This window comes from Peromyscus californicus, unplaced genomic scaffold (genome assembly GCF_007827085.1).
Source record: "Peromyscus californicus insignis strain IS unplaced genomic scaffold, ASM782708v3 Scaffold_3__1_contigs__length_106647218, whole genome shotgun sequence".
NCBI lineage: Eukaryota > Metazoa > Chordata > Mammalia > Rodentia > Cricetidae > Peromyscus > Peromyscus californicus.
This window is the reverse complement of record NW_026294551.1, coordinates 24,541,461-24,663,356: the sequence shown is the minus strand read 5'-3', so window position 1 is coordinate 24,663,356 and position 121,896 is coordinate 24,541,461. Positions and strand designations below refer to the sequence as shown.

At 42.5% G+C, this 121,896-nt stretch overlaps 2 protein-coding genes across 5 annotated transcripts; both read right to left on the bottom strand.

Annotated features, from left to right (window-relative positions):
* Positions 1-271: 271 nt before the first annotated feature.
* Positions 272-76,762, bottom strand: Fbxl20 (F-box and leucine rich repeat protein 20). 4 transcript variants are annotated; one of them, XM_052758982.1, is made up of 15 exons: positions 76,470-76,762; positions 50,416-50,477; positions 37,444-37,498; positions 34,707-34,781; positions 32,349-32,443; positions 31,062-31,130; positions 21,871-21,966; positions 18,422-18,548; positions 16,888-16,962; positions 15,592-15,722; positions 13,505-13,565; positions 12,166-12,210; positions 10,557-10,613; positions 9,129-9,341; positions 272-7,930 (listed from the first exon to the last, which is right to left on the bottom strand). In XM_052758982.1, exons 1-15 carry the CDS (start codon positions 76,536-76,538, stop codon positions 7,823-7,825), a joined length of 1,338 nt encoding a protein of 445 aa, XP_052614942.1. In that variant the 5' UTR covers positions 76,539-76,762; the 3' UTR covers positions 272-7,822. The 4 variants fall into 4 exon arrangements, with proteins under 4 accessions (XP_052614942.1, XP_052614943.1, XP_052614946.1 ...); XM_052758983.1 differs by having other exon boundaries at positions 76,491-76,762; XM_052758986.1 differs by lacking the exon at positions 76,470-76,762 and adding an exon at positions 75,988-76,207.
* Positions 76,763-81,121: 4,359 nt separating this feature from the next.
* On the bottom strand, positions 81,122-115,506 carry Med1 (mediator complex subunit 1). Its single transcript, XM_052758981.1, is given in 18 exon segments — positions 81,122-82,934; positions 82,936-84,607; positions 86,498-86,603; positions 86,814-86,909; positions 89,410-89,611; positions 91,427-91,545; positions 91,844-91,968; positions 92,639-92,750; positions 94,464-94,553; positions 96,513-96,586; positions 97,386-97,460; positions 98,589-98,660; positions 103,649-103,677; positions 104,676-104,808; positions 104,913-104,967; positions 108,168-108,246; positions 111,169-111,275; positions 115,272-115,506. Coding segments are annotated over 18 exon segments (4,749 nt in total). The 5' UTR covers positions 115,297-115,506; the 3' UTR covers positions 81,122-81,356.
* Between the last annotated feature and the right edge of the window lie 6,390 nt (positions 115,507-121,896).

Genomic DNA, 121,896 nt, shown 5'->3' with positions numbered 1-121,896 from the left:
GCTGAGCCCTTGGGTGAACCTAGTTAAGGCAGCTCTTATGTTTCTTAAAGTTTCATGGAGTTGGGGTATTAAGCAATAGTTATTAGGAAAGTACTGACTAAGGCTATGAAGTGAATGAGGAGATTTAAATAAAGATGGTAAGGAGTATTTAAAAAGCAATGACGCCGTCCCAAAAGTTTCTTCATTCAGCCCCAAGAGCCTTTGCGGTTCTAGGGCCACATTAGGAATCACAGCTCAGAGTCAGACTGTTCCCACAGGAAAATGAAAAGTCTTCACAGCTTATTTCCTTTAATTACATCATAAAACAAAATTAGGACATACAGGAAACAATAATAGTTACATAACAATTTACTTTATATATTTATATATATATATAAAAACATTTCTTTAGTCCAAAGATTTTAAAGCAAAAAGAATTGTCTACTGCCTCCTTGGATTTTATTTATTTCAAACAATCCTCCTCACCCCCACATCCTTGGGTGTTGGAAGTATTGTACATACAGTCACTTAGCTAATGGAACCTGTAAGTCCCCACTGGGGGCTGTGCGGGGCCTGGGGAGTGGCTGAGTGTTGGCGCAGGCCTGGTGAGAAACGAGCAAGCAGCAGCTCCCATACAGCAAAGTCCAGGTCAGGCTCAGCAGCTGGGGCATGGGGTTCACAACCATGCGACTGTCCGGCTACCCCTCAGGGAGTCGGCGGGAGCGAAGAGGACAGATCTCCTCAGACAGCACCAGGTACCCATCTATGTCCTTGAGCAGTCTGACAGGAAGCTCTGAGCTCTGCACAGGCCACTGACCACTCAGGTCTGTGCTCTCAGGGGCACTGGAAGGTGGGCAAGGTGAGCAGAACCACCAGGAAATACTAACTGGAACTAATGCCTGGGAGGAAAAAGGAGGCGGCCAGAGTGGGTCAAATAGGAATGGGGGAGAAAGGCAGGTTGAAGCCTTTTCCAGACACCCTCTGATGTAGTGATCACTGATCCTAGGGGTCAGTTCTGCGGTCACATCATGGGGAGGAAGAGTTGATAAAGCTTCTGGGACATGTGTCAACAGGATCTACAAGGTAGTGCATTATGTCTGGGTGTGGAAAGGATGAGCGTCAAAGGTATCAGGCTCCCCTTTCCTGTATGCGATAGAAAGTAACAGTCATCCGAAATGGAGAAATGATCCTTTGTGTACAAGGGGACAGACCTTCTATGTAAACCCGGAGAGCACGGCACAGGGCCACTTATTCAAGTCCTGTTGCAGTACTGGGGGAGTCACGTGTCTCTCAGGAGAGCAATAAACCAACGGGTGAGACCACTCAGTCAATTTCAAGTAGATTTTCTAAGACTTTAGAAGTCCTCATTCTTTAGTGACACTAAAAATGAGTGGATGAATGTTTTCAGGGGCTGAGAAATGTTAGGGTGAGGGGAGAAACATACACAAGCAGCAACTCAGAGCGGATCTGAGTTAACACAGGTAGTTAGTGGAGCAGAGAGACAATACTTCAAAGATCTTAGCTCTCCCAGTTCTGGGGGTTTGGTAGGAGACACCCCTTTCCCACTACCTCCTCCTAGGGTGAAGACTGTTATTCACTGTCCCACACTCCTGTCCTGGCACCAAAGCCACACCCAGAAGCAGCAGGAAAGCCCTTCTTGCCACCAAAGGGGCATGGAGTTGATGAGATGAAGACACACAGTGACTCATGGGAAGCAGCAGTCCTGAGCTCAGGACAGATGCTCTTCCTGAGGCAAAGCATCCCAGTTCTAGAATGATCCTCTCCCCCGAGCCCTGCTATCATTTCTGACTGCCAACTCAGGAGAAGATGCTGGAAAGCACACAGCAGAAAGGGGTCACCAGCTTTCTGCTTGCTCCTGGCTCTAGGCACCACTCTGGCTGAGATGCACCCACACTCATGTGCAAATTCAACTCCACAAAGTCTTAAGACCAAACCCTCACAGGGCAGAGATCGAGGATTTGCAGATGAATGTAGTCTCCAACATCCCCCCATGTGATCTATAGAACAAAAGCCTTTCCTCCTGAATATTACATGTAACTTTCTTCAACTCCCAAGATTCACTCAGACTAAAGTGAGAGGCTAATGAACTGGCTTTCCTAAGAGCCTACGGGATCAAAGCCTCCAGAGATGTAGGACTCAAAATGGACAACACAGGCAGACTTGGCTTGAACAGGAAGCTGCAGAAGCCCTTCATATAAAAACTCACCGGCCTCCTGGGGTAGTTTCCGGCAGGTTAAAAGAAAAAAAGGTAGGGAGGGTTACAGCAGCCAGTGCTTAAACAGTGTATATTCTCCGCTGGAGAATGAAGATGTGAAGTCGGGACATTTGGATATAGCATTTACAGCCAAATTTTATTCTCAAACCAGCAGGGCTAATCACACCCTATTGATACATGGCTTTCTGCATCTTCCAATGCAAATCTAAGATAAAAATAAAGGTGACAAAGTGAGATTCTTACTCCCCCTCATCCTTCTGATTTAGAATTTTTTGTCCTCAGGTCATTTAAGGGTTTCTGCTTCAAGACCTCCAACCAAACATTCTCTAGCTCTTCTTAGACAAGGCTGGGTTAATCCCTGGCCTCTCAGCAGGACCCGTAGGACAGAAACCCATCTGTACAACGCAGCAAAGGTCCAACAGGGAGGGCTCTTTCCTTGTCCACCTTCTCACTGACAACAACTGGATGAGCTGCCCGACTTTAAGAGAAATAAGTCTTGCATTTTATTTATTGCCAGGTGGTGGTGGTGGCGACAGCGGCCCACACATTTAATCTCAGCACCCGGGAGGCAGAGGCAGGCAGATAACTCTCTGAGTTCGAGGCCAGCCTGGTCTACAGAATGAGTTTCAGTACAGTCAGGGCTACACAGAGAAGCCCTGTCTCAAAAAGCAAACAAACAAAAAAGCATTTGATTTATTATTACAGCATGTGTGCATGTGTGTGTGCATTCCATGGTGTCCATCCCGAAGTCAGAGGACAACCTTCAGCAGCCAGTTCTGTCTTTTCACTGTCAGAACTCAGGTGCCAGGCATGTCCAGGACATACACTGACCTGCTGAACCATCTCAACGAAGATCAATCATAAAGTCTCAACACTGTCACCTAAGGGGCTGGCCACACAGACAGACAGGAAGTCACTCTCCTCTTTCCAGGGACAACTCTCACACTTCCTAACCATATCAGGTCAAGGCATGCTCCAAACACAGTTTACAAGATAACTAAAAAAAAAAAAAAAAAAAAAAAAAAAAAAACCAAATGGAATTCAGTGCCTCACAGCTACAAACAGTCCAGCCTGGACTTCAGTGGCCCACAGCATTCATTCATAATGAATGAATTATAACAACGAACATTCTAAACAGTATAGAACGCCCCAAACAGAACATGGGAAGTTATTCACCAAGTTTCCCTTGAAAATGATTAAAATACCGTTTTTTGACTTACATCTGCTAAATTAGACATAGAAATCTGACCAGAAACTACAAAAACTATCTGAGGGATCCTTTTACATCCAGAAGAGGTGTAAAGGTCAGAGTAGGGAAAATAAAATGCATTTTTAAAACATTAAGCACACTGCGCTTTCATATGCCAAATACTAACGGAAGTTAGGTCCCTTTACTCTTTCAAAGCCATCAGTTTGACCTCAAATTTAACTCAAAGCCAAACACCAAACATTAAGGACCATCAAGTAAGAAATGACCTGAGCCACTTCCGCTCGACAGGTCCTAGGTTCAATGCTGCCCCTGACAGCCTGCAGGAAAGGGATCCCAAGACGCTGGACTGGACACATCCCACGATAGAAAGAGGTTCAAACAGAGGCCAGAGGCAGGTGGTGGAAGAACTGGTAAGACAGTGACCACCTTAGTGGTCTTAGTAGGGCTGATAGAGATGTAGCAGTGATTGGTGGCAGAACACGACAGATGACATGGGGACCCTGCTCACAAATAAAGATTATCTGTGTAGTCAAGAACTTCCTCCAGACAATTCCTCCTGGCCACTCTGAGGCTTTGGGCAACCTCTTTGAGGGTTATTATTCAACATCTTATTCTTTTTACTTGGCATGTTGAAAAAGAATGTCACTATGCAGCTGAGGCTGACCTCAAACTCTGAGATCATGGGTGCCATCTTAATTATGCCCATTTAATTCTAGATCTTCCTGCCGTTCACATTTTTTTTCATCATAAAAGGCATATTCTGGAGTGGGTGTAGTGTAGCTAGAGTTTTCCTGCCTGACCCACAGTCAGGACAAATCTCTCTCACCTGCCAGTCCCACAGCCGCTCAGACCCGACCAAGTAAACTCTTAGCTCTGACCTCTTGGCTTTCTTCTCTGAATTGGCTCTGTGTTTCTTATTTTATAAGACCGTTGGTTACATCTACAGTGTAGAATTAGACAAATGGACCCACAGGCTTCTTCCTCCTTTCAGAGGTAGTCTCGCGCTATCTATCCCAACCTGGCCTGGCTCTTGCAGGAATCCTGCTTCTGCTTCTTTCGTGCTGGGATTACAGACACACGCCACCACACCTGGCTCCCAGAGCTTTTATTTTCTTCCTAATTATGTTTTTATTGTGCGAGCGCAGGCACATGCATGCCAGCTTGTGTGGAGGTCAAAGGACAACTTTCTGGAGTCAATCTCTCCTTCCACATCCTCTAAAGACAAGGTGTCTCTCGTTTCTGCCCATGCTATGTGCTCCAGGACGGCTGGCCCTCAAGTCTCTGTTACGGGAGTGCTGGAATCATGGGTGCACATTACATCCAGCTCTTTTATGTGGGTTCCGAGGCCAAACTCCATTATCAGGATTGCATGGCAAGCGCTTTGCCCTTCCCAGTCGTCTTGGCAACCCCCAATAGGCTTTTCCAAAGGGGAATTTCTCATGTTAAGTTTTACTAGGGGCTGGAACTATAGCTCAGTGGTAGAGAACATGTGTGCAAGGGCCCCGGGTTCCATCCATGGCCCCGAAAACAACCCCAAACCCAAGCAACCACACCAAAACCCTACTGAATTCTTAGAGGTATTCTGCACATGTAGACAGGAAGCATTTATATTCAGATGTCAGGGCTCTTTCCACCTGATTGAAACTTACCACAGAGTCTTGGTGTAATAAGCTGGTGTAGGATTCAAATCAACATTTAAAAAACATTTCTTTTCCTCCAAGCATGATGGGCCTGATGTTACTTGAGAAAGGAACATGTCCCTGCCTGACCATACGCACAGGGCCGCACAGCCACAGGTCTTCTCCTTTTGTTTAACAGCAAAGGCCACCAAGACCAATCCGATGAGCCTGCATGTGGCAACAGACTCTGAGAAGAAAAACAGCATTTTCAAGACCTCTGACATACTGGTGAGTAGCAGACTCCTTCAACCTTGAATGGAAAGAAGACGTGATTGAATGGCTTCCACTCGGGCAGTTCAAATGTACGTCTTCTAACCGTTAGTGCTCAGGCTTTACTGCCAACTCTTTAGGCACTTCGGGGACAAAATCAAACAACACAGTTTAGAGCTGATAGCTTTGTTTGAGAGACTTAGGGGTCTAAATCTAAACACACTTGGAAGTGGGTATACATCTGTGTGCACTGAGTCAAACTTTAAAAGTATGATGAGTTCGATATGGAGGCTTGCACCTATAATCCTAGCATTTGGGAGGCTGAGGCAGGAAGATAACCACAAATTCCAGGCCAGCCAGGGTTACAGAGTAAGACTTTGTCTCTGGTGGTGGAGGTGTGCAAAATATTCCTGCCAGGTAAAGCAGTGTGAGCCACTGCAGTCCCATTCACTCAGGATGCTGGCTGAGGGGGAGGGGAATTGGAGCCCAGGTGCCAAGGCTTGGCAACACAACCAATGGTCTCAGAGGAAAAAAGAAATTTCTTGCAAGGTAATTTGAACGTAAGGGGGAGAAGGAATAAAAAAGCACAAGTAATTTAGCTTTCAAAAGAGCATAATAAAATAAGATTTTCAATACATTTAATATGATAAATAAATCTGGTAGTATAGAATTCTAGGACCTTTCCATCTGATTGTTTTCTACATTAATGGAGAAATAGATCAGACTTTATTCTTATATATTCTGGTAGAACCAGTACCTATAGCATTAAAACAACCCTTTTAACATCTTGGGATCATATTGGCTTGCACATCCACATCCTAAAAAGCCTTTCCCCCAACACCCTATTAGACATCACACAAGGCCTCTTACATTGGAGTTTAGAAATATGCTTTAGAAACCCATTTAACTTCTCTCATTTTCTGTGAGTCTTTTTTTTTTTTTTTTGAAGAGGCTTCTTCTTGACTCTGAGCCATAGGTACTAGGTACTAAACCCCTTTTCTCAGCTGGGGGGGCCAGGTCCCAGGCTTGGTATAGACACTGAGCCCCTTACTCCCTCTCAAGGTTCTCTGGCTAACCCAATGCCCCTGCCTGGCTGCCTTCATATCCCACTCAGAGGAAGTCTGCAGTGAGCAAGAGAGAGCGGGCTGCTACGCTTGGGTCTTCTGAGGTGTCACCGTTCGACACAACCCTGCTAACCTGACCTAGGCAGCTGGTGTTACAGAGCTCTTCTAGTATCCCTGGTGGGATTAAACAGGGGAGGGGCTCCAGAAACTAACTGTAACCACCCCAATCCCCGCAAGTAACTCAAGTAACTCTGCAGACAGGCAGAGATCTCACCATGTTCCTGTCAACACAGGACAACATGGGCCATTTGTGCTTGAGCTTGGGTAGTGGGGACATCCGGGCTTTGTTTGGGGATTTGCCATCCACTTCATACTAATGATGCACTTCTCCTTTCTTAATACGCTCACAAGGTTTGGAAGAGGGAAATGTGTAGGGGACATTGAGAACAGAAGATACAACAGAAACCAAAAGGCAAAGTTTCCTTTCATCCAAACAGTTCGACTCTTTCTTATCCTAACTTTCCCGCTCCCATTAAGTTTTCCTTACAGACTGGCAAAGATTCAGGCAGGGTCCCCTAATGGTAAAATTTAGATTAAAAAAATATTTATTGTTGTTTCTTTTAAAAATGTTTGGTAACCCCAACTAATCATCCCAAATGCAAACTGTAAACACAACAGCAAGGGAGTAACAATTGAGTGTGAGCAGCAGACCGTGACTGGAGCAGACTGAGCCCGAGTGCAGCGGTGAGCAAAGGAGATAGACGGGTGCACAGTGACAGGGACAGACTGAGCAGCTAAGGAAAAGGACTCATATCTGGACCCCAGCAATTTCAATACAGCTGCTAAGGAAACTTCTGGGCCAAATACTAAAACACCAGATGAGTGGGCGAGCCTTCTTTGTGAGCATGCTCAGCATGTTGGCATGGAAACAAGGAAGCGCAGAAGTTTCGTAAGCATCTCCCAATGGATGGCTACCATTTCTAGGATGCAAAGAAATTTTCTTTCTGGTCCCTGGATTCATCATATATTGTTTTCCATGCTACAAACTTTCACCCTGGAAGATTGCAGTTACTGTTTCAAAATCCCCACAGAAACCCTTTAATAAAATAAAGAAACCACAGTAGCAGTAACTGGGTTTTGCTGGAATGTCCCCTCCCTCTACCACGGCCTAAGATTTCTTCTGGGCACGTCCAATAGGAATGGTTAAGTTTTACCACTCCACTTGGTACAGCCAGTACGAACTTCAGTGCCATGATCACGGACTGCAGCGGATGGGGTGAGGGCATGTGCCTGTGGACGTGTGGCTCTGGGGATCTGGACGCTGCCCTCGCTTTTGGAACCCTTGCCCAGAATCCTGGGTTCGCTTCCACTGGAGAGACTCCACGGTAAGTCTCGAAGTGTCATTAAGTACTCAGTTCACACACCGAGCTGACCACCTCCACCGTCATAGGATGATGCAGCACCTGCAGAAGCGCTGTCTGCTGCCTCCTACTGATGGGGGCGGAGTGACAGGGGCGAAGTAGGCGTGGACTTTAATGTTGGGTAAATGGGTCTGAAACAAGACAGAAACACTACTAAGAGAGCGCTTAGACAGGAGCAATGTTGTTTCTCAGAGAAGCCAAGGGGCTGAAGGACGGGAGTGTAGGACTGGCTAAGCACTACTTAGGATGTGAGGAGGCCTAGGTTCTACTCTGTTCTACGTAGGGGATGGGAATGAAAGCAATTCTCATTTTTCATCTTGTCCCAAAGGGATTCACAGTTAGAATCCCATAGCTGGAAGAAGCTAGACAAATTTAAAATGATTACTTTTTGAATTAAAACATATTTCTAGTCTTTACTATGTCTGAATACTTACTAGGTTTAAGGCAGTATGCTCCTTATTGAGAGGAAACAAAAATGGGGAATCACATCTTTCAGGACCTTACCATCTCTAGACACAGCCCTCAGCTCCGCAAACAGGAAAATCGCTACATAACTTGAAGAACAAATCAGTCTCCTGAAGAATCAGAGAGGGCGCGTCTCCTGGTGGTCAGGTCCAGGCACCACATAGTATGCTATCTCAGAGGCTCTAAGCCTCGCTGGGGGTGCATACCTGTAATCTTAGCACTTAGGAGGAGGCAGGAAAATTAAGAGTCCAAGGTCATCTTTTCTACTACACATTGAATTCGCAGCCAGCCTGGGCTCCTTGACACTTGTCTCAAAATACCAGGAAACACTGCTCTAGCTGGTCTGCAACTGTCTGCCTGCGGACGCAAGGTTTCCACTATTCCAGGAGCACTTTTTCTTTGTTGAGAGGAGCTGTGGTCACCACAGTGTTTTTCCTGAGGCAAGTGTGGAGATGTACCATCTCCCATGTCTATCTCTCCCTCTTGCTCCATGCCACCTCTCCCTCTACAGGCTAGGCAAACTCTCTACCCCTAAACTACATTCTCACAGGGTCTCACTAAACAGCCCATGTGGATGCTGAGCTCACTCTACAGCCCAGCACAGTGCTGCACTTAGGATTCTCCTCTCAGCCCTCTGACTATCAGGATGCACACCATGCCCCGCCAGGTACTTTCTTGGCCATTCCTCCCTTTCCTTTAGGACCAAATTCTAGCATGGGGTCTTTTTTGGTTGTTGTTTTTTTCCTCCCTTGCTAAATAGCCAAGGAAATTAAAAGAAAGAAATCATGAGAGTCTAAATCTGAAAAAGAAAAGAACAGAAGAGACAAGAACAGGAGAGATGAGGGGAGGGTGGGGCAGCTTTACCCTGAGTCTCTTGATTCCAGCTCTCGTGATTTGCTGGCAGTCATAGAGTTCTATCCGCTCAAGGCTGTGACAGCTCTTCAAGTGTTCCAGGGACGCGTCGGTGATTAGTGGGCAGTTGTCCAGCTCAATCACCTCCAGCTGGTCATGGGCGCAGGCCCCATTCCCTAGGTGACGAATCCCATCATCTGTGATCAGCTCACAGTGTGAAAGACTCTGCAACCAGAGAGCAAAGATGGACAACAAGTATCTTCTGACGTTCCTCCTGCCATGCATGATGAAATAAGAATGCAGACCAAAGCTGATGGTCTCTGCTTTCAGCACGTATGACTGACTTTTTCCTTTTCCCCTTCGGTATAATTCTAAATTTATTTTGTGAATTCATGGAATGACTGTGAACTACTTCACAAAGTAGGACAGCTTTAAAAATTACCCACCCCTACCAGGTATGGTGGTACACCCCCTTTAATTCCAGCAGAGGCAGGAGGATCTCTGTGAGTTCAAGGCCAGCTTGGTCTACATAGGAAGTTCCAGGACAGCCAGGGCTACATAGTGAGACCACAGTGCCTCAAAGAAAAAAAAAACAGTCCACTCCTCAAATTTACACTTTTCTTATCTGTAGGGTAAGACAGGGCTCAAGCTTTTCATACTCAACATTTTAGGAAATCGGAACTAAATATGGAGTATCTCCTTCAGGGGCACAAATGAACAGCTAGCTGACAATGACTTTTACAGCCATCAGGTGCTAGTATCATACATAATCTGACCAATTTTCCTTAAACTCTAGTTCTGGGAAACTCAGAACACCCAACCCAATTCTGGATAGCACCAAACACACAAAGTGTTCTGTATTCTTTTTTGACCTTGTCCTGGAAAGCATTGGTTGATTTTGGGTTTTTGTTATGCAAATGCACATTACTATATAACCCACGGTGGCCTTAAACTCTAGGTTATCCTCCTACCTCAGCCTCCTAAGTGCTGGGATTATGGGCACACAGCACCACACCTGGTTAGCAATGTAACTGATTAGATATAACACATAAAACACTCTAAGGTGGGATTGTGGAATGGCTCTGTGGGTAGAAGAACTTGCCTCCAAGCCTGGTGACCTGACCTCGCTCCCCAGAAGCCATGCAGAGGTAGCAGGAGGGAATTGACTCCAGAAAGTTTTTCTCTGACCTCCACATGTGCATCATGGCATACGTGCACACACACAGTAAGATATTAAAGAGAGCCTGAGCTCAGTTCCCAGCACCCACATGATGGCTCACAACCACCTGTAACCCCAGTTCCAGGGGATCCAACAGGAACAAAGTAAGTAAGTGGTGTGTTCAGGCAAAACACCCAGACACATAGAGTAAAGTAAATAAATCTAATTTTTTTAAATAAATTAATTAATTAAAAATACAAAACACTGAAAGTCAAACTCACCAATACTTGAAGCCGAGGACAGTGTATAGAAAGCTGGATTAATGTGCTGTCTGTGATCTAAAAAAACAAATAAGTTTGTGGTAGGTAAAATTCTATCTCACACACACACACACACACACACACACACACACACACACACACACACACACCCCCCACCCAAACTCCAAGGGCGTTTGATGCTAGCTAGTATGGGGTTAGTCTCTTTAGGGTCTACCTCAGACATCCCCCCCCCCTTTTTTTGTTTTTTCGAGACAGAGTTCCTCTGTGGAGTGTTGGTGCCTGTCCTGGATCCCGCTCTGTAGACCAGGCTGGCCTCGAACTCACAGAGATCTGCCTGGCTCTGCCTCCCAAGTGCTGTGGGATGTTCTGTATGGCAAATGTGTTGCTCTGATTGGTTGGTAAATAAATCACTGATTGGCCAGTGGCCAGGCAGGAAGTGTAGGCGGGACAAGGAGGAGAATAAAGCTGGGAAGTGGAATGCTGAGTCAGAGACACTGCCAGCCGCCACGATGACAAAAAGCATGTGAAGATGCCGGTAAGCCACGAGCCATGTGGCAAGGTACAGATTTATGGAAATGGATTAATTTAAGCTGTAAGAACAGTTAGCAAGAAGCCTGGTACGGCCATACAGTTTGTAAGCAATATAAGTCTCTGTGTTTATTTGCTTGGGTCTGAGCTGCTGTGGGACTGGCAGGTGAGAGAGATTTGCCCTGACCCTGGGCCAGGCAGGAAAACTCTAGCTACACCCAAGTGCTGGGATTAAAGGTGTGTGCCACCACCTCCCGGCCTCAGACATCTGCTTTTTGCTTTTGAAAAAATGATTTCCCTAAGCTTTGCCCAAACTGCCAGACTTCTAAGAACCTTTTCTGGGTTTTAAGCCTTCACTGTTTAAAACTGTTACTTTTTTTTTTAATTGTGTTACATTTTAATTAAATTAGCCATCTCTCCATTTCCACTAAATATTTTAAACTAAATAAAAACTTTAGAACTTCTGTCCACCAGACCTTAATGCTGTCCTTTCTTTGGACCAGTAGAGGGAAAAACCTCTATATATGATCCATGAAAAATTAATGTCAAAACACCCTTAAAATTTTAGGTATCTGCCCCACCTCCACAAGGCATACCACCACATAGGACAATTGGGGGCACTTTTGGAACCTGGGTGGCATATGAATATTATAGGAGGAAAATGTTGCAGAGTGATCCTAGGACTAGAAGTAAACCGTAAGTTTGCCTCTGTTCCAGCTCCTCTCCAACCCTTATTTCTATTAGACAGAGCTTGCGAGGCTCTGAAAACTGCTGAGTGTAGAGGGCAGGTTCAGAGGGACTGACACTAGAAAAGACACAGAGGGCACTCAGGCATGCACAAGAGTAAGGCGATGGATGGGGAGGTACTCAGTTACTAACAAACAGTAGCTGTCATGCAGTGTCTGCTCAATGATTTTATAGCACAAACACCACTCCCTGTGGGCCTGGAAGATACCCCAGGGAGTGGAGAATCAGGGACATGATCAAGTACTCCAGTGTTCTACATAAGGGAGAGGTTTAGGCATTCTGCAAGACCGTACTGTTTCTATCACGATGCTCGGTCAACAAAGCCCGTGCTTACCTGAACACATTCTTCTAGGTCCATCTTTTCAAGCTCATGGCAGTTCTATGAAGTATAATGCCATAAAATTCAGTACAAACTTTTAAAACATTGGCAAATTATAAAAGCCAAAGAAAACAAGGAGACTATCCTCAAACCCATGATCCCCTGCCTCAGCTTCCCATGGGCTATGACTAATTATAAATGTTTATCATCATCCTGAATAAATCATAAATTTAAGAAGACTTTGACCACAGTAAAATGTCTCAATTATTTCACACTTAAATACTGAACATTTTATAAGTTCAAAGGAATAATTTTACCAAAAATTAATACTAGGCTAACAACGAGATTTATTTTTTTTCAAGGCAAGGTTTCTCTGTGTAACAGCCCCGACTATTCTGAAACTCATTCTGTAGATCAGGCTGGCCTCGAACTCACAGAGATCCACCTATGCCTGCCTCTGCCTCCCGAGTGCTGGGATTAAAGGCATGCACCACCACACCTGGGCAAAGAGATCTTTTTTAAATAAAAAAAAAAAAAAAACTCAGCAAATTACATTCCCCTTATTCTTTAATATTGATCGAAGTCAATACAATTTAAAATGTAGTTATTGAGCCATGCAGATCTGGGTTTAAGGCCAGCCTGATTTGCAGAGCGAGTTCCAGGACGGTCAGGGTGTTACACAGGGAAGCCCTGTCTCAACAAAGAAACAAACTAACACAACAACAAAAAAGGAAATGCTGTTATTCTACAGTGTTTTATATAAACCACTATAAGTATAAAATCTCCTGGAAGTACAGAAAAGTCTCTAGTGACTAGTATGTTATTAACCAGGCTTGTATCTCCTTGAACGCTCTTCTCGCTCAATTACATACCAAGTCAGAGGTTGGTTGGTTTGTTTAGGTTTTTTTGAGACAGGGTTTCTCTGTGTAGTTTTGGTGCTGTCCTGGAACTCTCTCTGTAGACCAGGCTGGCATCAAACTCACAGAGATCCACCTGCCTCTGCCTTCTGTGTGCCACCACTGCCCAACAGCAAATCAGAGTTTTATAAAGTACCAGAAGCCTCTGCTTAGTTTAATTCACCATCTTAATAAAACTGCAGAGAACTCAAAGTCTCCCCAAACAGCGGTCTCCAACGTGTCTGCACTTCCAGAACCGGCTGCCTTTTCTGCGGGCATCAGGTCTACAGCTCTCATAAGAAGGCTCAGACAGCCACAGAAGAGGTCCCCCTGCCTCACACCCACTTCTGCTGCCGCCATGCTAAGTTTCTCTTTTTGCTGCTTCCCTCTGAAATAACACTCTCCCCCACCCCTGAAAACCTATGGAAGCCAACTACAGAACCTGGAGAAACACTTACCCTGGCCAGAGTAGTGAAGCCCACATCTGTTAACTGGGAACATCTGGCCACTTCTAGTATTCTATTAAAAGAACAAAGTGAAAAGAAAGTCAGGTCTTTGTTCATGAAACCTGGTTTTACTAAAACAGCAAGAATTTAAGAAAGCAATCTTTTATTCTCTAACACTTATAATACAGAGTGACTTTAATAACTGAACAAGGTTGTACGCAGATCTTGCTGTTTGTTCTCATATAGTTATCATAAAGAGGTCCTGTCAATACCACATATATCAGGGTGATGTAATCAAATACATAGGAATATAACTGAAGCTTGTAGTTAATGACAAATTGCATTAAAAGCCTTCTTGATGACACATTGCTTACCCAAAGAGGGCAGCCTGCTCCTAGAAAACAAAGGAAATGGAGATAAATACTCTGTTTCAGTTCATCTGTCACTGAAGTAAACTATTTTCTGTCTTTCATGTAGGTCTCTGCAGATTTCAACAGCTTTAAAAACTTGATGAGAGGACAGGTCTAGCCCAGGTATGAAGCCCTAAGCTCGAAGCTACCTGTCTCCTCCCACAGGCCCTGGGGCGTGCAGAAGGAAGCCAGGACGGCGACCACTCTCCTACTCGGCACCTGCTAACCACCGACCTCATACGACCCACAGGGCTGGGAGATCAAACGTTGTCCTTCCTGTGTAAAGACTGGTAACATCTGTGCTATGTGATGGCACCAAAGATCATGTTCCCCTAAACACCCTTACAAAGTCAAAAGGTAAAGTCAAAGCACAATAAATCCTCCTCAGATAAAAAGAAATGGATGCTGTAAGGAGAACACAGTCAGAGCAGAGCCTTGGCCCTCGCACAATGTAACAGACACACAGGAGGGTGGAGCTGAGAGCCCTAGCTCTAAAGCAGAGAAGTCTTAACACCAACTGTCTTCTGGAGGTTTGGTTATTTCTCAGCCTCTGAGAAGAACTCTACTCTAGGCTGAAGGTACTATAAACCAGGAAGAAACCTCGATACTGTCAGCAACTATAGTTAGGCCATCACTAGGCAACCATCAAAAAAGTCTTTAAGATTTGTTGCTTTATAATTGTTACTATATGTATGAAAGTGCCTTCGTGGGCTCTGGTACCAGAGGCCTGTCTCGGAATCCTTGCTCATGCACTTACTGGCTGTGGACTCTCACTGGTCACTTCACCCCTGGACTCTGGCTTTCTCTTCTAGGATATGAAGATAGAAATGGTGCTTATGTTAAAAATCAGTATTTGTAAAGCACCTAAAACAGTACCTAACTATCACTGTAAGTCACTGGGGACATTCACACTCACTACAAAACAGCATTGTGCACGCTCTTCCAGAATACCACTAGGGTTTGATACTATGTGCATCCTAACAGAAAACTCTGGGTAAACACCCAGACACTCCCATATTCAAGCAGAGAAGACCTACAGAGTAACATAGCTATTCTAAAAGATGATAAACATGGTTAGGCATGGTGGTGCACGCCTTTGATTCCAGCACTCAGGAAGCAGAGGCAAGTGGATCTCTGAGTTTAGGGCCAGCTTGCTTTACATAATGAGTCCTAGAATAGCCAGAGCTACAGAATAGAGAGACCCTGCCTCAAAATAAATAAATAAATACATACATACATAAATAAATACATAAATACATAAATAAAAGAGGATAAACACAAAAACTTCTCCTGCAGAACTAAGTTTAAAACATTTTTCTTCCATGGATTACAACAATATAAGTAGCCTCAGGATGGGCTTTTAAAAAGTGGAGAAAGGAATCTCTGTGAGTTCGAGGCCAGCCTGGTCTACAGAGCAAGTTCCAGAACAGCCAGGGCTACACAGAGAAACCTATCTTGAAACACCAAAAAAGTGGAGAAAGGAATTTTAAGAAAGTACTAATTTTTTCTATTATGACCAGTAAGACCGATTCCTTATTCATGACATTAACAAAGCCAGTAGGTAGTCAGCTAGAAGGGTAGTGTCACTGCAGTGCCTTAAAGTTGGAAAATTCCAAGGGAAAAACATAGACAAAGGCAGCTTCTTCATCCCTTGATTTTTTTTTTTTAAGCTAAATAAACCATGTTTACCTAAGCCGAGGGCAGTTCTGACCTAGTGCGTTCAGGATGGCATCTGTGATATTGGAGCACCCAGAAGCACAGAGGGACTGCAGCTTATGACACCCTCTGCATATGGTGATGAGACCTTCATCTGTGATTTGCTAAAACAGACAGAAAAGTGAGAAAAATCAATATACAGTATTTATAAAAAAAAAAAAGAATACTTTTGTGGAAGCAGCAACACTGAGGAGTCCAGGCGGCCTGGACATCTACCAGATACCCCAAACCTAGGGGCAACAGCTCCTCCTAGTTCCTGCCAACTCCGCAGCTGTGTCCACTCTGTCTGAAGACAGGGGTTAGACTCTTTTCAACCTAATGGTACTGGGCATGTCATGGTGAGGGCTTATTTAAAAAGCTATAAAACCTGAGAACAGTTAAAAACATCAGTCTTCTTTTTCTTTTACGAAACAGGATTTCTCTGTGTAGCTCTGGCTGTCCTGGAACTCACTCTGTTGACTATGTTGGCCTTGAACTCACAGAGATCCGCCTGCCTCTGCCTCCCGAGTGCTGGGATTAATGGTGTGTGCCACTATGCCCAGTTAGAATAGCAGTCTTTGAAGAGTATAAACATATTTACAAGCATAGCTGAAAATTATTAATGAAAAAGTAAATTGTAACCTGGGTGGCGCACGCCTTTAATCCCAGCACTCGGGAAGCAGAGGCAGGTGGATCTCTGTGAGTTTGAGGCCAGCCTGGTCTACAGAGAGAGTTCCAGGACAGGCACCAAAACTACACAGAGAAACCCCGTCTCGAAAAACAAACAATTATTAAGTAAAATGTCGGAGTTGCGTGTATGAGCAAACACAGATAACCCTAACACTGGAAGGACCGAGGCAGGAGGATACATTCAAGGCCATTCTGGGCTACATAATCAGACTATGTTCAAAATAAAAAAATACACAAAGGAAAGGGTATATATAAACATTTGTGTGGGTCTCACTATGTAACTCAGCATGCTTTGAGTTCATGGCAATTCTTCTGCTTCAGGCGATCAACTGCTGGGATCACAGGTGAGTCACTAGGCCTGTTCTGTCTTTGAAACAGGGTTTCACTATGCAGCCTAGTCTGGTCTAGAGCTTGCTACATAACGCACGCTGGCCTTCAACTCATGGTTCTCTTGTCCCAATCTGCTCAGTGCTGGGGTTTCAGTCCAGGGATTATAGGTGTGTGTCATTATGCCTGTAAGCTACTGTTTTTGATAAAACTTTTGGAATGTTACTAGGAGGAATTACTAACACAGAAGCATTATGGGAAGGGGATGCTTACTAAGCAAGTCTGCAGGTTCAAAGTCACCAGCTCAGGGCAGTGTGCACCTATGTACTTGAGAGCTTCATCTTCCAGCTGAAAAGATTGAAAACATAAGAGATTACTGACATTGTTTTAAAGGAGAAAGAGACTATACACATTCATCAATACATTCTCAATATAGCTAACCAAGTTGCAAAGGAACAATGAACCACAAAAAAAGGAAAAAAAACCCCAAAAAACAAAAAACATGATCACATCTCATTCCTAGTAGTAATAGTTACCAGGATTTTTTGAAGTCAGTTCTTGTCATACCAAATTCTTATTATTAATATCAAATCCAGAAAAGGTTAAGGTTAGGATTCTCTCTCTCTCTCTCTTTTGTGAAAGGAGGCTTTCTGGACTCCCTATGTGGACCAGGTTGGCCTTGACCTGTAGTCCTGTGTCTGCCTCCAGAGCTGGGACCACAAGCTTGAGTCATCATGTCTGAATATGTATTTTGTTTCTAACAAATTAAATATTCACGGTAGGTTGTAGAAAGATTACAAAGGCAAAATAAGTTTCACACTTCTACAGCCCATAGAGAGTTTTTATTGTCTTTTTAGACAAGCTTTGGGGGAAGGAGCTGAGAACGGAAGCCCAGTGTTTATCTGCTCCTGAGGACTTACAGCACTGGGGACAGATGGGAGGAATTGATCATAGCGATGCATGCCAATCAATATTTTTCAGGATTCCACAAATCACCAGAAGCTCAAGCTGTTGTTTTAAAGCAATCATATATCCAAAGTTCTGCTTCAAACAAAAGAACTCTTTCCATTATGGCAAAACAGTGGGTGAGGGCCCTTGGAATGGAGTCCATGGTACAGCTTTAGCAGTCCCCAGAACAAGCATCAGGCACATGCAATTCCACTACTCTCGGATCAGTTCTTTCTAATGCTACCTCATCAGTTTGTTTTGTTTTACCCAAGAAACTGAGTTTTACTTATTTTTATTATTACTTTTTTGTTTGTTTTGGCTTTTTTTTGAAACAGAGTCTTATGATGTAGCTTAGGCTGGCTTTGAACTCACAAGGATCCTCCTGTCTCAGCTTCCCAAATTCTAGGATTGCAGGGATGTACCTCCATGCCTGGGTTTGAGAACTTTTTAATGAAATGTTATACTTGTGGCATTACAGCAGGAGGTAAAATGAGACCTTTAAAATGCAGTTTCTGCAGACTTGGCACATCCACGAACTGCTGGTTATACGAGTGTAAATTGCCAACATTGCCTTGTTTGCCATTCATCTCAGAGTAATAAGGAATAAAGAAACGTTCTTTCTAGTACAAATGACACTACATGAGTGTCTGTCCACCTTGTCCCTTCTCCCCCATTTACACTTTGGTCAGATATTAATCTTCCCATGCTTCAATTCTGAGAGAAACACTAACTTTTGGTAAGCACGTGTCTTCACAGTCAGCAGCATCTACAAGTGCCACTTTCTTTAGGACAGACATCTCGGGGTACCTCCAAAGCGCTCACAGCCCCTCACTCTCACGAGCACTCCACAGAGCATTACCTGTGTGCAGCCTTTTAAGAACAAGGCCTTGAGACCCCCACAGCCTCTCACTAGTGCTTGAATGCCATCCTTGGTTACTTGGTCACACCAGGAAATGTTCAACTGCTCCAACAGTGGACACCCCTCACTTAGGATAAAACAAAACAAGACAAGCGTGTCACTACCTCCAGTCCCAAAGCCACCGGTCTCATCCTTGCGATGTTCACGGGGTGGGACTGTGTCACTAGGCAGGGAATTGTAAATCCAGTTTACCAACAAGCACAAAGCACATACTGTTTTTCAGATACAGGTCGGAAATGGAAAGTAATGACTAGTATAACTTTACAGAGTAACCAATGACAGTTCAGATTCAACCTCAGATTTTCCACCAAGGAATTTTACTAGTATCAAAGTTCTAGTGAATTTTTATTTAAAAAAAAATTACAAAGGCTCTATGTATTTTCTTATCTGGGACATTTCTAGAGTTCTGTTTCTGTAGGCCAAAGTGAGGCTTTGCTCACCCTTTGTCTACACTAGCTTCTCCTTTGACTCTGCCTGTTCCGGTCAGTGTAGTCCCATGCGGAACCCCGAAAGCTTTAAGCCTTCTGTCACTGCAAACTGCTCAAAGTGGCTCTAAGTGCCCTGCTTATCTACAGGACAGCCCTTAAATAAAGCCAGGAGACCGAGGGTTAAGCTCATCTTCAACATAAACAATCTGACTCCAGGCAAGTCACTTTAAGAAGTTTGTCTGAACCTCTCAGTGCAAGCTTAGCCACATCCGGTCCCAGGTTTGCATGAACTGAGACACCCACACCTATCACCAGCTAGTGTAGCAACACAATATATGCTTATAAGTCTTTTTCATCTCTAGGCTCTGTGGGACTGATGAGCACAACATTTTAGACACATTTCATGGCTGCTTCAGTAGTACCCGGAACCTCACAACCTTTTAGATTTTTTAAAAATCTGTAAATGCTTGTCCTATCTACTTCATAAAATAAATGAGATCATTTGTGTGGAAGTGTCTTATAAATGTTAAGTGTCACCATATTTATGGCCTTACATAGCAAGCAGGTTTAGACACATTGTGTATTCACAAGGGAGTTCCAAAAGGAGCCATGTTTTATCTCATTTACACTGTCTCATTCTTCCTCTCTCTGAGATAGGGTCTTGCTATGTAGCCCAGGCTGGCTTAATACTATGTAGCCCAGGCTGGGCTTGAACATGCAGGAGTTCTCTTGCCTCAGCCTCCTTCACGCTGGGATTATAGGTATGCAGCACCATAATAAACAGAGTTTGGTTAATTTTTTATTTATTTATTTTTGGTTTTTCGAGACAGGGTTTCTCTGTGTAGCTTTGTGCCTTTCTTGGAACTCACTTGGTAGCCCAGGCTGGCCTCGAACTCACAGAGATCCGCCTGGCTCTGCCTCCCGAGTGCTGGGATTAAAGGCGTGCGCCACCACCGCCCGGCAATTTTTTTTTTTTTAAAGATTTATTTATTTATTATGTATACAGTGTTCTGTCTGCATGTATTCCTGCACACCAGAAGAGGGCACCAGATCTCATTATAGATGGTTGTGAGTCACCATGTGGTTGCTGGGAATTGAACTCAGGACCTTTGGAAGAGCAGCAAGTGCTCTTAACCACTGAGCCATCTCTCCAGCCCGAGTTTGGTTAATTTTTTTTTTTTTTTGCTTTTTCTATACAGGGTTTCTCTGTGTAGCCCTGGATGTCCTGGAATTCACTCTGTAGACCAGGCTGGCCTCAAACTCACAGATCTGCCTGCCTTTGCCTCCCAAGTGCTAGGATTAAAGGTACGTACCACCACCACCGCTTGCCCCAGCGTAATTCTTAATGTGTGTAAGCAGAACCAAACCCATAGTATCCTGATTCCTTAGGAAAGGCTAGAGTAGATTCCCAAAGGGAATGAGTATTTCACTCTTCCTCTTCTTCTTCTTTTTTTCAGTTTTTTGAGACACGGTTTCTCTGTGTAGCTTTGGAGCCTTTCCTGGATCTCGCTCTGTAGCCCAGGCTGGCCTCAAACTCCCCAGTACTGGGATTAAAGGCATGCGCCTCCACCACCCAGCCACTCTTCCTTTAAAATACATTTTATTTGGGAACTGAAGGCAGGAGTTTCAGAAGTTCAAGGCTAGCCTGCAATATGTGACATGCTGTCTTAATTTTTTTTTTCTAAGTCAGGTTTGGTAGCACTCTGTAATTCCAGATAGTTCAGAGGCTGAGGCAGAAGGATCATAAATTCAAAGCCTTCCTGAACTATAGAGTGAATTCAAGGTCAGTCTGGTCTACATAGTGAGACACTATCTAAAAATTAAAAGGCAAAATCAAACAAAAAAACCTCAAGAGACCTCTGGAGGCAGAGACAGGTTGATCTCCCAGTTCAAGGCCAGCTTGGTCTACATAATAAGTTAGAGGGATACAAAGTGAGACCCTGTCTTAAACCACAACAAACAAAAATGAAATCGGGAGGGGTAAGGGAGGCTGGGCATTGAGCTCGGGGACAGCACCTGCTTTGTACATGTAAAACCCCAGGTTCAGCTGTAGAGAAAATAAAAACCTTTCACAAACACTCTCTTCTAGAGTCTCTGTCACTCAGCTGGAGAATGTCTCATTGTGAAGTCCAGACTGGCCTTGAACTAATGACCCTCTTGCCCCAGCCTCCCCGGTACTGGGTTCTTGGTGTGAACAACACCCAGCTTTAGTCTACTTAGAAACCATGACAATACTGAAATGATGACCACTGTCACCACGTGCCAGGCAGCTTTCAAAGCCCTTTATACATGTCAGGTTGAAGTACATGAAGGTCTCTTCTACCCCAAACTCTTGAATACAGGCACCATTTCTACAGTGCAGGCTGATAGCATCTCACGGAATTCTAGGAACAATGCTCCAAGATTACAAGGAGAGGCTCACTGAGCCATGTTCAGCCAAAGCTGTCAGAGGACAACCTGGCTCCAGACTCCATTTTAACCACTAAGGTGTAACAACACATGCCATTTTCTCTTCTTTTTATTTTTCATTATTTATTTATTGGTTTTGTCAAGACGGGGTTTCTCTGTCTCCAAAGGTAGCTTTGGAGCCTGTCCTAAAACTCACTCTGTAGACCAGGCTGGCCTCGAACTCACAGAGATCCGCCTGCCTCTGCCTCCCAAGTGTTGGGATTAAAGGTGTGCCACCACCACCGCCTGGCTTTTTTTCTTTTTAAAAAAGCAGTCCTCTATGAACATCTACTCACTAATGGATAACCCACACTGCTCTGTTTCAGAATTCCTCGTTATCTCTGGACACTTCATATTAATGTACCCTGTGATTTGAATGTCAGTAGGAGCAAGAGAAAAGGTCTTCTGGGAACTACAGCACACACCCGTAAAACAATACTGTCAACTCCAACTGTATTATCAGTTATTTTTTCCAAGTATGTATTAATAGGCATACTATTAGAGGAAATTTACCTCAGAGCTTTGAGAGACATGTTTGTTATTGATGTACAGGAAGCCAAGTCGAGGTGCCTGAGTTTGGAGCAGAACTTGCTAAGGCTAGTACAGGTACTGCAAATAGAGAAAAAGAAAATAATGAATATTTAAGGTAAGAACACATACCCACGAAGATGTTTCAGTGGGTAAAAGCGCTTGCCATGCAATCTGAACGAGTCGGGTTCAAGAAGACCCTCCCGAAAGTTGTCCTCTGACCTCACACTCGTGCTGTGACAATTGTGTGGCTGCACTCCCAGTCACATAAAAATAATAAATAAAATTTCCAGAAACATCTGAAAGATAGCACCAAAGCTCTATTTCTGTTTTCACTCAATTTTCTTTTCTTTTTTTTTTTTTTTTTTGGTTTTTCGAGACAGGGTTTCTCTGTGTAGCTTTGCGCCTTTTCCTGGAACTCACTTGGTAGCCCAGGCTGGCCTCGAACTCACAGAGATCTGCCTGGCTCTGCCTCCCGAGTGCTGGGATTAAAGGCGTGCGCCACCACCACCCGGCTTCACTCAATTTTCTATTCAAAAAACTTTCTGCAGCAATGAAAGAACCTGACTTTTTTGGGTTTTTTTGTTTGTTTGTTTTCAAGACAGGGTTTCTCTGTGTAGCTTTTGGAGCCTGTCCTGGAACTCACTCTGTAGACCAGGCTGGCCTTGAACTCACAGAGATCAACCTGCCTCTGCCTCGTGAATGCTGTGACTAAAGGTGTGTGCCACCACTGCCTGGCCTCCGTCCAATGTTTTATGATTTGTGTGTATGTACAGTGCTGGGGGGTCAACCCCTGGATCTTACACATGCTAAACAAGCCCTCCACTACTGGGTCAAACCCAATACCCTATATGAATACATTTAATTTTAAGATTTTTCACATATATATATGATGTATGTATACATGTATCAAAGCATACCTTACAGCCCTTATGGAGAGGTCAGCGGACAACTCTTAGGAGTTGTTTTTCTGCTTCCACCATGGTTTCTGGGGATCAAACTCCAATCATCAGGCTTGTGCAGCCATGATGAGCCCACGAATACTTTAAAGAATATATAAGCTTGTAACTGGAGAAATGAATCAGCAGTTAAAAGCATTGGTTGTGTGGCTGGAGAGATGGCTCGGTGGATAAGAGCAGTAGCTGCTCTTCTTCCAGAGGACCTGGGTTCAGATCCCTGTATCTAAACAGTAGCTCAATATTGTCTGTAACTCCAGTTCCCGGGGATCTGACACCCTCACACAGACATATATGCAGGCAAAACACCAATGGCACATGAAATAAAAATAAATTTATATATATAGTATTGGCTGCTCTTCTAGAGGACCTGGGTTTAATGTGGCTCACAACCATCTGTAACTCCAGTTCCAAGTAATCTGATGCCCTCTTCTGGCCTCCACAGGCACCAGCTGCAATGTGGTGCACAGATATACACAGAAGCTCATGACTTTGTCTCCATAAAACTGGCATAGAACTGGGTCCAGTGCTCGCCTATTATATCGGCTGGAATTCTCAGATCTCCAGCTGGATTAACACAAGCCTCGCACAGCTGCAGCTTTAACCTTTCTGTGGAAATTGGCTTAGTCTGCCCTCGGCAGCTGCTGTTTCCTGACATAACGCTACTCTCTCCCTGCACACACGTAGAATCCTTGTCCTGTGCCATGCCACTTTGTGGAGCTGGTGCCTGCTGTATTTCTTGTAGAAAGTCATGTGGGTCTTAGGAGTATTTCACCACGTCGGCAGGTGCACTATCAGCACAGAAAGAAAGGTGGGCCAGAAATGGGAACATAGAGAAAACTTTCTTTTTTGAAGCAAGGTCTTACACTGTAGTCCAGGTTGGCCTTCAACTAACATACCCCTCCTGTCTCAGCCTGCCAAGTGCTAGCATTATAGGCATGTGCCACAACATGCCCTCAGAGCACCAGAAACTAACTTCTCATCAGTCTCCAATATTCTATTATTATTATTTCCATCTCCCTTTTTGGCCGCAGGATTTGTTTTGTTATTTGTTTGCTTTGCATTTTTGAGACAGTGTTTCAAAATGGATGTGCAGAGCTCCTGAGTCCCTTGCAGGGACCACTGCCATGTCTAGAATGAGATGAAACTGGGTAGCTAACTTCTCTGAGGGCTTCACTTAACAGTTTTATGTATTGTGTGCCCATAAAAGTTTAAGTCAGTTAGTTTTAAAAAAGAAAAAAGTCAGCCAGGCGGTGGTGGCACAAGCTTTTAATCCCAGCACTCAGGAGGCAGAGGCAGGCAGATCTCTGTGAGTTCAAGGCCAGCCTGTTCTACAGAATGAGTTCCAGGACAGCCAGGACTACACAGAGAAACCAAAACAAAAAAAGAAAAAGAAAAAAGCCTGCTGAGGTTTTGGTGGGACCTGCATGGACTCTATAAACTAATTCCTCCATTTTAAGTTGTCTTTACTTGCTCTTAGCAAGGTTTGCAAGTTTTCAGTGTAGAGAGCTTGTACATCCTTCACTGCATTTATTTGTGGATACTCATTCCTTTTTAAGATAAATCTTGGTGAGTTTGCCTTTGGGTGTGTGTCCACGCACAGATGTGGTGGCCATGGGACCTTGGGTGCTGTTCTTCAGTCACCTTTCTTGACATAAGATTTCTCAGTGACCAAGAGCTCACCCAGGAGACTAGGCTGGCCGGCCACTGAGTACCTGAGTCCCAGGAATCTGTCTCTTCTTCCACAAGTGTGTGCCACAACTTCCAGCTTTATAAAGTGGGTTCTAGAGAACAGAACTCAGGTATCAGTACTATTCTGACTGATCGATCTCTCCAAGCTCCAAGTGTTGTTTGTTTTTGCTTAAGACAGCAGGGTCTCATGTAGCACAGGCTGGCCTCAAACTTACTATGTCACCAAGGATAGTCTTAATTTCCTAATCTGGTCTCCAACCTCCTAAGTGCCAAGATTACAAGCATGTTTCACACTGCCTAACTTGAAACTTTTTTCTTAAATTTCGTTTTTTCATTTTATCACTAATGTATAGAAACAGAATTTTTTGAATATTGATCTTCTATCCAGAGAATTATTACTATTATTGTTGTTGTTATTATTATTATTATTGTTGTTGTTTGTTTTTTGAGACAGGGTTTCTTTGTATATTCCTGGCTGTCCTGGAACTAGCTCTGTAGACCAGGCTGGCCTCAAACTCATAGAGCTTCGCCTGCCTCTGTCTCCTGAGTGCTGGGACTAAATGCTGAAGATATTATTATTATTATTATTGTGTGCATAATTATTGAGTGTGGGCACAAATGTGCTTTGGTATGTCTGTGGATGTCACAGGCCAGCTTTGGGCCCCAGCGGTTGAACACAGGTCGTTAGGTTTGCACAGCAGTGCTGTTGTACCCAACAAGTCAACTCACTGGCAATAAGGAGCTTTTAAAACTTGTTCATGAATAGTAGCATTCTTTTGGTGGTTTATGATTTTTAAAATCATTTATTTATTTAGTTAGTTTCTTCAAGACAGGTTTCTCTGTGTAGCCCTTGCTGTCTTGAAACTCACTATGTAGACCAGGTTGCCCTCAAATTTAGATATCCACCTGCCTTGACCTCCTTGCTAGGATTAAAGACGTGAATCGCCACGCCCACCCACCACAGTAACTTTAGCATCTTATATAGCTGAGGCCAGCCTTGAACTCCTGATCTTTTGGTTATAGGTATACACAACCACCTCTGAATTGCCTTATGACTGTCTTTAAGTTTAAAAAACATGGGTGTGTGTGTGTGTGTGTGTGTGTGAGGCATCAGATCTCCTGGAATTGAATGTGGTGCTAGAAGCAACCCTGAAACAGTGGTACACTCCCTTCCCTGCTGCACCATCTCTCCTGGCCCTAGTTTATGATTTTGCATGAACAGATTTGTAGGATTATTACCCATAAATAAGGTTTTTTACTTCACTGTTTCGGTTTGCTCATTTATTTTCCATCTGTCCAGATGTGTTAAAAAACAAAACCCTAGCCAGGCATGGTGGCACACATTTTTTTTTTTTTTTGGTTTTTTGAGACAGGGTTTCTCTGTGTAGCTTTGCGCCTTTTCCTGGAACTCGCTTTGGAGACCAGGCTGGCCTCGAACTCACAGAGATCTGCCTGGCTCTGCCTCCCGAGTGCTGGGATTAAAGGCGTGCGCCACCACCGCCCGGCTGGTGGCACACATTTTTAATTGCAGTACTCAGGAGGTGTATTTGAGGCCAGCCTGGTCTATAGCGAGAGTTCCAGGACAGCCAGAGCTACACAGAGAAACCCTGTCTCCACAAACCAAAACCAAAACCAAAAAAAATACCCCCAAACTCCCTGCACTGGCTAGATGCTCCAGTGCAGTGTGGACTAGAAACAGAGTGGGTTGGGAGTTTCCCTCAGTGACAAAGGTGCATATTTAATGTACTTCAGACCCTAGGTTTAATACCTGTTGTATTCTACCTGCCCTACCCCAGCCCTCAAAGTGGCACAATTACTTTGCTTCTGACCTTAGAGGGGAAAAAAAGTCTTTCACCATTAAGTAAAATGTTACAGCAGCACCATTAAGTAAAATGTTACAGCAGGGTGTGGTGGCACACAGCCACCATCTAGACTTTGGGAAGGCTGATGCAGAAGGGTTCAGGCAAGACTGGACTACGAGAGGAAACACAACAGCACATTTGTCCTTTCTTTCATAGAACCGGGGTTAAACTGAAGGCCTCACATTGCTAGGGTGGGGTTCTATCATTGATTTATGTCTCTCATATCTCTAGGTATTTTATTTTTTTGTGACAGGGTATTATTGAGTTACCCAAGCTGACCTTGACGTCACTCTGTGGCCTAAGTAAAACCTGAACTGTCCTTTCTCCTGTCTCAGTTTCCTATGTAGGTTGGATTATGTAGCCTTGGCCAGTCTGGTACTTGCTATGGAGCCCAGAACACCTTAACTCTTTTACCTCAAGCCCCTGAATGCTGAGATTACAGGTGTGGGCTCCCTTGTCGGGCACATCAAACAAGGAAAATTCCCTAAAATTATTCGCTTAAAATAGTATTTTAACAGAATGCCTTCTTGTAGTCTCCTAAGACTGCCCACAAATTAAGAATGGTTTCATGGTTTTTGTTGTTGCTGGTGGTTATTTTTATTTTTTATTTATTTATTTATTTTTTGTTGTTGTTTTACAGGATTTCTCTACATATCTCTGGCTGTCTTGGAACTCACTCTGTAGACTAGACTGGCCTTAAAATCAGAGATCTGCCTGCCTCTGCCTCCCAAGTGCTGGGATAAAGGCATGGACTATGATGCCTGGCTTGGTTTTGTTTTTATGCTTATTCAGTTAAAAGAAAATGCCCCTTTTAAGATATGTGAAATTGTGTTTAGTTTCTTTTTTGTTTTGTTCTTTTTTTGAGATAGAGTTTCATGGACAAGTTGTGTAATCACTGTAGCCCAAACTGATCTGAAATGCAAGGCAAAGCTCCTGCCTCAGCCTCCCAAGCGCAGAGACGACAGGTATGAATCATATGGCTAGCTATTTCCATTCAGCTCAAAAGACTTAAGAATTTTTTTGTCTTTGAATTTCTGGGTTTAGATGTATATTGCTTAATTTTTAAATTCTTGGTATTTCCTCAGATTTTCTTCTGTTGAAGATCTCTAGTTTAGCTTCCTAGTTATAGAAAGAGAACATCTGCTTATTATTTAATCTTAACTTATTAAGCTTGTTTAGTCCTCACACTATGGTCTATTCAGGACTATGTTCTAAGTGTGCTAGAAAACAATGTGTACTCTGCACTCACTGGGTAGAATGTTCTGTTTGAACAGACAGCATTTTCCATTCTTTTATTTATGTATATTTTGGGGGGTGACAGGGTCTTACTCTGTAGCCCTTTAGGGGTTACATAAGATCTTGCTCTGTAGACCAGGCTGGACTCCAGCTCACAGAGATTGGCCAGCTTCTGCCTCTGAGTGCTGGGATTAAAGCATTAACAACTATGCCTAGTCACCCATCTTTATATTTTTAGCATACTTGTGTGGAACCTTTGTGTGTTTCTTTGTTTGTGTGTGGCTAGAGATTGAGTCCAGGGATTCATACATGCTGGTCACTCCAGCAATGAGCTGCATACCAAGTCCTCTTTTGTGTTTTTGATAAAGGGTCAAAGTAGTCTTGCTGGCCTGAACCTCCAGAACCCCTCACCTCTCGCTCCCGAAGTGCTGGGGTTAGAGCGCATCCTCTTAAATAATTTCCGTCTGCTGACTGGATTCTATTTTTCCCAAGGGAGTTTCATTATTTATTTGTCTAGTATAGTCTGGAGGCTCTAAGTGACATCTGTCTCATCCAGATCCTTGAGGCTGCTGGTGTTTCTACTCAGTGTTTTTCTTGTTTCCTGACTTCCTGACTTCTTTGCCCTAAGTGTCCTGTCCCTGTAAGGACAGCTTCTATGCTATGCAGACAGCACTCATGTGGGCCAGGTATTCCTGTTTTCCTTGTATCCTTTTACGTATGCCTAAGCTCTACCAACCAGGAATACACGGATACCTTGTGTTCATTCTGATCTCTGCTACCCATGAACATAGCCTCTGGCCAAATAAGGGTATGAGGGTTTTTTCTTTTTTTAATTTATTTGTTTTTATCTTATGTGTATGCCTGAATATAAGTGTACTGGGTGCATGTCTAATCCCTACAGAGTTAGAAGAGGGTGTCAGATCCCGGGAACTGGAGTTAATCAAGGTTGTAAGCCACAAGTGAGTGTGGTAAATTGAGTCTGGGTCCTCTACAAGAGCATCTCTCCAGCCCAGGGAACATGCCCCTGAGGCTGCCTCCCTGCCTGTTCCATCGTGAACCTTACTCGCCCACAGCTTCAAGCTAAAAGAGCTGTGGCTCTCCTCAATGTCATTTTAACTGATAATGTTTCAATCATGTGAGCCCACCTATGCAGCAACTCCAAACCTGTTGGTTTTTATAATCTACCTTGTTTAGTAACTACTCAGAGCTTCTCACAGAATTGGTGAGCCAGGAGCCCCAGGCAAGTATTTCAGACTCAGAGTCAGGGTTTTAGCTCAATGGTAGAGCTTGCCTAACATGCACAAGGCTTTGGGTTTGATCTTCAGTACTAAAGAGAATAAAAAGGCCTTGATCTTTAAGATGTAAATCTAATTTAAAATATTTATAGATTAAATACGTTGTCTAGGACTTTTTTTTTCTTTCAAGTAATGACAAAATCATAGAGGATAAATCAGTAGGAGGGGTCAAGGAGATGGATAAGAATGGCCACAAGAGTTAACAGCTGAAGCTGGTGATGGGCTCTTAGTGTTTAGAGCACATGACGAGCACACTCGGCCATGGGTTCGAGCACCAGCACTGAACAAAAGAAAAGTCAGTAGAGGTCATTTCTTTCTGAGTTACGGCATCAACACGGCTTGTAATTCAATTTGGGTATTTATTTGCTTTCAGTTTCCATGGACTGCTTTGAGACCTATCCCGCCTCCACCCCATTTCTGTTTTGTTTGAGACAGAATCTCATTGTAGTTCAGGCTGGCATGGAACTCACTATGTAGCAGAGGTTGCTCTTGAACTCATGATCCACCCTCTACCTCCCAAACACCAAGCACTGGGGTTATAGACACATATCACGTTCTTCCTATCTTGCTTTTGTTTTTGAGACAGGGTTTCATATTTCATAGGCTGGCCTTAAACTGGAGATGATTCTTGCCTCTGCCTCTCAATCCTGGGATTACAGCATATGTCACCACACCCTGATACAGTCAAATACATATATAAATACATCAATAAAAGTAAACCTTAAGGGGGCTGGAGAGATGGCTCAGGGGTTAAGAGCACTGGCTGCTCTTCCAGAGGTCCTGAGTTCAATTCCCAGCACCCACATGGTAGCTCACAACCATCTGTAACGAGATGTTTCTTCTGGTATGCAGGCAGAAAAACATAATAAATAATTTTCAAAAAATCCTTACAAGCTGGTGGTGGTGCACACCTTTATTCCCAGCACTTGGGAGGCAGAGCCAGGCGGATCTCTGTGAGTTCAAGGCCAGCCTGGTCTACAGAGCAAGATCCAGGACAGGCACCAGAGAAACCCTGTCTCGAAAAACAAAACAAAACAAAAACCTTAAAAAAAGTTTTCTGAAAAACCCTAATCAGTTTAGAAATACTTACTAATAAAACTCAGTGCTAGGGCTCAAACCCAAGGCCTGAGGCATGCAGCATATACCTTACCACTGAGCTATTCTTTTTTTTTTATTTTATATACACTGGTGCTCTTATAGCCGCTGAGCCATTTCTTCAGCGGCCCCCGCGCCCCCCCCCCCCCCAGCTGTATTCTTAGCCCTGTAATTTTTCTCTTCTGTTTTTGGTGGTGCTAGACATCAAACTCAAGGCCTTACACATATTCTAGGCAAGTGATATTCAGTCTCTTTTTTCATGTTTTTGAGACAAGGTCTCACTGTAGCCTGGCTGGCCTCAACCTCAAACTAGTCCTCTTGTTTCAGTCTTGTGTGGAAGTTTTTCATGTCAACTTGTGCATCTCATGTTGACTGGAAGATTCTCAAAGATGAAGGATTATGTTAACTTTTTTTAAAAAAAGGCACAGTCATTTTCTTTTAATGATATTATCTGTTTAGGTCTATGTTTACGGTTTTTAATCTTTTTATAGAATTACCTGTTATGTGGCTTTTGATAATTAGCCCTACAGTATCTACATTAACTGCAGTTTTAAGTTGTACTTTAAGTATCAAAGATGAGTTCAAAATAAGCTTCCTATTCCCTTTCTTTTTTTTTTTTTTTTTTGGTTTCTGACAGGGTTTCTCTGTATAACAGTCCTGGTTGGCTGTCCTGAAAGTTGCTTTGTAGACCAGGCTGTCCTCAAACTCACAGAGATCCGCCTGGCTCTGCCTCCCGAGTGCTGGGATTAAAGGCGTGCACCACTACCACCACCACCACCACCACCACCACCACCCAGCTCCTATTCCACTTCTATTTTCAATCATTTTTTCTTTTTAAAATTCTTCTTCTAGGACTAGAGATGTAGCTTAGTGGTACACTGCAAGGCCCTGGGTTCATCCCTAGCATCACAAGACCAACAAAAACTTGTTCAAAATCAAGAAAACTTAATTCAATGTGTTCACTAGCCTACAGTCACAGCTAGAGCAGGACAGACTATGGACTATGAAATATCCTCCTAAAACTCAAACTCAGTACTTACGCATCTGTTGTCTTTGTACACCCATTCAGATTCAGTACTTCAATATTCCTACAATTTTGTGCAAAAGTCCTTTATAGGGAAAGAAAAGTTAAAGGTTATAAATAAGGTAGACAAAATTCTAGATATAAAAAGGCATTACCACTGGCAATACTGGTTGTTGGCATCTATGATGCCATAATATGCAAAATACATACTTGGTTTTCACTCCTAGTTACTAGGATAGAGATCCTCAGACCCTTGTAATTTCCTGAGTGACAAGTCAGAGGAGTAGCATTTGTTCTCATATTTGGTCTTTATGTCTTTGTAATAATACAACCTCCATAAAACTACTAAACAATTGGACCAGAGCTTCTGGGTTGGTGTGATGGGAGGGTGGCGGGCCCCAACTCCACAAAGACAGGTGCCACTGTGCTCCAGTCCCTTCTAAACCTTGCCCTGTGTAGTAGCACTTCCTCTAGCTACTCATTTATGTGCTTTGTAACAGACTGTTAATAGTACCTAAGGTGCTTTCCTGAATTGTAGGACTCACTGTAGCAAATTAGAAAATCTGAGAAGAGTCACGGTAACACTGATTTGTGCATAGTAATGTGGGACTTGCAACTGGCATCTCAAGTAGAGGCTGACTTCTGGCACTGAGCTGGCAGCCTGTGGACAGTTAGTGTTAGCAGTGAATGGAAATATCCAGTCAGGATCTGCAAAATCAAAGACCTGGCTGTTGGGTGGAGGAAAAACAAACTTACGGATTTGGTACGTGAGGTATGAATAAGAGCTCAACAGGGCAAAGCAGCTGGTGGGTGGAAAGAAATGGATTTCCCACCACACACTGTTCTTTAAAGCTGTGAACAGTTTTTTCTTCTAGGGTTCTCAGAAGGGTCTTACTGCACAGCCCAGGCTGACCTTGAACTTGCAATCCTTCTGCCTTAACTTCTTAATTTCTGGGGCTAAATGTTAATCTTTGTGTTAATAAAAGCTAAAAACAACTTGATCAAGGTCCCCAAAGAACTATTTTATTTACTGTTACTTTTCTATTCCATGGGCTATGTAGCCCAGGCGGACTCAAACTTAGTCTCCTTCTCAAACACGCTAACCTGGGATTATTACAGTATGCTACTACACCCAGGGTCCCCACTTCCTATTAGATATTTTTGTTACAACCAATGTCTATGCTTACATTTTTAACAGCTTAGGAATTTAAAATCTACTTTAGCCTTTTCTGAGTGAGTTGGTGCTGTCTTTACTTCAATCTAAGAGATCAAAGTTATTTTTTAAACAGATATATTTTCTTACCTTAATGCATTGTCTCCTACTCCAAGACAACCACGAAGACTTAACTTTCGTAAAAAGCCTCCACATCGTTTTGAAATATTTTCTACTACTCGGCCCTATAAAGAGACAGTTAACCAAAAAGGCCTACGTTACTTCTTTTGACAAGAACACACCCTCGTTGTTTTTTTTCTTTTTTTTAAAAGATTTTATTTATTATGTGTACAGTGTTCTGCCTGCATGCCAGAAGAGGGCGCCAGATCTCATTACAGATGGTTGGGAGCCACCATGTGGTTGCTGGGAATTGAACTCAGGACCTCTAGAAGAACAACAGCCAGTGCTCTTAACCGCTGAGCCATCTCTCCAGCCCCCCACCCTCGTTGTTTTATTTTAAATCAATTTATAAACAAAGAGAAAAGGCTTCTAAATAAAAATTCTTCCTGTGAAAATGTCAACTTATTCTGAGAAAGTCTTTCTGATTAATCTCTATACTCAAAACACAACTGTAGTCTATCTTCTTTGTTCAAAGTGTAGGACAGCCTGTATTTAAGGAATGGCGCTGTCTAGTTCTGGCAGAGCTTTCTATGCATGTAGATGGTTTGCTTGTGTTAAAACACAGATATGGAAGGACATAACCTTCCACATTTACTTTTGTGTCCTTTAAAATACTTACTATAGTATTCTGCATATAGCAGGAACTCCATGAGCAATTACCATCTTGCCAAATGATTCTGTGGGTCATGTTTTTTAAGTATATATATCCATGAGATCAGAGAATTGTGAAGTAAATGCAGCATAATGGTATAATGTTAGTGGTTTTTTGTTTTGTTTTGTTTTTGTTTTTCGAGACAGGGTTTCTCTGTGTAGCTTTGTGCCTTTCCTGGAACTCACTTGGTAGCCCAGGCTGGCCTCGAACTCACAGAGATCCGCCTGGCTCTGCCTCCCGAGTGCTGGGATTAAAGGCGTGCGCCACCACCGCCCAGCTGTTTGTTTTAATTTTATGTGTATGGATTCTGGTTGCATGTATGCCTGTGCATCACATGTATGCAGTGCCTGTGGAAGCCAGAAGAGAGAGCCTGATTCCCTGAAACTGGAGTTAAAGAGGGTTGTGAGCTGCCATGTGGATGCTGGGACTCAAACCAGGGTCCTCTAGAAGAGCTGCCAGTGCTCTTAACTGCTGAGCCATCTTTTCAGCCCGATTTTCGTTGATTTTGAGACACATCCCTTGTACTCAAGGCTAGTATGATTACTATGTAGCTGAGGATGAACTTGAACTTTGTGTGGTACGTGCATATGTGTGCAGGAGCACTTGGCTGTGCAGGTCAGGATGTCTTCTCTAATTGCTTCTTCATTTTATTTTTTGATATAAGTTTCCCCTGAACGTGGCGCTTCCACACTGGTAGAGTGGCCAGCAAGCTCCTCGGATGCATCTGTTTCCACCCCCGCAGTCTGGTGCACCTCTACTCCTGACTTGTACACAGACGCTGGAGGGCTAAGCTCAGGTCCTCATGCTTGGATGGCAAGGACTTTATCAACTGAGCCATCTCTCACCCCGACCTTGAACAACATCTTTCTGAGCTTCGGGGCTCTGTCTCTAAGTGCTGATATTACAGCATGTGCATGACTGGATGCTGCTACACTTTTTTAATTGAGAGATAACAAACTATACTAAAAGATTAAATGGAAAAGAAAACCCCCACACACAAGAAAATCATCCCTCATTAGTAAAAACAATTCAATAATTTTAGTTTTACCCACTTTTCATTTTCCATAAAAACTATTTCCATTTTTGTTCTTCTAATATCAAAATACACATCAAGAACAAACACAACTATCATCCAATAGGTTTAAGCCTCCTGACCATTCAATAAATTAATGTAAAATAACCTGCTTTACATGAGCAAACACAAAACTACAAAACAAACCCTTCTGGTCTCCGTTCAGAACTAACGTTATTCAGGAACTTAGCATTATTTCAGGGAAATAAGTCCACTTATCCTCAAAAACGGAAGGGAATTAGGGGTAAAAATACAAGCCAGTGGCAGAGTGTAGCCTGTCACACATGAGGCCCTAGGTTCGAATCCTTGTACTCTCTTCCCCAACCTGAAGAAACACTTTTTGTTGTTGTTTTGTTTTGAGACATAGTCTCCCTGTGCAGCCAGGCTGGCCTCCAGCTCATGTTGATCTGCCTGACTCTGATGAAATTAAAGACCTGTGTCATCACGTCCACCTAAGAAAATCTTCTTGAGAACACTGGAGGCTTCAACAAGTTCAGCTGCATCAAAAATAATTTCTTCAGTGGAAAAGTAAAGATTCCTATGTCTAGGATTAGTGCTGTAACTACTAATGAAAGAAATGGGGCCACACACCACGTAATTATACCTCAATATCCCTCTGGAAATCAAACAGGTCAATTCGCTGCCAGTTACTGCCGTCCAGAGCTAGGACATTCCAAGCCTATTTTGAATAAAAAGAGATAGAATGAGCAGTGGTTAAAATGAAAACAGAAACTAGCAATATTTAAATTCCTAATTCCACTAACAAGTAATCGAGAATGACCCAAACCTTCCTCGGTCCCTCCCAACAGTATCTCCAAGCACCCACGTGGCGGTACAGCACTGGGGAGGCGGACAGGGCGTCTGCTCCACGATCTTTCTCTCTAATTGTGGTTTCCTTAGTCAATGGACTCACTCAGTTGTGCTTTATAATTAACCAATACTCTGTCCAACTTGACTCAGCGACAGCTTTATTTTATTGCTTGTCACATTGGGATCAAATCCAGGGCCTTGTACATTAGACAAGCACTCTACCACTAAGCTGCAGTAGGAATTGTTGGTTCTCGGGAAGGTCTTACTGTGCAGGCCAGCTCGACCTCCAACCCTTAATCTCCTGCTTCAGCCTCCACAGCCCTAGGATGCCAGGCCCAGGACTCGGTGGTAATTTTAAAACTGCCAACTTAAAACTGTTTAGCCATCTAGTCAATAAACTAGAGGCAGCAAGAAAATTTACTAGGATTGGGTGAAAAATGACTTCAGTAGGAGATAATTTGTTGTAGATCATTTGGTATTTTAAAGCCTTTAAAAGCTTCTCCTAATTAAATAATAAAAGCCATGTATTGTTCATAACAATAAATGTACACACTACATTTGAGACAAGGTCTCACTATGTAGCCCAGGGTTATCTTCAAACCCAAGATACTCAAATAGTAGGGTTATAGTTATAAGCCACTATATCCAGCTCTAGAGTTTCCTTCTTCCTTCATATATATATTTTTTCCTTTTCTCCCCCCCAGCCCCCGCCCCGAGACAGAATTTTGCTGTGTAGCCCTGGCTGTCCTGGAACTCACCCTGTAGACCAGGCTGGCTTTGAACTCAGAGAAATCTGCCTGTCTCTGCCTCCCCAGTGCTGGGATTAAAGGCGTGTGCCACCACTACCCAGCATTAGAATATTCTTTATTACAACAAATTTAAGAAGCAATTTAATATAGGGTATACTTATAGCCATTTCTCTGAAAGACTATTTTTTTGATACTGAGTCTCACTGTGTAGCCCTGGGTGACCTTGAACTCTTAGAGACCCCTCAGCCTCTGCCTCCCCAGTGCTGGGATTAAGGGCTTGGGTCACCATGTCCCACTTTTCTTCAAAATTTCTAAACAAAATTCTAGATATTCTGAGAAGCCCAGGGGTAATGATCATACAATCATTAAGAAACATGTTGGCGTGACGGGAAGCAAGAAGCTATTCTAAAACTAGGTCAGGTTCTCCCGTGGTGGATGATACTTCCCTCTTTGTGCCTTCAGATTTTTCCAGTGGTTGGTTTGTTTGTTTTGTTTTGTTTTGTTCTGTCTTCTAAATAGCTAGCCATGAAAGTAACAAATAAAATTTAAAAAACCACATGTTTAAGAGATTCTTGAACTAAATATATCTCTGATTGTGTGCTAGTCCTTGCCAGGTTCTTCAGGGAGCAGGAAGCATGCAGAACTCAGCCTAAAATTAGGAATGACAGGTTCCTCCCTAGAGTCTGCATTAAAAAACAAAACAAAACAAGAAAACCTCAAAGTGTTGGCAGTGTGGCTCAGTGTTAGGTCTAGCCCAGTGTACGCCAGCAGTGCAAGAGCAAACACCTCCCTCCCAACACAACCCTCAATTACTGAGATCAGCAGATGCCAATGCACCAATGGTACGGATTTAATGACATTTGGCACGGTTCTCTCCCTTCCTTAAACGAAATCCACAATTAAAGCTCACTTGTGAACAGCCCTGGATGATGATTTCTGCTCACATGGAGTCAGAAAGGGAAATGTGCTCACTTGTAAGAATTGCATTTAAAGACCGAACAGTTCCTGGGACAGTAACTACAAAGGACTCACCACACCGCCGACCGTTTCCAAAATGGCAGACGTGCAGACATAAGTACAGCTTTTCGGATGGAGAAATTACTTTAAGATTACCATAAAGGACCTTTCCACATGGAGGTTTTTGGGGTTTCGTATCCAGTGGCAGCAGGAGTGGTACCTGTGTCGCCTGACACACAAGTGGTACTTCGTGGGATCTCCGTGAGTGCTGGTCTACTCTAACTTTTCCCTCCTCGACTGCCATTTTTTTTTCCCCCAGAGACAGGGTTTCTCTGTGTAGTTTTTGGTGCCTGTCCTGGATCTCGCTCTGTAGCCCAGGCTGGCCTCGAACTCACAGAGATCCACCTGGCTCTGCCTCCCGAGTGCTGGGAATAAAGGCATGCACCGCCACCACTACCCAGGAAAGACTATGTGAAGATAACAAGAATTAGATGCTCAAGAGTCTTTAAAACATCCATATGTGTGTCTATGTGCTGGTGTAAAACGAACTACAAAACCAGCAAAATATGATTTTGTTATATAATTTGTTGAGTCAAGCTTAGTTAATTAGCTGAGTCAATGCTTTCAACATAAAGTACCCCTTGTTTATAGTATGTAAATGTTAGGAACAGTACACAAAACAGAATCCATCCTAGAACCATATGGGATGGATGGCGTACTTGGAGTAAAATATCATCTCTCTGTAAAATACAAGTAGCACCTAAAATACCAGAGGCTGTCCACCTCAGAGCCAGGAAAAGGTCCTTCTAATGTCAACCATCTTACCCTGGAGACCTGAGCACAGCGACACAAGGTAACAACGTCCAGGAAAGAAAATATCCTAAAGAAGAGAAGAGAGGGAACAAACTTGTATCATTTCTCTTATATTCTGTCTCATACATTTTCTCTCCTGCCCATCCCCATTATGTTGATCAGGATGACCCTGAACGTGTGATCCTCCTGCCAAAGCCTCTGGAGTGCTAGGCTTACAGGTATACAAATACCACATCTAGTTTTTGTTTTTTTAATTAAAAAGTTGTAGTGTACAAAGTAACAGGTTTCATTGTATTTTATGAATATTATTGTACACTGCTCATAGTCATGCCTCTAGTCTGCTCTTTTGTCCTCCTTCCCCATCTTGCTAGTCCCCTTTCCACCCTCAAACAGCTGCTTAAGAAAATTCTCATGGATTTAACCTACAATAATGCACATACAATATCATACACACATGAACACCTCCATCATCCAGAGGCAGAAGTTCTTTCAAACAAATACAAATATACCCTGAGCAAAATGCAAAAATAACTCTGTCCACATTGAATGACATGGCAGCTGAGGGCGAGCCCCTAACCTACCTATATAGTGTATAGTTCAAGAGCATTAAACATCGGTTCTCATCATGCAACATCTTGTCAAACTGTTAACTTTTTATTAGACAATGACTCTCCATTATTTCTCTCTCCGCCTCGACAAGCACCATTCTACTTTCTCTCTGGGCAAAGTACTTGCTCTGATTTCATTTGTAAGGTCGAATACTCATTCATTTTACATGAATACTGTATTCTATACATCCATCCACAGTTACTTGTATTACTTTCTCCAACTGGTTATTATGAATTCTGTTCCTACGTACACAAATACCTGTTTGAGTCCCTGATTTCAATTATTTCAGGTACATACTCAGGAGTTGAATTTCTGGACCGGTGTTTAATTGTTTTGCACAATTCTGATTCTGTTATGTATCAGTTGTACCATTTTAAACACCTATACCAGTGCAAAAATAGTCCAATTAATTGTTTCATCGTGGTTAACATTTATTATTTCTTGTTTTTTTTAACAGCCACACTAATGGCTATGAAATAAGAACTGGTATCTCTTTGTGGTTGGTGTCTTGAGGCAGACTCTCACTCTGTAGACCAGGGTGGCTTCAAACTCAGGACACTTCTGCCTTGGCTTCCCAGGTACTTCAAGTCACAAGCCAAGCTCTGGAATTTCCGGAGGTGCAAGGCCATCTGCACATTTCCTCTGGAAAACTGCCCATTTAAGTCCTGTAGTCATTTTAAAACCAGGTAGTTTGTGGGTTCTGTGGTTGCACTGTGAAGTTCTTTGTGCATTCAAGACTACAGCCCTTCACTCTACACGTTAAGCATTTTCTTCCATTCTCAGGGTTGCCTTATTATTGCTGGAACGACTTCCAATGTGCAGAAAAAGTTACATAGTTTTCTTTCACTTCCTTAGTTTGTGATGTCATATTCAAGGAATCATTGTCAGGTACAATGTTATGAAGCCTTCCCCCTTGTTTTATTCTAAAATTTTTATAATTTTATGTCTTATGCTTAGTTTTTTGGGGGGAGGGGTGTCTATTGGGGTAGACACTGGATATGGTATAAAGTAAGAATCTAACTTCATTTTGTGTGTGTGCTGCTGGGACCAAACACAGGGCCTTGAGCAAGCTTCCCACAAGTCACCATTGAACTACATTTATATTCTCCGGTTCAATTTCATCCTTTTGCATGTGGATAATGTTTTCCCAAGGGACCTCTGTCAGAAATCATTGGAAGAGAATGTGTGTATGTGTTGGGAAGTGTGTTTCTGATTCCCTTTTCCACTGGACTTCTTTTAGTATTTTCTGTTCTGCTGCCAACTTTGTTTTCTTGTTCTTTCTTTTGTAGGACAAGGTTTCACTATATAGCTGGAGCTATTTACTACTTTCTGAGACAGGGTCTCACTCTGTATCCCTAGCAGGCTTGAATTTGTGATTTTTCTACCTCAGCCTTCCAAGTGTGGGATACACACCTGAATTACTAGGCTCATCTTGGATTTCTGATACATTTTTCTTTGTTCCACATAAGAGGCTGACAACTGAGTTAGAAGGATCAGAACAACAGGGTGAGTAAACATACCACTCTATATCCTGCAATGTCAGCAAAATACATGAACAGAAGCCCAGAAAACAACGATGATGGGGTAATCCAACGAAAACAGGTGCCACCAGGCCTGGGTGCTTAAAGTGATTGTCCTGCATGCTCAGGGACCTGAGTTTGATCCCCAGAAACACATACACACGCTTTCCCACTAGCCCCTGAAGAGAGTCGAGGATAAAGAACACAAAGTGTAAGCAGCAACAGCAGGCTGGCCTCAAACTGGTGGGCCACTCTCCTGCCTCTGTCTCCTGACGGGGATTATAGGTGTACACCTGGTTGTCTCATGTATTTGTCATCATTTTCCTGAGACATGGTCTCACTATGTCACCCTGGCTGGCCTCCAACTCACCCAGATCTGACTACCTCTGCCATCCAAGTGTTGGGATTAAAAATGTGTGCCTCCATCTCCAGCTCACATGTTTTATTTCATATGTATTTTATTTTCCGAGTATGATTGTTTTACCTGAATTAATGTATATGTACATCCTATATTGCCTGGTCCGTACAGGCATCAGAAGAAAGCAAGATATCCTCTGGAACTGAAGTTCTGGGTAGCTGGGAGCTACAATATGGGTGCTGGGAATCAAACCTGGATCCACTGCTAAGCCATATCTCCAGCCCACCTCATGTGTAGTTTTTTATCTTTTTTAGGGAGAAGGGAGGTTGAGACAGGGTCTTTCCAAGTAGCCCTGGCTATCCCAGTACTCTCTCTATAGACCAAGGTGGTCTTGAAATCACAGAGACAGGACAGTCTTTGCCTCCTGTGTTGGGATTAAAGATGTATACCAGCCATGTGATCTTGTTATCTAGATACTTTCAGTACCAGTATTTGAACCACAATGATATTCAGTTTACACCTGGTAGCCTCACAGAGGACATTAAATTCTTCAGCGTACGCTGTATTTCAGACCTCCCTCGCTGCACTAAATACCTGATGATCACGATTTCCTAACAGTTACTTGGCTGTGCTGTTGCTTAGACCATTGTGAGGTGGTGTGTAACATGAGGGGAACATGTGGTAGCCAGCAGAGAGAGAGAGGCATGAAGTGGCCAGGATTCCAACACTGTCCCCTCAAGGGTACTCCCAATAACCTGATGTCCTGCCACTAGTGTTCTCCCATCTCCTAACAGAGCCACAGACTAAGGACCAAGGCTTCAACACATGGGCCTTTGGAAGACATTCAAGATCTAAACTATAGCAACAACTAACAACTTCATTAACTATATTACAAAGTTGAACTGTCTAGAAAGTAGTTCTACTGCTCTAAATTGAAGCAGAAGGGGCTGAGAGATGGCTCGGGGGTTAAGAGCACGTGTTCTTCCTGAGGACCTGGGTTCAACTCCCAGCACCCACATGGTGACTCATAACTATCTTTAACTCCAATTCCAGGGGATCTGCTGAAAACATCAGACATGTACAAGGTGAACATACATACATAAAGGCAAAGCACACATTTAAAAAAAAAAACTTAAAAAAAAAAAAAGAGCACTGGTTTGATTCTCAGCACCCATGTGACAGCTCACAACCACCTGTGACTCCAGTCCCAGGGGATGAAGTGCCCTCTTCTGGCCTCTGTAATCACTGCACACCTGTACACAGACATAAATGCAGACAAAACACCTATAACCCATAAAGTAAAATAATGTGCTGCAGGGTCCTAATGACAAGTCTCTCTGATCTTGTTGGGCAATTAGCAGTCCCATTTTCTATGCAAAAGCCTTCACAACCAAGCTCTGTGGAAAAGAAATGGCAGCCACTGTGGATGTGTTGGGACGTAAAATTTTTCTTTTTACACTTACAGGTTCATTATAATGATGCTCACAAAGAACAAAATGAGCAGATCAAAGGCTATAGAACAGGAGAGAAGCAGTGCTCCCGTGCCCTTTCCAGGAGCTCTTTCTCAGACTGATCACAGATTCAATTATCAGGAAAGCCCCTGGGATTTTTTTTCCCCTTGAGGAAATAGAAAATAAGATGAGCAGCTGGGTGTGGTCTTGCACACCTGTGATCTCAGCACTGGGAAGGTAAGTGGATCTCTGAGTGTGAGGCCAGCTTGGTCTACATACTGAGTTCTAGGAGTGCCACAGCTATACAGTGGGATCATGTCTCAAAAAAAAAAAAAAGTAGGATAGTGTTTTACTGAGGTAAAGGCACAGTTATCAGAATTCTTATTTTCCAATAAAAATGATAAATCTATTACTTTTCACCTGAAAAAAAGAAAATGACCTTTGATCCCCAACTAAAACTAGGACTATTTCCAGTCCTGGCATCTCAGACTGTCTGTACCTCCAGTTTGAGGGGATCCGATACCCTCTTCTAGCTTCTGCAGGCACAAGATATGCACATGTACACACATGCATGTAAAAAAGAACAACACCCAAGCCGGGCGGCGGTGGTGGCACACGCCTTTAATCCCAGCACTCGGGAGGCAGAGCCAGGTGGATCTCTGTGAGTTCAAGGCCGGCCTGGGCTACCAAGTTAGTTCCAGGAAAGGCGCAAAGCTACATAGAGAAACCCTGTCTCAAAAAACCAAAAAAAAAAAACCAAAAAAAAAAAAAAAAAAAAAGAACACCACCCAAATACATAAAATAAAAAATTAGAAGGCAGAGGCAGATGGACTTAAGGAGGTTTTGGTTTTGTGTTTTTGAGACAAGGTCTCTCTACATAGTCCTAGCTGTCCTGATACTCACTATGTAGACCAGATTGGTTCAAACTCACAGAGATCCACCTGCCTCTGCCTCCCAAGTACTGGACTAAAGGCATGCACAACCAACTCTATGAGATTGAGGCCATCTTGGTCTACATCTTGAGTTCCAGGCCAGCCAAGGCTACGTAGTGAAATTATATCTCAAAAACAAGCAAACAAAAAACCAAACAAGCAAAGAAAAAATTTATACTCTATGACCGCATAAGAAATAAAAGTTTACGTCTGTTCTAAAACACACATAGAAATTTAGACCGTAAACCTGGTATGGCAGTTGATCTTAGCACTCATGAGGCTAAGTCAGAGCCACATTGGTAAAACTGTTTCTCAAAACACCAAACAACAACAAGTATATAGGTAGTCAGCTCATGAAGTGGATAGATAGTGCTTTCATCAGGAGATAAGGTCCTCATAAAAGAGTGGACGTGCTGGGCAGTGGTGGCACACATGTTTAATCCCAGAACTAGGGAGGCAGAGGCAAGTGGATCTCTGAGTCCGAAGCCAGCCTAATCTACTGAGCGAGTGAGTTCTATGACAGCCAAAGATACACAAGAGAAACCCTGTTTGGAAGAAAAAAAAAATGGCTACCCTTGTCTGTCTGACTGTTACAATGTATCGAGGTCACCACCAGCGGCCCTTGTCTGATTGTTACAATATATTGAAAAGGTCATCAGCAGCAGCCCCTCTTCTGTCTGATTGTTACAATGTATTGAGAAGGTCATCACCAGCGGCCCCTCTTCTGTGATTGTTACAATGTATTGAGAAGGTCATCACCAGCGGCCCCTCTTCTGTCTGATTGTTACAATGTATTGAGAAGGTCATCACCAGCGGCCCCTCTTCTGTCTGATTGTTACAATGTATTGAGAAGGTCATCACCAGCGGCCCCTCTTCTGTCTGATTGTTACAATGTATTGAGAAGGTCATCAGCAGCAGCCCCTCTTCTGTCTGATTGGTACAATGTATTGAGAAGGTCATCACCAGCGGCCCCTCTTCTGTCTGATTGTTACAATGTATTGAGAAGGTCATCACCAGCGGCCCCTCTTCTGTCTGATTGTTACAATGTATTGAGAAGGTCATCACCAGCGGCCCCTCTTCTGTCTGATTGTTACAATGTATTGAAAAGGTCATCACCAGTGGCACTTGGTCTGTCTTTAGATAGCAATACCTTGATCTTGGACTTCCCAGTCTCCAAAACTCTTGAGAAACAAACCTCTATTCATTATATATTTTGTCTAGGCCCAGATATTGTCATGCCAACACATGTCTTTGTGCCATCCGAAACCCATCAAAAGGCTGGCTGAGAGAAATTACACTTAGGAGAACCCTAACTGAAGAAGACTCCTGGCTCCTTTCCGTGTACTACATTCTGTGGTGGCACTCTGATTCGCCAGCATCCACTTTGTTCTAGTCTGAGTCAGCTATAGTGACTAGTTCAGGATTAGGCTAATTGGGCTAAGATCTGAGAAAAGACTTTACTAGGGATCAATATTAACTACCTTTGTACCCAGAGCGAACAAGGAAAGACAGTGATCCGGTATTTGCTGGCAGCCATTATGTACCTGTAAGGAAAAGCAGCTTTGGAGCCAGAATGAGGCTAGTTACCACAGAATATAGGAAGAAATTTGCTTAAAACTTTGCAGGTCCCTAAACCAATCAACTTAATAGCCTGGTTTATTTTTGTATATTACTTTACATGAGATAATCTCAATATTGTTTAGCTGAAGTTGGAAGTGTTAATTATTGGCAGTTGAAAACAGCTTTAGGTCAAATGAACTATCAGAAGCTTGAATGTTTTAGATGCTAGTGTTGTCTTAACTGCTGTATAGGATGCTACAAGGTGTCATAAAAATCTGTGATTAAATTTGCTTACAGAATATCATCTGGTAGCTAAGCAGTAGTAAAGGCCCTTGCCAATCATCCTGATGACTTGACCTCAATGCCCAGAATTCACATGGAAGACCCAAGAAACCAATGCCCAGTTTAGTCCTTAGACTTCCACACACACATTGAGGCACACAGTTATCTGCAAAGCCAAACCTCACTATCTTCCAGACATTCCAAGGTACTACTTCCTCCTCCCAGCCTCAGGAACTACCACTCTGTGTTCTTCCTCCATGGATTTGATTACTCAGGACATTTCCTATTATGGGAATAGAGTAACAAGGTCTTTGTGTCTGACTTCTTTCAATTAGCATGTTTTAAAACATACATACAGGTTATAGAGCATATGCATAATTCATCCTTTAAGGTAAAGTAATAATCCAGTGTATGGACATACTGTATTGTTTACTCTTCAGTTTATAAACAATTGAGTTATTTATACTTTTTAACTATTATTAGTAATGCTGCTATAACCATTTCAATTCATTATATTTATGTATTTATTTGGAGGGTCAGGGGGCCCCAGGGATCAAATACAGGTCTTCAAGATTAGTGGCAAATGCCTTTACTCACTTAGCCATCCTACCAGTTCTCATTCCAATTATTATTATTATTATTATTATTATTATTATTATTATTATTCTAACTATAAAAGTGACAATGCTAATTATATAATATTTCTAAATTTAGCTTTTTGAGAACTGCCGAGCTGTTTTTTTTCCATAGTTGCTGTACTAGTTTTACATCCCTACCATCAATTTATAAGGATCAATTTTTCCTCCTTCCCTACATGTTCATAAAACCAGTTTTTTGTTTGTTTGCTTATCTGTAAATAGGTTCTCCCTATTTAGTTTAGGCTGGCCTCAAACTCATGATCTGGTCTCAGACTCCTGGATGCTGGGATTACAGGAGAGTGAAGGCATCACCATGTCCAGCAAAAAAGATGAGCTTGGGTTCCATACTGTAATTTTTCTGTAAGTTTGAAAGTAATCAAGAAAATTTATCTTATTCATTTTTTTTTTTTCAGACAGAGCATCACTATGTAGCTCTGGCTGTCCTTGAACTCAGAATTGCTGGCTTTTGCTTCCTAAGTGCTGGGATTACAGGTGTGCATCACCACACTCTGCCTAACCTATTCATCCCAGTGACTCATGCCTAGGATTATACTCTAATGAAATAATTAACAAGACTTTAGAAGACTTTAAAGAAGAAGAAAAAAAAATCACTTAGCTGTGTTACTATAACAAATGGGGCAAAACTAAAACCTGACAGCCAGGAACTGATTGTAAAAACTGTAGTAAGGCCACAAAAAAAAGACAAAGTAATACTCCTGGCTGTTAGGTTATTCCATTAAAAAGACACTGTCTTTATAAAGTCAGAAACAAGACAGGAATCACCTTCATTCACTATGACTTGAACATTCTACCTAAAATAATGACAAAGCTAGAGATGGTGGCGCACACCTTTAATCCCAGCACTCTCAAGGCAGAGGCAGGCAGATCTCTGTGAGTTCGAGGCCAGCCTGGTCCACAAAGTGAGTTTCAGGATAGCCAGAGCTGTTACACAGAGAAACCCTGTCTTGAAAACCCAAAATAATGATGATAATGTAAACTTACAAATGACAGGTATTTTTTCATAGGTAACATAACAATGTAGACAATGTATGTAACAACTCAAGTTATCCAGATTTATGATAAACTAAGCATGGTGGCTTAGCCTATAATCTCAGCACTTGGGAGATTGAAGCAAGAAGGTTGTGCCAGTCTATGCTAAAGGGTCAGATCTTGTTATCACAAAAACAAAAACAGGCTGGCATAGGCCTATAGTCCCAGCACATGGGAGGTGGAAGTACAGAGGGAAAGCCTGCACAGTGAGACCCTTTCTCAAAACCAGCAAAACCAATCAAAGAAACACAGAAAACCACTCCCTGTGATAAAAGATACATAAAAAGCAATAATAAAAACAAACAAACTCACTTAAAAATTACAGCAGTAGGGTATGGTGGTGCTTGCCTTTTATCTCAGTACTTAGGAGGCAGAGGCAGTTGGATCTGTGACTTTTGAGGCTAGCCTTGTCTACATAGTATATTCCAGGACAGCCAGGGCTACACAGAGACCCTGTCTCAAAACCAATAAACAAAAAGCACCAGAAGCAAATCACCTCCCTAATGATATAATAAAGACCACTGGACTGGGGCTGTAGCTCACTGAAGAGTGCTTGTCTAAGCATGGTTAAAGCCTCAGGTTTGATTCTTAGTACTGAGCAAGAGGAGCAGAGATCTGGATCTTTGTTTGTGCAGCGCTGGCTGGCCTGGAACTTGCTAAGGCCCATGCCTGCCTGCAACTGAGGCATCTGTTGAGGTGGACCTATACTTTCTCATCCTACCTGCCAGCTCTTCCCCACTCCTTCCTTTCTTCATGAAGACTGAGACAGAAGCGGAAGGTAAGTGATACGCTGAGCTCACAACTCGGGTGACCATCTTCTGGCCTTAAATCCTCTGCACAAAAATATTAGTTTTAGAAGCCTTTTTAAATCTTTTATTTATTGTGAGTGTGGTGGTGGTGGTGGCTGATGGTGTGTGTTTGTGTAGAGGTCAGAGAATAACTTGGTAATCCACTCTCTCTTTCTACTTTCCATGGGTTCTGGAGATCAAACTCAGGTCATCAGGGTACTGTAGTAAGTGCTGAGCTATCTTATTGATCTAAGGATGAGAAACTTTTAAACAGTTCATTAGGAGGATCATGCTTGCCAAATGTGGTGGCTCAGCCTCTCTAATCCCTGGCCTGTGGGGGCAGAGTTTCAAGTCAGTCAGGATTATGACCATGATTCAAAAAAAAAAAAAGCCTTTCATGCTCTGACTGATATTGTTCATTATAAAATAAGAAAATGGGGGTTGGAGATTTAGCTCAGTGGTAGAGTGCTTGCCTATCAAGCACAAGGCCCCGCCCCCAAAGAAAGACAAAAATAATAAAACAAGAAAATGTTCAACCTCAGATTAAATTTTATTTTAATTTCATGCTTTGACAAAGAGTCTTTGGCCCAGGCTGGTCTTGAATTTACTATGTAGCCAAGAATAGCCTTTAATTCCTGATCCTTCGGCCTCCATCTCCCAGGTGTCAAGGCACTCACCTCAGACTGATGTTGTTGTTGTTGTTGTTTTAGACAAGGTTTCTCTATATAGCCCTGGCTGTCCTGGAACTAGCTCTGTAGACCAGGATGGCCTTGAACTCACAGAGATCCACCTGCCTCTGCCTCCAGAGTGCTGGGATTAAAGGCGAGCTCCACCATGTCTGGCTTCAGACTGATTTCTAATGGTTCCATGTCAATTATGTCTAATATTCTACAACAAAGTGACTGAAAGTCGCATGCAGCTCAGAGGACAACAGAGACAGACAGTTATACTCAGACCTCCATATCTGTGGAGGATTGTGTCTAGGGTACCTTAACACATCACACAATACCACAATCCACATGTGATCATGTCCCTTCTAAAAAGGAGAATGACATAAAATTTTAAGGTTTTTTATGACTTTTACCCTGAAGATGAATTATCCTGGGGGTGGGAGGTGAGTTTAGAGATCTAAAATCTGAAAGAAAATGCAGATAACCACAAACAGTGAAAAGAAAGATCCAGAACATACACAGGAACACACATTCTCTGCAAACTTGACTGACTTCTGAAGCCTGTGTGCAAAGGCTCTACTCCACGTAGCTAAGGCCACGTGCAGGAGACCACTGCTGCAATGGGCACAAGTGAAGCCCGGGAAGACCTCAGAGCCCGAGTCTGGTCTCTCGCTCACTGTGATGCTGTCTCAAATGATAAACGGGGGCTAGGAGTCAGGGGTGACGGCACACGCCTTTAATCCTGGCACTCAGGAGGCAGAATCAGGGAGTTTCATTAGTTCAAAAATAGCCTGGTCCAAATGGATGGAACTAGAAAATATCATCCTGAGTGAGGTAACCCAAACCCAGAAGGACAAACATGATATGTACTCACTCATAAGTGGATTCTAGATATAAAGCAAAGAACAATCAGACTGCAACCCACAGAACCAGGGAGGCTACATAGCAGGGGGAAACCTAGGATGCCTGTGGCTTATAATAAGTTTAGATTTTACTCAATTACTGGGCAAGCCTCAGTGAAACATTTCACTATTAGGATAAGAATTTATACTGTATCGGGCTGGAGAGATGGCTCAGAGGTTAAGAGCACTGACTGCTCTTCCAGAGGTCCTGAGTTCAACTCCCAGCAACCACATGGTGGCTCACAACCATCTGTAATGAGATCTGGTGCCCTCTTCTGGTCATATATGCTGTATACAAAATAAATAAATCTTAAAAAAAAAAAAAGAATTTATACTGTATCAACCTGATAATAGAAAATAAATAAAAATGAAAGATAAGCAAATAAATAAGGCAAATCTTTAAAAAAAGAAGGAAAAATAGCCTGGTCTACACAGTGAGTTCCAGATCAGCTAGGGCTACAGAGTAAGACCATGACTAAAAAAAAGGATTAAGAAACAGCTGTCTTTGCTGGCTATGGTGGTGGCAGTGATGCACGCCTTTAATCCCAGCACTTGGGAGGCAGAAGCAGGTTGATCTCTGAGTTCAAGGCCAGCCTGGTTCCTGGTTCGCAGAGCTAGTTCCAAGACAGCCAGGGTTACACAGTAAAACACTGTCTCAAAAAAATAAATAAACAAAAAAGAAACCACTGTCTTTGAGCACAATAATTTGTTAAATCTCCAAAAGAAAATATATTTTCCTTCTCAGTTATGATATAAATGAATACAGAATATTCTGATTAAATACCCAACTGATACCCAAGGGGATCAGTAAATAACTCCCCAAATGCCAATTTCTTCCTAGGTAATTCTTTGTTTTGTTTTGTTTTTTCAAGACAGGGCTTCTCTGTGTTGTTTTGGTGCCTGTCCTGGATCTCACTCTATAGACCAGGCTGGCCTTGAACTCACAGAGATCCGCCTGCCTCTGCCTCCCAAGTGCTGGGATTAAAGGCGTGTGCCACCACCGCCCGGCTCTAGGTAATTCTTAAGTCAGACATCTCTAAACTGGAGGCTGAATTTTGTGTCACAGATAGTGCTACAATGTAGTTTCTACAAGATTAAAAAAAAAAAAAAAAGCACTGTAAAAATCCTAATCCTAAATGTGGTCTAAGGAAGAGAAGAATTGTTTTTACTCTTTTTTTTTTTTTTTTTTTTTTTTTTTTTTTTTTTTTTTTTGGTTTTTCGAGACAGGGTTTCTCTGTGTAGCTTTGCGCCTTTCCTGGGACTCACTTGGTAGCCCAGGCTGGCCTCGAACTCACAGAGATCCGCCTGGCTCTGCCTCCCGAGTGCTGGGATTAAAGGCGTGCGCCACCACCGCCCGGCTGTTTTTACTCTTAAAACAAGGAGCCAGGCCTAGTGGTGCATGCCTTTACACCCAGCAGTTAAGAAGCAGAGGTAAGAGTATCTCTGACTTCCAGGCCAGCCTTGTCTATATAGCAAGATTCCAGGCCAGCCTGGACTACATGGTGAGACCCTTTCTCAAAGGGAAAAAAAAAAGTAGCCAGGTGGTGGTGGTGGTGGCGGTGGCGGCGGCGGCGGCGGCGGCGGCGGCGGTGGCAGCGCACGCCTTTAATCCCAGCACTAGAAGTCAGAGGCAGTGGATCTCTGAGTTCAAGGCCAGTCTGGTCTACAGAGCAAGTTCCAGGACAGCCAGGGCTACACAGAGAAACCCTGTCTCTCAAGGAATAGGGATGTGGTGGTGGGATATAAGTCTGTTCCACAGAAAGTATACAAAGATGCTTTTTAAACAAGGAGCAATGTTCTTCATGGAGCCCCCGGTACAGGTGACATTTTAATACAAACATGATAGAGAAGGGATATGGTATGGTCTGGACTTTCTCTTCAAAGAACTGAAAAATTTCTACCTATCTTCCAATACGGCAAAGGCAATGTCAAGTTACAAATTCATATGCAAGTCTAAGCTGAAACACTGTTAACAACTTTTTAAAATTGTTACAATAAATTTAAAATTCCAGATAAGACAGACCAAGCAGGTATAGCTTGTGAGCTGGCCTCAGCATAATCCCGTGAAGGCTATGAATGAAGCCTAACATCTGTAGATGACAATGTCAAAAAGTTGGTCCCTCCTGACAAACACTGGCAACAGAAAACTAGCAACAAGTTTATACTTCACATATAAACACGATGTACACCAAAAACTGAAACAGAATTAGGGCTCGGACTTACCTTAGGAGGAGTTCTTTGGGAAGTTTTTTATTGATTACAGCTTCATCACTGTTTGAGAACATCTGTAAAAAAAAAAAAACAAAAAAAACACCAAAAAACCCATTAACATTTTATCAGTTAGGAGGCAACATCCCCAGGAGAAAGGTTAAAAGGTTAAAAGAAAAAAAAAAATAGCGGGGAGCCAGCAAAATGGTTTAGGAGGGAAATGCTTCCATGCCTGATGATCTGAGTTCAAATCCTGGGAACCACAGGTAGGAGAATTGATGCTGAAAGCTGTCCTCTTACCTTCTTTACAAGGGGGAACCACAGCCAGATGTATCAGGTACAAGGTATGGTGGGGCAATACATCAGTTTCCTAAATTACCACAGCCTTATATCCAATCTAGTGCCTACACTAATCTACTAATCTCTAATCACAGAAGCCTCTCCTCTCCAGTCTGTAAAAGGGATTTTCTTTGTTCTGAGTACCTATTGGAGCGCCTGTCAGAGATCCACCTGCCTCTGTCTCCCAGTGCCGGGATTCAGGGCTTGCAGCAGCACCACCACCACCACCACCACCACCACCACCACCACCACCACCGCCGCCCGGCTTCAGCGGCTTTTTGGTTTGGTTTGGTTTGGTTTTTTAAGACAGGGTTTCTCTGTGTAGTTTTGATGCCTGTCCTGGAGCTCGCTCTGTAGACCAGGCTGGCCTTGAACTCACAGAGATCTGCTTTACTCTGCCTCCAGAGTGCTGGGATTAAAGGCGTGTGCCACCGCCACCCCCTAGCCCTTTTCTTAATGGTATTTTGTTGTTGTTAGATTCATGATTTTGGTGTGCTACACAAGAATCATAAAGATTTCCTCTATACTTTATTCTATGAGCCTTATAGTTTCAGCTTACATTTAGGTCTATGATTTAATTTTTGTATACAAGAGGTGAGAACCCACCTACTTGGATATCTACATATCTACACACTATTGGTTCGCTGTCAGCTATTTGATTTTTCTTTTCCCAGTGAGTGCCTTGGCACCTTTATTGCAATCATTTGAACCAAAGTGTAGAACAGTTTCTGGATTCTCAATACTGTTCCTTTCAACTCTATGTAATTTTACATCAATTGCTTATTATTTTGATTATTGTAGCTATATAGTTACATTTTGAAATTAACATCTGTAAGGGTCTCTGTACATTTTCAAAATAATTTGAACAATTCTAGACCCTGAATTTCTCTATGAATTTGGGATTAACTTGTCAATTTCTGCAAAACTCATTGCTGAAAACTGTGACTTGTGAGTGCACCATACACACAGAATTGGAGGACACTGCTATTCTAAAATTAGTAGTTTTCCAAACTAGAATCATGGATTATATCTCCATTTATTTAGAATTACCTTGAATTCTCCCAGTAATTTTGAAATTTTGTCCTGGAACTCCCTCTGTAGACCAGGCTGTTCTGGAACTCAGAAATCTGCCTGCCTCTGCCTTCAGAGTGCTGGGATTAAAGTCATGTGCCACTACTGCTTGGCTTTAATTCCTTCGTTTAAAAAAATATATTTTTTTTTTGCAAACACTCATTTTATTTACAATAACCAAAAGGTAAGAAGAGTCTAAGTGTCCACAGATGGCTGAATGTGCATCCCATACACAGAAATTAAAAGGATATTTGCTTAAATTTAATAAAGAAATAAATATCTGATATATGTTACAAACATGACTATTTGGAAGAGATCTGGGAGGGCAACATGTATCCATGATGGAAAAAAATATTTTTTTAAATTATTTTCCTAATGGTTGCTCTAGCAGTTCCAGTCTGCACCTTAACTAGCCACAATATACTTCAGATTGCTCATCTCTATAAAACACAGAAACTATACAAGAGAACTCTCCTTTTTCCCTTTTCTTTTTTGTGATTATGTATTAATCTGATAAACCCCAAACTACAGTTCTTAATTATGCAACTGTCTTTCAATTCAGCTAGATAATAAAAGAACAATTTATTTATAGTTTTATATATTTACCTCTGTAACTAACATTCATAGTGTTTTTTCTTCAAGTTACCATCTGGTACCATATCCTTTAAGCTTGAACAACCTTTAATAGTTCATGTAAGGCAGATCTGCAAACAACAAATGTCTTGGTGCTTGCTTATTGAGGGTTTAAAAAAATTTCCTCCAATATTTTGTGTTTTGGTTTGAGGTTTTAAAACAGGGTCTTGATCTATAGCCCAAGTTAGCCTTAAACTCATATGCTGTTATTTCTGAATAGCAATGTGTGTGGGTTCTCTGGAGAAACAATATCAGTAGAAGATCTGTGCATCTCTTTTATCTACGTATATATATCAAGGGATTAATGTTGGAGATTATTAGCATGTAGAGACGATATCCAAAAGCCCAGAAGCTCTGATGTCCAAGGGTAGAAAACAGATGTATTAGTTTAAGGGAGAGTGGGAAGGGAAATATCAGAGAAATACTTTATTTCTTATCTATGTATCCCCCCCTAAAGTTGACACACAAAATTAACCATCATTATTGGCATAATTTATTGACCAGTAAAGATTAAACATAGGGCCTTGAATATGTGCCTTAAACAAGCACTCTACATTTCGGCCCTTTGAAAACTTGTCTCAATTAAACAACATTTACTTATTTTCACGTGTGCACAGTACACATAGAGGTCAGAAGACAACTTGCAGAACTTGGTTCTTGACTTCTATATGGGTCCCAGGGATGGAACTCAAGTCCCCAATTTGGTCGAAGGCCTCTTAACTGCTAAGACATCTTGCTGGTCCTTATTTTTTTACTTTTGAGGTCTCATTGAGTTACTCAGCCTAGCTTCTTGATTCAGGCTTGTGAATCAAGATTGTAGGCAATGTGTAGGCAATGTTCCAGATTGCAGGCAATGTGTCACCACACTCACTCAACGTTTCTGACACAAACTTTTGGTTGCTTTTTTTGAGACGGGTTTCTCTCTATAGCTCTGGATGTCCTGGAACTAACTCTACAGATCATACTGGCCTCAAACTCACAGAGATCTGCCTGCCTCTGCCGCCAAAGCACTGGAATTAAAGGCATGCACAACCACCAACCAGTCAATAAAGCTTTTATAAAAAGAGAAATTCATGTAACATTGTTTTGAAGTGTGCATTTTAGTGGGATCTTAGTGCATCTTAATGTACTTAAAACTGCTGTGCTATTACCATCTTCCTAGTTCCAGAATGTCCTTATCCCTGCAGAACACTCTGTATCCAATAAGCAATCACTTGGGAACATATTTTTCTTCAGTCTATGAATTTTTCTATGCCTGGTCACTTCATAAAAAGGGAATCGAAATGTGACATGTTATGCATCACTGATCTCTTTTTATAACGGTTCTGAGATTTATTTACATTTTACTGGTATCAGTACTTCATTTCTCTTCAGATCCTTTGAATATACTACATTTTGTTCATTCATTTATGTTAGTGGTCACCCAGGTTGTCAACAGGCCTTTGGATATTGTGACTACTGCTGCTATCAGCATTCCCCCCCCCCCACCACCACCCCCCTTTTTCACTTTTGTTTTTCCCCCCCGAGACAGGGTTTCCCTGTATAGCTATGGAGCCTGTCCTGGAACTCACTCTGTAGATAGACCAGGCTGGCCTCAAACTCACAGAGATCCATGTCTCCTGAGGGCTGAGATCAACTGCGTGCACCTCCCCCCCGCCAGCTGTTTGGTTTTTGAGGCAGAGTCTCTCTATGTTGCTAGGGCTGCTTTCTAACACATGAACTCAAAGTGACCTTACTGCCTCCACTTCCTTAGTTATGAATTCTGGCATATGACAACCAAGCCTAGCTAGAATTCTTCTACTTTCTTCCTAGTGTTGCTGGGGACTGGCCTCAGAGCCTTACTCACACTGCTTAACAGCTCCACTGGAAGCAACACCCAACCCCACAAGTCTTGATCATCTTTTTTCTAAAACACTGAATATCAGCCAACTGCTTTTTGGCTCTTCACTCTTCCTTTTGCTTGCCTTAGGCTACAAATCCTACCACAGACTCCCAAAGGTTTGGTTATGGGTATGTATCACCACATCTGAATGGCTAGTATTTCTGATGAATGTCAGCTGTTAACCATAGTGCTATTCCTTTGTATATGAACTATTTTTTTCTTGTTTTCCAGATTTTGTCTTAAAACAGTCCGGTAACAATTTAGCCAGGTGAAGATATCTTTGTATTTACTCTACTTTAAGGTCACTAAGATACTGACCTGTACAGATCAGTATTTTCATCCAGCAGGGCATGGTGGCACACACCTTTAATCCCAGTACTAAGTCAGGAAGCAGAAACAGGCAAATCTGTTAGTTTTAAGTAGCCTGGTCTACACACTGACGTCTAAGTCAGCCAGGGCTACATAGAAAGACCCTGTCTCAAAATAATAAATACAGGTATTTTCATCCAATTATTGGACACAGGCTGAGCATTATTCCCAGTAGCCCAAAGACAAATGTAAGTTAAGTGTCCATCTACAAATGAATGTGTTAGCTGGGTGGTGGTGGTGGTGGTGGTGGTGGTGGTGGTGGTGGTGGTGGTGGTGCACACCTTTACTCCCAGCACTCAGGAGGCAGAGGCAGGTGGAGCTCTGAGTTCAAGGCCAGCCTGGGCTACAGAGAGAGAGATCCAGGACAGGCACCAAAACTACAACAGAGAAACCCTGTCTTTAAAAAAAACCAAAAAAAAATAAAATAAAATGTGTTAGATACATGTAAGTAGGAAGTTTAAGAGAAAAAAAGGAAGTACACTGAGGAGTTACTTGGTGTGGAAGGTAGCTCTCAGCTGGCTCAGGTGTCCATGCCTGTAACACCAATGCTTGGGAGACAAATGCAGGAGGATCATGAGTCTGAAGCTAGCCTGGGCTAAATACTGAGACCATTTCTACAAAAACAAAACTAAAAACAACAACAAAAAAAAAGACAAGGCTGAGGAGACTCTTCAGGGGGAAAGATCTTGCTACCTAGCATGAGAACCTGAGTTCAAATCCCCAGAATCCAAATGAAGCCAGATGGGCCGTGTACCGGTAATCCCAGCTCTTCAGGGGAGACACACAGAGAATCTCTGGGGGCTCACAGAACAGCTAGTCTGGTGGATAAAGTGGCAAACAATGAGGACGGGCGACAGTTAGGCTGTCCTCTGACATTTCCAAGCCCACCATGGTATGTGCACATTACACTCACACAGATGAACACGGCAGTGAGCACGAGCACGCACACCATACTCGCACATATCCAACACATTAAGGTTAAAAAAGAAAAAACAAAACTGTGCAGTGATTTTCAAGGCCTGGCCCTAAGAAACACCTTCTGGAATCACTCCTGCTAACACATAAGAAAGTCTAGGCTAGAACAACAAAAGACCATGTGGGAAACAGAATCAGCTGCCAGCAACACCAGAGCCTCATACTCTAAGAAAGGCCTATTACACACTCCAGAAACAGTCAAGTTGCCGGAGGACCGCGGCCTGCTGAGTGACCTTTTCAAAAGAGAAGCAGAACTGCTAAGGTGAACTAATTATTCTAAGCTACTCAATGCTACTGAAGGTTAGGGGGTACTGGACAGCAATTACTACCAAAAAAAATGGTTCTTCATTGGAAAAAAAAAGTATAACTAGTGTTCTCATTTTCATAGATTTGAACAAACTTTGGAATATCCAATAGTAGCCTGGTATACATCAAATCTTACGGTAGTAGGAACATTTTGGGGAAAGATTAAGACAATATTCATAAAGAAATGCATAGTTAAAGCTGGACAAGTTTCATTTTGTTTTGGTTTTTTGAGACAGGGTTTCTCTGTGTAGCTCTGGCTGTCCTGGAACTCACTTAGTAGCCCAGGCTGGCCTTGAACTCACAGTGATCAGCCTGCCTCTGCCTCCCTAGTGCTGGGATTAAAGGCGTGAGCCACCACCACCCAGCTGAGAAGTTTTTTAAAAATACTTTTCTTAGAAGTAGTTTTTACAAGGTTATGCCATTCCCTCACTCAACTAACACCAGATGTTTTTCCAATTGGCTGGTTTTCTTGCCAGAATCCAAAAGGAAAAACATTTTTGCATGCTAAATAAATGTGAAAGAAAATAAGGTTATAATTTCCCCACCCCAAGTTTTTCCTTAGTAGAAATGTAACTGCTTTTTAGAAACAAACTATGGCCAGGATATTACCACACCCTGACTACCCTCTCCTAACAAAGACATGTCGAGGTAAAACACCAAGGAAGGAATATTTGGAAAAACACACGCAGTACTTACTAGTCAAGCTGTCTGCATTGGATGCCTTTTAACATCTGACTCAACAGCATACATTTCTTTTATGTTGATTTCTATCTTGTTTACTTAGCCTACATCCACCAATTATTGTCTTGCACTTCAGATTAAAGTTGTGTGTGTATATGATATATATACACACACGTGTCCATATGCACGCATGAGACAGAGGAGGATGGCGGGTGTCTTTACTCCCTTGAGACAGGGTCACTCACTCACCTGGAGGTGTTGTCCAGATGGGCTCAGCCAGGCAGCGAACCCTAGCAACATTTCTCTCTTTGTCCCTCATGCCCAGTGCTGGAGTTAAAGGCATGTGCAAGACCACATACAGCATTTACATGGGTGCTAGGAATCTGAACATGGGTCAAAAGTATTGTGTTATACACACACTGAGCCACTTCCTGTGCCCTCTTTACACTTCATTCAGTTTTTCTATTTTCTTTTGTCTCCTTACTTGGTTTTATGATACAGAGCAACATTTTAAGTCCCTGAGGACTCCTGAGTTCAATTTCCAGGACTCATATTATGGGAGGAAAAAACATGTCTACAAGTTGTCTTCTGACCTCCACAGGCCACTGTGACATGTGCTAAATAAATATAGTATTTAAATAACACAAATTGTATCATTCCTGCCTTCTGGAGACATAATCACATAATCACCATTTGAGACTATTATAAGAGGTTAGGAGGAGGCAGCAGTTATCCAGTATTGTAGCAGAGATGGTGAGATAGTTGGATTCTGGCCATGGAGTTCAGGAATCCCTTTTCTTGCAGGGGGTGGTGGCACATGTCTTTAATCCCAGCACTCAAGAGTACTGTTTGTTTCTTTTTGTTTTTTGAGCAAGGTCTCGCTATTATGTAGCTCTGGCTGTTCTGGAACTCACCATGCAGACCTGGCTGGCCTCAAACTCACAGATTCACTTGCTTCTACCTCATCAGTGATGGGATTAAAGGTATGAACCATGCCTGACACAAATCGTATAGCTTTTAATGACAGCAAATCCTATCATCTCTACTTTTACAATACAGGATATGCTTAATGCAAAAACATGAAATGCTCCAAACCCAAACATTTTGAGTGCCACAATTAGAAAATCTTCACCTGACCTCATATGTTAAAATAGAAATATAAATAAGTATAAATTTACTTCAGTCTACAAGTATATATAAAGGAAACACAGAACAGGGCATATATAAAGGAAACACAGAACAGGACTGGAGAATGGCTAGGACCTGGGTTCAATTCCCAGCATCCACATGCGGCTCACAGTCTAACTCCAGTTACAGGGGATCTAACACCCTCACACAGACATACATACAGGCAAAAACACCAATGCACATAAAATAAAAATAAATAAATCATAGTGGGGGGAGGTACACACCTTTAATCCCAGCACTTGGGAGGCAGAAGTGGGTGACTCTCAAGTTGAGGCCAGCCTGGTCTACAAAGCAAGTTCCAGGACAGCCAGGGCTACATAGAGAAACAGTCTCAAATAATTTTGTATAATAGTCTAAAATAATGTTTTAAAAAAATATGTCTCTAGAAAGCAGGAATGAGACTTTACTTTTGGGGCAAACCCAGGGCTTTATGGATGCTAGGCAGGTTGTCTTTCATTGAGTTTCATCTCTAGCTCAACATGATATTTTCAAAGAACAAGCTGTATGATGTTCTTTGGCTCAGAGATCCTTATAGCTTATTTTATCAGAAACAAATCCAGAGTTTAAATGTCTACAAGACCATCCATCATCATCTCCTGCCCCATCCACACCAGCAATTCCTACTGATAAGTCTTTGTCCTTTATTAGTAATTTATTTATTACATATTATCTTTTACAACTTATCAATCTCCCCTAACTAGATTTTTAAACTCCACCAGGACAAGATTTTGTCTGTTTGTTCCCTTTTACATCTCCTGGTAACTCTGGCTAGGTATGAGCCTGTCTGTAGCGTGAATCTTTTTTTTTTTTTTTTTTTTCAATTTAGCAACAACTCCAGCATGTTGGAGTGGCAAATAGTCCGCGAATTTTAAAAGGTCTTATTAATGAAAACAAACCCGATGCCAGTTATTGGGGTGAATGCTGGAAGATCAGACAAGCAGAACAGGCCACAGCTAACCTCACCTTGCCAATTCCTCAGTCGATCCTGTTTCCTCAAACTTGAAGCCTTTGAGTCCTCATATGGAATGAATCTCAGCTGAACTGCTGTTAAAAGCCTAAAAGCTTAACCAGGCTCTAGTTCCTGGTCCTAACGCTTTATATATCTTTCTGCTTCCTGCCATCACTTCCTGGGATTAAAGGCGTGTGGTACCATGGCTGGCTGTTTCCAGTGTGGCTTTGAACTCACGGAGATCCAGACGGATCTCTGCCTTTGGAATGCTAGGATTTTTTTTTTTCTTTTTTTCGAGACAGGGTTTCTCTGTGTAGTTTTGATACCTGTCCTGGAACTTACTCGGTAGCCCAGGCTGGCCTCGAACTCACAGAGATCCACCTGCCTCTGCCTCCCAAGTGATGGGATTAAAGGCGTGCTTCACCAACGCCCGGCTGGAATGCTAGGATTAAAGGTGTGTGTGCCACCATTTCCCCAACACTTAGTAGGTAGAGGCAAGAGGCTCAAATCCAGCCTCAGCTGCATTGTGACTGTGTGGCCAACCTAGGCTACATGAAACCTTGTCTTAAAAACAACACTGGGAAAGCAGACTTCTGAAGCACCTGTTTTCTAATCTATAAATGTAACAAAACTAGGGGCTGGAGAGATGGCTCAGAGATTTTGAGCACCCAGTACTCTTGTAGAGAACCTGGGTTCAATTCTCAGCACCTACATGGCAGCTCAAAACTACCTGTTACTCCAGTTCTAGGAGACCCTATACACTCTTCTGGCCTCTGGGGGCACCAGGCACACATGTGGTGCACAGACATACATGCAGGGAAAATATTCATACACAGAAAATAAAAATAAATTTTAAAGAAGTATTCTCTAAGAGATTTTTAATAACTAAGTTCAAATTAAAAAAAAAACATGAGCCGGGCGGTGGTGGCGCACGCCTTTAATCCCAGCACTCGGGAGGCAGAGCCAGGCGGATCTCTGTGAGTTCAAGGCCAGCCTGGTCTCCAAAGCGAGTTCCAGGAAAGGCGCAAAGCTACACAGAGAAACCCTGTCTCAAAAAAAAAAAAAAAAAAAAATGATTTATACTCAAAGCCGGACAGTGGTAGCACATGCCTTTAATCCCAGCACTCCGAAGGCAGAGGCAGGCAGATTTCTGAGTTGGAGGTCTGATGGGTTTTTTAACGGTGCTCTTACCCTCAAGGAAAAGTCATGAAACAGGACAGAATCCACTAACAAGAGTTTTATCAAGACAAGGAGAAAGGGATAGATGTGATCAGGCCTGTAGGACACGTGTGAGAAAGAGAGCGGGGTGGGGTATGGGGGGGTCAGTCTTTTAAAAGCCAAGCCGCACCTGCGCACTCAGGCCCACATGGCTATTCCACGCATGCGCAGAGATCACGTGGTCACGTCCTGCAGCCATGGGGCATGGGTTATGTAGGATGTATGACCTGGAAATGACTAGGTAAAGATGACTAAGTGTCCCGCCGGGCATGCACGACTATGGGGGCGTGGTTGGAATTCCTATCAAGGTCAGTCTGAGTGAGTTCCAGGATAGCCAGGGCTACACAGAGAAACCCTGTCTCAAAAAATCAAATACAAACAAGAACTAATCTCTAAGTTTTTAAAAACTAAGTTTAGCAGGGTGGCAGTGGCGCATGCCTTTACTCCCAGCACTCAGGAGGCAGAACCAGGAGGATTTCTGTGAGTTCGAGGCCAGCCTGGTCTACAGAGTGAGATCCAGGACAGGTATCAAAACTACACAGAAAAACCCTGTCTCGAAAAACAACAAAACAAAAACAAAAAATAAGTTTAAATTAAATCATAAATATGAACATGTTGTTTAATGTATTGAACACTATTAACTTGGAGGTGTTGGTGAGATCGCCCTACTGATCAACCTGCTCAGCTGAGATCCATTTGGGAGAGGTTTCAGAAGCCCACAGCCTATAGTCTGAGGAAACACGATCAGCTGGGGAGTTGACGAGCGAGCAAAACGAGACCCGAGAACGCAAGAGGAGGAGCCGTCCAGCCACCGAACCAGATAGATCACCAGCCTCATAAGCCCACCCTACACCGACTGGGAACAGGTAAGGCCCCATCTCTGGACCAGCAGACTAAGTCTCTAGCCCCTAGGCCCCAGCCATTGGAGCCCCAGGGACCAGGCAGCTACATTTCCCTGCTCCCTCGCAAAAAAAAAAAAAAAAAAAAAAAAAAACCCAGCCCCTGCAAACCCAACCACCACCGACTGGGAACAGCCATTGGAGCCCCAGGGACCAGACAGTGGCCTCTTTCCCTGCCCCCTCGCCAAGAAAACCATCCCATGCGACACCAACCACTGGAGCCATAAGCTCACCCCACACCGATTGGGAACAGCCGCTCCCTGAGACAGAACCCACTACCACTGATTGGACAAAGCAGCTACCGGAGAAAGAGCCTAACAGCAACGATTGGACCAAGAACTCCCAATGGACCAAGACTATCAACTGGAACAAGAGAGGTACCTTCAGACACAGACACTGAGTGGAGGAAGAGATGAATAGACGCCAGTGCAAAAATACAGGCAACAACATAAAGACCTATATGACACCATCAGAACCTAGTGATTCTACACCTGCAAGACATGAACATACCAATGCAGAAGAAATCAATCCTAAAAATGACTTTAAAAAGATGACAGAGGGGGGGGCTGGAGAGATGGCTCAGAGGTTAAGAGCACTGACTGCTCTTCCAGAGGTCCTGAGTTCAATTCCCAGCAACCGCATGGTGGCTCACAACCATCTGTAATGAGATCTGGTGCCCTCTTCTGGCCTGCAGTCATATATGCTGTATACCTAATAAATAAATCTTTAAAAAAAAAAAAAAAGATGACAGAGGCCCTTAAAGAGGAAATGAAAAACTCCCTTAAAGAGGAAATAAAAAATTCCCTTAAAGAAATGGAAGAAAAAACAAACAAAAAATTGGAAGAAATCAAAGAAAGCCAAGTAAAAGGTATGTGTGTGTGCTTACAATGCTTGAAGTGCTATGTCCTAATTTCCAAGCCAACAACAACAACAAAAGTTAAAAATATTGTTACTTGTTTAAAATAGCTGACTTTCTGAAGGAGGATCTGCAAAATGTCCTATATATGAGGTTCATCATTATGAAGAATAATTCATAAACTGTTTTGTTGAAACAGGGTTTCTTTGTGTAGCCCTGGCTGTCCTGGAACTCACAGGGATCCGCTTGCCTCTGCCTCCTGAGTGCTAGGATTAAACCTAAATTGTTTAGTAAAACATTCGTTATCTTTGAGGAAAGGACAGCTCAGCGGTAGGGCACTTGTCCAGGGTGCTTGAGGTCCTGGGTGCTTTCCTCAGCACTAGGGAAAAGCCCACTCTGTAAATAATTACACGCTACATAATAAATGCCTAGAATGACTAGTGAGTGAGAGCTGCCTCTTGGCTACTCTTTTTCTAACCTTATTTCTTTTCTATTTAAGTCTCTGGTGACTGTTCAGCTTCAGAGAAGCAGCAACTTTAATTAGCTTTCTCATTAGAAGTACTGTTTTGAGCACTGGTAGGCAGATCTCTGCGTTCAAGGCCAGCCTGGTCTACACAGTGCAGTAGCTCTCAACCTTCCTAATGCTTCCCCCCTTTTAATATAGTTCCTCATGTTGTGGTGACCCCCAACCATAAAAATATTTTCGTTGCTGTTTCATAACTGTAATTTTGCTAGTTATAAATCATAATGTACATACCTGATGTGCAGGATATCTGATATGTGGCCCCTGTGAAAGGGTCGTTCAATCCCCAAAGGAGTCATGACCCACAGGTTGAGAACCGCTGCCATAGGTAGTGCTTATTCTAGGTGCTTCAGATTTGCAAAATGAGTGATTTTATTGGGGAGGGAAAAAACAAAGAGAAAGATTGCTAGATTAGGGAAGGTATAAAATGTACTAGTTCTTTTGTTTGGGCTTTTTTGTTTTTCAAGACAGGGTTTCTCTGTCTTGCCCTGGCTGTCATGGAACTCACTGTGTAGACAAGGCTGGCCTAGAACTCACAGAGATCCGCCTGCCTCTGCCTCCCGAGTGCTGGGTGGGATTAAAGGGGTGTGCCACCAGGCCCAGCTTGAAATGTACTAGTTCTCACACCTACATGATACTTCATTGGTGGACACAATGGAAGTTATTACCAAGTCAAGAGACCCTGACTTCACGTGACTAAAAGGCTACTTTGTTTTCTTCATCCTTTAAACATAGGTAAAAAGAGGCTGGGTAAATCAGTCAATGGTTAGGAATACTGGCTGCTATTCCAGAGGACCAGGGTTCCACTCCCAACACCCATATGGAACTCCAGTTCCAGGGGATCCAATGCCCTCTTCTGGCCTCCAGGCACATAAGTAACGCACAATCATACATCCAGGCAAAATGCTCGTATACATTAAAAGGAAAAAAATGTATAAAAGTTACTGAGGAAAAGAAAAAAGAAAAGATTTACAGTACCTGCTAGTGAACAATTAAAATGCCAAGTCAAGGGTTTGCAGATCTGTGCTAGTCTAGGAGTACGATGCTACAGGATTTAAGGTGGGGGCTTCCGCAGACAGTCACTTGAGAATGAGCTGGGCATGACTCAAGTCTGTAAAACCCCCACCTCTGGAGGCTGAGGCAGTACAATCGTCTCATTTTCTAGGGTAACCTGGGCTACTACAAGAAGACCCCATTTCAAAAATCAAAGCACAAAAAGTTTTCACTTTATCCTGTCTTTTGAACCAATTCATCTATATCTTTTAATATTTGAATATTGAAATTAATTTCAATAACAAAATGAAAATGTTAAGGTATTACACTGACTTTATAAAAGGAAATGATTTATTTGTGAACTATTAAAATGTACTTTTGCTAGGTGTGGTGGCACACAGGCCTGTGACCTATACAAGGAAGCAGGAGGGTCCTATAGACCAGCTGGGCTACAGAGCTAGACTCTGTCTCAAGGAATAAAATAACAAAATAATTAACAGGTCTGAATAGTCTACCTGCTTTTGAAACAGGTTTAAAAATACTGTAGATATAGGTTTTTCCCTGTGTTGTCAGAATTCTTGGGCTAAAGCCATTCATTTTCCTGCCTCAGCCTCCCAAGTAAGTAGGTATTCAGTGTGTACCTACACTGAGCCTTATAAAGCGTTCATGTATGGGGCCTGGTGAGACGGTTCAGTGGCTAAGAGCATGCACTGCTGTTCCAGTGGACCTACGTTCAGTTCTAAAACCCATATTCAGGGTCTCACAACCACCTGTAACCCAGTTCCTCTGGGCTGCTTGGGGGCACTGCACTCATGTACACACACACACACACACACACACACACACACACACACAAATGACATTCATAATTAAAATAAAAACAGAATTTTAAAAAAGAAGTATTCTTATACTTGTGGGTTTCTTTGTATATATTATAATTCTCAAGTGAAATACTGGTAATACTTATATCACTACTTTGAGTAAGTTCCCTTTACAGATTTCCATTGTCTAAACTCTAAAGTTCCTTTTACTGTGATTCTCTGAAAAGAGATGAGATGGTTAATTCATTGCCAATGTCTTAAATATCTTTATAAATCCTACTAAAGAAAAGCAAATCAGCCTTTGTAATCTTAATATGATGCTTTGAATACCTTGCCTGTTTCTGCCCTGACTTCTGATAAAAATAGACTTTTGAAGGGTGAGATTGGGGTGGGAGTCTACTGCATTATGACCAAGCAAATGCTTTTGCTAAGAAATGGGTATAATGATTGTATGGCATCCTGGAATTTGGCATGCTGTGATTCTTACCTCTTAGTGACTGTGGGATTTATTTATATTTACAGGGCCTATTTACCAACATTAGCTTTGAAGCCGGCATTTGAACTATGGCTTTGCTACTTACAATCTATGTGACCTTAGAGAAGGTTTTTTCAGATTAAACTATTTGTGTCTCTGATTTTCAGTCTCTATAATGGCTATAATACCTCCACTGTGAGGTGTAAATTCCAAGCTTATGCAGCATTAGCAAGCTGCCTGCCATACAATGAAGGCACAAGTAATTCATGATTACAGTTGTTACTTTGTAGTATACAAGTGTTTGCAAATAGGCTTTTTGTAACTTAATGTTTTAAACACTTTAAAATACCTCACTGTTGATTTTGTGTTTTGCTGTTGCTGTATTTTGAGACAGTGTCTCATTATGTAGCCCGGACTTGCCTTCAACTCAGAGTTCCCCCTGCCTCTGCATCCCAAAAATGTGCACTCCACCCAGCTAGTTTTGATCTCTGAGAACAAAGTATCACGTAGTTGTCAACGACCTCAAATTTTTACTTCTCTTGCTTTCACCTCCAAAGTGTTGGGATTTTAGGTGTACAACCCTCCACTCCTTAAGAATGTATTATTTAGAGGAAAAGGCCTTTTACAAAGTGGGAACTATAAACTAGTCATCTCCTAATTTGATTCAGTTTCCTATGTTGGGTTGATTAAACTGGAGGACCTCTGAATTTTGGTCTGACTAAAATGTAATAATTCAGCATTTCATTACAGCCATTACTATACTCATTGTTAGGCAGCTGTGAGAAATGTCTGCTACGATGAGACACTGGCATTGAATTGTAAGTTGACATTTAAAACACTGGATCAGTCAGCTCTTACCCCGGACACTGGCCCTTCTTCCTTCCCTCTCTAACTGTAGAAAAGAAAGCTATGCTGGAACTGAATACAGGCAGGAGATGCGTTGTCTGTGACGGAGGAGCACTGTGGTGTTGATACCAACACTCATCCTTATCAGCTGGTGACAAGGGCTGCATGTGCTGTATGTACAGAAGTTTATGTAGAAAAAATCCTATTGCTCCTTATTTCTGCAGTCCACTTATAGAAAACTGATATTTTGAAATGTTCTTTGAATAAATTAGAATATGTGCTTAATGCGTAACTTCCTAGTACATTATCATGAACTGTAACTGTAAAAGATAAGAGGCTTCATTAATATTCAGTATTCTTAGTCACAACTGACCCCTGGGTTACATAAATGCCTCTGAAATATAAACCTGCCTTTAAAAAGTACAACAAAAAGTACAGCTTTGCTAAGGTCAACACATTCCTTAAGATGGGATAGAGGAGGTGGGAACGAGGTTCAGCTGAGTGAGTACTTGTTTAGCATGCACAAAGCCCTAGGCATGAATCCTAGTACCAGATAAACATGGGGCGATAGAGGCAGGAGGATCAGAAGTGCAAGGACATTCTCAGCTGCACAGAAGTTTGGGGTTAGCATGGATACTTAAGACCTTGTCTCACAAATGGAACAAACAACAAAAATGGTCAACACTGAATGGGTGGGAGGGGGCGGATATGACATGTTGTAATTTTAAGACCAACCAGGGCTATATAGTGAATTCAAGGCTAGCCTATGCTACTTAAGCAAGACTTTATATCAAAAACACCCAAGAATTGTACTTACTGTGGTTGTTTTCTTTGTTTATTTTTATAGTGCTGGAGATCTAATCCAGGGCCTAACCATGATCTGCCACTGAGGTACAACACTCACCCCACCAGTGCAAAATAATTCTCTTTACACAGACCTTATATTTCGCAAGTGGTGGATTATGGGCACTAAGTGACACAAATTGCATGAGTTTATCAGTCTCTTATCCAGAAAAAAAGCTTTGGTGTAAATACAGGAATCAGGATCGCAGGGGACCTAACCTTGGCATTGCTGTGAACTAACATTGAGCCCTGAGGAAAACTACTGAACTTTGTCTTTATGGCTTTAAAATAGGATTGTCAATATCCATTTTCTAGTCATAACATGAGCTGAACTGATGTTTAGAAATTAAACACCAAACTCTTGCTGTTTAATAGTGCTTTTTGAGTTATAAGATTATTAAGGAAAAAGCTTTTTTTTTTTTTTTACAGCAAAGAAAAATGAATTTTCTTTACTGTAACCCTTCCACTTTTCAAAAATAAATGGGTAACCTGTGTGGCCTTCAAATTTGACACTCATACTACTCAGCCCTTAAGACGGTAGTTCTCAACCTGTGGTCACAACCCCTCCGGGGTTTAAAGGGCCTTTTCACAGGGGTTGCCTAATACCACCAGAAAACACAGATATTTACATTACGACTGATAACAGCAAAATCACAGTTACAGTAGCAACAAAAATAATTTTATGGAAAGGTTGTGATCTTAGGAAGGCTGTGAGCCACTTATGGTGTCTTGTTACTGTACATTTTAAGTAAACCTTCTTAGCTCTCTGTCTGCATCCTTCAGTGAATCATAAAGTCACATCAAGAGGAGCCAGAGAAATGCCTCGGCAGGTAAAGGAGCTTAGCATCCATCCTGACAGCCCAAGTGCCCTCCTAGGACCCACATGGTGGTGGGAGAGAACTGACTCCTCAAGTTGTCCTGACTTCTTAAGAACCTCCAACCCCATAAATGTAATTTTAAAAATCTTTTTAAAGATTACATCTTTTTAAAGTTACACCAACAGACACCATAGTTCTGTAACTGGTATATTTGATTACACTTTATTTGAACAGGTATTTGTATACTGCCAAAGTTCATGTCCATTTGTAACTGCTGCCTTGCCACCGAGGTATTACCAAGATCAATTTACTACTCATTTTTACAATGTTTCACTTTCCTTTCTCAGTGTGACTATAAATTCCTGAGGCTGAGGAGTAGATAGAAGAAACTGCCAATATATTTCATACTTCACCAAATCCTTGTCTACTATACTGTAATATAACAATAGGTGACTTTAACCTTAAAGAAATATAAAGGACTAAGCAAATGGATTCATGACATTCCTGACTGCAACTGTCAGCTATGGCCTGAGTAAGGCCAAGACAACATCTTAATATCATTTGTAGAAATATTTTGGTAAGAAGATGTTACTCACTAGACATGAGATTATCCACCTATCCCTATAATTTACATGCGTGCCAGTTATTTCATATATCGGGGGAAAAAGGTATTCATTAAAGTGATTCTGTTCATCCAAAGTCTTCAAAAGCTAATGCAAGAGGATGGAATGCAGCTCGATGGGAAGAGTGCTTGCCTAGCATGTGTGTAGAAATCTTTGTTTTTAAAATCACATTAATTAAGAAAAAAGAATCAAGCAAAAATGATATCCCACGATACAATATAACCATCTATTGTTAGCTGGGACTACTTTAGAATCAAGGAGACTGCAACGCATTAAGACAGAACACTATAAAATTACAGTTGGATGTCTGTTTCTTCTGAGTTAGTATCTGGCTGAGGGCCTAACTAAAAGTCCCCTGAGCCCAGAGGCTCAGGGAGGAAAAGAGCACGGTGATTACTACCATGTGCAAGCACTTACATTTGGCCGTGTAAGAGCACTCACTCTCCCCTCTCGAAAAGATGTCCCTGGTATCTCAGAATATTTTACTTTAAATATCTAAAACTGCTATTCCAGAACCACAGCACTAGACTAGTTAAGAGTACTAGAATTTTCAATTCAGTTTCCAACTTGTCACAAGTTAAGGGACTCGAATAGATCTTTAGCCAATAACAAAGTACTCATTAATTTGCAAGGAAAAATGAGCCCAAGGTTTGAAATGGAATAACTTTGGAGATTAAAATTTATTTTACATATTGTTTTCATTTTTACATAGTAGGTATTGAACCCGTGGCTTCACTCATGCTAGGCAAGTGTTCTATCCCCAGCTCAGAAAGCACTTTTAAGAGAGCTTGCTGCTCTTCCAGAGGCCCTGGGCTCAGAGTAGAGTTCAGTTCCCAGCACCCATGTCAGGTGGCTCACACCCTTTGTAATTCCAGCTCCAAAGGATTTTATAATCTCATCTAGCCTCAGTGGTGCATGCCCTTGATCTTGGCTGTCCAGAAGCAGAGACAGGAAGATCTCTGTGAATTCCAGGCCAGCCTTGTCTACATAGTGAGTTCCAGGCCAGCCAGGACTACTCTGTAAGACCTTGTCCCCCAAAAAATAAAAGCAGATTCAAAGCATCACTCTCCCGGCCTGGTGGTGCAGGTCTATAATCTCAGTTTCTGACTAGGACATGAGGATCCACAGTTGAAGGGTACTTAGCAGGCTCAAGGTCAGCCTGGACAACTTAGTAAGACCCTGTCTCAAAAAAGAAAAAAGAAGGCTTGGTTGTAGCGTATTAGGAAAGCACTTGTCCAGTGTGGGGAAAAACATTTTTAGCAGCATCACTAATCTTAACAGCATATTGACAAATGACCTAAAATAGAAGGATACTAGAGTTTGAAAGTGTGACTACTTTCAATATAAATGATGTTTAGTTGGATGTGATAGCTCATACCCATACCCCAGCATTTGGTAGGCTGAAAGAGTTGTAGCCTGCCTGGGCTATACAGTGAATTCCATGGCAATCTGAGTTACGAAATGGGAGTCTATCTCAAAAAAGTCCAAATAGGAAACAAAAGAAAAAAATACTTTATGCCAGGTGCTAGTGGCCCATGCTTTTAATCTCAGCACTTGGGAGGCAGAGGCAGGTGCAGGAGGATCTCTGTGAGTTCAAGGACAGCCTGGTCTTCAGAGTGAGTTCCAGGACAGCCAGGGCTGTTATACAGAGAAATTCTATCTTGAAAAAACAAACAAAAAGACCGGGTGGTGCACCGTGGCACACATCTTTAATCCCAGCACTCAGGAGGCAGAGCCAGGCGGATCTCTGAGTTTGAGGCCAGCCTGGGCTACAGAGTGAGTTCCAGGACAGGCTCCAAAGCTACCCAGAGAAACCTTGTCTCAAAAAACCAAAAACCAAAAAACAACAACAAAAAATACACTTTGTGGCGTTTTTGTCCAGTGAAAATTGTCAGATAGTTGGGGAATGCAGCTCAGAGGATGAGGGCCTGACTGAGGTCCAGGTGCAACCCCTGAGACAGAAGAAGAAAGAATGGAGAGACGGACTGTCAGATAATTGCTTTCAAAATCAATCCCTACAGTGTTCAAAATAAATTCTTGCCATGAGTTGGCACACACCTTCAATCCTTGTACTCTCTAATCAGAGGCAGGAAGATCTCTGTTGAGTCTGAGACCAGCCTGATCTACATTTGGAGTTCCAGGGCTGCAGCATCGGAGACCCTGTCTCAAAACAATAGAAAACACAACACAAAACTAATAACAAAGTCAGGCATGGCAATTCAGCCTGTAATCCCAGGCCTTGGGAGGATGAGGCAGGAGGAGCCAGAGTTCAAGGCCAGCTTTGGCTACACGGTAATTTTGAGACCAGCCTGAACTACACAACACCATGTCTCAAAAACACAAAACGGGGCTGGAGAGATGGTTCAGCGGTTAAGAGCACTGGCGGCTCTTCCAGAGGACCTGGGTTCAGTTCCCAGCAACCACATGGTGGCTCACAACTGTCTGAAACTCCAATTTCAGGGGATCCAACACCCTCACACAGACAGACATATATGTAGGCAAAATACCAATGTATGAAGATAAATAAATCATTAAAAACAAAACAAAAACAACAAAAACCCACAAAACCAGAACTGGCAATGGCTAAGCAAGCAAAAGTGCCTGTCTACTCAAGCATCACAACCTGAGTTCAACCCTCAGAACCCAGAACCCACAGCAAGAAGAACAAAGTGATTCTCTAAAGCGGTCCTCTGACCTTTACACCGTGGTACCTGTATTCACACAAATACATCACACACACACACACACACACACACACACACACACTTCAAAAACAAACAAACAGAGAGCCTGTCTAAAACAACAGAAATAAGAGAGGAGGGCTGGAGAAATGGCTCAGAAGTTAACAGCACTTGCTGCTCTTGCAGAGACCCAGGCTCAGTTCCCAGCACCCACACAGTGACTCACAACCATCTGTAACTCCAGATCCAAGGGATCTGCTGGCCTCAGAGGACACTGACACACATTTGGTGCATATACATACATGCAGGCAAAATGCTCATACACATAAAATAAAAAGTTTTTTAAATTGGTAGATATGGGTAATATGCAGAATGTTCTTCAGAGGATATAAAACCTTAAGGGAATAAAAATGGTGGTGTTTTAATGTTTTGTTTGGGGTTTTGCGTTTTGTTTTTAAATCTATATCATAGCAGTATTGTGAGACTGAGGCTGCAAACTGTTTTTGTTTTGTTTTGTTTTGAGGCTGGGTCTATGTTGTCCAGGCTGATTTCCAGCTCACAGGCTCCAGTGGTCCTCTTTCTTCAGCATCCCAAGTGTCTGCAACAACAGGTGTATGCCACCATTCCAGCTGAAACAACATATGAGAGTATTGCAGAAGAAAGGCTCAAGGACATCTGGCGTTGTACATTTCTCTTTTCTTAAGTCACAGATTCATAGGTTACTGAACCAAAAGGTACTTAAAGAATTGCTTTTGCCGGGCGGTGGTGGCGCACGCCTTTAATCCCAGCACTCGGGAGGCAGAGCCAGGCGGATCTCTGTGAGTTCGAGGCCAGCCTGGTCTCCAAAGCGAGTTCCAGGAAAGGCGCAAAGCTACACAGAGAAACCCTGTCTCGAAAAACAAAAAAAAACAAAAACAAACAAACAAAGAATTGCTTTTAACTCCCTTGTTTAGTGAAGAGAAAAAAAAAAGGAAAATCACAAGACCAGACAAATTAAGTGATAAAAGTTATTAGTTCATGGCAAAACCTAGATTAATAACCAGGTCTCCAAGCTGTACAGTATGCTCTTTCATCGTGCCATACTATGATTTTTTGTTACTTTGGATAAAATGAGTTGACAAAGTAACACAAGCAGGCCAAACAAAGACAAGACCCCGTGTCCCTGCTGTCCACAGTATTACATATTTATAAGAAAGTCAGTGAAGTATAATGAAGAATAATGAATATAGATTCAATATGTCCAAAATAGTGTCTTTCACTTCCTAACTTATGGTCTTAACATCTCCAGGCATTGATTATAAAATATTTTAATGTCAGCTAATGGTAACACTATGGCTTTTTAAAAATGCTAATTAAGATTTTTTTTTTAAAAAAAATAAATTCAAGTAAGAATTTTCCCAATATTATGGTATTTTCATTCCAGATCTATTAAAAACATGACAAAGTAGAAACTGAACAGAAAAAATATCCATTTGGCCGGGCGGTGGTGGCTCACGCCTTTAATCCCAGCACTCGGTAGGCAGAGCCACGAGGATCTCTGTGAATTCAAGGCCAGCCTGGGCTACCAAGTGAGTTCCAGGAAAGGCGCAAAGCTATACAAAGAAACCCTGTCTCGAAAAACAAAAAAAAAAAAACAAAACAAAAAAGATATCGATTTGAAGCTAACGGCAAGACTAGATATTTAAATGTCTCTTGTTAATCTTGCTAAGTGTTAAGGTAAAGTTGGCTAACACAATTAAAATGAAAAACACATCATTGACAGCATATACAAAATAAAATATATTCAATGGATTTTAGGAAAAGCACTTTTCCACAGATTTAATGGGCTTTATGGTGAGTTACACTAAAAACAGAAAAGTATGAAAATGTTAAGTGTAAAAAAGTAGAGATTGGGGAGCTGGAGAGATGGCTCACTGGTTAATATCATTTAACTGTTCTTGAAGGGACACAAGCTCAGTTCCCAACACGCACATCAGGGAGCTCACAGTCGCCTAGAACTCTAGATTCAGGGGTCCTGGTTCTCTGACTTCCACAACACCTGCACTCTCATGCATGAACATGTATATGCACACACGTATACATTCACAAAATAAATCTCTGAAAACAAAAAAAAACCCCGCAGATTAGAATCTTGGTCCTCTACTGTTAAGCTGCCCAACTTTAACACCATAACCTCTTGGGTCCTAACTTTCCTTGAATGTAAGACAGAATTATAAGAATCAAAATTTAGATAGCACATGGGGTGAAGCCTGAGATTAGAAGGCTGTTGGAAGTTTCTGGTCATCCTGGCTATGGTGTGAAACCTGACTCACAAACAATGTGGGGCTGTAGAAATCGCTTGATAGTTAAGAGCACTTGCAGCTCTTGGAAAGAACCTGGGCTCAGTTTCTAGCACCAACCTGGTGGCTCACAGTTATCTGTAACTCCAGTTCCAGAGGATCTGATGCTATCGTCTGACCTGTGGGCACCAGGCAGGCAAAACAATCATACACATAAAATAAGATGTATCTTTTAATTTTTTAATTAAAAAAAAAACCACAAAGTAATAGAACAAGGAACAAGAAGTTTTTCATCTCTAGATCTCTTTCATTCTCTACTCTAAAGTACTTTTCCACAGATTTAATGGGCTTTATGGTGAGTTACACTAAAAACTAGAGAATGAAAGTCTCTCTCATTGCTTTGGCTTTACATAGATGTTGCATATTTGGCTTATATAACCAGTGACCTCTCTTGGTTTTAACTTTAAATTCTTCCTTTCTGGACAGTATTGGAGGGCACAAGGTTTGAACAGGGCCTCACTCTATAGCTCAGGCTGGCTTGGAACTCAGAATATAAACCAGACTGATTAGAATTGGGCAGGGGGAGGGGGGAGTAGGTAAATCCTGCTTCAGTCTCCCAAGTGCTAGGATTACAGTTTCCAGCCACTAGGTTCAGTTTAATATAAAAGCTTTTTTTGTATATCTAGCTCTGAGAACAAGATATAAAGCATGTGGCCTCTGATCACAACATTCAAAAGTATACAAAAGAAAACATTCCCAAACTGGACTCTGTGGTACATGCCTGGAATCTCAGAAATCAAGAGACAGCTAAGGGGACCACTGAGCGTTCCAGGCCAATTTGGGCTACATACTGAGAATTTGTCTCAAAAAAAAACAAAGGCTGGACGAGTTAGCTCTTGCAGGGTCTTGTGTTGGGTCTCCAGTACCACAAAGACCAAACAAAGAAACACACACACCACACAACCACACACACACACAAAGAGGACATTAGAACACTCCATTAAAAGGTTATACTGAATCCAGTATGCAAGGATAAGTCTCTCTCATCTTGGGGTGGGGCAAGAGTCCCTTACTTGTATTAGTCATGATCACAATTTGAAATTAGCTATTATTTTCTGTATAGATTCCCTCAACTCACAAAAATTCTCATTCTGAAATAACCTACTTAGAAATAATCAGCCCCTTATAAAGGATTCTGAGCTCTGAGGATTTTTGTTTTGTTTTTATTTTGAGACAGGATTTCTCTGTGTCCCTGGGTGTTCTGGAACTCTCTATGTAGACCAGCCTGGCCTTGAATAGGCAGAGATCTGCCTGTCTCTGCCTCTTGAGTGCTGGGGTAAAGGTATGCAAAGCACAGCCTGGCAATTTTGAGGGTTTAAAAGTTCATGAAGCAGGGCATGGTGGCTCATATCTGTGATCAAAGCACTTGGGAGGTGGAGGATCATCTCAAGGTCACAGACTACATGGGACCCTATCTCAAGAAAAACAAAACAAAACAAATATTTGAAAGTAAAGCGGAATGTAGTTTTAAAGCACAAATGACAATAAGTCTTTCCCAATAAATATTCCACAACCTAAAAGGGAATAGCAAATTGGTAAAGAACTCACTGCCGTTCAAAAGGTCAGACCCCACTCAATCTTCAGCATTTTTGGACTCTTTTGAGTACTCCTAAACTGCCAGATGTCTAGTTAGTAATTTCAATGGTTTTACAGTAGTACTGAATTTGAAACCACCATAAATTAATCTTACTGGACTCCCTACTTTAGAGCAATACAACGTCCCACATAGGTAATTTTTATTACGCTCCCCCACACACCCGATCCCTGTTGTTAAATTACACTTAAAACTCTAATGTAACCAATGACTTTGATTTTCTCCACTCATCACTTCAACTTCATACTCTAACTCTTAGTTTAAATTTCCCTCACAGCTGCCCTACCTTAATCTTTAGTTGTAACTTCAAGTATTTTTTTTTTCTCATGCTCTTAAAAATACAAAGACTAAACAGAGGTTCCATCCCTAGGTAAGACTTTCACCCCACGCCCATAAATTCCTGCCTCGTTTTCAACTTTTAAAGAGAGCTAAAGGAAAACACTGAGTGTTAAAAACACAATGAGAGGGGGAGAGAGAGAGAAACACAAGTGAGGCGTACACTAGCCTGGAGTGACCCCAGGTCAGCCTGAGTCTCTGCCAGCAAAGGCCAGGTAACATTTACTCTTGTTGTCTAAGTTTCTTTGTCTCTCAGCCTACCAATGAATCCTCCTGCACATTATTATACTATTGTATTTCATCAGTAGTTACAATACTTCCCAAAGGAATCCCTTTCTCAGTCCGTGAATTCTCTTTAAAGAGCTTTCTGACGATCTACTGTTGAATCCCAAGACTACAAACCTCCCACTCCAGAGGACAAACGTAAGGCAAAACCAGAAATGAATTCGCCGAAGGCTCTCAGACCTTCCTCACATTCTCGGAACAGATATCTAAGTTACCAATAACAATGACCACAGAAGTACAGACTGAACGAGGAAGAGGAAGTGTTAGAACAAGATCCAAACAGCACCAAAAGCCCAGCAGTCGCCTCTATCATCCTAGCTTACCACCCCCACTTCCTACTTGCAGCGAGGACTCATCGATTCCCGCTCGGGAGGTGGCAAACGATTCACGAAGGCAGCAGGCGCTGGCCAGTCGGGGACGGGTGTTTGACTGCGTGGTGGAAGGAGGCTAGCCAAGGGCCGGGCAAAGAATGGGAAGCTGGAGTGTTATGGGGGGAGGGGGGATTTAGGGCGCCAGGGCTAATCCGGTCCGGGGCCCGCGGGTGGAAGGGGCAGCAGGCGAGCCTCCCGGAAGGCGAGGCAAGCCGGTGCGCAGGGCTTTCGGGTCGCGAGCAGAGGAGGACGCTGGCTGCCCCGCCGGGGGCGGGTGGCGGGCCGCACAAGGGAGGCGGCTCCGGGAGGGCGACTGTTCGGGGTGTGAGAGCTGGCCTTCCTCGCCGCCCGAGACCCCTCCGAGCTCACACCTCAAACCTGCTCTTGGTCACTCCGTTCACGTCCCTCCTCATGGGGCCAGCGGGTGCGGCCCGGACAGGGCGCTGCGGCGTGCGGAGTGCAAAGACAGGGGCCAGGGCAGGCCCGGGAGTTCCGGGAGCGGGAGGCGGAGACGGTAACGCGAGGCCCGCCCGTCCGACGCGGAGGACAGACCGCTCGAGTCCCGCGGGGCCTCCACCACCGCCCGCGGCGTCCGCGGCCGCGACGACTGCCAGTCGCGGGCTCGGTTCTCTCCAAAGCCTCAACTTCAACCCAAAACAAAAACACTCCCCACCTGCCAGCAACGCCGCTCCTCATTGGGCAGAGCCGCCCGGGCCTCGGAACGCCGGGGGAGGGGAGGAGCGCTCGGCGGCGGCGGCGGCGGCGGCGGCGGCGCGAGCCCACCCCTCCCCCACCGGGCGCAGCCCCGGACGGTGAGCCCGCGAGCAGCCGGAGCGTGGGGCGGCCGGGCGCGAGCCCACCGCGACAAGGAGAGGCAGGGAAGTGCCCGAGTGTGCGTGCGTGTGTGGAGGGGGGGGGGTGGCGGTGGGGAGGGGGGCTGTGGGGCGGGTGCGAGTGCGCGCGTGCCCGCGGACCGGCGAGGAGAGCGAAGCAGGGACGGCGGCACATCACCGGAACCCTCCCCGCCGCTCCGAAGACTCACCGGCACGCAGCGACCCACGCGGAACCTGAGCTTCCAGCTTAAGTGTCCCCAGCCCTAGTCTAGTCACTTCACCGGCGGCCTGAGCTGGCACCCACATCGTCCTGGCCACCCACCTCCCGTCCTCTGTCACTCACTGTCGCCTTGAACCCAAAGTGCAGCAGGCGGTCCCTGCTCGGAGCCATTTTCCTCCTTTTTCTAGGCGTCTCTGGGTTGGGGCAGTGCTGCCGCCGCCGGCGTGGGTATTGCCGCCGCCGCCTCCTCCCCCGTCCCGGTGAACTGCATTACGGGGTGCTGCGGGGAGGCCTGGGGGGCCGCTGCGGGGCGGCTGTCTCTCAGTGCCTGGCTCCAGAAGGCAGGAGCTGGCGGCGCTAAGAGGCGGACCTAGCGCTCGGCTCTGCACAGGGACTGGTAGTGAGGCTTCACCTCGGGGTCAGGGGGTGCGATGCCCCAGCCCGGCACCCAGTCTTGGGCCGGGGGAGGGGCGCGCGTCGGTGGGGTGGGGGCAGGCAAGGCACAAGGGCCTTTGGCATCCCCGCCCCCCGGCCGGTGGCGCCCAATGGGCTGCAGTGGCTGCCCACCCTCCAATCAGGGCGCTGGTTGGTGAGAGCCTCAACCTGACGCCATTTCGGCGGGAGAAACAAGCATGTAGGAGAGGGTAGGCGGGGGCGTTTGACCACAGAAAACGATGACTTTCATTGGGCTAGGCTCCTAGTACGGAAGCTAGTCCCTGTCATCTTACTATTAATGTAAACTCCAGCCTTCAAGATTCCTAAACCTATGACCTATTGTCCATGAATTATGAAACCATCTAGCGTGAGTTGTCCCTTCAAAGAGAAACACATTACACAATGTACCTATCTGAAACATTAAAAACTATCATAAATAGCGCCCTTGCTAGATGAGGCCACAATGCTGCTTTTAATTGTATACTCAAAGCAGTTATGAGTTTGCCTCACACCCTTTTAGTTTTAATAAGAATCCGATCAAGATGGACATTTATGAGCAACAAGTCCCGAGAACCTTTATAGAAAACTTATTTTAGCTTACATATTGACTTCAAGCACTTTATTAATAAACTTTTTTTTGAATCATAGTTTATATAGCACTGGCTGTCCTTGAACTCTGGCTGGCCTCGAATTCGAGAGACCCACCTGTCTCTGACTCCCCAGTTCTGGCATTAAACACATGTCATGACCCCTGGCCAAACTTTCTTTTTCCCCATAAAGAGGCCTTCTTACACTCTCTTCAAAAAATTCAGTTCTTGACCACAAAAACCTAGGTTCACATGTTACATTCTCTTTGAGTCCTACATGCTTTTAAGCATTTACTTTACTTCAGCCAGTGGAAAAACCAGCAACGTTTAGCAGCATCCCAGCAAGTTACTGATGAATTTTATACCAACTGCAAGTCAGGAAAAAGTGAGAAGAACTGGCACACAAAAACAAATCAAATGTAGACAAACAGAAAGTCTGTCCCTTCAGTCAACCAGCTATGCATTCCTGTGAGCCCATTAAAAACTCACGGAAGCCCCTGGTTTTTAAGTAATTTGGATTTCTCAGACGCTTATCAAATGAAAATATTCAAAGGACAAGATTTTATGGTGTTGACTCATACCTGTAATCCCAATGTTCCGGAGGTCGAGACATAAGGACTGCTTGAGTTCTGAATCATACTGTGCTACATAGCAAGTTCTTTGTGATTTGACTCAGAGACAAATCACGAAACAAACAAAGGTCCGGCACCCCAACTCTTGGAAAGAGGAGAGCAAGAGGATAAAGAGTTCAAGGTCTGGCTGGGCTACATAAAACCCAGTCTCAAAAAACAAGAGGCCAGCCTGATCTACACCGTGAGTTCCAAGCCAGCCAGGGCTGCCTAGTATTCCTTTTGAAAAAACAACAACAAAAACTTCAGAGGCTTATTACTTTTTATCAAAGAAATTTATTTGTATGTAAAGAAACAGTTTTTCTTTTCTTTTTTTGTAATGTTTTAGAGGGGGAAAAATCCCACAGATTTTTCCAATTTCAAAAAATGAAAAAAAAAAACCCCAAAATATTTACACAACAGCCATACACACAAGAAAATCAAATGAGAAATACTTTAAGACCCTTCACGCTGCTCCTGATGTACATGTTTAAACTCAAAATGTAAAGCTCAGCACTATCATTGAGCATGTTTCCCAACCTAGTTTCTAAGATAATACTTCCTGTCCCTCCAAAAGTTAATTCCAAGTCAAATAATTGGGGGGCAGGGCTAAAGATAAAAATAAAATAGAAAATGAGATTACCCAGGGATTGTGAATGTTTTCTATACTGACATCTGCTGTGACTCAACTGTGGATACTATGTGACTCACTGGCTCTTCAGAAAATTCATGATATTGCTGTTCTAGATTCTCAGACCTTGGCCTGGCAAAAATAAAATCCAATTCAAGAGTTATCAACCTCAAGTTGGCTTTGGCAATTATATCAGGTCCCCATTGCTCACCGTGGAAACACTTGTTTTAAGATACACTGAATTTGAATCTGAAATATTCCTGTACATCAGAGCAGATTTTGTCCAAAGGCCCTTAACATGAAGCCAAAAGACAGAAGAATCAGGTCAAACTGAAAATACAGAATGTCCAACAGCAGCCATCAGGTGGAAGTTGACTTCATGTTCTTGCCGTCTTTTCAAACAGGAGAATGAGCACACCTGGATGGGAGGGAGGTGTTCCAGGCTTGGTTTATTCTGCTTCTTCTCCTCCACCCTGTGGAGAAATGCAGTGCTCCCTGGTTCCCAGGCAGGGTGAAGCAGTTTAGCCCCGGCTCCCTGTTAAGCAAGTTCAGATGCTGGGCCATTGTGTGGGGTGTGCCCATCGACAATTCAGGGGCTTATCCTTCATCCAGATCCTAACTCGGGATTCTTTGATCTGGGATGAAGACAGAAAGAGAGAAAAAGCTTCCCAGTTTACTCATTTTGGTATTTGTTGGCGCTGCTTGGGGGGACTGAGCCCCTTATACTATGCAGTACATTTCCCCATGAGATCATCCCCACCCAGAACAAACTGAAACACCACATAACTTTAACTTTCCTGCAGAAACTAAGAGGATAAGATTCAGAACCAGGTGGCAAACTTCTGAGAAATCCAACCTGGTTGTATATCTGAGACACTGCCACTGCATCAGCACCACATGATAAAGCACTCCAGTGTCACCTTGCCCATGTCCTCGTTAGTGTCACCCAAGACAGTGGACTCTGATAGGGTAACAGGTAACTTTTCTTGCTCCACTTTACAGTTTTGTTTCCTATTTATTGCCTTGGGACACAGAAACGGCGGAGTTGTTGAGAACTGATGACCAGAAAAGGGAGAACACCAAAGGAAATGAGAAACAGTCAGGAAAGAAAGCCACAGTAGATTTCCCAAGCCTACACTAACTCCAACCTGCAGAGAGTTGGATATAGAAATCGTCCGTATCTGATGAAGTCACTCCACTTGTAACATACACAGACATGAATCACCTGGCTTTTTTTTTTTTTTTTTTTTTTTTTGTGTGATCCAGAAGAGTTGTGCTGGGGATTATGCCCCATCCCGCTGATCCAGATCCTGAACGGAACCATCAGGAACGGCACAGTGCAGGTGGCAAAATCAAAGTAAGGCCGCGGGTTTTTGTGAGGACCTCCAAATACTGAGAACTTCTGTTGCACTCAAAGTGGTCTCCTGGATTTCTCTATTTATGAGAAGGGCTTCATTTGATGTCCCTCAGAATCCAGATTCAGACCTGTTTCTCCAAAAAGGTCCAATTGTATGCTACACAGTAGCAAGGTTTATCTTCATGCTCACTTAGCATTCCAGGCCCCTGTTACTTCAAGTGAGCTTGAAATTGTTTTAAGTGAACTATGGCTGCATTTTTTTAAACTGTTTATCTCGGGGAGCACACAGTAGAGTGACTTAAGTCTGAACTCCTCCTCCTTGTGATGAAGAGAAACAAAGAGTCCAGCTCTGAGGAATGGCATCAGCTCTCCTGCAAACAAAATGCTGGGATGTAGACTTTTGGCACATTGTGGAACTAGGAGAACTATTAATTCTGTAATGGTTTTCATACCATAGGGTATAGAATCTGAAAACATATTTATACCCCCTAAGCCACCCTTCCTTTTTAACGAAAAAAGATAAATCTTTTAACTGCATAGGGAGGTAACTCCTATTATTCCTATGATGTCTGAACCCTGTGAAAAACCTCCAAAGATAATAGTTTTGGTTTTTCTATTTCACTTCAAAGACAGGCTCTGATTAGCCTGTGCGGGCTTTGATGCTGCAGCATCAGCAAAAACTGCAAGCTCCCCACCACCAAACAAACTTCGCCCTTCCTGCCTATCATTGAGAACCATAACCTTCATAGATTTAAGAACAAACATTGCATAAAAACAAACATTAAGGATTAAAATATTACAAATAAATAGCTAAAATAATTTTCCCTCCCCCAATCACTCCTAAGAAACAGACACCAAACATTGCTTGAAGTGTCCAAAACTGCCAGAGTCCTTCCCTTGCCCATGCTTCCAATGGACAACTACCAAAGGTGAACAACCTTCATGCAAACGCATCAAGGAATGTATTGCTTTTTTCATTTTCTGCCCAGCCCTTCAAATACATGCACTAAAATGAGTTTAAAGCATGTCCTGAAAATGGAAAAAGGGAGAAAAATATATATGAATATTTCCCACAACAGTTTTCCCACCCTTCCCTCTCTATACCCTTTCCCACCCCCTCCCTTTCTTAAGCAAGTATTTTTTTAACATTTCTTTCTGGCAAAGAAATATGACTTGTTGAACAACCAACCCCATGGTCCCTTTAGTAGGGTTTAGATATACTTTTATAAATGTACCCAGCTTGGTGTAGAGGCCATGCCCGTTAGGAATCTTAAGCACAGATCAGGCCTGTCTGACTCACCCCTTGTGTTGGTTTACATGTAAATGTATCATTAGTTTCTTCTCTGGACATATGTTTAGAAAATAAGGTTCTTAATTGCCAATCAGGGCCACATCCATAAGATCATCATCTTCCTCCCCAATCATAAAGTCAGGGCTAAGCCTTGAAGGCCTGTCTGCAGATAAGATTGGGTTATTTGTCAGAGACAACGTCTGATCTGAAGAAATGGGCGATTTAGACCAATTCTCTGGCTTGATGTTGTGAGATTTTTTCTTGTCTCTGTCTTTGTCTCTGTCCCGGTCTCTGTCTTTGTCTTTGACTTTCTTCTTTTCCTTTTTGTGCTTCTTGTGCTTCTCTGTGCTGTATTCTGGAAGTGGTCGGATACCATCATCTGAGCTGGGACTGTTCTGGTAAGATTTCTCTGCTATAGAGGAGCCTGACTCACTTTCACTGTCCACATTCTGGGGTGTATATGCTGGTGACTTACTATGGCTGGGAGAACCACGTTCATGCTTTGGAGTGGAACCACTGATCAATGGAGAACCATAGTTTTTTGAAGAGGCTATCTGTGGCCTGAGCCCTTCTCCACTACTTTCCCCTGGTTTCTGCAGAGTCACTTTGGCTTTAATGCTAGGGGAGCCTCCATCATGTTTGCTGATGATAATTTTTGCCACACCCGTGCTCCCCACATTTTTTGACTCTGAGGTCTTCTTAGAAGAATCCACTGAGCCTCCAGAAGTAGAAACCTTTGATTTGTCTTTATCGCTTTTCTCACGCTTGCTCTGGAACTCCCCTCCTGACATGTTATGTTTGGAGGACATGGGATGGTTAGAAGAATTTGTGCTTACTCCCATCTGACTGTCCACTGGATCCTCACCCCCAGGCCCACTGGTAACAACCCCGTGCTTCAGTTTATCTATGACAGCTGTCAAGGAAGGCTTCTTATTCCTACTAGGAGATTTCCCTTTGGAACTTCCATGCTGATTCTGAGAGGATGACATGGAAGAACCACTTGAGGAAAATGAGGAGGAAGATGGTGTACAAGAATTAGATGCTGGGGGAGTTTTCTGAGACATTGAGCCTGAGGACCCTGACCCTGAAGATGACTTCATGCCAGAGCTTGAACTAGTTCCTGACATATGAGAGCCACCAGAACCTGAACTGATAGGGGACTTGGCTTTAGAGGATGGGGGGGTGCCAGGAACAGGCTTCATTGGAGAGGCAAGCTTCTCTGAGCCTCCAGGAGGCCTTGAATGAGAAGGGGATATGTTTGGTTTACTTATAGAAGGATTCATAAGTGAGGATGGCTTGCCTTGAGGTTTCACCTTAGTACTGCTAGATCCACTGCTCAGTCCATGTTTGGTAATGGGAGAGGAGCCTGGCTTTCCCCCAGTCTGAGATGAATTTTTGGACTGGCTGGATCCAGAGGATCCTTGGTTAGAATACATACTGCCACTTAGCTTGGAACTTGATGAGCCTTCCGATTTACTGCTTTTCATCTTGCCTGAGGTGGAAGCAGAAGACGAGGAAGAGGAGGAAGAATGACTATGGTGGCTTTTGCTGCCAGAGGAAGACACAGAACCACTGCTGGTGTACTGACTGTGGGAGGAAGGCTTGCCCACCATCACTGTGCCCTTAGGAATCTGAATAGTGATTTTGGGAATGGGCGGGGGTAGCAACACCTGGGGGAGTCTGAGACCTTCCTGAACTGCCTGGAGATTTGGACCCGCCTGTGCTGGTAGGTGGGGTGAAAGGTCTATTAGAAGAACTGTGAGATGGAGACTTCCCCTCAGTGTCTGCTTTCTTTCGCTTCGGAGGCTTATCTTTGCTCTTCCCATCATTGGAAGGAGTTCGGCTGCGCTTGCCTGGTTTGCTATCTAACCCAGGGCCTGACACACTGCTAGCACCAGTGCCGTTACCTTCCTTTACCCTCTTCTGAGTTTTGTCTTTCCCCAATTCTCCAGTGGTCATTAAAGGACTCTGACTACCACTGTGGTGCTCCATAAGATCTGCAGGACCCAAAGCCTTACCAGCTACTGATATAATACTGAAGTCAACTGTGTCAGCTTGGCTACTGCTCTTAAATTTTGTCTCCCCATTATCACCTCCAAGCATTGGCATCCCCAAGGTATTTAGAGCCTGAGATGCAAATCCTTTGAAATCATCATTATCCCCACTTTGACTACTTTCATCAAAATATTCTTCTCCAAAACCACTTTGGCTTTGGCTGTTCAACAAATCAGGATTAAAATCTACTCCATCAGGGAAAAAATGATTGGTAGGAGAATCACTACTGGGGCTTCCAGCAGCATCAGCAATAAGGTCAGCTGGATCAGTGTATGGATTTTCATTATTATTAGTTTGAAAGACATCAGAGTCAAAGAGGGCACTCTGAGAGTGCCCAGAACTTGAAGGATCTCGAACAGGGGTGCCAATGGGTGGGCAATCATCACTAGTGCTGGGAAGCTTTGAGGCTTCTTCTGCAATGTCTGAAAGGATATCAGTTACATCTGGGCCAATGCTGTCTGAACTGGATAGTCGAACCATCCTTTGAATACTAGGTTGGGGGTGAGGTACTGGTTGTGGGTAAGTTGTTGGGGGAGTACTACACTGGCTTGGAGCTGGAGTGATATGAGGTGTATCCAGCGCGTCAGCTGTCATGCTGACATCAAACATAGGGTTCTGTGAGTCGACATCCATTGAAAAGAGCTCTCTCTGAAAATCGTCTTCAGTCTGGTGCTTGGATTTGTCAGGTGGTACTCTTGATGACTTCTTCTTCTTGGTCTTGTTGCTCCCCGAGCATATTTCCATCCGGGGTGATCCGGAAGAGGAGTTCTGCCTTTCTAAAGGGCTGCTTCCATAAAGGGTTGAGAAATCCTGGGCAGGGTTATCTTTAAGAAGGTTCATGAGCATCGGGTGGTTCTTGGTGTTGCCGGCCATCGAAGAGACAGGTGGCGGCGTGTGATGAGGAGGGGTCGGACTCGAGCCAATGGTAGACCCCCCGTTCCCTGTGATTTGCAACAAACTGGTAAGAATTGGGTTCTGAGAAACCTTGCTGAAGTCCTCCCCATGGCCCACCGACTCATGCCGATCTCTGATGCTCATGCTCATGTTAAACAAGGTGGTAATGGGACCCCCCGGAAAGGTGTTGGTTGGTGTGGTGGTACCACTCATTGGGTTGTTGCCTGTGGCCATGCCATACCCTGGGCTGCTAGCCGGGGGCAGGTTCTTTTTCACCATGTCTTCAACTGTCTCAGCAATGAGGGACAGTGCTGGGGTGTCAGCCTGTATGGTTTCAGCCTTCCTCCGAATAGCCCTCATCGTCACAGGGATGGACATACATCTGTAAGATAGGAGGGGGAAAAAAGTTAGCACTGCATTCATTAGCTGATGAATAAAACCTAACATTTATTTGGAACAAAGGCCTCTACTTTTGCCTGAGATTTAGATAAGCCTCACAAGTTTGTAGTTAGCAATTTTCAGATGAAGTAATCTATAAGACGAGTAATTTTATCAAATTACAAAGCTTTGGGTATACTGATTATAAAAAGAATTGTGATCCAACACTTATGGAACACACACTAAAACCAAACCAGAGTCCAAAACCAGCTTACACTGAAATAAAAGGAAGCTAGTCCTCAGGCATGGGTAGGATAAGAATTGTGACTTCAAAGCCCGTTTGAACTACAACAGCCAGACCCTGTCTCAAAAATGAAAAATAGGAGAAACAAGGGAAGGGACTATAATGATAATGGAATCCAGTAATAAAATACCTTCCTTTTGGGGGCACAGGTGATACATATGAAACCACTGAAGAAGCCATTGACAATACCAAAAATACTTGTTAAAAGTACTATTGCTGGTGATGCAGTACTGCTTAGCTTAACAAAACACTTCTAACTTCCAGGTAAATTTAGACTATAAACATACTTTGGAAAACATTTTGCTTTAGTATGTGTATTAGCAAAATTTGTCCTACGCTAAACAATCATATTTTGGGCATTGTAAACTGTAAGTGTTCTGTCTTAAAGACTCTGATATTTTTGCTTGAAAGCAAAAATTTAATGGGAATCTATTAAAATGTACCTTTGAGGCTTGGGAGTGTTGCTCAACTGCTACAGTGTATGCCTTCCATGAACTCAACCTTCGGCTTCCTCCCAGGCACCAAATAAAGCAGGTGGGGTGGCAAAAACCTCAAATGAAAGCACTCAGGAAGTGGAGGCAGAATGATAGGGAGTTCAAGGTCATCCTTTGTTACATTATCAAGGCCAGCTTGGAAGACTGAGGCCCTGTCTCAAAACTTAAATGAACAACATCTATTTCTAAATAGACTATGTCAGCCCACTACTTTAGAAAGAAATACTTCAAAATTACATATTAATGTTTCCAGGAAGCTCACTGGTTTAAATATTAACTTCCCACACATTGCCATTTAACATGGTCTATCCCTTAAAATGTGAAAAAGAGGTAAGTTCAAGGCTGGGATGGTGATGCCTGCCCTTTCATCTAGAGACTCACAAGGCAAAGAAAGGGAGACCATTCTCTGAACTCAAGGCCCACCTGTCCTAAATAGCAAGTTCTATGTCAGCAATAATGAGAACCTGTCTTTAAAAAAAAGAAGAAAAGAAAAGCTGGGCGGTGGCGGCACACGCCTTTAATCCCAGCACTCAGGAGGCAGAGCCAGGCGGATCTCTGTGAGTTCGAGGCCAGCCTGGTTTACAGAGCGAGATCCAGGACAGGCACCAAAAAACTACACAGAGAAACCCTGTCTCAAAAAACAAAAACAAAAACAAAAAAAAAAAGGAAGAAAGGAAGAAAAAGTGCATCTTTTTCTAGCTCTCTCTCACCTGAAAAGTATCTTAATAACAAGGCTTGAAAATTACCAGCCTTACCCCTATTGTTTTCATAGTGATATTTAAGTAACAAACAAAATTCACATTTTTTTTTAACCCAGAGCATAGTGAATTCAAATAAATGGCAATGTCTCTCTTTTAATTCAGGTAAAAAATAAAGCATGCAGCATGGTGATGCACGTCTTTAATCCCAGCACTCTGGAGGCAGAGGCAGGAGGATCTCTGAGTTCCAGGCCAGCCTGGTCTGAGTGAGTTCCAGGACAGTCAGGGCTACACAGGGAAACCCAAACCCTGTCTTGAAAACCAACATAAATAAATAAAAGCAAACACACTTTGTACAAATCTTAGTGGAATTCTTATGGAAAAAGGGCCTCCACTACCTTTGAACAACTTTGGCAATGAAGTCATCTGTACAGATGAGTGCGTCTGACAGCCCCTTGTAGAGTTTACAGCTCACATGTGTTGAGTCCTGCACATCCATTACCACTGAAAGACAAAATGTACAGATACTTGTCAAACATTCAGCTACTCACCTTGTACTTTAATCCCAGCACTAGGGAGGCAGAGCCAGATGGATCTTTGTGAGTTCGAGGCTGACACAGAGAAACCCTGTCTCGAAAAAAACCACAGAGAAACCCTGTCTGGAAACCACGAAGATACATTCCCAAGAAAGATGTTTCCACCCAAACAACTCACCACACACAAGGGAGTCATTCACAGGGTGCTGAAAAGATACACTGAAGCGAGACTCTGAGAGCGGACACACTTCAAACTGGAGGAGCCCAGGAGAGTCTAAAAAACAAGGAAAAAGAGCATAACCATACTTAAGACATGAGACAAACAAATAATTGTCTTTATATAGACAGTGAAATAGCCAGTTGACCACCAGACTCACATGGTACACACACATACAAGACAAGCAAAACATTCATGCATATAAAATAAATAAAATATAAAAACATTTTAAGCAAAAATAATTGAGTAAACATACTATCTTGTTTCATTCTACAATGTATAACGTGGTCTTGTTGTGTAGCCCAGGCTGCTCTTGAACCCATACTCCTCCTGTCTTAGCCACTCTAGTACTAACTTTAAAGGTATTCGCCGTCATGCCCAGCTCTCAGTGTTTCCATTCTATTTGACAAGCCACCTAGTCCTATTACCATAAAACCCACTGCTTTTGGTTGGTTATTCTTTTGCTTTTCAGACAGGGTTTCACCATGCAGCCCAAGAACTCTATGTAGAGATCCACCTGCCTTTGCCTGCTAGTGTTGAGATTACAATCTGCACCACCATAGCCAGAATAAAACCTACACTCTATCAAGGTATTTATCTGTCAACTATGCAGCATATAATCTGGTAAACAGAGAGGTAAGGGTCATAATCTAAAATGATGTATTTAGTTGGGCCTGGTGGCACACAGCTTTAATTTCGGCACTTGGAGGCAGAGTAGGTAGAGATCTCTGTGAGGTTGATTGAGACCAGTCTAGTCTACATACCAAGTTCCGGGCCAGCCAGGAAAACAGTGATACCCTGTGTCAAACTAACAACACACACACTTACACCAGATACATATGTAAGCTTTCATTATACATTTGTTTTGGTTATTGTTTGTAGGTTTTTTTGTTTTGTTTTTTTTTGTAGGGCTAACAAATTGAACCCATGGCCTCACTAGTGGTAGACAACAACTGTACCTAAAAGCCACAACTTACTTTAGCCTGGTTCTTTTTTTTTTTTTTTTTTGGAAACAGGGTTTCTTAGTATAGCTCAGAGATTCACTTGCCTCTGCCTCTCAAAGGCTGGAATTGAAGGAATGCACCACTATGCCACTATGCCAGGCAATCTGGTTCTTCAGCCAAACACTCTAGTGGCCTAGGCCCAAGTACTCACACATACACATACTTTTTTTCCAAATTCTCATTTTTACATTGGAATGGTAGTACACATCCATAATCCCAGCACTTGAGACTTGGAGGTAGAAGAATCAGAAATTTAAGAGTAGCTTCCACTGCATACTTAGTTCAAGCTTATCTGGGGTACCTGAGACCCTATCTCAAAACAAAATTTCTGAAGTAGTTCTCTAGATTTACAGGCCTTGTTTCTTGTTGCCTACAACTTCCACTGATACATATCTAACACTAGGTAACTATCACTAGAATGATATTTGACCAAGGAAAAATTAACTGATTAAAGTAGCCAAAATTTCCATCAAAGCTTCAAGTAGTCAACGGTGTTTAAAAAAAAAAAAAAAAAGCCTTTTAGAATCCAGAAAGAAAAAGGACAGGTCGTAGATCTTAGCTTTTTAAAGTCATATAGCTAGATACTCCAAAAAACAGGGTGGGGTGATATTTTAAGGACTAGATCTAGCACTCAGAACAACATAACCTTTATTACTGAGAAACCATTTAACAAAGTGCAGCAAGACAGCAAAGTAAAGACACAAGGTTTAGCTATGTTACTATTTAGAAAAAGGGGATATGAAGAATGGTACAGACCTTAATCTTAACATAGGAGGCCGAAGCAGGAGGATCACTTCAATTTCAAGGCTAGCCTGGGGAACATAGTAAGTTCAAGGCCAGCCTGGACTACAAAATGAGCCCATCTCAAAAACAAAGCAAAAGAATACAGAAAATGAGCCAGGCAGCAGTGGTGCATGCCTTTAATCCCAACACTCGGGAGGCAGAGCCAGGCAGAGCTCTGTGAGTTCAAGGCCAGCCTGGGCTACCGAGTTAGTTCCAGGAAAGGTGCAAAGCTACACAGAGAAACCCTGTCTCAAAGAACCAAAAAAAAAAAAAAAATACAGAAAATATTAAGTCTCTCTCTCTCTCTCTCTCTCTCACACACACACACACACACACACACACACACACACACACACACACACACACGCCTTTTATTATAAATGCCAAGTATAACAAATTAGTCCCATCAAAATAATTTGTGGTGATTAAATTCCCAATTGTTTATATTGACATTCATTTTTTTGGGGGTGGGGAGGGGAGATGAGGCAGGGCTTCTCTGTGTAGCCCTGGCTGTCCCAGAACTCCCTCTGTAGACCAGGCAGTTCTCAAACTCAGAGATCCTCCTGCCTCTGCCTCCCAGAGTGCTGGGATTAAAGTCATGCACCACCACACCAGCCACACTGACATTCTATTTCTGTTGATCGGGGTGAGGAAATCAAACATCTGTAGTCTTTAAAGCTCTATGGATATTTCAATGAAGTACCAAATTCAAGCGCCATTGGAGAAGTCAGTACCACTCTCCCTAAGTATATCAAAAGGAAGGAGAGTACCTTCTTTTAAAACAGTTCTTTTGACACAGCTTCCAATTAGGGTGTTATAAGCCACTTGGTGTCTGATCATATTCAAGATAAGAGGAACTCGGCCAGGATGCTGAAAGGTGATTTTGCTAACCAGTGTTCCCTGCAGGCTTTGGCCATCTGGAAGAGGAGCATCCTTATTGAGAAAATAGCAGTGCTGCTGACCTGGAAGAGCCTAGGCAAAAAGAAGATGGTAAATCAATGATATTTACTTACTCACTGTACCTAATCACAAACTATGCTGGAAGGGGCAAGAGGAATACCAAGGGGGACAGGGAAAGGGCACATCAAGCATGGGAAGTAATCAACTTCACATATATATATATATATATATATATATATATATATACACCTTATATACCTCTTTCAATAACTGATATTATGAATGGTAGTTATTTGTTTAGCTAAAAGATATCTATTAATGTACTATTAAATATTGAGGACGATTGCTAACACAAAAATCACCTTAGAATTTGCATTAGCAATTTCTAAAGAATTACAAAACTGACCAGGCGGAGGTGGCGCATGCCTTTAATCCCAGCACTCGGGAGGCAGAGCCAGGCAGATCTCTGTAAGTTCGAGGCCAGCCTGGTCTACAGAGCGAGATCCAGGACAGGCACCAAAACTACACAGAGAAACCCTGTCTCAAAAAACCAAAAAAGAATTACAAAACTGTATTGTAAATAAAACAATCTATATAATTTATAATGTACCTAGAATTGGGAAGCTTCTATGTTAATATAAATTAAATTCTAAACATTCCTATGAATTCAAACCCAGATGAGGTTTTGGGGCCGTTCATAATTTATACATGTCAACATCTTGTTCTCCATTCACACTTAAAAGATCTTTCTTATTCTAAATCCACAGCACTTAAATGGGCTAGGGCTGAAGAGATGGCTGAGCAGTTAAGAGCATTTGCTGCTCTTTCAGAGAATTGGGATTTGGGTTCAGTTCCCAGCACCCATCCACACGGTAGCTCACAACAGTCCAACTCTAATTCCAGGGGAATCTGACACCCTTTTCTGGCCTTTGTGGGTGCACAAATGTAGCACACTTATATACATGCAGGCAAAAACAGTCATAGACATAAAATAAAAATAGTAAATTAAGAGGAAATTTTTTTTTCCTTTTTGAGGTAAGATCTCACTGTCTCACACTTGATCCAAGAAATTAATTCTTTTGTTTCTTTTTTTGAGACATGGTTTCTCTTCATGGCCCTGGCTGTCCTGGAACTAACTAGGCTGACCTCAAACTCACAGATATCTGCCTGCCTCTGCCTTCCAAATGCTATGATTAAAGGTGTGTGCCACCATGCCCTCAAGAAACAACTCTTAACATCTTTAACCTTCTAAAAGCTCAAGATAGCATTGTAAGATTTTCAATTCTGATAAAACTTTTTTTTTTAGAAGTTTTGAGAAAAGATCTTGCTACATAACTCAAGTACTCCTCTGAGTCAAGGCAATCCTTAAGCCTCTGCCTCCCAAATGCCCTGGCTTTCCTTGTAGATACTTCTCAAGTGTGCCTTTAGTCACAGCAGTCTAGAGGACTGGCTTAAGATCATCCTCTGCTAAGTTCAACCCCAGCCTGGGTTACATGAGAACCTATCTAGAAAAAAAAGGGGACAGCAAAGAATGCTCCTCGGTAATAGCCATTGCCTGCTCTTCCAGAGGACCCAGGTTTGGTCCTACATGGCAGCTCACATTGCCTGTAACTTCAGTTCAGGTGATCTTCAGGCCTCAGAAACACATGTGGTGCACGTACATACATGAAGGCAAAACGCCAACACACATTATAAATAAATAAATATATATATATTTATTCACAGAGAGAGAGAGAGAAAAACATGGTTGTTTCTTTAACTCAAATGCTCATTCCCTTTTGCTTTAGTATGTTTCAGGTGACTTTTTTTGCCCCTATCAGACAGGTATCAGACCTCACTAATACTACAAAGAACCAACAATGTTCCAGATCCATAGGGCCTACTTACAGCATAAAACCGCATGTTGTGATTCAAGGGCAGGGGATCTGGATCCTTTGACAGCTCAAATTGAGTGATGAGCTCATAGAGTGGCATGTAAGTCGGTGGAGTCTCAAACAATGGGATTCCTGGAAATACAAGGACTGATTATAATGAGCACATTAAGATCAAATTAGTGACAGCTCCAATTTCCTTTTATGATCTTCCTATTTATTCACCTATATATTCAAAAAGTACTTACAAAGCATTTACTAGTTTGAAACACCTAACATCTGTACTCATCAGTACTTCTTTGAGGCCTAAAGGACTACAAGCTGTTTAAGAAAATCTCAAGTTCCCCATTCACATTCATAAAAAGTAGGTTTTATCTGAATAAGTACCTATCTTTATTACAGTTTGGCAAACATTTTTAAAAAAAGAACTTACCTGTGCAGTTCTGCAGTTTCTGAACAAACGCTTTAGATACTGGGATTGGCTGAGGAAATTTCAAGAAGAAACAGGCAGGAAGATCAACACTGTTGGCACTAGTGACTGAGGAGAAAGAAGGGGTCCTTCAAAAAAAGAAGAGGGGGAAATTTTCCGTTTTGAAAAATCTGAACACTTTTTCTTAGACATGTATATATTACACAGACCCATAACATCTATCAAAAGCTCACTTTTCTACTTTCCTCCCAATAATTTAAAGTTAAATTATCTTGCTAAGTAGGAAGTATTTAATAGAACATTTATGATGGGGCTCAGGGTCTAGCTCAGTGTGACGGTATGTGCTTCTCATCTGCAGCTCTGGGTTCAACCCCAGTACCAAAACCAGAAACAAAATCTAATTTATTCAGGACAAAGAATACAGTATATAGGAAATGTTGACATAGCTCAATGGTTAAGAACACTATCTGGTTCAATTCCCAGCACCCACATGGCAGCTTAGACCATCTATAACTCCAGTCCCAGGGGATCTGATGTCCCCTTCTAGCCTTCAAGGGCACCAGGCACACAGATGGGTTGCAGACACACATGCAGGCAAAACACACATATAAAAAAATTTTTTTAATTAATTATAAACAAATTTGTAAAGGTATGTGTTTTGTGAGTAGATATCAAATAGTAACATTCAAATAAATAACAATAGAGGAATTAGTGGATGGAAAAGGCAACATCTAGAAACTCAAGGAAGAGCTTGATGCTGAAAATGGACTTCACTACTTTAAATCCTATTTAACTTACCATTTGTTGTCAACTGGATGGGACCCCATAATCAATGGGGCAATTGGGAGTTTGTACATAGCAGATGTTCCTTCAATTGTCACTGAGGCATTCATGCCCAAAGATCGAGGAACTGGGAATAGAAAAAGAAAAAAAGGTTTTCCTCCTCCTAACATAGATTACAAGGATCACAACACTAAAAGACATAAAAATAACAGAAGTGATGGTCCTGACTCTGTGAGCCCAGCACTCTGGAGAACAAGGAAGGAAAATGCTGAGTTAGAAGCCTGCCTGAGCTACAAGGTTAGGCCTACTCTCAAAAACAGAACAAAGTGCAAAAACAAGACAAAAAAGGCAAACATCAGTAGGGGTAAAACAAGACAAAAAAAGGCAGACATCATTGGGGTACAGAGTGAGTGTGAGGTCAGCTTGAGGAGGAAGACCTTATTTTTCAAAAGAAACAAAACAACAACTAAAATGCAAACAATCAAACAATAACCCTGCACTATCAGTCATAATTAATCGGATACTCTAATTGACACAAAACTTAAAAATCCTACAAGCTACCTTTCCACAGCCACTCAGCATTTCATTCTGCTAATGAGTATAACACCATAGCCCAAGGAGGGAAAAAAATCTTAAAGAGCTCATTATGAATACTTTCACTTACAACTTCACAACATATATTTAAATAGGCTTATAATTACAGGAAATAATCAATGATTGAAGTTATACTGAGGTCAAATAAAGTACTGGACTATTTCTTCTACTCTTCTGCTACACTAGTCCAAACACAAGCCAGGTGTGGTGGTGTACATCCAGGAGCCAAGAGGACCGAATTCCAAGTTCATCATCAGTTACATAACAAGTCTGACGCCAGTTGACCACCCCCCCCACCCCTCCCCTCCCAGCTGTGACTAGATGACCTTCTGCCTCAAAATACCAAAAAGAAAAAGTTAAAATACAAAGTGCCATTCAATCCTGCAGTTTTAGTCACATTTATTTATTTTATTTTTTCATTATTTATTTGATGACTCCACAGATTAGATTGGCCTTCAACTCAGGTTCACCTGACTGATCCTCATCAGTGCTGGCATTTTGGCATGTCCCAAACCCAGCCTTCTCCTTTAAAGTAGTAAGGAAAGCTGGTTACTTTACGTCGGCAATTTGTATTTCATCATTAACTTATTTATGCATTAAGCTACTATATTATATATATATGTTTAGGTACATAAATACATACACATATATTTATGTGAGGTGTATATATGATGTATGTTTGTGTTATATCCATACATATTATAAGGATAGGGAATTCATTAAGAAATATCACATTATGAATTACAGGAAGAGAAGCTGGGCATTCGAATTTTATAAATAATTTTTTGTGTTTTGTTTTGTTTTTTCGAGACAGGGTTTCTCTGTGTAGTTTTGGTGCCTGTCCTGGATCTTGCTCTATAGACCAGGCAGGCCTGGAACTCACAGAGATCCTCCTAGCTCTGCCTCCCGAGTGCTGGGATTAAAGGCGTGCGCCACCACCACCTGGCAAAATTTACAAATATTTTTAACACACTGGAGAAAGCTGAGCATAGTGTATGCCTAAACCCCAGCACGTAAGAGGTAAAGGTCATCTTGAAGTATACAGCCAGTTGAGGTCACCCTGTCTCAAAAACACATCCAGCTGGGTATGGTAGCTCACACATATAACCTCAGTTCTTGGAAGGCTAAAGTGATATGTATGATTACTGTAAGTTTGAGAGCTAGCCTGTGTTACATAGTAAGTTCCAGAATAGCCTAGGTTGCATAAAGAGATCTGTCTCAAAGGACAAGAAAAACAAACACTTACCATTTTTTTCATGCAAAATGATAGGCGATGCAGTCTTATCATCCAGCAGATCAGAAGGAGAGGCATAGTATTTCATGTTCATTAAATGACCTATCACAAATGGAACTTATTAATTATGGCATCTTTATTAATAAATGATACCTTTAAAAAAGCATTCATATGTTAGTGCTCACCTATAATCTAGGCACTTGGGATGGAGAACAAGAAGCTAATGAGTCTTGGCTATATAAACCCTTATCTCAAACTAACAAGAAAAGGCTGGGGATAGCTCAATGCTAGCTAGAGTGCTTACCTACAATAGGAAGGCCCTGGGTTGAATTAAACCCTTAATACTTCTCCCAAAACTGCTACACACACACATAAATGCTGAGGGTGGTAGCTCACACTAGCCCGGGATTACAGGAGGAATGCGACAAATCCAAGGCCGGCCTATGCTATATCGTGAGTTCAAGAACCACTTGGAAGACAGTGAGCCCCTAATTCAACCTAAAAAGGGAAAAAAAAAAAATTAAAAAAAATAGAAGCTGGGTAGAAATGTAGTTCAGTTGTAGAGTATTTGCCTAGCATACCCAAGGGTTTGAGCCCCAGCACTGCATAGAACTCAGAATCTAGGGAGAGATGCCTCAAGAGTTAGGAGCACTGGCTGTTCTCCCAGAGGACACAGGTTCAACTTCGAGCATCCATATGGTAGATCACAACCATCTGTAATTTGAGTTGCAGGGGACCCAAGTCCTCTTCTGCCCTCTCTGAGCACGGCATGTACAGACATCTGTATAAGCAAATTACCCATGTGCATAAAAAAACAAAACGGGCAGAGTCGGGAGGTGGTGGTGCACGCCTTTAGTCCCAGCACTCAGGAGGCAGAGATAGGTGGCTAGCCTGGTCTACAGAGAGAGTTCCAGAACAGGCAGGAATATGCAGAGAAACCCTGTCTTGAAACCCCCTACCCCTGCCCCTAAAAAAAGACAGAATGGTAAATACTCTGAGGCAAGAGAATCAGAAGTCCAAGACCATATGCACATAATGAGATCAAAACCAGCCTCAACTACAAGAGACTTTGTCTTTATCTTTAAAAAAGGGGAAAAAAAATTGCCAGGCATAGTGGTCCAATAAATTCAAGGCCAGCCTGGTCTACAGAGCAATTTCCAGCATAGCTAAGGCTACACAATGGAACCCTGTCTCAAAAACAGTCAAAAACCACATTTCTATAAGCCTATATGCAAAAAACTATTCCATAGGTCCAATAAGTTAGCTTAGCAGGTAAGGACATTAGCCACAAAGTCTGAAAACTGAGTTCCCAGGGACCTACATGGCAAAAGAACAGAATTGACTCCCATTAATTGTCCTCTGACCTCCACATACTTAATAGAACACACACACACACACACACACACACACACACACACACACACACACACACACACACACACACGGGGGTGGGTGGGTGTGGTGTATGTAATAAAATAAAGAATTGCAAAAATAATTCTGGGAACAATATATTTCACACAATAAAAAAACAGAGAGGGCAAGTATTAACATCTTAGAAGACATTACAAATTACTGGTATTTGTCTCCTTTAACTTATGTCTTCATAAGCTCAAGTTAAATGAAAAGTATCTCCTCAGAGCTGAGCAGGTAGTTCAGTGGTGGAATACCTGTCCTACCATGCACAAAGCTTGGTTTTGATTCCCAGCACTGCAAAAGAACAACAAAATGGTAATAAAGGTGCTGGAGAGAGGGCTCAGTGGGTAAGAGTGCGTACCATCCTAGCATGACCTGATTAAGGATCTCAGCACTCATGTGAAAAGCCAAGCATGGCAACAAGCACATGTATAATCCCAGCACTGGTGCTTACTGACTGTAGCCTGGGTCCAGGATCCCTGAGAAACCTGTCTCAAGAGAATAAGACCAAGTGGTAGAGTAGGACCTGTTCTCCTCTGGCTTCCTCACACAAACATGCACACCACACTCACACACATATTAACACAAAATAATGATCCTTAAACTAATACTAGACATTTTCAAAATGATCAAGATAGGATAACGTACCCCCACTCCGTGGAGTGAGATAGCCAACACTTCCATGAAGGATCTTATCCAACGGAGTAGCATTAGTTGCCTTCCTACAAGACAAATGATCTATGATGATTGAATTTGGTACCTCATAAAAGTAGTTATCAAAATGACTCTATCTTATAACAGCACATATAAGAAGTGCATTTCACCTTCAATAAAAGGGGCTATTTTTCAGTAGACATCAATAAGTAACACAGTAAAAAGTAAAACTAAATCAGGTTTACATAGTCCCATAATTCTATAACTTTAGAGGCTAACACTGGTGCATCCCATGTCAGCCAACCTGGACATCCTAGTCACATTCCCTCTCAAATTAATGACTAAAAAACTACAACTGGGGGCTGTAGAGAAGGCTCAGTGGTTAAGAGCACTGACTACTACTCTTCCAGAGGTCCTGAGTTCAATTCCCAGCAACCACATGGTGGCTCACAACCACCTATAATGAGATCTGTTGCCATCTTCTGGCCTGCGGGGACACAGGCAAGGAGAACACTGTATACATAATAAATAAATAAATCTTTAAAAACAAACAAACAAACAAACTACAACTGAACTACTATTCATCAGGTAATGTAACCAAGTTTGAAAATATTTCAGATAAAGTCTATGGAATAACAGCCAACAACTTAAGTGATAGTTACTCAGAATATGGAATGCAATAATCATTGGGGAAGCAACAGCAAAAACAAACAAACAAAAAGTACAATACAGATATATGCTACATAGTTATATGCAAAGATATGTAATCAGATATACCTAGAGTATACCCATGTAAAAATTAAGACCTTAGAAATCCTCTCAATGAAAAACTAAGTCATGTAGAATGGCCTCATCAGCCAGTCTTACCAGTACATGATTGCCATTTTAGAAAGGTCTTGTTCTAAGGATTGGAGAGCCAAATACATTTTAGTCTTCAGTTTGCTGGAGAGTAAATGAGGAGAAAATAGTTAAACACTTAAAAAATAAACACATACAAGTACTGACACAGGCCAGGCGGATCTCTCTAAGGTCAGGCTAGCCTGGTCTACAAAGCAAGTTCTAGTACAGCCAAAATTATACAGTGAGACCCTGTCTCAAAACAACAAAACCAAAAAGTACCAAAACAGAAACTCTCAAGGGTTGGAGCCAACTAGCATGTTTTACTCTTAAAAATGGTTAAAAGACACAAAGTCAGGTATGGTTTGTACACCTTTAATCCCAGCACTCAGGAGGCAGAGGCAGGCAGATCTCTGTGAGTTTGAGGCAATCCTGGTCTACACAGTGAGTTCCAAGACATCTAGAGCTATACAGTAAGACCCTGTTTCAAAAAGCAAAACCAATAAATAAATTAAATACAAATAAACTAACAAAGCTGGACACTGGAGCACATGCCTACTACAATCTTGGCACTTGCAATGGAGAAAGAGGAACCTAAGGAATTCAGGGGAATCCTCAACAACATATTGAGGTCAAGCCTGGGCTACTATTTTTTTTTTTCTAATACAACCAAAACAAAGTTTATTTTAAGAACTATCAGAGCTTATGTTTATTTCCCTTTAAAATATGCAGTTTAACAGAATCCCAGTTAGGCTAAAATAAAGAGAGGAGGAGCTAGGAGATAGCTCAGAGATTAAAGAGCACTACCTGCTCTTCCAGAGGTCCTGAGTTCAATTCCCAGCAACCACATGGTGGCTCACAACCATCTATAATAAGATCTGTGCCCTCTTCTGGCCTGCAGGCATACATGCAAGAACACTGTATACATAATAAATACATAAATCTTTTAAAAAAATAAAAATAAAAAAAAAAAAGAGGGGAGGCCAGTTCCATATCCTGGAAATCAATACATGAAGACAAAAAACAGAAGCATATATATATATATATATATAAATTAAAAACAAATACATAATGTCAGGAGCTGAACTATAGATTACAATATGAATAGAAACTGGGATAAATATACAGCAGAAGAGTAAGAAAATATGTAACCCAAACTGGCTCACAGATTTATACTCATTTTCCCAAAATGGAAAACTTATATAAATGAATAAATGAAATGAAATTACTTACTTGTCTCCTGGAAGGTTATACAGGTTAACAAGACCCTTAAGGTGCTTAGAAAACTCATCGAAATTCTTTTCCCTATAGGTAATTCAGGAAGGTGGGAAAAGACAGAATACAACACGAAATTACTATTTTATTCTAAAAAAAAAAAAAAAAAAAAGCCCCAAAACATGGCTATCTAAAATCATTTTAATAAACTGCTCACATCATTATCCTAAAGAGAGCTTTTTGCTTGTTTGTTTGTGTTTTTGGTTTTCAAGACAGTGTTTCTGTAGCTCTGGCTGTCCTAGAACTCGCTCTGCAGATCAAGCTGGCCTTAAAATCAGAGCTCTTCCTACCTCTGCCTCCTGACTGCTAGGATTAAAGACAAGCACCACCAAAGAGTTTTATAGTCAATCAAGAATGGGGGGGGGGGAATTGGGGGCTAGAAAGAAGGCTCAACAGTTAAGAGCGCGGGCTGCTATTCCAGAGGTCCTGCTTTCAATTCTTAGCACCCATGAGGTTTTTAATGTCTGTAACTCCAGTTTTAAGGTATCTGATGCCCCCTTTTGGCCTCCACAAGCACTGCATCCATATGGTGCAGATAAAACACTCATACCCATAAAATAAAAAAACTGAAAACACTCAGTGTTTCAGTTCACTTCCTGCTGCCTTGGATCAAAATGTTGAATTCACCATGTCTACCTGCACACCGCTGTCCTCCCAGCCCCACGTCCCACTTGTGAAACTAGATGCAAGCTGATGAAGCTGTGCTGAAAGACACACACGATCTTGTCACACACAAAATTTGTTTCTATGGCGGGTTATATTTATTGATTATGTTGAACTACTCCTGCAACACCAGGATGAAGCCCACTTGATCGTGATAGATGATCTCTTTGATGTGTTTTTGGATTCGGTTTGCAAGTATTTTATTGAGAATTTTTGCATCTATGTCCATAAGGGAAACTGATCTATAATTCTCTCTTTGTTGAATCTTTATGTGGTTTGGATGTAGGGATAACTGTGGCCTCGTAAAATGAATTTGGCAATGTTAAAAAAACAAAACAAAAACCCGAAAACAAGAGGGCTGGAGAGATGCATCAGTAGTTAAGAGCACTGGCAGCTCTTCCAGAGGACCTGAGTTCAATTCCCAGCACCCACCTAGCATCTATAATAGGATCTGATAACGTCTCCTGGCATGCAGGCAGACATCACTCATATATATAAATGAATAAATATTTTTTAAAATTTAAGTCAAAAGGTAGAAGGGCTTAGTGGTGTATTCCTACTAACACTTGAGAATCTGAGGCAGGAGGATTGTGAGAGACCAACCTGGGATACAGAGCAAGACTTAATCTCAAAGGGGAAGTTGAGGAAAGAAGAAAAAAAAAAAGACTAGGTCTAGAGCCACAGAATAAAGATTATACTGGTGTAATGATTGGTTTTTTTATCCCAATATTCAGGCTTAAAATTTTATTTAAAAAAAAAAAAAAAGGACTAGCCGGGCATCGGTGGCGCACGCCTTTAATCCCAGCACATAGGAGCCAGAGACTGGTAGATCTCTGTGAGTTCGAGGCCAGCCTGGTCTACAGAGCGAGATCCAGTACAGACACCAAAACTGCACAGAAAAATCCTGTCTCGAAAAAACAAAACAAACAAACAAAAAAAGGACTGAAAAACAGGAAGTGGTAGAAAATCGGTAACTTTTTTCCCTTTTTCCACACTTTACTATGTGTTGATCTTAGTTCCAATACACAAAAGCTCATTTGAATAATTTCTTCTTTTTCTTTTCTTTTTTTTTTTTTTTTGCTTTTTCAAGACAGGGTTTCTCTGTGTAGCCCTGGCTGTCCTGGAACTGCTTTGTAGACCAGGCTGGCCTCGAACTCACAGAGATCTGCCTGGGTCTGCCTCCCAAGTGCTAGGATTAAAGGCATGCGCCACCACTGCCCGGCAACTATTTGTAACTCCAGTTCCAGGGGACCTGAAACCCATGGCAAAACACTAAAGCACATTAAAAAAAAATACAGCCGGATGGTGGTGGCATAAGTCTTTAATCCCAGCACTTGGGAGGCAGAACCAGGCAGATCTCTGAGTTTGAGGCCAGCCTGGTCTACAGAGCAAGATCCAGGACAGGCACCAAAACTACATAGAGAAACCCTGTCTCTAAATAGATAGATAGATAGATAGATAGATAGATAGATAGATAGATAGACAGACAGACAGATAAAGGTTCGAGTCTGGTCTATTTGACCATAAATAACAATAAACTACTAATATAGAAACCTGACTATAAAACCTACTCCCCCAAAGTTACAACTCTTTCTAAGCCATCCATAGCTATCTGAGCATTCCCTTATGTTCACAACAAAACTAAACTGCCTCAAATTACCAGAAAGTCTTAAGTCTGGGTTTAAATTTAAACATGGGAATCCCACTCAATTCAAAGGGAAAAATCAAGGTAGTAGGAAAAGCCACCAACAGATAAAAGACTGTTGTCAAGCCTACTACTTTTATTGTGACAGATTATAATACAGCTTTCTCTTTCATTTCTCTCTGAAGTGAAAAAGTTGTTTTCAAGGTGATATTTATGATTCTCAAGTATTTTCAGATTCAATGGTAGGGCTCTGGGATGCGTAATCTTAAATTTTAAATTTGATGGGGTTTAGAATCACCAGGGAAACAAGACTCTGGGCACATCTGTAAGGAATTATCTAGGTCAACTAAAGTGGCAAGACCCATCCTAAGATGTGGGTAGCACCATCCCATGAGCTGAGGTCTCAAAATGATGAAGAAAGCAAAAATAAATAAATAAATAAATAATACATACATACATACATAAATAAATAAGGAAGAAAGAAAGAAGGAAAAGAAAAGAAAGAAAGACAGACAGGCATGTTGGCAAACACCTTTAATCCCAGCATGGGAGTGGGGAACTGGGAGGAGGGGGGAGGGCATTGAGACAGGGTTTCTCTGTGTAGCCTTGGCTGTCCTTAGAACTCCTTGCTCTGTAGATCAGGCTGGTCTTAGACTGAAAGATCTGTCTGCCTCCCTAGTGCTGGGATTAAAGGCGTGTGCCACCGTGCCTACCATTCTATTCATTTTTATCCACAAAGAATTCCTACCATTCCATTAGTACTTCTTACCCAGCTTTTGTCCTGTGGAACATTTGACAATGTGTATATGTGTGAGTGTGTGCGCGCGCGTGTGTGTGTGTATACACAAAATATACAAGAATACATATATACACATATACAAAAGTGTGTGTAGATACATAGTTTGGTTTAATTTTTGTGGTGCTGAAAGAAATTGAACCCCTAAGGTCTTATAAACTAGATAAATGCCCCACCACTAAGCTACATCTTCAGCTCATACAAATAATTTTGATTATCATAATTGAGTGAGTTATCGTTGGCAACTACAAGGAAAGAGGCCAGGGATGCTGTTAAATGCTCTATAATGTACCAAGTAATTCACTTGAGCAAAGAAATATCAGTAAAGCTGGGCAGGTAGTGCATACCTGTGATCTCAGTGCTTAGAAGGAAGAAGTATGAGATCAACAGTTCAAGATTACCCTAGCTAGCCAGGCGGTGGTGGCTCACGCCTTAATCCCAGCACTTGGGAGGCAGAGGCAGGTGGATCTCAGTGAGTTCCAGGCCAGCCTGGTTTACAGAGTGAAATCCAGGTCAGGCAGGGCTGTTACACAGAGAAACCCTGTCTCACAAACAAACAAACAGATTACCCTAGCTACATAGTGAATGTGAGTCCAGCATGGACTATCTAAGACAATGTCTCAAAAAAACAAACACACAGCCAGGCCTACTGGTACATGCCTTTAATCAAAGGCGCTCCAAAGACAGAGGCAGGTGGATCTCTGTGTGAGTTTGAGGCCAACCTGGTCTACAAAGAGAATTCTAGGCCAGGGAGGGCTAGAACACCTGCCTCAAAAAAGAAAGAAAAAAGGCACAAAATTATCTATAATGATGAGGTTGTGTAACTCTGAACACAGGGATAAAAGTCATCCTGACTCAAGGCTAGGTGCGAGGGAGTATGCTTATGAGCTGAGCATCTAGAAACTGAGACAAGAAAGTTCAGGAGGATCAGAAGTTCAAAGCTTTAGATGGGAAGGTAATTCAGTGGTAAAGTGTTTGTCCAAGACCTTGAATTCAATACCTAGCACACAAAAAAATGTAAATAAAGGCCAGGTCTAGTGCACACTTTTAATTGCAGCACTTAGGAGGTCAGAAACAGGCAGATCCCTGTGAGTTTGAAGTCAGTCAGATATACAGAGTGAGTTGCATGACAGCCAGAGCTACACAGTGAAACCCTGTCTCAAAGAAAACCAAACAAACAACAACACTAATAATAATGTTAAAAAAAAATTAAAGTTCAAGGCCAACCTGGACTATACAGTAAATTTAAGGCCAGTCTCGGCTACATGGTGAGACCCTACCTTAAAAAGACCTCGGAGCAATGGGACATGCCTCTAAGCCTAACATTTAAGATGGAGAGGCAGGGCCAGGCGGTGGTGGCACACACATTTGATCCCAGTACTTGGGAGGCAGAGGTAGGTGGATCTTTATGAGTTTGAGGCCAGCCTGGTCTACAGAATTACTTCTAGGACAGCCACGGTTACACAGAGAAACTTTGTCGCGAAAAAGCAAAAACAAACCAAACCAAACCAAACAAACAAAAAAAAAAAGAAAAAAACAAAACAAGAGGTGGAGGCAGCAGCAGAAGGATCAGGAGTTGAAGATCATCGTCCAGTATACAGTGAGTACTGATGTCAGCCCTGGCTACATGAGATCCAATCTCAAACAAACCAACAAAGTCATATTACCTCAATTCTAAACACAAACAGGAACAGACTGAGAAATGCTCATCAAGAAAATAAATCCACAAGTCCCAAGCTATAAAGAACAGCAAGAGTACAGACACTTATACTATTCAGGAAGTTGAGGAACGATGATGCAGAGTTCCAGGCCAGACTGGACTCTAAAGCAAGACCCTGTCAATCCATTTCCCTCCAAAGAAAGAACAAGATTATCTATCAGTGCAAAAAAAATAGACCAATATTATCTGCTTACCTTAACTGCTGTACAAGCTCTGGACAGCTCTGAAATCAAAGAAATTATGTTATAGCATTAAACTAAATTAACAGGATTGAAAAAAAAGTTCTCTATTAATAACATATGCTTTAAAATAAAAATATTAAAACTACAGAAAGCCCTTACATCAAGATATCAAAAGTTGTGTGTGTGTGTGTGTGTGTGTGTGTGTGTGAGAGAGAGAGAGAGAGAGAGAGAGAGAGAGAGAGAGAGAGAGAGAGAGAAAGAGAGAGAGAGAGAGAGAGAGAGAGAGATCCATTGTCATCCTCTATCACTCTCCTTCATATGTTTTGAGAGCAGGTCTCCTGCTGATCTGGAGCTTCCCCTGGAACTTGATATTTCCATGAGGCTAGCTGGCCAGCAAGCCTCCAGGACCTGCCTGTCTCAATCCCAGAAGCCCCAGCACTGGGATGATAACTACACCCTTCACTCGGGTGCTAAGGGTCTGAACTCAGGTCCTCATGCTTATGCAGGAAGCACTTTACTCACTGCCATCAAAAAGCCTTTTCTTTCTACATGTGTACCATGAATTTGGGGTGGGATATGAAAAATCAAATATATGGAATCATTTATAAAGGAGTTATTTTTAAAGTAGTTTGTTTAAAACATTAAGATCTCTCTTCACATCATCCCTGGAATCTAAATAAAACTGCTTAATTATACACATTTTACATCCACTTTTATTGCAGGATTTTTCATATTATCTGTCTTTATTATAATCGCTTTTAAAAGGAACTGAAATGAAAGGCTGTTTCTGTGTCTTGAGCAACTATTGCTCATTCACCCCAAGCTCTAGTTTGGTATTTGAAATGGTGATGGCAGAGGACTCAATACTCTAAACTTTATCCTAACACTACCAATGTAGCCTATCACATCATCTCTACAATAGCTCACAAAAACAAAACAAAACAAAAACCTAAAAGCCAAGCTATACAGACGTCCAACAATTCATTTTTAATTATGTACCGAAGTACACCCCAGAGGTTCCAGTGAAATAGACACATACCACAGGATTCTCCCCATGGTGAGCCACTTTCACATCGCACAGCTGTCCTGCAGGATCTAACTGCACCTCCACATAGAACATATCTGACGTGATGTAGCACTCAGTGCCACTGGCACTGAGATGAGAGCCCAGTCTAGCAGGAACAAATCAAAACAAAAATTAACAGAAGACACCTAATAATGCTACCCAAAATTAGCACTGCGTTGAACATTTCTGCCCACAGATTAGGTTACATACCCATTCTGTCTGGCTATTGATTCCAAACGATCAGTCATTGCTGGCAAAGATGTTACTATGAAAAGACGGGGAGAGGAGAAAAGGAATTCATAAAGAATATTCCAAATCAACAAGTATATCCTTCCTTCCAAACCCTTAAACATTATTCCATAGTTCAGACGTTCAGATGTGTATAATCTGCACCATGTTTAGCTGTGACCTAGTAATCAGGTGACATGGTAATATGGTGACAAGGTAAATAAGTGGTAAGAGCACACTGATTATGATGCTTAATCTTCATTGTCAACTGGACTGGATTTAGAAGTCCAAAGAGACATACTGCTGTCCATTGAGTTTTGTTTGGTTTTGGAGACAGTGTTTCTCTGTGTAGTCCTGGCTGTACTGGAACTCACTCTGTAGACCAGGCTGGCCTTGAACTCAAAGATCCATTTGCCTCTGCCTCCTCAGTGATGGGATTAAAGGGGTGTGCCACCACCATCTGGCTCTGTGTGTTTTTGAGGATGTTTGTTTTTTTTTTATTTTATATATATGGGTAGCCACAGAGTCCAGAAGAGGGCATCAGATCCCCTGGAACTGGAGTTACAAATGGTTTTGAGCTACTATGTGGGTGCTGGGAATCCAACTCAGATTTTCTAGAAGAACAATCAGTGCTTTAACCATTGAGCCATCTCTGCAGCTCAGAGGTGTTTCTGAAGAGGTTTAACTGAGGAGCTAAGACTCACTCTGAATACAGGTGGCACAATCCTATTGTTAGGGGTCCTAGACCGAACAGGACAACGGGAACAGTGAGCTGAACACCAGCACCCACTGTATGATTGTAGAGGCATTGTGACCAGCTGCCTAACGTGGGCTGCCATGCCTTCCCCACCATGATGGACTACAACATTACCCTTTACCTCTAAGGAAAAAAAAAAAAAGAAATTCAAACCTTCGTTCCTTAAATTGCTTAAGTATTTTTAAACAGAAGTATGGAAAGTAACCAATATTAAGATCTACTTAATCCAGGTGGTAGGGGCTCATGGCTTTAATCCCAGCACTCAGGAGGCCAGCCTGGTTTACAGCCAAAGAGACACAGAGAAACCCTGTTTTAAAAAAAAAAAACCAAAAAAAGAAAGAAAAATCATGAGACCAAATATAACTAACACTTGGGGGACAGAGGGAGGAGGATCAGGATCAAGGCCAGCTTTAGCTATATAGTGAAACCCTGTCTCAAAACACAAAACAGACAAACATGAACACCAGGCATGAAGATACACATCTGTTATCCCATTCCTGCGCTGCATTATATAAGTTCCAAGTCAGACTGGTCTATCAGACTCTGCCTTAACAACAATTACCACAAACCCAACCCAGAAACGCTACTCATCTTTGTCCTTTTTTTTGTTGTTTTGGTTTTTCAAGACAGAGTTTATCTGTGCAGCCCTTGAACTCGCTTTGTAGACCAGGTTGGACTTGAACTCAGAGATCCACCTGCCTCTGCCTCCCGAGTTCTGGGATTAAAGGCTTGTGCAATCACTGCCCAGCATCCTCCTTCTTTATTACTCCTTATTTGGGTCAAGGTATCTTTAACTTATAGAAACCATATGAAAGTAACACAAAGCCAGGCATCATGGTGTACCTCTACTCCTAGCAATACTCATGAAGCTAGGCTATCTATTAATGCTGGAATGAGGAAGATAAATATGAAAACCAACATAAAGAGAGTCAAGGATGTTTCTTAGTGGTAGAACACACAGCATTTATGATGTCTTAGATTCTACTTCTATCACCAAAACCCCAAATGGTTGGCTCAGGACACACTGTACTTGCAGACAGCTTACTTGCATACATATACTCTGAACTACCCTTAGTTCAAGTGGTAGCTCCCCCAAACAACAAAGAAATAATTCTCACAGCATTATTCGTAAAAATCAATGATGGAGAGCTAGAGGCTGTAGCTCAGTACGAATGCATGCCTAGCATATGTAAGGTCCCGGTTTTAACTTCCAGCACAAAACAAAATAAATAAAGATGAAATCAATCCAAGTGTCTATAAACAGATGAATGAATAATCAAAAGTGCAGTGGAGGTCAGGCATTATAGTACAAGCCTATAGTGTCAACACTTAGGAGGGTGAAGCAAAGGTGATCAGGAGTTCAAGGTCATCTTTGGCTACATAAAGACTTTTCAACCTGCCTGGATTACAAGCAACCATGTCTAAAAAGGGAGTGGGGAGGGGCTGGAGAGATGACTCAGCAGTTAAGAGCACTTGTTGCTCTTGCAGAAGACCAAGGTTCAGTTCCCAGCACCCACATGCTGGTTCTCAACCATCTGGAATACCAGTTCCTGGGGATCTGATGCCCTCTTCTGACCCACTGGCACTGTAGTCACATGGTACATACATACAAAAGGATAAAACATTCACATAAAATAGATAAATCTAAGCAAATTAAAAAGTAAAACAAGGGCTGGAGAGATGGCTCAGTGGTTAAGAGCACTGACTGCTCTTCCAGAGGTCCCGAGTTCAATTCCCAGCAACCGCATGGTGGCTCACAACCATCTGTAATGAGATCTGGTGCCCTCTTCTGGCCTGCAAAGACACATGCAGGCGGAACACTGCATACATAATAAATAAAATAAATCTTTAAAAAAAAAAAAAAAGTAAAACAAAAAGGTAGCATGGATATATATATTATTATTCATCCCTGGCCCCAGTACAGATGGCTTTGTATATACCAGCCAATCATTATTATTAAAAAATAAGCCGGGCCATGGTGGCGCACGCCTTTAATCCCAGCACTCGGGAGGCAGAGGCAGGCGGATCTCTGTGAGTTCGAGGCCAGCCTGGACTACCAAGTGAGTTCCAGGAAAGGCGCAAAGCTACACAGAGAAACCCTGTCTCGAAAAACCAAGAAATAATAATAATAATAATAATAAAATAAAATAAAGTTAAAGCCGGGAGGAGGTGACGCACGCCTTTAGTCCCAGCACTCGGGAGGCAGAGCCGGGCGGATCTCTGTGAGTTCGAGGCCAGCCTGGTCTACAGAGTGAGATCCAGGACAGGTGCAAAGCTACACAGAGAAACCCTGTCTCAAAAAACCAAAAGAAAAAAATCAGAAACAAGCTCATTTCAACTCCATAAATGAAAATAAAAGCAACATTCAATATAGAAAATTAATTTATATTTTTATTTAAGTTTGGAAGTTAGCTATCCCCTCAAATCCTCCTTTATGTGAGTTTTAGTAAAATCAATATATTTCAAAGGTGTGTACAAACCTTTGAGAGCCTTCTGCAATGTCTCCAAACAGCTGACCAAATGCTGATGCCCTCCAGAACTCATTACGACCCTCTTCTCCTGTATCAAATCACAAAATGATTAAACCAACCCTTCAGTTAAACACCCTTATCCTAGTAGGAAGTTACAAACTGAAAATAGACTACAGATTCTTTCTTTTCTTTTGAGACAAAGTTTCTAGCCCAGGCAGGCTTTGCTTCTTACTATGTAGCAAAGAATGACCTTGAACTTCTGATCCTCCAGCCTCCACTTCTGAGAACTCTTTTTGGAGGGGAGTATTTTCTTTTCTTTTCTTTTTTTTGGGTAGTTTTTCAAGTCAAGGTTTCTCTTGGTGGTCCTGGAACTCAATCTGTTGACCAGGCTGGCCTCAAACTCAGAGATCCACCTGCCTCTGACTTCCCGGGGTTAAAGTGCTGGGATTAAAGGTGTGGGTCAACACTGCCCAGCACCAGGGATGTATTTTCTAACATTAATTTATCTGTGTGTATGAGACAAACAGTCGTGTGGACACACGTGGAGGTCAGAGTACAATGTCTAGGAGTTGGTTCTGTCCTTCCACCATATGGGTTCTGGGTACCAAATTCAGGCCATCACTCTTGGCAGCAAGCCCCTTTACCTTCTGGGCCATCACAACTCAAAGTATTTTAGGGTCTGGAACTCCTCCTATAGCCTAGAATGGCCATTGTACTGAGATTAGAGGTGTACACCATCAACCTGCTATTCCTGTCCACCTACCCAAAGGAAGAAAAGTTCATATAAATGAATATATCCATACTCATATGTAATAGTAAAAAAAAAATGTATTCTAGTATCTAATATAGGCTAAGCTTTCAGGAAAAAAATTGTTAAGAACCTAAATGTTATTAATGAGATCTAGCTCCTACAAAGTGACATCATCACCAGGTGTGGTGACAAATGCCTTTAATCCCAAGAGGATCTCTATGAGTTTAAGGCCAGATGGGTCTACACAGGAGGTTTCCAAGACGGCCAAGGCCATATACTAAGACCCTGTGTCAAAAAACAAAACAAGGGCTGGAGAGATGGCTTAGCAGTTAAGAACACTGGCTGCTCTTTGAGAGGACCCAGGTTCAATTCAAGGCAGTAACTGGTCATGGTGGCCTTTGCCTCTAATCTCAACACTCAGAGGTAGGAGGATGTGGGCTAAAGGTCATTTCAAGGTCACCCTCACCTGTCTGCTAGAGCTCGTATGATCCTTACAACAAAATCACGTGGAAAAGCAAACCAGGAGCTGGAGAGATGTCTCAACAGTTAAGAGAACTGACTGCTCTTACAGAGGACCCAGATTTGATTCCCAGCATGGTGACTCACAACTATCTGTAACTCGAGTACCAGGGGATCTGATGCCCTCTTCTGGCCCAGATATACATACAGACAAAACACACACACACACACACATACAAAATCAAAACAAGAAACAAAAACTTGGAATAGCAAACCAGCATTATATGCTTCCATGAGAAAACAGAAATTCACAGAGATTATATAATTTACTCAAAGTCACACTGGTAAAGTACTGCAATCAAGTCTGAAATACAGGGGTTTGGTTTTGGTTCATTTATCCTCTGTTACTAGTGAATGATCTATGTACCTCATACATACTAGGCAAATGTTCACCACTGAATTAATTACACCCCTTACCGCTAAAATACAGTTCTTTACTAATGAACTTAGTTCTTCCACTAGTGATAGTCTGATGATTGGTCAGATTAATGGTAATAAACTAGCCTTACCTGGAACTTAAGTGAACTTTGGTGGGGAGAAGGGAATAGTCTCATTAAAGCCTAATTTATATACAGAACAGTTAAAACATAAGTGAAACAATCCCAAAACCTATCACTGTTCTCTGACTATCACTAAGTAATACTAATGAACACGTAGCACACAGCTACCATACTTTTCCAGTGCCCTGCCTTCCACTTAGGTATTTCAAGTATCACTACACTGCTTATGACTCAGAGGGAAGTAATAATACCATAGGGAAAAACATGAACAGTGAATGGGTACCAAACAAGAGTTAAGAAAATCAAAAAACCCACAAAAAATAAATGAGACCCTATTTCAGACAGATCAAAGAAAACGTGAATAGCACAGGGGTGGTGGTACTTCTCTGTACTCTCGGCACCTGGGAAGCAAAGGCCAGACTGCCGCAGCTATACACCAAGTTCAAGGCCAACCTAAGCCACATAGAAGACCCTGACTCACAAGGACCATGATACAGGTTACTTGGGAAGCTGAAGCAGGAGGATTTGTGTGCAAAGCCTGCCTGAGCTTTGAAACAAAGCTTTGAAACAAGTTCAAAGCCAGTTTGGGCACATGCCTTACCGAAGCAAGTTCAAGGCCAGAGAGAGATACATAAGATTCTGCTTCTGAACTAGAAAAAATATTTCTCTATACTGACAGTGAACACCACAGCATAACAAATATTTACATGTTATTTGTACCGTTTTAACTACTGTAAGTAATATAGAGATTTGCTTAAAGTGTTCAGGAGAATGTTTATAATGTGCAAGGAAAATGTCTTTTTTTTTTTTTTTAGTTTTTTTGCTTTTTGTCTTTTTTTGGTTTATTAAGACAGGGTTTCTCTGTGAGCCCTGGCTGTCCTGTAACTCACTCTGTTGACCAGGCTGGCCTCAAACTCACAGACATTTGCCTGCCTCTGCAACCAAGTGCTGAGATAAAAAACGTGCCACTATGCCTGGCTGACAATGCCTTTTAAAACAAGGAATTTAAGGACTCATGGATTTTAGGATCTGTGAGGAGTCCTAGAATGAATCCCCTGTAGATATGGGAATTCAAGCATTTCCTTCCTAAATTGGCCCCTGAAATCAATACCCACCATGGATACAGCTATTCTATGAGTAAGTGAGGATACAGCATTGTAACTAGTAACAATTAGACACAAAAAGGCTAGTTTATTAAACAATTCTCTTAGTATTTTACCCATTTAGTCACAATTCTCACCATGACTTGACGAACAAGCTTAATGGTTTCACTCCAAGGTCTATTTTGGTTAAATTTTGCATGGAGCCGTTCCAAGAGGGAACTCATCTTACTCAGCTTTTCCGACTCTATAATGTAAAGCAGAAAACATCATTAGACACTCTGATATCAAGACTTTCCACCATTTCTCTTACAAAGAAGCCTTGTACTTCTCTTAGGAACTGCCAAAATATTTTTAATATCATTTACTCCAAAACACAAAGAAAGCTAGATGGTTGCCACATCTTCAATGCCAGCACTGTAGAGACTGAGGGAGGAGGTTTGTGAATTCAAGGCCAGCCTGAGCTACAGAGGAAGACCATGTCTCAAATGTACTCATTCATACACACACACAGTTTTCTAACTTATTTTCCTAAGAGACTGGGTCTTACTATGTTATCCATTTTGTTGGCCTTGAAGACTTAGGCCCCAACAATCCTCCTGCCCTAGCCTCCTGGATAGCTGTGACTAGTTATATACTATGTCCAGCTCAGAAAATAGCTTTCAATTTCTATGCCAGGTGTAGTGATGTACACTTTCTATCCTAGCACTCAGGAGACAGAAGCAGTCATATCTTTGCAATGTCAAGAACAGCCTAGCCTACATAGTAGGACTCTATCTTAAACAATAAAAACCAAGGAGCTAGAAAAATGGCTCAGTAGTTAAGAGCACTAGTTGCTCTTCCAGAGGACCTGGTTAGATTCCTAGCATCCATACAGCAGCTCACAAACATCTCTAACTCCAGTTCCAAAGGATCTGACACCCTCCTCTGGTCTCCACAGGGACCAGGCACACATGCTGTGCATAGACATACATGCAAGCAAAACACTCACATACGTAAAACAAACATTTAAAATACTACTAGTAACAAAAACTTTTTTTGTTATTTGTGTCTGGATGTCTGCATACACCGTATAAATGTGAGTACAGGTATGAACCTACCACAGTGCCTGTGAAGGTCAGAGGACAACTTGCTCCAGGCTGTCCTTGTCTTTTATCATGAGGCCAAGGATCTTCCCAGCCCAGATAGAAGTGTTTTGTTGTTTGGTTTGGTTTTAGACAGGGTTTAAACAGTCTGGCTTTGAAGACGTAGAGATCCACCGCCTCTGTCTCTTGAGTACTGGGATCAAAGCAGTGTTTCACAATGCCCAACCTATCCTTTTAAGAGCACTAGCTGCTCTTTCAGAGGATCCGAGCACCCACATGGCTGCTCACTATCATATGTAATTCCAGTCCCAGAGGATATGATGTCCTCTTCTGGCCTCCAAGGGCACCAGGTATGCTCTTGGTAACCAGAAATACATTAAGACAAAACAACCATATACATGAAATACACTTTTTTTAAATTACTTATGTTATGTGTGAATTTTTTGCATTCATGTGTACCATGTCTGTTCATTACTCAGGAGGCTAGAAGATGGCACCGGGACCCCTAGAACTAGGGTATGTGGGTTCTGGGAACAGAACCCTGGACCTACGTCAAGAGCAGTGAGGGCTCTTAATCACTCAGCCATCATCTTCAACCCCTCTCGCCCCTTTTTTCCTTTTTGATATAGTGTCTCATGGCCCAGGCTGACCTCCAGGTCTATCTAGCTGAGAATGACCTTGAGGGCTGACAAGATGGCTCCATGTGAGTTAACGCACCTGTTGCCAAACAAGACAACCTGAGTTCAATCCCCAGAATCCAGTGGATGGATAATTGACTCCTGCAAGTTGTCCTCTGATCCTCACATTCACCTGTGGCAGACAGCCTCACCCCCAAATAAATAAATGTGGGGGATGACCTTGAACTTCTGATGCTCCTACATCTATCTCCAAAGTGCTGGGATTATAAACACGAGCTACTCCCAAGCTTGAGTTTTGGCCCAGAGCATCCTCCTCCTGTCTCCTTTCCTTCAGCACCTCCTATGGATGTGTGCCACTATAAACAGACACCATTTTTGGGGGGAAGGGAGGGTCTCTCCTGGGACCGGGAGCTCACTGATTATTAGGCTCACTGCATGAGCTCCAAGACCTGTCTGTCTCATCCTCCCTAGTACTGCAGCTCACACTCGAGTCTCCTTTGCACAAGAAGCACTGTGCCATCTGACTAAATTCTCTCTCCAGCCCCTCCCCCACCAGGAGGTCTCATACAGCCTAGTTAGCCTTGGACCTGCTGAGCAGCAGAGGACAGTCTTCAAGTCCTGCTCTTGCTGCCTCTACCGTCTCATAAGTGAGATTACAGGCATGCTGGGCCCAGGTTCTGTTCAAATGTTGAAATGGAACTAGAAAAAAACAAAAAAAAACTTCTAATCACAGAGATACACATGCAATACCTGGAATAGTGTTTTGAGCACAATTTGAAAAAAAACAAAAACATAGTTTTCAGTATGAAAACACGGACTCCATTAATTTTTGGGCATACTTATTGTTGCTTCCCCTTTTTCTCCTTTTATTTTGGTGCAGGGGATTGAACCCAGGAAGAACGCTCTTGCTATAACCATTGATCTACATCCCCAGTCCCTAAGTCATTTTTAAGTTAGCATACAAAGTAATGGGGATCATTTTGGCATTCATATTCATATAGGACATTACCCTTTGTCTAATTCTTCTTCCTCTCTGACTCCATCAATGCCCCAACCTCCCAACAGCCCTGCCTTCCACTTTCATGTCATATTCCATTAACCCTTCTTCCCTTAAGAGCTCCTCCTCATGCTGGGCAGTGGTGGCACTCACCTTTAATCCCAGCACTCGGGAAAGAGAGGCAGGTGGATCTCTGTGAGTTTGAGACCAGCATGGTCTACAGAACAGTTCCAAGACAGCCAGGGCTACATGGAGAAGCCCTGTCTTGATATAAAATAAAATAAATCTCCTCACATGGTTCTGTATTTTCACAATCAACACACACAGACACATACTTAAATCTAGACTCCTCATAAGAGAGAAAATGTGGTATTTGTCTAAGTATGGTTTATTTTGCTTCTCTTTTCCTACAAATGTCATGACTTCACTTTGGATAAACCAGTTGAGTTAAGGTAGTGAAGAAAGGATCTAAATCAAAATTCGAACTCTTAGCTGACCTGGCCGGGCGGTGGTGGAGCACACCTTTAAGATCTCTTGAGTTCGAAGCCAGCCTGGTCTACAGATCAAGTTCCAGGACAGCCAGAGCTACAGAGAGAAACTGAGTCAAAAAACAAAAGTAAACAAAAACCCAAAACAAACAAACAAACAAACCTCTTAGCTGACCGTGATGGTATAGGTTTGTAAGCTGGTACTTGGGAGGTTGAGGCAGAAAGATTGTCCTGAGTTGAAGGCTAACCCGGGCTACACGGGAAGACCTTGTCTCAAAACGAAAAAGATTCAATTTCTTCCGTTATCTGCCCTCTGGGAAATTGGTTTGGGAATTGTTCCTGCCAGTTTATAGTTCTGAACACATTCTTCCAATCTCTCTTTAGGGCCACTATTCAAACCGGGCCACTAGCACCCGGGAGGCAGAGGCAAGTGGATCTCTGTGAGTTCGAGGCCAGCCTGGTCTACACAGTGAGTTCCAGGACAGCGAGGACTATTACACAGAGAAACCCTGTCTCAAACAAAACAACAAAAAGCCACCACTCAAGCACGATTAAAAGAGCCGTTTTTAAATACACAACACAGGACTTGAACACTGACATTCCAAGGAACTAACTGCTAGCTTTTCTTATCATAAAGACCTAACCGTGTCACTCACGCTAAGACACCCTTCATTACTCTGACACATTGCTCTGTATTACTGTCTCTAATGTCATATTCAGATACCGTTCCTGGCACAAAGAGTAAACAAGTTTCCGTTTCACTCTCCTGGTGTCCCACCAGATTAAGCTACCCCGCGGCTCAACTACTCGTCCCTGGCCGTGCAGAAAACCTTTCACAGAAGGGGGAAGGGAGACCACCTCAGAGTCGGCGCTCCATCATCGCTAAGACACAGAATCTAAAATGCACATTCCACCTGGATCCAGTTCCGTGCAAAGTGGCCCTGGAGGGGCGTGGGTCCGCACCTCCTCTCAGAGATTGGCTCCCCACACTTGTGCCCCGCCTCCTCCCATTCCCCCCTCCCCCCAGTCACTCACCCTCGATTTCCCCCTGAGCCTTCATCCTGACAGCGGTGAGGTCTTGGGGCGGCCACAGGAGGGTAAGCCTTTCCCCAGCTCTAAGAGGGGAACCAAGTAGGCCTGAGCTCCGGGGAAGCAGCGCACCAGCGGCCCCTACTCTTCCGGGGAAGGCTCAGTCTGAAGTCCCCGGCGGCAAGAAGAGAAGGGTGCTCGCGGCCGCCGCCATCTTCCCCAACGGAACTTCCCAAAGATCGCGAGATTAATCGTGTTCCTGCGAGACAGAGGAAGAAGGAAAAAGTACCAAAATCTCGCGAAAATTGGCCGACTCGTCCTTCCCGCGGGATTTCTAACAGGCCCATTACGGATTGGCTCAGTTCTCACACCTTTGCGTTTTAAGGTGTGTGCCCACCGAGTTGGCGTCTTTTCGAAACTTTATGTTTTAATTTGGTAGATAAACAGTTTGTAAATTAAAAGGTTTAGTTCTTTGGCCGGGCGGTGGTGGCGCGGGCCTTTAATCCCAGCACTCGGGAAGCAGAGGCAGGTGGATCGCTGAGTTCGAGGACAGCCTGGTCTCCAGAGCTAGTACAGGATAGTCAGGGCTACATAGCGAAACCCTATTTCAAAAAAACCAAAGAAAAAAAGAATATTTAAAAAAGGAATAACCTCTTTACTGAAACATACTCAATGAGTTGTGTTTTTATTTTTAAGCTTTCTTTATTATGTATACAGTGTTCTATCTACATGCATGCCTGCAGGCCAGAAGGGGGCACCAGATCTCTTTATAGATGATTTTCAGCCACCATGTGGTTGCTGGGAATTGAACTCAGGTGAGAACTTGCTCCTGGAAGTTTTCCTCTGACAGTCACTCATGTGCCATGGCACAGGAACCCAAATTAAATAAATAAGATGGAATTTTAAAAATTTCAAGACCAATCTTAATTTGTGATACTTATCTCAAAAAAAAAAAAGAGGTTGCTGGAGAGATGGCTCACTCCTTAAGAGCTCTTGCTCTTGAAAAGGACCTCACCCACAAGGCAACACACAGTCAACCATAACTCCAGTTCCAGGGAATCCAACACCCTCTTCTGACCTCTGTAGGCACCTCCGTGATGCACAGGCATACAGGCAAGCAAAACTCACATACATATAAAATAAATACTTTTTTTTTTTTGAGCTGAGGATCGAACCCAGAGCCTTGTGCTTGCTAGAGGCAAGCACTCTACCACTGAGCTAAATCCCCAACCCCATAAATACATTTTTTAAAAATTCTTTAAAGGAAGAAAAAAAGGATACTAGACTGAATCCTTAAGGCTAGCACTCTTTCTTATGCAACTTTATATTGCTGTGCCTGCCATAGTGCTTGATAAACACTAGATGCTTAAATGATTATTTCAGTGAGCTGGAGAGGGGGCCAGTGGTTAAGAATACTGGCTGCTCTTCCAGAGAGGACAAGAGATCGATTCTCAGCACCCACATGGTGATTCACAACCATCCACAACTAAATTTTCAGCGATCCAACCTTCTGAACTCCCAGGGTACCAGGGTGCATATGGTGTACCTACATGCATGCAGGCAAAAGACTCACACACATAAAATAAAATAAATAAATCTAAAAAAAAAAATTCTTTTCAAAAGAATGATTTTGCACACACAAAGAGATGGCTTTAGAAAACAGTATCCTAGTTTACCATGTTGAGCTTGGCATTGTACAGAAATGAACAGTCATATTGATCTAAGAACATTAAGCTTAATTTCCCCCCATTGTACAGAGGTCAGGCATTATTTATAATAAATAAGTAAGGACTTACCTATATCAAGCACAGAAACCATTAAAGTATTATCTAACATTCTTTAAAAGATTATACTAGTGCCAGGCAGGGGTGGTGCTCACCTTTAATCCCAGCACTCCGGAGGCAGAGCCAGGCAGATCACTGTGAGTTGGAGGCCAGCCTAGTCTACAGAGCAAGCTCCAGAACAGGCACCAAAACTACACAGAGAAACCCTGTCTCGAAAAAACAAACAAACAGCGACAGTGATATCAATGGGTGAAAATTCTTAGTATAGTTTTGTTGTCGTTTTGTTTCATTTTTTGTTTTTTTGAGATAGAGTTTCTCTCTGTAACAGCCCAGGGTGTCCAGAACTCACTCTGTAGACCAGTCTGGCCTCAAACTCTGAAATCCACCTGCCTCTGTATCCCTAGTGCTGGGATTAAATTCCTGTGCTACCACCACTGACCAAGTTCTTTTTTTTTCTTTTAATGTACTTTTACTATTCTTGAGAATAACTGCTCCATAATGGGTGGATTTTTCCCCCCTAGCTTGCTGAATTTTGATCAAAACCCAAACACGTTTTTTTTTCTTCGAGATTTTATTATTTTTATTTTATGTGTATGAATGTTTGCCTGAATGTATGCCTGTGTACCACATGAATGCAGTGTCATTGGTGGGCAGAATGGCATCAGATCCCCTGAAATTGGAGTTACAGGTGGTTGTGAGCCACCATGTGGGTGGGTATTGAATACCAGTTTTCTGGAAGAGTAGCAAGTACTTTTAGATGCTGAGCCATCTCTCCAGCCCCAAACACATTCAATCTTAACACTCTGTAGAAGGATTGTGAGTTCCAGGTCAGCCTGGGCTACATTCAAGGCTCTCTTTGAAAAACAAACATCAACAAAAACATCCAGCAATGCATGGTAAGGCATTCTATTTCGGTATTCAAACATCCTAACAGATAATGTGGTTCAGATGAGCAGGAGTAGCAGTATACATCTAATAAGAAGAAATCTTTGTTAATATCTGCAAACATTCTTAGTGTGTTTATATATTTGTGATGTGTATCTGGATGATATTGTGTGACAACACTTTTCCTGGGCAAATGCAACACACACGTGTACTCACACCTAGATAGGTAGCTCACTACAGGATAGGGCCAAATTCCAACTTGGTAAACCAATGAGTTTCGTTTGGATTACTTACAGGAATATGCCTACGGGGTTACTTACAGGGACAGAAATGATTCCAAGCCCACCCCAGCATGAGTGACAGCTCACAAAAGCTGGGAACCTGGAGCACGCTGCAGGCATCTCCAAAGGTTGAACAATGTCCTTTCCAGGTGACTCAGTTGGTCTAAACCTCTTCAAGGCAGCTAAGCTGGTTTCTGCTTGTTCCAGGCCGCAGGACTGGTCTCAGAATCTTTGCAGCTTACCTTTCCTGAAAGTATACTTTGCAGCTGGCTCCTTTACTCCTGGGAAGAAGGGGCCTGGTGAATCTGGTCAGATTCAGGGACTTCTTGAAGCTATTTTGAGTAGTCCTGGAACTCACTATATAACCCAGGCTGGCCTCTAACTCACAGAGATTGTCCTGTCTCTACTCTCAGAGGGCTGGGATAGAAGGCATGTGTTACCATGCCCACTCTGAACCCAAGATTTTAAGTGCTCTAGACACTACTATTGAGTTATATTCCCATGCAGGTCTTTTTCAGATCCCTATGTCATTCTAGACAAAAGAAGCAAACTGCTATAACCTAAAGCTTCCTTGAAGCCTTCTGTTAGACTGGATGTTTTAGACTGGAGACATGGCTCTGGTAGAGGATTTTTATTTTGTTTTTTCTTTTTTGGTTTTTTGAGACAGAGTTTCTTTGTTCTGGTAGAGTTCTTGCCTAGCATATTCAAGACCCGGGTTCAATCCCTAGAACTGAAAAAAAAATTCATTTCTGTATGTGTGTATGTGTGTGTGTTTGTGACAGGGTCTACCACCGAACCCAGAGCTTGCTTCCCTGTCTAGACTGACCGGCAAGCAAACTCCAGAGGAAAACCATGTACTCGTGATTGTGCAGCAAACACTTGGCCAATTGAACCATTCTCCGGCCTTATTTCAAACCTTTCAGTAGGACTTGGCAGTCAAAACTGTGCATTGATGGTCAATGCCTGTCCTTGCTAGGAAGTGCTGCGCTGGGTCTCCTTGTTGGACTGCTGTCCCCAGTGCCTCCCCAGTGCTAGCACAGCCCTCAGGAGTGTGGAGTAGTCACCAGAGAAGACTATTAGCCAGCATCATCAGAGGAGGTGACAGCGGCTTGAAAGGTCTTGTCCCAATCAGTTTTTGGTTGTTAAACATTTTTTAAAGCTGCCTCCAGCAACTGGGACCTGCTTATACTTTGAAATTTTTTTACTTTTTTTGTTTGTTTGTTTTTGTTTTTCGGGGCAGGGTTTCTCTGTGTATCCCTGGCTGTCCTTGAACTCACTATGTAGACCAGGCTGGCCTCGAACTCACAGAGATCTGCCTGCCTCTGCCTCCCGAGTACCACCACCACCCAGCTAGAAATTTTTAACTTTTATAACTTTTTTCTAATATCTGGGGCCAACTGGGCGACAAAGGAAATCTTTTAGCAGCTGTCTTTTTTTTTTATTCATTCAATAATTATATTTATGATATTCATTAATTGTATTGATTTATTACATTCATGATATTATGTCCTTAGCAGCTGTCTTTAATCCTTTAAAAGGAACCTAGTGAAAGCTGTTGAAAGTCCCCTTGATCAGTACTGAACAGAAGGGAAAACCTCTTCCGTCCAGGCTATGTTGTCGGGCAGCAACCTCCCTGCTCAGCTCAGGGGCAGTTTTTCTACTCTTTTTCAGAGGATGGTGGGCTTTGAGTTTTTCAATGATGTAGATTACTAGTTAATAAGGAGACATAAATCATGAAAGAGAAAGAAGTGGAACATTTCCCCCTTCCCAGGAACAGGCACAGAGCTCACCTGGGCTCTTCCTTTTTTTTGTATGCCTCATGAATCTCTTTCTTTTTTTATTATATTTATTTGTATTTTATGTACATTGGTGTTTTGCCAGCATGCATATCTGTGTGATGGTATTGGATCCCCTGGAACAGGAGTTATAGACTTTGTGAGCGGCCTTGTGGGTTCTCTGGTTCTCTGGAAGAGCAGCCGGTGCTCTTAACTGCTGAGTCATCTCTCCAGCGCCTCCCCCCTCCTTTTTGTCCAAATGGGGTTCCTCTGTGTAGCTCTGGCTGTCCTGGAACTCACTCTGTAGACCGGGCTGACCTTGAACTCCTGGCTCTCCAGCACTTCCCACCCTGGCCCCTACCCTAAACTCTACAGTGGCTGGGTTCTCCTCCCCCATCTCCGATTCCTATATAACCATTTGGGCTACAGCAGTCTCTCGGTCCCCTTCCTGGCTTGCTCCTCTCTCTCTCTCTCTCTCTCTCTCTCTCTCTCTCTCTCTCTCTCTCATTCCCCTCCTCTCCTGGCCCAATTCACTCTGGACTTCTTTAGATGCCTCTGCCTCTACCTGTGCTCTTCTTTATATCTACAATAAAAGCCTCAGCCCCTTAGGAGCAGTCCCATCCTCCTTTTATTTCTCTTTTTCATTCATCTGGTGCTGAAATCTGGGAGGAGGACGTGACTGCTCCTGAAGGGCTGAGGTTCTTGCTACGGGGGAGAGCACAGGCAGAGGCAGAGACACCTGGAGAGTTGAGTAAAGGTGACCAGCAGACTGAACCCGGCCATGTGAGGAGAGACGGGTCCAGGAGAGTGGGAACCAAGAGCCGGTGGCCAAGAAATAAAAAGGACTGCATAACCAAATGCCTGGGTTATATATAGGGAATAGCAGCTGGGGGAAAGGCAGTAAGCTCAGGGGCTGGAGAGGTTGAGGTGGGGGGTGGGGTGAGAAGTACTGAGGAGCCAGGACTTAATAACTAGCAGGAACTGAGGGGGCGGCCAAAGTCCCCTTTGACATGTTAAATAGACACCTCCATTGGCTGTTTGTCCTGGGGTCTGAGATCTAACACTTTCTCATGGAAACTTTCTATGCAAATAAATACTAGTGTCTTTACTAAGTGTAGCTAGGAAAATGTAAAGTTTACAAAGCTTATAAATCTCTTCTGTTTGAGGCTAGCTTGAGTAATATGAGATTTAGTCTAAAAATTAAAGTGGCACAAACCTTTAATTCCAGCTCTTGGGAGGCAGAGGCAGACAGACACATTTCTGTAAGTTCTAGGCCAAGACGTCCCCTTCCCCCCAGTCTCAAAACAAAACATTAAATAAGCATTCTAGGAAGAAAGACAAATGTTTAACATCACTGGAAAAGTAATCAAGGTATACCCAAAGAATCTCTCGGCCTGGTTTGGTGGTGCACTGTGGATGAAAGCAAGAATCAGGAGCCAGACCCTGCTACTTATGGCTATGAGGCCACCTGAGATGCTGTCTCAAACCCACAGCAAAATAAGGCCCAGATGGAGGTGCATGTCTTTAATTCCAGGACTGGGGAGGCAGAGGCAGGCTGATCTCTGAGTTCCTGTACCATGCCATCATGCCCAGGAGAACTCTTTAAAACTAAAACCTAAATTAATAATTTAGAGACATGCTGACTCAGACCTGTAATCCCAGGTACTTGTGGAGCATGAGGAGCAGTGCAGGAGTTTGCAGTCGGCCTCAACTACCAAATGAGTTTCGGGTCGGCCTGAGCTACAGCGGGAGATCCTATCTCAGAAACAGCACCCTACCACCAAGAATCTAAATTATTAAGTTCATTTGTGTGTGGAGGTACTTATTGTAACTTTAATTAAATTTCCTATCTGTATAACCTAGTTTTGAAATTTTTATGATCTATTTATTTTTATTTTATGTGCAT

Excerpts from the sequence above, each read along its gene's own strand:
- Fbxl20 (XM_052758982.1), bottom strand. The coding sequence starts at position 76,538 with ATGGCTCCGAGCAGGGACCGCCTGCTGCACTTTGGGTTCAAGGCGACA. Across the intron at positions 18,549-21,870 it reads ATGTCTCTCAAAGCTCTGAG|TGAGGGGTGTCCACTGTTGG; the intron begins GTAAATTTCCTC and ends TTTTATCCTAAG. Across the intron at positions 16,963-18,421 it reads TCTTAAAAGGCTGCACACAG|CTGGAAGATGAAGCTCTCAA; the intron begins GTAATGCTCTGT and ends CAATCTTTTCAG.